Source organism: Megascapheus bottae, chromosome 33, assembly GCF_031878675.1.
Source record: "Megascapheus bottae isolate mThoBot1 chromosome 33, mThoBot2.hap1, whole genome shotgun sequence".
Lineage (NCBI taxonomy): Eukaryota > Metazoa > Chordata > Mammalia > Rodentia > Geomyidae > Megascapheus > Megascapheus bottae.
Genome location: NC_143541.1, coordinates 8,023,184 through 8,162,207, shown reverse-complemented (window position 1 = coordinate 8,162,207; position 139,024 = coordinate 8,023,184). Strand labels below are relative to the sequence as shown.

Sequence of the window (139,024 nt, the reverse complement as noted above, 5' to 3'; positions counted from 1 at the left end):
CAATCACCACGCACATGCCCGCAGGTGCTATGAATGCCTCTGAACCTAAGGTGGAGCTGTCCAGCCAGCACCTGCCGCTGGCCCGAGGCAGGGCCTTCCGGCTGTGTCAGGGGCCGAGGAGAAGCAAGTGCCGGAAGCTGGACTGCTGCCTGCTCTCGCTCAAGCAGTGTGAATCCTTGCAGGCCCCACACTGAATCTGGGCTGCACCCGGGGAAGAAGCCAGAGGCAGAGGCACTCTGCAGGGTGTGAGCACACTGCCTAGGTCGGAACCAGCACTGCCCTTGGCATCGCTCTGAGAAGGGAGGTATAAACCTCAGGCAGAGCATTCACCCTTTAGCCACACTCCCCTGCCCCGGTATCTCTTCTGGACCCCCTCTCCCTTTTCATCCTGGCCTGACCAACTAGGCTGGTTGTGTGTCCGCACACAGTAGGCCCAGTCTTCAGGGCAGTGAGAATGGTGTCTGCACACAGTAGGGCCAGTTTTCAGGGTGGTTTGCCTGGGAGCACCGTGTGTGGGGATGGTTGGGGAGAGAGGAGGTCAGGAAAAGTCCCCTTTGGTTTGAAGTGCTCTCCTTAGAGCCCTAGCCTAACAAGTTTAAGGACCTTGGCTGTAGTCAACGACGACGACAGCACACCACACACACACACACACACACACACACACACACACACACACACACACACACAAGTTTCTGCTGAACACATGGCTTTTATGTGATCATAACGTCAAAAAAAATTACAACCTTCCTAAGTTAACTGGAGACATACCATCAGTATAACTGCAAATAACCGCATAGGGGCCAAAGCAAATTTTTCCTTCCCGGTCTCTTGAATTTCCTAGAGCCATCTTCGTGTTTCTTTGTGCTTCACCACATCCTTCTCCAGAGCATCACCACACACGCCCGTCCATTCCTGTCTTTGTTCATATGCCAGTGTGTCTTGGGCCTCCTCCTGTGTCAAGATTCCTCACCCAGTTCCTCTAGAATGGCTTTGTGGCTCCCGTGCGTGGCTGGCTCTGATACTTCGCTGCCCCATCTGTGGATGTGAGGTTGTTCCCAAGTTCTGCTGGTGCAGTGATGCTGCAAAAGAGGCTCCAGAGATGGATTCAGCCAGGCCTGTCGCCTCTGGAACTCTGTGCCGCCGTTAGCTGTGGGGACACTGGCTCCACTCTGCCTCAGGGGCGTCCTGCTCCCGGGCCTCTCCCTGGCTCAGGATCTCTGGGGTTTTGCCGGGCGACCATGGAAGTCGGAATCTGAACGAAGGCCCATGCATGGAAGGCTTAGTCCCCAGCCGGTGGAGCCATCGGGAGACTGGGCCCAGTGGGAGGAAGGAAGGTCACTGGGGCGTGACCTTGAAGGGCTACAGCGGGGCCTCGGTCCCCTCTTTTTCTTTGTGCTGCTTAGTCATGAGGGGAGTCGCTTTGTCTTGCCGCCTGCACCTACCCTGAGGTGAGGCCTCCGGTGGAGGCCTCAGAGCAGAGGTTCTGCCGGGTGGTCCGCTGCCATCTGAAAGTTGTGAGTCCAAATACCCATTTCCATGGTAAGTAGCTTATCCGAGGTGTTTAATCTCAGTAACTGAGAGCTGAGTAAAGGGACTTCCTTCCCGGACAGACCGCCAGGCCGTCCTTGCCAGTACCTCCCCCCGCCCCCCACCTCCCCACCAGCCCCACTGGCTGGTCTGTGCTGTGCTGTGGACATGGGGGTTTTCAGCTCCAGAATGAAACGGAAGGTGTGCGTTAACTCACGGGAGCTCCCGTTCTGACCCAGGGAAACTGAGGCGGCATCTGTGGGTCACCTAGGAACCCGTGCTAGAAGGCCGCAGCTAGCGCTGGATTTGGCTTTGGTGCCCACCCCTCCCCCATGGGCCTTGGCCTGTCCTTCTGCCTAATCCCGTTTTCTGCCCAGTTGAGCAGTGAGAAGGCTTATTTCTCACCCATTTTAATGCAAAGGAGCTTGCCGGGCCTGGCTTGTTCTGAGGGTGGTGACAGTGGCCATGAATGGGGACCCCAGTAACGGGGACAAAAATGTGACAAGGCCCTTCATCATGGTATTGTGCGACAATCAGGACATTATAATCTGGTCCTGGAGCTCACTTTGGAAGGGGCGGGGGCCTGAGCTGCCCCAGCTACGGGCCTTGGCCTCACTGCTGACCCTATTGTGTGAGAGGCTCTGAGCCGAGCCGCTCCAGGGCTCCCCAGCTGCCTCTCCGCCCCTCATCTCCTGCCTTAGGCCTGCACGCCTGCCCTGGAGAGTCTGTGTCCTCCTTGGAGAGGGGCAGCCTCCCTGGGCCTGCACTGGCGGGGCCACAGGGGGTGAAAGTGGTAGAGTAGTGGGTGTGGCTGTGGCACTGCACATGCCCTCTCTCTTCCTGTTCTCCTGGCAGCCCCTGGAGACGTGGTTAAGGGCCCAGCCGTAGACCGGGACACTGTGCTGGAAGCTAAGGATGGAGGCACCCAAAGGCCGGCCAGCAGGGGTTGGGCCTGGGGGATGCACTGTGTGCCGGAGGCATGACATGGAGTCTAAATTCTACAGCTCCACCGGGATTACGACCCAGCCTGCCAGCTGCTGTCACTCCCCCCTGCAGTCTCCGTTAGCGCTGAGGGCGGCAGGGCTGGCAGCGCGCCTTGCCTGCCTTCTCCCTCTCGGCCCTTGCAGTCTCAGGAACCATGAAGGACAGAAACCCTTGCACCTTGCCTGAGCCACTTCCCTCCTGACTCCTGCTGGGCTCTGAGTGGGCCTGTGGGCCAGCCCCTCGGGAGCTGGGCCTGGACACCCTGCCGTCTCTGAGGCCCCGAGGTGCTCTGTCCCAGGCCACAGTGGGACAGCCTCCTCTCTCCAGGTCCCAGTGGGGTCCCGACGGCTTGTGGTGCTGTCGGGCAATAGGAACTAGAGCACAGGCAGTAGGGTGCAGGTGGGGAGGGCTGGCTGGACATCGCAGAGCCCAGGAGGGGGCCCCAAAGACTGCTTCCAAACTCATGGTGGAAACACAGGATCAGCAGCGAGGGGGCCGAGCCACGCCGACCTGGGAGGCATCGGCCGGAGGGCATCACGTCGGGGCGGCGGGCTCAGCGCTGACCAGGCCGGGGGATGAGGATGCAGCCAGGGTGCAGGCATGGCTGCTCCCTCCTTTGCACATCACCTTTGTGGCCCCATTGATCGTACGAGGCTCCTGTCCTCACGACCACAGGCTGGCCTGCGCTGCCAGCCCCCAGCTCCTTCCCATTTGTGACTGGACAGCTTCCAGGGCCGGAGCTGGGACAGGCAGTGAGAGACCACAGACTGAGTTATGGCGGCAGGAGAGGTGACCTCAGAAGTAGTGGGGGCTGGGCCACAGAGAACATGCCAGCCAGGCCTAGTGCAGCTGGGGTGTGATACACCTCCCCTCCTCTCTCCCCTGGCATCTCAGGCTGGCATGGCACTTCTGCCTTCCAAAATTGGAGACTGACCCAGAGGAGGAAAGGGGCTTGTGGAGAATCGAGAGATCTGTGAACTCTGGGTTTTGAGCCACTTTCCCTGGGGACCTGATCCATCAGCTCTTTCCCTCGGCAGCTTGAGCCAGGAGCCCTTCCTCTGCCTCTTGAGTGCCCCAGGCTTTTGCTGGAGGCTCTCTAGCCACCCCTCGCTCCCTGGGCTCAGATTGAGCTTGCCTGCGTTAGGAGGCTGACTTTAGGTTCCCTACCTTTATGCAGTGGGCAGACTTGGACTCAAGTGTCCTTAGTCAAGGTCTGCGCCTGGAGTGTGGTTGTGTGCCAGACAGCCTTTCCCTGGGTCTTGTCCCTGGGGGCTGGTGGAGAGGTGTTCACTGGGGCCAGCGGGTCGACAGAGGCTGCACTTGAGGTGGCCGCGAGGGGGACTGTTGGCAGGTCTCTCTGGGTGTCCTGCCTCAGCATCTAGAGGACAGAGCTCAGGGTCCGGCTCTGAAACAAGGAAGCAGGGCAGCAGGCAGCCCCCCGGGGTGGGGCAGACTGAGCAGTGAGGTGGCTGTGTGAACAGGGAGCTGTGGCAAGTGGAGGGGGACAGGCGGGGGGGCTGCGACCCCCTCGGTGGTAGTGGGGGCCTTCCTGCTCCCAGATCAGGCTCTGTCTGGGAACAATGTGCCCAAGATGCAGCAGGAACCACAGCCCCATGGTCCCTCGTTACCATGGCGACAGCAGGCCAGTATCCTAAGCAGCTCTAGGCTGCAGCTGGGTCTTCTCAAGCCCTCCAGACACCAGGCCTTCTCTTTACAACTGTGCTCGGCCCTCTCCCTCCTTACTTTGCTGGCTCTCCACTCCCTCACCCGGCACCGTGCATTCTTCCCTTTCTCCCCCTCCTCCCCCTCTTTCCCTCCTTCCCTCTCATTCTCACTTGCTTGGTTGTTGGCATGAGGAATTAAAAGGTGAGTGGTTTCCTCTCACCTTCTCCTGCACCTCATGACCACGCTTCTTTTTTTTTTTTCTTTTGCCAGTCCTGGGCTTGAGCTCAGGGCCTGAGCACTCTCCTTGGACTTTCTCAAGGCTAGAGCTCTACCACTTGAGCCTCAGCACCACTTCCGGCTTTTTTCTATGTATGTGGCACCAAGGAATCGAACCCGGGTCTTCATGCATGCTAGGCAAGCACTTTAACCACTAGGCCACACTCCCAGCCCATGACCACGCTTCTTGCTAATAACTTCCCTGGGCCTCAGTTTCCCTGGAGAACAGGAAGGGCATAAATCTGGGCAGGGCTACTAAAGGCAATAGGTCCACATTCCAGGCTCTTCCTGCTATTCTGCTGTGAGTTTCAGGGTGGCAAGGTCCCGTGGGGCCACAGCTTCCCTGCAGCTCTCCACATGGGCCTGGTCTTTAAGTGCTCAGGGTCTAAAGCCTCTGTGATGCAGGCACCGGGCCATAGGCGCCCCAGCGTGGAGATGCTGTCCACTTTGAATCATCTGCATGGCTCCAGCAAGCTTGCTCTGCTACACCCTGGGCAGGCAGGCTTCCCCCACTTCCATCCCTACCCTTCCCCACCCACTGCACAAGCCCCATGCCCCTTGTGGCCACGGCATGCGGGGCAGTGGAGCAGAGCTCCGTGCTCTGTCTGCCTCCATCGCCCTGTGCCCTCGGTTCCCCTGTCTGTCTGCAGTCAGCGCCTGTGGGAGGGGAGGCCTCTCCCATTGCTCTGCTCCCCTCTCCCCTCCCCTCCCCTCCCGTGGCTCTGGCTCTTGGACCTTGTCCTCTTTGGTCCAGGTAGTGCTGAACACTGGCTGTGGCTGTGTCCCCAATGCGTCCCTGGAGTTCACGCCGCTTCCAGTGGGCTCTTCACCTCGGATGGGCCCTCCATCCACTGTGTTAGTGGGTGCCTCGGTCCCCACTGCAATGGCCTGCACTGTCCTAGAAACTGGCAGGATTGACAGATGAGAGCTGGTGTCACCCCTGCTGTCCCCCACCTTCTTCCAGTCAGCTTCCATGTGGCACAGGCAGGCAGTCAGCTGCTGTGAACTCACCTGCCCCCTTCACCCCTTGCTACCACCCTGGGCCCTTAGACTTCCCAGCCTTTCACTCCCTGCAGCCTGCCACAGGCATGTCGGAGAACTCGGGCCCAGACTTCCCTCTACCAGCTTCTTGGAGCCGGCGTGTCCCCCCTCTCCCATCCAACCTGTAACTGGAGCTGCAGGCGGTGCAGCCGAGTCCCGGTGGCTTGATTGCACAGGTATCAGCTGACCGCCAGTGTCCCGTTTTCCTTCACACGAGGTGCAGCTAACAATGGCCGACAGTCCTCAGTGGGGCCCAGTCCCCAGGGAGAGGCCCCTGGCCTGCTATCGGCCACACAATCTCAGCCCTTAAAAGGCCTGCCCTCCCTGCTGACATATTGCACAAACGGAGCCTTCAGCTGCTGCCAGCGGCCGTCTGCCGCCCTGGGGGTGCAGACCGGAACCTGGGCCCCCGTGCCAGCCAGGCCCGCATGGCCCGCCCTTCCCGGCATGTGAACCTGCCTCTCAATACACCCGACTATTCTTTTCCCCCTCGTCCTGGGTTACACCCCGTGAAAACCCTTTGTTCCTTGGCCCTGGGTGAAACTGGGCTGCCCTGCTTCTGCCAGGGGAGCCATCTGCCTGTGGGCAGTCCCTCGGGCCTGGGGCCTCTCCCGATGGATTACCCTGTTCAGTCTCCTCCTCACCCCAAGATGCTGCAGTCCTTGGTTCTAGAACGTTCTCCTCACTGGCAAAAGGGAGTTGGATGCAGCCTTGGGGCCGCCCTACCGGACAAGCATGCAAGCACTGGTCCCTACCCGTGGCATGGTCTGGGGCTGGGGGTGCAGACCCCAGAGGTCTCCATGAGTGTCTTCGTGTAGAGTGGAGGAAGGGTGTCCACGAGGGTGGAGGAGAACCGGACAGGCCCCGTTTCATGCAAGAACCTGGGAGAGGACTCGATGCTAAGCCTTACCCCTCAAAGATGGCCTCCAAGAAACACTTGAGCGGTGAGAGGAAACCCACCCACGTGCCTAGAACTTCAAGTAGTTTTTGGCCTTGGGTAGAATTTCCTTCCTAACTGGATAACCTTGAACCACTGGCCCCGTTTCCCTCTCTACCTCGGGGCAGCTCATCTGAAAACAGGGGCAGTGGGCCAAGTAGAGTCCTAGCCTGAAAAACAGCAGAAACTGAGGATCCTAGAAACCTCATGGAGTTGTGCAGAGCCCCCAGAGAAATCATCCAGGTGGGATTTTCTGGACGCGCTCCCTGACAGCGGAGTTCCTGCCCCTGGAAGGTGGTGGACACCCGCGGACAGCACGGCCCCTAGAAGCGGACCAGGCAGGCTGCAGATCGCCCAGTTCCGCCCTGGATTTTAGCTTTCCTGTGAAGTTAGGGCGCTATGGGGATGACGTCAGGCGCCCTGCAGGGTGGCACAGAGATGAGGCGGTGAGCGTGGGGCCTTCCGCCGAGCAGGCCTTAGTGGTGTCCTACTCAGCGCTGTCCCCCTGATGGCCGGGCCTGCAGGCAGGAGAAGGGCGGGCTGGGAAGGCAGAGCCAGCGCCCTTCCGAGGAGCCCGTCTGGATGGAGTAAGGACTCAGAGCTCCCTTGGTCTGATGAGGGCTGGCCCTCTGCATCTCCACTCTCTCTGCCCCCGCTCTCCGTCAAGCTGTCCAAACACAGGTCGGGCGCCTGAGGACGGCTCTCCAGGATGGGCCCTGGGAAAGGTTGGCTGTCCACAGCGTGCGGCTGGAAGAGGCCGTCTTGTTTGCTTTCCTGCAGCCCAGGAGCTTCCTTCTCACTTGTGTTTGCTTTGCTTTCTAGCAGCTGCCCGCTGTGGAGGGTTGGCGGGATGGCGATCCTGGAGCCTCCGAGGCCTCTGGACATCAAGAAGTATCCTGGAACGGTGGTCTAGACCCAGACTCTGCCCTTGGACTCACTGCCACTGAAACCGGGCCTAAAGCTGGCCCGTACCCACTGCTCACAGCGTGCCAGGCCCACGGTCCATCATCCACACAGAGCAACAGCTTGAACATCTAACAGGCATTCGAGTCCATTATGCCATCCACGCTTGAAACCCAGGAAACTGAGGCACAGAGTTCAGTCAGCTGACTCAGCTCTCAAAATGAGCAAGGCTGGACTTGGTTCAAGGTAGGCTGGCTTGACGCCTCTTTCCTGGCAGCCTGCCTGGGGGGTCTCACCTAGGAGAGGCTTCAGATTCGAAATGGGAGCAATTCAAAGCAAAAGCACAGAATTCAGAACTTTGACTATTGAAATTCTTATCAGTATGACAGAATCTTGTAATAAAGCCACAGATTCTTCCATTCTTAATGTTACCACAGTTTTGGACAAAAGAGACCCCCCAGTGTACCACAGCCCTCCCCCCACCTTTTCTGGAGGCATCCCTCCTCCCCAGCAGCCAGTGTCAGCCCTCCTGCTTCCCAGCCTTGTTGTGCTTTGTCCTGGTCCCAGCTCACAGCCCCTCTTTCCCTTGCCCTGCTTCCTCCTCCTGCTCACCTGCAGACTTGCGTACTTTGCGCCCCCCCCCCCATTTTGCCCCTGTGCATTTCTTGTGTGGGGAGGAAGGGACGTCACCCATGCACTATCCAGATGACCTTTGACTCCTTCCTCTAGGATGGGGTTTCTGATGGCAGCTGTGGAGGAAACGCATGCAAGCCTTAGGCTTAGTGTCCTGAAGGTTTGCACAAAAATAAGGTCTGTCAGGAGGAAAGAGGGAAAGGTCGCTCAGAGCTCGGAGGAGGAGGACGTCCTCGGCGCTGTCCTGGGGCACTGAAGGTTCTCCGGGTCATTCTTGTAGATTGTCCATCTGTCCCCTGTCCTCTGCTCTTTGACATACTAGGCAGGCCAAGCGTTTGTGGAGGAGTCTTTAATCAGTCTTCAATCCAGTGTCACCGCTGGAAAGGCCACCACTGTCTGGCCCAGACACTCCTTCTGCGGTGTGACCATACGACACTGCTTGAGCAGAGATACGAGCATGGGGTCTTGGTGGTGATGGAGAAGTGGCCTCGTGCTGTATCCATGTCCACTTGTGCGTCCCGGGAAGGGCAGAGAGCTGCCTGCAGGGCAGTCCAGGCGTGGGGAAGCCTGGCATGGCAGACAGTAAGGGTCCTGCACAGGGCCACTCCCCATGGTTCCGCCATCAGACAGCCTCTGCCCAGCTCAGTTGGGATGAGCCCGTTTCTCCCCCCGCCACCCCTCTGGGGCAGAGCCGGTTTCTCCTCCATCCACCCCTCTGGGGCAGTCGTCTTGTGGAACCCCTACCTGCACACAGCCTCAGGGAGGGGAAGATGGTGAGGCCTGTGCAGAGCAGCTTGTGGAGAGGCGCAAACACAGATGCCCTTGGCCTGGCTTCCACTGCCAACATCTTTGTGACTTGATAGAGCAGCCGGGGGGGTGGGGGCTGTGCAAAGAAGCTCGGCAGAGTCTCACAGATCCCGGGAGGGAAAGTGTGGGGTCAACTCACAGGGTCACATCCAGGCGTTACACCATTTTCCAGAGATGTGGCATCGCTCAGCTTTCCCCAGCTACTCAACACAGGGTCCACCCAGGGGCCGCTGGAGAAGGGTCAGGAGGAGAGATGGGGCAGTGGGGTTGAGAGGGTAACAAGGTCCCCACATGGCCTGTCAGACTGTGACTGAATCTGTGTGTGTGTGTCTGTCTGTCTGTCTGCGCACATGCGCGCGTGCGTGTGTGTGTATGTGTGTGTGTGTATGTGTGTGTGTGTATGTGTGTGTGTGTGTATGTGTGTGTGTGTGTGTGTGTGTGTGTGTGAAATAGGGAGAGACAAGCAGCAGGTCCAACTCAGACAGGAGCCCAAGTGGCCTAAGCAAATGAGGAGGGATTTTGTCAGGGCAAGGTCAGCGTGTCCTGTCCTGTGGACCTGCCCTGGGTGGACGGCTGGAGGAGTCGGAGCGATACGGTTTTCCTGGGAAAGCGGTGGGAGGGAAGCTTGGCAGCGGCCTGGAAGGCCTGACGGGAGCCCAGACCCGGGGCTGGAGGAAGGCCTCTGCTGGGGCGCCTGGCTCTGGGTGAGGCGGGCAAGCCCTGCCTCCATCCCTGTCTCCCGTCCGGGGTGGTGCTGGCATCCTCCATCCTGAGTCCACCCCCAGCGCACACATGTGTGCACGCATGCGCGCACATGCCCGCCCATGTACATACGGACACATGTGCACTACACAGGAGCCCTGGAGCCTGCCGCTGCCAGGCGCCAGCGACGCTACACCAAGCGTGGAGGTGGTGCACTGGTTCTCCCGGAGCCCCTGGCTGGTTGTGAGGTGTCCCCCTGCAAGGGCCTGGTCTCACCTTAGCTGTCTTGGGGCCAGTGTCTTTGTGTGCATATGTGTGTGTGCGTGTGCACATGTGCGTGTGCACGTATGCGCATCATGGGAGATGCTTTCTCTGCCCTCTCAAGGACTAAGCAGGGAAAGGGGCAGCTGAGCTTTCTGTTGTCTCCAGCACATTCTTCTGGCACCAAGAGTGTTGCCATGGTGACCAGTGGCTGCCCTGTCAGTGGAGCAGATGAGTGTGTGACTATGTCAAGGGGCCTTGCTCTGTCTCTGCCCCCCAGTCAGCCCCTGAGCAGATCAGCAGCCCTCGGATCAGGCCTACCCCTGTCCCTCGGGTCCCCGTTAGAGCAGCTCTCATGAACTATGGGTAGCATGGAGTGGCCAAGACCCACACGGCAGGTGAGGCACTGAGCGTGAACTCTTGTCACTACCACTGTCCCCTTACCGCCTCTGTTTTAAACTAGCCACCCAAAAGCACAAAGCCAGAAAAAAGCAGACCTAGGTTTGAACTCGGGGCATTAGGTCCCAAGGTTCCGGGGTCATGGGCCCCAAGGGGCCTTTCCTTTGTGGACTGTCTGTAAGGGAGGGCATGGGAGGTGCTGTGGGGCCAAGAGGGGAAGCACGCTCTGCGGCGGGGTCCACACTGGTCACGCGGCCCAGCAGAGGAGCCGGGTGAGGCGGGAAAGCTGGCTCGACGTGAACACAGGACCAGCGGGACGGATGCAGACAGGCCGCCTGGTGCAGCTGGCAGGGTCAGCTGGCCCTGCTGATGCCTGAGATGGAGAGGGAGGCCAGGCTGCCTGGCTGCCCCAGGAAGCAGCAGTGGCCCCCACGCTGGCGGGATGGGGAGCCCGGCGGGCCCCTCTGTCCGCGGGCTCTTCTTGCCGTGAGACTGGGTAGGCCCTCCCTTGCCTTGCATCCGGGCTGCTGGCCTGTGCATGGCTGTGGCAGGCAAGATGGTGCCAGTTCTGACTCTGGGCCTCAAGCAATCTGGTGGCGTGGGCTCCCAAACTGGATTCTTTGGTCTCCAGGAGGAAACAGTTGGGCCAGCCTCCCGAGGAGACCTGTGGAAGCTAAGACCTCTGTCCTTGACCAGCCTGATAACAGATAGCCTGGGTCTGCCGAGGACATCGGCTCCTGCCTGGCCAAAGCTGTCCTGCGTGTGGGACAGCCTGGCACATAGTGGCTGTGCCTGGGGACTCGTGACTGGCAGCAGACAGTTCCAGCCTCATCATCACACTTGGGCCAACACCATCAAGCCGAGAGCTACCATTTCCCAGTGTGTCATTGAATTTGTTTTTGCCAGGTTAAGGACTTAAACTCGGGGTTTGATATTTGTTAGGCAGGCACTCTATCCCTTGAACCATGTCTCCAGCCCTTTTTGCTCTGGTTAATTTTGAGCTTGGGTCCTGCCTTTGCTCAACAGGCCTTGACTGTACGTGTTTATGCTTCTTCCCATGTCACTAAATCTGGTGTTGTGTCCCCTAGTGATGGGAGTACCCTGAAGGAAGCATCAGGAGGCCATGCCGTCACTGCGTAATGGACACAGAGTGTGAACACGATGGGCTCCACTAACACAGGGATACCCAGGCTCTTCCCTGAGGCTGGGACAAAGTGGGTCCCGGAGGCTTGGGCCACAGCTCAGACTCCTCTGTGGTGTGCGGGGGCCCCTTCTCCCCTCCTGATTCCCCACACCTGTCACCACGTCCCCACCCCTTCCTGTGTGCTCGCCCCAGATCCTTGAGCTAGGGATGTTCTCTCAAGTCCAGCGTGTGTGTGTGTGGGGGGGTTCTGTCCCTCTCCACCTCCGCCCCAGTGGGTGCACCGTGGTTCTGAAGGCCCCCCTCGGGAGGCTCAGATTCCGGGGTGCCTTCCTCTGGGGGTGTGCTGTGACCTGGCCTGAGCCCTGCCCCTCACACTGAGCTCAAGTGTGAGCTCCCATCCTCGTCAGGCTGCCCGCCAGCGACACCACGGCCACGCTCAGCCTGCTGTCGTGTGCTGCCTCGCCCCTGGAGGCTGCCCTTGGGTAACCGGATGCTCAGCCTTCCTGAAATGTGAGGTCTGGTGCTGGGAGCCGCAGCAGCGTGTCTGCCAGGCTCCTGTGAGGTCTCGCTCATTCTCAGCATCGCAAGAGAAAAGCCCCACAGCCCACACGGCAGCAGGGGCCCCATGGACCCACTCACCGGAGTCCTGCCACTGCGGCCCTGGCTCTGGGCTTTCCACCTCCGAAGGCCTGGACTGACGACCGTTTGACTCTGCTGCCTTAACTTTTGGAATTTTAATGTCAATGATGTTGCAATACTACTTTAGGAATAAAACAAAGGGGAGAAGGAATAGCTTTGCTCACAATAGAGCCAAATATTTATTACCATAAAGGTTAGTAACAACAACAATAAGCATTCATCCATCGTTTTGCAACTGAGGGGGCCACGCAGTCATTCCTGGGAGAATCTTCACAATGGCCCAAGAAGTAGTGCCAGTGTTCTAGGTTCACAGATAGAGAAACTGAGGCTCCAGGCACATCTGAGCCGGTATCGGGCAGGGCTGGGACCCGGCTGGCGGCCAGCCTGGCCGTTCCCACATCGGCAGCCACCCTCACGCCAGGCCCTTTCTTCACCTGGACAGTGGGGGAGGTGGCACGAGTGGCTTTCCTGAGGTCACCTTCACGTGACTCATTTACACCGGACCTCCCTCCCCCATGCCCGGTGCCAGTGAGGCTAGGCACAGGGGAACTGCAGGCTGGGAAAGCCACCCACCTACCCACCCACCCCTCCATCCTCCCTCCCAAGTCCACTCATCCAGACAACCAAGTGAAGGAAAAAGTAAAACTCTATCCAAGGGCAAAGGCTGACCAGCCCTCCAGCCATGTTTATTTTCCATTCTGTGACCCAGGCCCAGGGCCGAAGCCAGCCAGTGGAGTGCCGAGAGCTCCCAGCTCCCAGCTCCCAGCTGCGGGCTGCAGTCTCTGAGGTCACTGAGTTGGACCGGCAGGGGCAGAGCTCGGTGATGCCAGCTCCTCCGGGGTCCACACAATCACAAAAGCGCCTCGTATCACTGCATGCACACACACCCCAGAGAGGTGCCGGGGGCCAGCAGATGCTCGGGTCACAGCTGCGGGTACGTGGCCCGGGTTCCTGGAGATACACACACAGAGTGCTCTGGGATGTGACAAGGCACAGTGCATGTGAAAAGGCAGAAGGATCCACACAGGAACAGCCACAGTCCCCGGAGGAGAGAGTCCGGCTGACAGCCGGGGTATAGCTAAGGTCCGCAGAGAAGACACGCCCACCCCTCTCCTAGGCCTGTGTGTCCCGGGAACAGGCTACCAGCAGGTCCCTGGAGCCTGGCTGCACATGTCCTTTCCTCCTACCTGCTTCTCTGCCACTGGTCTGGGGCATGTACCTTGCCTCCTGGGACAGGCAGAGCCCATCTACAGAGGCCCTGGTGTCCTGAGCTGGCCTCTGCCTCGTGATGGCAGCCACACCCCTGTGACAGCCCCACAAAGCAGAGGACACTAGCCCCACCTCCGTGGTGGCTCCAACACCTGAGCTTACCAGAGACACTGGGCCCTGATTTCCTCCAGTGCTGTGGAGGACGCTCTGGCCCAGGCACCCATCCGAGGATGACTTTGGCCTCCTTGGCAAACAGAACTCCAGGACCCAGCTGTACAACTGGTCTTGCCCACACGTCCCCCTTCTCCCCGCCCTCCTCCCCGGCCCCAGAGTGGGCATCAGCATTCAGCACAGGCTGTGGACAGCACAGGAGACTCCATATAAATAAAATAGTCATAGAAAAATAGTCTCTTACAAAATACTCTCTTATCCAGAGGCTCACTTTCCAGAAGAGGGAAACTGCTGTGATTCTGTATTCTTATTCCTCTCTCCCTCTCTCCCCTTCTTCCTCCTCTAATGGTGAAGCTTGAACTAAGAGGACAAAAGAATTGGAAATGCATTCTGAGTAAAAATGTCTCCAAATCTGGACTGGCTTAAACTTCTGGATAAGTAGCAGCAAACAGCAAAAAATATAAAACGTGTGTATTATATATGTATATATATATATATATTGCTCTTTATACTTAAACATCTAGGACTGTAAGGAGGAACCATAAAATGAGCTAGTCAAATTCTCTGGGTGAGAATAACTGTACAGGTCTACTTGGCCCTCAGTCTTGGGGACAAAACCATCCTGCCAGGAAAGCAGTGGTCCACGTGGGTTGCAGAAAATGGATCCTGACGAGGCGGGAGAATTTTTTTTTAATTAAATAAATTAATATTATTTCTTATCAGAATAAACTGTTAAATATTGCTATGGAGAGGCCCGAGGGTGAGCGCTCGCCCACGGAGGGAGCGAGGCGGTGTCTGGGAGAGCCGGGAGAGGGTGAGGGATTCCCGCGGCCGGCCGCAGGGAGCCTCTGCGTCCTGGCAGGGAGGACACGCTCAGTGCTTCCGCAGGCCCCTGTGCGCAGGGCGGCGGGTGGGCGGCCGCCGCGGGGAGCCCGTCAGGTCCCCCCCGAGTCCAGCTCCTGGCGGGCTCACTTGCAGGTGTACATCTCAGTACGCTCACTGCACGTGTTGCACTTGACGTAGCAGCACCAGTGGAACTTGCAGTTGCACTGCCACACGCGGGCGTACTGGTGGGTGTTGTAGCCCCGGCCGCAGCACATGAGGTCGCAGCCACTGGCCTGGGGCGCCGTCTTGTTGCAGGCGCGGCCCTGGGTGCCCACGCTGCCCGTGGCTGGATCCTCCTCACAGTAATTGGGCGACTTCTCGATGTACACCAGGTCCGTGTCCATGGGCTTGCGGTAGGACAGGGGCTTCTTGATCTTGAGGAAGGCGGGCCGCTTGTTGCGGCTGGCGCGCACGGGCTCCACGTGCACCGCCTCGTTGTACTTGTCCTTGAGCACGTAGCCCAGCTCCCGGAACTGCGGCAGCGTGGTCCAGCACGTCTTGGTGGTACAGGAGCCGGACACGCCGTGGCACTTGCACTCCAGCTTCATGTTCTCCTCCAGGATCTGTGGGGCGGTCGGGGAGAGCGTACAGCGTCACTGAGGACCAGGCCAGCCGCAGCCCTCCCCCCACTCCTCCCCGGCCAGGCCCTGCGTGCCCTGCTCGCCCCTCGGCCCCCGTGGGGCCTAGTTCAGTGCCAAGTTCAGCCCAGGCCAGAGCACAGACCGGTTCTCTCCAGCCTGCACAGCTCGCACACCAACGGTGGACCCATACTTTGGGTTCTCGCCTTCAAAGGCAGGGTTCCAGGTCTTCTCGACGACACGAGGGTCCAATCACCGGCGGAGCTGAGCCCCGACCCGCCCGCCCGCGCGAACTGCAGCAAGGCCAGCGTGGCCACCCACTGCCCTGGCTCCCGCACCGCCCAGCACTGCTGGGCTATGCACATGCAAGTGTCAGAGACGTGATCTTCAATGTCTCCCAAAGACGGAGGGACGCACCCAGGACTCAGTCGCGTGCCTCTGAGGGCCACACTGCACCCGCACAGGAAACAGAGTCCAGGGTGTGCCCAGCAGCCTCACGCTGTTCACAGCCCCCCAGTGACTGCCAGAGGCCACAGCCCACCACAGCCCACCTCAGAAACACAGGGAGAGAAGGTAAAAAACCATCTGCAGGATGGGTTCCTCTGAACCCAGAGCCCGGGCAAGGAGCCTGGGTGGAGGAAGACAGTGATGATGTGTTGAGGACCGGGAGGGACTCTTACCGTTTATAGAAAGTACAAGTATAATTGTCAGTCAACGCTCAGTAAGGAAAGTCACTCAGCATCCTTAGTCAACAAGGAAATGAAAATCCCGCTTCTCTCTAGCACAGCCATCATCTCAAATGGATGGTGGGGAGACGGGGCGGGGGGCAGGGGACAGGGGACAGAGGTTAGAGCCCTCGATGGGGGACGGCTGGGACCACACATTCTCCTAGATGTATGCTAGGGTGTGAGGAGGGAGGGTTCTAAACGTGCTCACCAGTACCTTAAATGGCTGTGCTGCATGACTGTTCCTGCTGCAGTGGTCCCTGGACAACGGGCCTGGAGCCAGAGGCTGGGCTCCGGATCCCAGGTGTGACGCCAGCCCTACCCCATGCCGTACCCCTTCACGCTGCTCTCCCTCCTCCGCTGTGGCCACAGAAGATCGAGGCATTGAATGGGCCTCTAGTCAGGTGAAACCAGAGCCTCGGGGGCTGCAGTATGTGTCCATGGAGTGGGTATCACCACAGCTGGCCTGCCCTGGGCTGCTGAGGGTTAGAGAAGTGGCAGCAAGTGCACGACATGGCTGCGCTCCTCCCCTCCCCTCGCCTACCCCCTCCAGGCCAGACACTTTGGGGTCAGGCAGTCTGAGGCTGAGAATTCCCTGGGGTGGCCCAACCCTGGGCACCTTCCTAGAGCCTGGCATGCAGCAGGTGTTCAGGAAGTGTCCTGGGGTGCTTCTCCAGGCCCTCTGCAACCATCTTGCACTCCGGTAAAGAGCAGCTACAGCCTGCCCTCCCCCATTCTCTAGCCCCACCTCCACACACACACACACACACACACACACACACACACACACACACACACACACACACATACACGCTGACAGGAGGGGCCAGTTCTAGCCTCCGCAGGCTAGCTGACCCCCTGGCTTTGGCCAGTGGAAGGGCTCATGGGAGACAAATGGACAGGAAGAAAGTTCCGTGTCACTGCCCTTATCGCTCCCTGCCAGGCTCCATGGGGTGGCCATAGGAGGCTGTGTCCTCTGTCAGAGGCCCCAGTCAGGACCTCCTTTCTGTACATCCCAGCATCTTGGCTCCCACCCTTTACTGCTGGCGCACTCACCGGGTTCTGTTAATGCTGTCCTGTTAGACGGCAAACTTCAACGACAGATGAGAGTTCACCCACCTAAGTGCCCACTTCAGAATCTTCACATGTAACCCTAGACCTGTGCCACCGTCAGCACCAGCTAAACTCTCAACATTCTCATCACCCCCCAAAGAAACTCCCTGCCCACTGCAACCATTCCCCAGCCCCCTCTGCCAGGCCTGCACAACCACTGACTCGAGTCTGCGCCTTGGCCTGTTCTGGACACTCGGGGACAGTCATGGTACAAGAGGTGGCCGTGTGTATCCGGCTCCTGCACTCAGCCTAGTTTTGAAGTCATCCTTACTGTAGTACATGCCACCACTGCCTTCCCTGCCGTGGCTGACCTCGGGCCCTGCACTCGTTCCAGGCATTAAGTGTGTTTTTTAAAGCTCTCATCTATTCCCAATCAGAACTTGCTCAATCTGGCATAGCCGTGGGCATTCTCTTGGTGCCTCCACATGGCGGAGCACAGCCTGTGCCAGGCCTCTGAGCCCAGGTTTCCCAGGCCTCTGTCCTTACCTGGGAGGCCAGTCTTCAGCCCCACTCACAGCGTCCCAGGGACACCACAGTTCTATTGGCGGTGTAACACTGGTGCTGTGGTAGAGCCAATCTCACAGAGGCAGCCCCGAAGCTGGGGAAGGCTAACACGTGCACAAGCCCACAAGGAGACGGTTCTGTCTGTGACAGCAAGATGGCGGTCCACCACCCGGCCTGCCCTGTAACCGTGGAGGTGAACAAGGCAACTGTGCACTCAGCGGAGGCCCAGTCTGCACGGCGCATTGTGACGAGAACAAAGCAAGGCTGGGAAAGCACCTGGTGCCCCTTGCGTGTGGGAAAGGAAAGACGCACTTGAGTGCTTCTGGAAGAACAGAATCTTAGCAGGATCGAACCTAAGAAGAAGGCGGGAGTGGAGTGGCTGTCCAGGGAGGCACCAGGCGCCGGGTATGGGTGGATGGACAGAGCCCTACTTTTCTGGTGAATGGGGAGGCTGGGCGCCGAGACGGGGATTGCCCACGGCCCAGCCAAGGAGAGGCACGTGTCTGGGTGGCCCTGTGTGTGGCCTCCAGTCATCCTGAGTGCCTACGAGGACCACGCAAGTGGTCTTCACAGAATGCAGCCGGTCCCCAGCTAAGCCGTGCTCAGTTCAGACAGGACGGATGAATACCCACGAGTTTCCATGTGGAATGTAGATGGCAGCTGGGCGCTGGGGTCTCACACCTGTAATCCTAGCTACTCAGGAGTCTGATTAGAGGTGGAATCTTGTGGATTTTTCTTCCTGGGCTGGTTTTGAACCCCAGTCCTTCAGCTGTCAATTAGCAGAATGCCAGACTAGAGGCCAGGCTCGAGTTGTAAAGCACCAGCTATAGGCAAAAAAAAAAAAAAAAGTCAAGCAACAGACTTTGAGATCAGGGCCCAGGACCTACACCAATAAATAAATAAATAAGTGACTGGAAGATGAAAAATGCAGAAGCACAAGATAGGAGAGACTTAAGAAAACTTCGGATGGCCTATTGGCTAAAGAGCTCGTGCACATTGAGGGTGACGCTTTCCTTGAGGTTCCTAGAACTAGGGTATGGCCTGGCACACGGGTAGAAATGGCTGCTGGGTTCACTGGCTCACACCTAGAATCCAAGTGCTTGGGAGAGTGAAGCAAGACTGTGAATTCAAGGCCAGCCCAGCTGCGTATGAAGTTTCAGGTCAGCCTGGACAGCAGTGGGAGACCCTGTCTCCAAAAACAGACACAGCATGTCTGGAGGGGACTGGAGAGGCCCAGCCTAGAGACGGACTCCGGGATTCTTGATCGGTGTTCCACGGCTCTGCCGGCCGGTCTTGGCAGAGGGACCCTGAGAAGATCGGGGTCCAGGGAGGCAGAGCCCTGCTCAGAGAGAGGCCAGGGCTGGGCGCCTGGGTCCAGGGGTGGGGCTGCAGCCCGGAGCTTTCCACACCTGTCTGGAGCAACAGGAAGGACTTTCCGCACTGCTGGAGGGAGAGACATCCATCTCCTCCGACAGGCCCCCGTGAAGGGCCGACAATGCCCCGATGTGCCCGGAACCCAGAACTACACAGGGTGAGGCTCTCAGGCTTGAGAGGGGGTGGGGAAAACTTGGCTCCAGAAAATTCCTTGATTCATCATGCCAAATAGATGGTATCAAAATTGGCCTCCTGGGCTCACCGAGCTCCAGCGGTAGGAAGACCCAGGGTGAACTTCCTGGAGAAGGGACGGGTCTCGAGGGAGGGCTGGTCCTACCAGGCCCACAGGACACTACGGGAAGAGTGTCTGTTACCTGGGCAAAGCACCCAGAAAGGCACTTCAGTTGAAGAACCAGGTGGGCATGGTTCATGCCCACAGTCCTACCTCAAGCGGCAGAAATGGGGAGCAGTGCAGGTTAGAAAAAAGTTGTGAACCCCCCGATCCTGCCCAATACAAGTTTCAGTGTAGTGCAGACACCTGTCCTGGCCACTCTTCCCCTGCCCTCCTCTCCCTGCTCCCTGCTTCTCCCTCTCCATCATAAGCCAAGCGCAGTGCACACCATGGAGCTGGGCTCCTCTGGGAAACTCGGATGGAACTGGGAAGGTGGTACTTTTTCTGGTACTTTTTCTAGTGACATTTTTTTTGCCAGTCCTGGGCTGGAGCTCAGGGTCTGAGCACTGTCCTTGGACTTTCAAGGCTAGAGCTCTACCACTGGAGCCTCAGCACCACTTTTGGCTTTTTTTTCTATGTATGTGGTACCGAGGAATTGAACCCGGGTCTTCGTGCATGCTAGGCAAACACTCTACCACGAGGCCAAACTCCCGCCCCTCTGGTGACATTCTTTGGGTCATACTGGATGCACAGACTCAGGTGGTGCAGGCAAGGCTGCATTCCGCAGAGAGCATGTGCAGGGCAGAGGCCGGCCGACACACCCCGTCCCCCTGCGGCTCCGCTGTGAACCCACCTCTGTCCAGCTCTGGGTCCAGCAAGGCCCGTACCTCACCGACCTCCCCTTCCACAGACAGGTCTTTATAGAGGCCCGCTTGCCAGTGTCCCCCCGCTGTGCATGCACACGCATGCACAATCCCCTGTGCAAGAGGCCACACCTTCTCTCCTCCCCACCATTCACAGAACACAGCCTCACACGAGCACACGCTGCCCCAGTCACGCGTGTCAGCGAGCCCTCACCCCTCTCTGTGTCCTCTCACCTGTCCAGCCCCGGGCAGGGCCTCAGGGTACCTGGAATGGTGGATGCAGCCTCAGGATCTGGGTGTGGAGGTGCCTCGAGTCATGGCAGCTCTGTCTGTCTCTCAGCACTGCCCAGATCCTGTCCCCGGCACAGACAAAGGTCCCAATGGCCACCATCAGGTGACCTCACCTGTGGCTGTGCCTCCCGGGGCGGGGGCCTCCCGGGGCGGGGACCGTCTCCTCATCCACTTGTTCACGGCTCCCCTCCACATCGCCTGCATGCTAATCCAACGCCTTCCCTGAGCCAGGCTGGGGGCAAGAAGAGCCTCTGGCCCTGGAGTGGGAAGGGACCCCAGGTGGCCAGCTGTCCACATGGGTGTGACACTAACATCTCCATCCATGGAGGCTGTGAAGGAAGGCGGCTTCCGGTCCACAGCCTGCTGGCGTGGTGTGAGCAGAAAGGGGGTTCAAACAGATGGGGGGCCGGTTGGGGACAGCGGCTGTGGCTGTGCTCTGCAGCCCTTCCCACTGCACGCAGGGGCTCGTGGCAGTCACCTGCCAGACGTCCAGAACTAGGGAGCATGGCTGGGGAGGGCTAGCTTTGGGTTTATGACGCCGGGGATGGGTCCATGGAGTCCTCGCGTTGCTGTCTGCATCGTCCTTCAGTTGTCCCTTGTGTCCTGTTCACTGCTGGTTCCAGCGGATCCCTTGCCTTTCCTTCTGGGCCCCAGGTGTGCCCAGGTTCGGCCTTGCCCCTGCTGTCACTCTGCCCAGCACACTTTTCCTCTTCCTTGTTTCTTTGCAGCCTCCATTCAGAACGAGTGACTCCCCTACCTTGCTTTGCATTTCTCCCCCAAACAGGATCTGATGTAGGGAACGGGTGCCTTCCAGGGGACCACAAGAGGCCAACGGGCAGAGAATCTGTCTCCGCGGTGACCCTCATAGCTGGGACAGCGGCAGGGACATGGGGCTCAGCAAGTACTTGCCAAATGACGGACCAACCAGCAGCAGTAACCAAGGGCCCCAGCTGACCGCAGGTATGAGGGACGTGAGCCGACGATGGGGACGAGAAGAGGAACAACCGGACAGCAGGGATGGGGCGCAGACCTAGCACGGGTGGAGGCGGGGCACAGGAAGGGGCTCACGAGCTAGGCAGGCTGAGTCCTCACTCTAGACAGTGAGTCTCTATCAGGTGGCACTGGAGACCCTGCCTTGCGTGACCACCCCGAGGATGGACCTGACAGCTCAACAGATACCAGATGACCTAAGTCAGGCAGAGCCATACAGAAACCAGGGCGCAGCCGTCTTTCCGCAGGCGGCCCTTGGGCTCACTCCACAGTGCTCTGCCAGCTGCCCAAGACCACATTACCCACTGACCTGCAAGGGCTGCAGAGTCCAGAGCCCCCGGGCACGGCCTGGCATCCCGCAGAGCCACAGGGACAGGGCGAGGAGGACGGCACGGTGAACAGACGCCTCAGCCCACGGACAGCGCACGTCTGCACCCGTCCTGTCACGTGTGGCTCCAGCAGCCGAGTCACGGCTGTCCCCCGGGGTGGGTGAGTTATGGAAGTTGTTGGACAAAACGGAGCCCTGGCGGTCCCTGCAGGCGTCTCTTCAGGACGGGAGTGGGAGCCCCTGCCTGGCACCCAGCCTCATCACGTGAAGGAGGAAGCCACTGATGCCACAACCTGGCCGTGGGGTCCCCAGAGCCACACACACTGTCAGCCCAAGAGGAGCAGGGCCTCCTACAGCTTCTTAATGCCGGGAGATGATCTCGAACCACCGAGAGACAGTTAACTGTTCCAAACAAGACAAAACACCCCCCCCCCAGCAGGGCCGCCCCACCCCACGCTGCTTTTTCTTGCTCTCTCTGAGGACGTGCCAACAGCATTCAGTGGTGCTAAATACAGAAATGGTGAGCAAGTAAATCAGCAGAGGCGCCACCCGCTGCCCTGGCCCGTTTCACGGTTGAGCTGCAAACCATTGAGCGCTGGGAGCGGTCACTAAAATGCTGACCACGGGCAGCCCTCCAGGGGTGCAGAGAGGGGCCAGGCTGGGAGTGAGTGCAGGCCAGGGCCTCCCTCACTTCTGTGCCTGGGGGCTCTTGAGTTTGCCAAACCCCTCTGACTCAAGCGGGTTCCCCCGAGTCTCACTTGCTCCTCGCGTTACCTTCTCAGAGAGGCCGGTCACCCTGCCCTCTCACCCTGCTTTGGTTCTTTATCATCGCCTCTATTACTCCCCAACAAGAGATTCTCTTTACATTTGATTGTTTGTTGTCAGACTTAGCCCAGAACGTCAGTTCCATAAAAGCCAGTGGCATGTCTAATCCCAGAGCCTGAAACCGTACCGGCCACATAAATAGCTGCTTAATAAATATTTGTTGAACGAATGAATGCATGGATTTCCAACCCTTTCTTTCAGCTGGTCTGGTGATCACCCTGGGAAGGTGTCCAGCTTTCCAGCCATGAGCTCAGCTTTTTACCCATTCATTCAGTCAACTGCCCTTCCAAAGAGCTAGCCGTCCATCCATCCAAACATCCACTCAGCCATCTGTTAATATTCACCCATTGATCCGGCCGTACTTCCAGACACTTCCTCCCAGGAACCTCAAATACCTGTGTCCATCCACCCATCCGCCATCCACTCAGCCATCCACCTACCCACTTATCCTCTCACCCATCCCACTACAGATACTAGTCCCCAAAGGGAGAGCTCCTTTTCTGGGGTTCCCTCCAACCAGGGCCAGTCCATGCTGCCATGTCCACATATATTAGCCCACTCTATACCCTCTGTGATCACACACCAGCCCCTCAAGACCCTGACTTATTTACCTCTGATTTCCAGAGCTAGCATGGTCGTAGGTGGCAGTGAAGCTTTGCTGAGGGAGTGTTTGATTCCCTTTGCTTGTTTAGCACCTCCCGCTGGGTCATAAGCCTCCCCATGGCACACAAGTTTTCTGTTGCTTCTCTACGATCTTTTCCTAGTACCAAGAAAAGACTGCGTCCATGTTCAATGGAAGAGCATGTGAGGGAATGTGGGAGAGGACAGCGCAGTGAGGCTGCAGAGCAGAGGCAGCCAGGCCCGGTCTCCGTCCTGACTCTGTTTATTAGTTGTGAGAGGCTGGGTAATCCCGTCCCCACCTTGACATCATCTGTGAAAGTAAGCAGGTAACAGTGCTCACATCTCCAGGTTCTTCTGAGGAGTTGGTGAATTCATGTAGATGCCGTACTTAGGGCTAGGAATGTGGCTCAGTTGGGTAAGATTGCTCACCGAGCACGCATGAAGTCCTGGGTTCAATTCCTTATTACCACACACACGGGAAAGGCTGGAAGTGACACTGTGGCTCCAGAGGTACAGCGCTAGCCTTGAGCAAAAGAAGTTCAGGGACAGAGGGCCGGGAGTTTGGCCTAGTGGTTAAAGTGCTTGCCTAGCATGCATGAAGGCCCAGGTTCAATTCCTCGGTACCCCACATACATAGAAAAAAGCTGGAAGTGGTGCTGAGGCTCAAGTGGTACAGCTCTAGCCTTGAGAAAGTCCAAGGACAGTGCTCAGGCCCTGAGCTCAAGCCCAGGACTGGCAAAAAAAAAAAGGAGAAGGAGAAGGAGGAGGAGGAGGAAGAGGAGACATCTGGGAGGAGCTGCTGCAGGGGCGGGGCTGTGAGGAGGAGGGACCACTTTGAAGGTGGGGGGCACTGGCAGCCTCTCCCCAGCTCCCCGCAGCATGCCAAGCGGCCAGGACGAAAGAAACAATGGAGTTGCAGAGCTTCACTGCGTAGGGATGGAATGAGGAGGTAGAGGCTAACACATGATTGGCTTTCAGGTTACTATGGTGACGATGCTGGCAATACTGCATTTGCAGTAGCAGCTTGGCTTTCCCGGCATGCTGCCCGAGTTTCTGCCAAAGCACTCGGTGGGCGCCATGTCATTGAACCTGTACAAAGGCCCTGACGAGTACCTCCTCAGTGCCTCTTTCTCAGGAAGGAAACTGAGGCTCAGCGAGGGGTGACTGCCCAAGGTCACCAGCAAACAAGTGGTGAGGTCAGGGATGGCATTCCACCCCAGCGCAGAACAAAGGGCGAAGGCGGGAGTGGGGCGTGGTGGGAGCAGGGTGTCCTGAGCCCTGGTCACCGCCTTGCGCCTGCCTGCCCACCCCGAGGGCGCTGGCTTGGCCAGGAAAGCGTGTTCTCCAGGGCTTCACACGTGGAGTGGTTAGGTTCAGGGTTTTAAGACGCTGCCAGCCCTGGTGTGCAGCAGAGGTTGTCTAGACCTGGGCCCCGGCAGGTAGAGGCTGAGTGGCTGGCAGGGAAGGCCTGCTGCCTTCGGAACTGCTCAGTCCCCAGGCCTCGTTTCCCCTGGCAGTCAGAGAAGAGCGGTGGCCCTTCCCCCGACAGCCGTGAGCAAGGGCCCAGAGAAGGGGACAAGCACGTGGCCTGAGTGTCCTGGGCAAGGGCACAGGGTGACACCGGATGAATAGTTGAAAACTGACCAGGACCTGCTTCAGAACTCAGCCTCCCGCCCTGCAGCCTGGCTGGCCTCAGATGCCATCTGGACTGTGTGGTGGCATTGTGACCCCTGGAAGGTGTAGATACCCCGTGGGGAGCTGGGGACTCCGCTGGGACACAGGCCTGTGGGCTGCTTCTCAAGGGCATACTTAGGGCACAGGTGAAGAAGCACTGTGCCTGGCAAGGAGCCCTGGTAGGGACATAATCCAGGCCCACGTGAGTCCGGGAGTACGAAAGGGATGCTCGTCCCGCCAAACTCCCTGGCCGCTCTCCCCTGCCCGCTGGAGGCCCACCTTTCCCCTGCCCTGCAGCCCCCCACACACCAGGACCCCCTCCTGTCCCCTAACCCAGCAGATTTGGTAACTCTGGGAGCTCCTGGCCGCTCCTGAGGACAAAGGAGGCCATTGTGCCTGCTGGATGCCTCGCGCTCGTTCTCACTTTCTCACTGCGCTGTAGCAGCCCTCAGCCTCACCTCACCGCTCCCTTGCTGGGGTCAGTCTTGGAGTCCCCAGGCCTGGGACAGCGCCACTCTGGGAATTCCTTCTAGGAGAAACCAGATGGCCAATCCTGGAAGCCCCCGGGCTGGCTGGAGGCCGGGGGAGGGGGGTGGCTGGGCTGCCCCCCTGCTGAGCCTGCCCAGGTCCCGTCATGATACTGTCAGAACTGCCGTGGGCATCCCCCAGCCAGCAGCGTGTTGGGAACCACTGACCACACACGTCCACCCAGCACTGCAAACAACCAAGGAGCCAAACTTGCATCTTCTTTGTTTGCAACTCATTTGCATTTGAATAACTGCAACGGCGCATCTGTAAGGACTGGAAGCTCATGCACGCAGTCCTCACGGCATCTAGGCAGTGACGGGGCCTTGTCTCACCGGTGGACAAACGTGAGCACAGGTAGCAGTGTGCACAGGGACACAGGAAAGGGCTAATGCGCCCCACACTTCCACCTCTGCCTGCAGCCCTTGGCGGCTGTCTTGAGACACTGGCTTTGGGTTGGTGTTGTCCTCATGAATGCCAGGCTGCAGGCTCTGCAGACAGTGCCACCAAACGAAGGAAGATCCTGAGGGGGCTGAGGCTGTGGCACCCTGAGCCTGCCCTTGTCTGGCACAACCCAGAGCCAGGCCGGAGTTAGCCAAGGTCTCTGTGCCAGTCTGGGGAGTGCTGGGCAGACACACTGGTAGCTCATGCCCCCTTGGCTGCTGGGGCGGGTAGAGCTCCCCACCCAACAGCCACATTGTCCTCTCCAAGACAGGAGAGTGCTGGCCCGTCACAGGGCCTCATGGCCTCTGTGGTGGACCACAACCCCAGAATCTCCAAAGAATGGGGGTTTTCAGAGAGCCTCCTCTCTCGGATGCCCAAATCAGAGGGCCTCATTTCCCGTCTTTCCCTCAGCATTCCCTTCCTGAGCCCGGGCCTGCTGCTTCACCTGCTCCCTAGGTGTCTGGGACTGGACCACACTGGCCGTTCCCAGACTTGTCCACTTCCTGGCTCAGCTGCCCGGCCTGGGGACAGAGACTTGGGCTGGCTGAGCTACTGCTGTGTGTGTGTTGCATATGTTTGGTTTTAAGATGGGGTTCACGACGTAGCCTCCAACTCTGAACCCTCCCAGAGGCCTCCAGCTGCTGAGGTTGTGGGTATGTTACCACACCAGAAACTTAACCGTGCACTGAAACTTTTAGGAAGTCTGCAGGATCTAGGCTGAGTGAAGAGGTCTTAGAACCAAAAGCACCGAGTTTGGGCCCCCCTGGGACACTGTGCAACTCCTTCCGAAAGGCAGGGGGGGAGGGGGGGAGGGAGGGGAAGGAGGGGAGGGAGGGGAGGAGATCCACAAGGAGAAATTCAGAACATTAGACTTTATCACAGCTGAAAACTTCTACTATCAAGTAAAAGCCAGGCTACAGACTGGTGAACAGCCTAGCTTAGGAATACGTAAGAAAATGTCCAGAGGGGACAGTGCCGGCATAGACAGGGTAACTGAGAAGCGGGCAAACCATGAGCAGACCCCAGGGGCGTGGGGGGAGCAAGCACGCAGAAACACGTGCAAACACGCAGAAGAGGTCGACGTCACTCGCCGTGGGCCACGGGAGACCCATACCCACCAGATCGCAAAGAAAAAGGGCCAGCGGGGAATGCGGGGTTCTGGGGTAGGGGATGGGACCCCGGGCGTGCCGGCTGTTACTCTGGAGAATCCGGGCAAAGGGCCTTTCCCTGTTAGAAATGCATGAGCGCCGGCAGTATCTCAGCATCAACTAGTCTAGATAATCAAGCAGTAACTGTTCAGCATAACCACAGTTCATACAGTACGAATGATGTATCTCAAACTGAAATTCCGCGGGAATCCTGCGTTAGGCAAGCGACACTGAAAGGCAGGCCCTTGGCATCCCTTCACTCATTCACTCAGCGCTGTTGGAGACGTGGGATGCAGCTGTGGACAGGGCCGCCGCTGGCCCGGTGGCGATGACCTCGGAGTGGGAGGGGACAGCAGGACCTCCCAGGAAAGGTGCCGGCTGTGGACCCGAGGGACCGGTCCCCAGGCAGGAACAAGCCTGACTGGTTGGGGCTGGCAAGCAGGGACAGCTGGAGATAAGGCTGGTGCCATTGTCCTATGAACTTCATGCCCTCCTTACCCACCCAGAGGAAGGGGGCCAGAGGGAGGCCTCGTGGTGGGAGAAAATGGGTCCCAGAAAACCATGGTTTGCCCAAAGCCTGCTTGGCTCAGGCCCTCCATGTCCTGGCTGCCGGCCTGTCTGGAGATGAGAATCCACCTCTGCCCAGATGTGGAGGGCAGGGCGGCTGCGTCCCAGCCTGGCCTGGCACGGGGCCAGGCCAGATCTGCACAAGGCTCCCCTCTGCACAGAGGAGGCTGTCGGAGCTGGGTCCCGGCTCAGCAGACCCCCGCAGCTGGGCTGGGAGTGGAAACCTGGCTCCCAGCAGCGCCTGGGCCCGATGGGCAAGGCAGGAAGGGACAAGACTGGCGGCCCTCTAGGAGTGAGGGGCCGGGCAGGACGGGGCGGTGACTGCTCAGGTGGAATTCCACCCTCCTGAGCTCACCTGGCTCAGCGCGGGCGCATTCCACAGGGGCCAGCCCGTCTCGGCAGGGCCCCATCCCCAGGCAAGGCTGCTGCCGCCCCTCCCTCAGCCCTCCCCAGCCCCCTGCTCCACCAGGCTCAGCCTCTCGTGGAGGTGCTGGCCCCAGGGGGAAGGGGTTCGTGAGCCAGGAGCGAGGAACGGGGAGTGGGGTTGAAACGGCTCGTGTGGACCGATGGAAACAGTGAAACGTGTTGGTTAAGGGACAGCAGACGGCGTGGGGCTGGTTGGGAAGCATGAGGCACATGGATGGAAGGGTCACAATGAAACAACCAATACATGCGCATTTAGGAAGTGCGGCCTGGCGTCTCTCCACCCGAGACTGCACAGCCCGCGATCTGGCTCTCTCTCTTACCTCCTGCTGGTTCTGCCATTCCCGTGGGCTCTGGCCACTTTGTCCCCTTCCTGCAGCTACACAGAGGCTGAGCTCTGGCTGCTGGTGGCTCCCAGAAAGCTGCCCCAGCCTGGAGCTCTCTGCGGTTCACAAGGACCCGGTGCCAACAGCTCAGCCCCCAGCCGTGCTCCCCTCCCACTGCCCACAGAAAGGGTTCAAAGCCTCAAAGACCCTGCCACCCCGGGATGTCAACACAACACTTCTGACTCCTCTCCCTCTCAACCAGCCCCCCGGAGGCCCAACGACAGTGACGGGGAAATGCGAGCTCAAGCCCCGCTGCTGCCTTGAAGCATCACCGCCTAAGTGCCACAGAGGCCGAGAAGGGGCCGCCCACCCCGGGCGGTGGTGCCCGGCCTTCCCGCCCACCGAGACCTGGCTGGCACCAGGGCTGGAGATCCCTGGCTGACTCTGCCAGTGGGTGGTGGTCCTGGGTTGTGGTCAGCTGGGAGCCCCCCCCAGCTGCAGAAGGGGCCGCGCACCCCCCGATCCCCACCCCCGTTTCTCTCGCACCAGCTGTGGACCAGCCCCAGAGCCGTGGTCAGGTTGAGTCTTGTCTCCTCGCAGCAGAAGTGAGGCTGCAAGCCATAAACACCATGTGATCCTTTCCACTGCAGCCAGGAGCTGCGACGGGCCCCAGCACAGGTCCCCCCAGCCCCCAGCCCCCAGCCCAGCACACAGACCTCACAAGAGCCTGCTGTGGAAGGGCCCTGTGGAAGGGTCAGCTGACAGATGGGGAAACTGAGGTCCCAAGAGGTGGTAGACCCACAGCTACTAGCGGCTGACTGGGCTCCAACCCAAGCAATCCCCGTCTCGCCCTGGGAGCCGGGTAGCAGGGAGGGAGGTGAGGCCTTGGGGCCGGGAGACCACTTCCTGTTGTGCTTCTCTCCCTTGGGCCTGAGGATGCGTGGGTGCCTTCTCTGGGCCTCCATGTCTACAAATAGGACAGGCTGGTGTTGCTCCAGCCTTTTCCTGGGGTCCCCAGCTCCCCCAGGCCAGGAAGGCGCACGGTCCCTGGCTGAGCTGCTTGTCCAGGACAGCGTCACGGCCCCGGAGCAGAGCGGGCTGGGCAGTATGGGGGCGCCTGGGCTGGCCCCAGCCATGCACCCCACGCAGCTCCTCCATCCCCACCCAGTGTCTCCATGACCTCCCTTCTTAATTTAATTTTAGTGTAAATGGGACACACAGGGTTGTTTCTGTGACATCTGCCGCTTCCACGTTCCAGACCACCAGTGGTTCCACCCTCTCCACACACGGACGCCGGGGTGTGAGTCTCCCCTATACACACCTATCCGTGCCACGGACGCCGGGGTGTGAGTCTCCCCTATACACACCTATCCGTGCCACAAATGCCGGGGTGTGAGTCTCCCCTATACACACCTATCCGTGCCACGGACGCCGGGGTGTGAGTCTCCCCTATACACACCTATCCGTGTCACACATGCCGGGGTGTGAGTCTCCCCTATACACACCTATCCGTGCCACAGACGCCGGGGTGTGAGTCTCCCCTATACACACCTATCCGTGTCACAAATGCCGGGTGTGAGTCTCCCCTATACATACCTATCCGTGCCACGGACGCCGGGGTGTGAGTCTCCCCTATACACACCTATCCGTGTCACAAATGCCGAGGTGTGAGTCTCCCCTATACACACCTATCCGTGCCACAGACGCCGGGGTGTGAGTCTCCCCTATACACACCTATCCGTGTCACAAATGCCAGGTGTGAGTCTCCCCTATACATACCTATCCGTGCCACGGACGCCGGGGTGTGAGTCTCACCTATACACATCTATCCGTGCCACAAATGCCAGGGTGTGAGTCTCCCCTATACACACCTATCCGTGTCACACATGCCGGGGTGTGAGTCTCCCCTATACACACCTATCCGTGCCACACATGCCGGGGTGTGAGTCTCCCCTATACACACCTATCCGTGCCACAGACGCCGGGGTGTGAGTCTCCCCTATACACACCTATCCGTGCCACACATGCCGGGGTGTGAGTCTCCCCTATACACACCTATCCATGCCACACATGCCGGGGTGTGAGTCTCCCCTATACACACCTATCCATGCCACACATGCCGGGGTGTGAGTCTCCCCTATACACACCTATCCGTGCCACAAATGCCAGGGTGTGAGTCTCCCCTATACACACCTATCCGTGCCACAGATGCCGGGGTGTGAGTCTCCCCTATACACACCTATCCGTGCCACAGATGCCGGGGTGTGAGTCTCCCCTATACACACCTATCCGTGCCACAGATGCCGGGGTGTGAGTCTCCCCTATACACACCTATCCGTGTCACACATGCCGGGGTGTGAGTCTCCCCTATACACACCTATCCATGCCACACATGCCGGGGTGTGAGTCTCCCCTATACACACCTATCCGTGCCACAAATGCCAGGGTGTGAGTCTCCCCTATACACACCTATCCGTGCCACACATGCCGGGGTGTGAGTCTCCCCTATACACACCTATCCGTGCCACAGACGCCGGGGTGTGAGTCTCCCCTATACACACCTATCCGTGTCACACATGCCGGGGTGTGAGTCTCCCCTATACACACCTATCCGTGCCACACATGCCGGGGTGTGAGTCTCCCCTATACACACCTATCCGTGCCACAGACGCCGGGGTGTGAGTCTCCCCTATACACACCTATCCGTGTCACACATGCCGGGGTGTGAGTCTCCCCTATACACACCTATCCGTGTCACACATGCCGGGGTGTGAGTCTCCCCTATACACACCTATCCGTGCCACACATGCCGGGGTGTGAGTCTCCCCTATACACACCTATCCGTGCCACAAATGCCAGGGTGTGAGTCTCCCCTATACACACCTATCCGTGCCACAGATGCCGGGGTGTGAGTCTCCCCTATACACACCTATCCGTGTCACACATGCCGGGGTGTGAGTCTCCCCTATACACACCTATCCGTGCCACACATGCCGGGGTGTGAGTCTCCCCTATACACACCTATCCGTGCCACAGACGCCGGGGTGTGAGTCTCCCCTATACATACCTATCCGTGTCACACATGCCGGGGTGTGAGTCTCCCCTATACACACCTATCCGTGCCACACATGCCGGGGTGTGAGTCTCCCCTATACACACCTATCCGTGCCACACATGCCGGGGTGTGAGTCTCCCCTATACACACCTATCCGTGTCACACATGCCGGGGTGTGAGTCTCCCCTATACACACCTATCCGTGCCACACATGCCGGGGTGTGAGTCTCCCCTATACATACCTATCCGTGCCACAGACGCCGGGGTGTGAGTCTCCCCTATACACACCTATCCGTGTCACACATGCCGGGGTGTGAGTCTCCCCTATACACACCTATCCGTGTCACACATGCCGGGGTGTGAGTCTCCCCTATACACACCTATCCGTGCCACGGACGCCGGGGTGTGAGTCTCCCCTATACACACCTATCCGTGCCACGGACGCCGGGGTGTGAGTCTCCACTATACACACCTATCCGTGCCACGGACGCCGGGGTGTGAGTCTTCCCTATACACACCTATCCGTGTCACAAATGCCGAGGTGTGAGTCTCCCCTATACACACCTATCCGTGTCACAAATGCCGAGGTGTGAGTCTCCCCTATACACACCTATCCGTGCCACAAATGCCGGGGTGTGAGTCTCCACTATACACACCTATCTGTGCCACAGACGCCGGGGTGTGAGTCTCCCCTATACACACCTATCCGTGCCACAGACGCTGGGGTGTGAGTCTCCCCTATACACACCTATCCGTGCCACGGACGCCGGGGTGTGAGTCTCCCCTATACACACCGATCAGTGCCAGGACTCCAGGGAACGAGTCCTCTCTCCACACACACCTGTCTGTGCCCAGGGGAGGCCAGGACGATGTGGCGACCCCAAGTATTCCACTCTCCCCTGCTTCCAGGCACAGCGTATCTTTGGGGCCCTCTGATTTTTGGGGGGACAGTAGTAGGGTATGAACCAGGGCTCACACACTCTCCCACCCGAGCCATGCTCCAGCCCTTTCTGCTCCTTTCTTTCCCCCTCTGGGCACAGAACCCAGCCTATCTGAAGAGACAGGGACGAGGGGACAGTCACCTCAGCTGCTGGAGCTCCAGGCGGGGGCTGAGGTGACCAGGACAGGTAAACAGCCTGGTGGTGGGGCCCACAGCGCCAGGTCTGGGGCTGAGCCCCCAGGGGCTTCTCCCCATCCTGCTGAGCCACCGCCTGTCGGTTTTCCTGGGGATTTGGTGATTCAGCCTCAGCTGCCACACACCCATCCTGGGCCGCCACCCCACGGCGCTGGGCGGCCCTCCCGCGCTCCCGGCTGCCTACCTTGCGGCCCGCCTCGTTGTTGTGCAGGTTCATGAGCGTGCGGGCGTTCTGCTTGATCTCCCGGGCGTCCACGAAGACCTTGGCGAAGCCGATGCCGTAGCGGATGTCGGCCGAGCAGCCGCCCCACTTCCAGCCCTCGTCCCGGTGGTACTGGCCTTGCTTCTCCTTGTCGCAGCCGCAGTCGCTCAGGTTGCCCTGGGTGCAGGCGGCTGTGATGGCGTGCGCCACGCCCGCCGCGATGATGGCGTAGGTGAAGGCGGCCTCCCGGCTACCTGAGGGCAGAGAGAGCTTTGTAGAGCCCGCCGTGGAGGCCGTCGTCCTGGGGCAGCGCGCCCAGCTTAGGGGCTCCGTATCATGAGCCGGAAGACGAGGCCAGCACTCACGTCTAACTGCCCAGGAGACCCCACTCGGGTGGTGGTGGTGCCTGGGTCCCACTGTGCCCACATCCAGCCCATCTCTGCCTCTGGAGGGCAGGGACAAAGGTTAGGGGAGCTCCTAGCCCTTGTCCACCACTGCCCTCCTGGCCACACGTGCAGGGCTCCTGGCATCCCAAAGCCCCGTCTCTGGAGCCTGCAGTGTGCAGCAGTGCCCACCCGCTCGGTCATTCTGGCCAGAGCCTGCCTGGGCCCCGGGCCTCGGTCTCCTGGGCAGTAAATGGGCACATGGATAATATCACCTCACAGCCTGTGCTGTGGCTCACTGAACCTGCCGGAAAAATAGCTCCTATTCCTGTGGCACTGCGGTTAGTGTTTGTGTCCCCCACTAGATGTGACCAGCTGTGGTGGCCCGGGAGGCTCGTGAGCCACAGAGGGAATCCTGGGCAGGTACACATGGTTTCAAGAGCCACCATGTCTCCATCCGTTCAAAGGACTGCACCCCTCCCCAGAGGAGGCCTTGCCCGGGTTCACACACCAGGGCCTGGGTCAGTCTCCTGTCCTCCAGAGCCCAGGTCAGGCGTGGAAAACGCCACAGTGCCTGTGCTAACCCACAGAAGCTGCCCAGAGGGGCTAGGAGGGCGTCTGAGATGGTAAGCTCGCAGCTAACGCAAGTCCAGAGTCTTGGGAGTCCGCCTCCACCCCTCCCTGGGCTCCAGCTCAAGCCCAGCTCCACAGGTCCTATTTCCCTGGCATTACAAACATACAGGGGGCATTTGCAACCAGGCCCCTGCACAGAGACCAGGGACCCGGGCGTCCCACACTGCCTGAGCCGCTGGTCAAGTCGTGAAGCCCAACAGCACTTTTCTTAGGTGAGACTAGGAATGCTGTACAAGACCTAGCCATGCTCGGCTGGGCTCCGGGGATGGGGGCCGGGGAGCGGTGTAGAAGCCACAGGGCCTCCCTTCCTGGCACTGCATCCAAAGCCCACTGGACGGGGACTCCTCTGCCCAAGGCCAGGACTCATCAGAAGCCTCGAACTTCTGTCAAGAGGTAGCTGGCACGTGTCAGTTAGAAGCACTTACATAAGGCAGCGCACCAAGCTGGGTACAGGGTGTAAGGGTGGACTCGGAACCTTAAGACTGCACTGGCGGGATGAGCAGTCCCACTGAACATCTACCTGCAAACCCTTCACACGGCCCAGACAGGGAGAGGAGCAGAGGCTCAGGGGGGTGAATTAACTCCCAGGAAGAGCGAGGATGCAAACTTGGGGTCACAGATGCTGACCTCGCTCACCGCTGGGGCTCCATACCTTTCCCCTCTGCCAGCCCCTTCCCAGTACCACTTGAGGGCTGTCGGCCTCCACATGAGAAGCACATGCTCGGAGGAGCACGCAGGCCCAGGGAGCTGTGCGCTGACCCCGGGCCTGCCTTCCTACAGCCCTGACGGGGGACAGGGCCTCTGAGGGCTCAGAGGCCAGCCTTGTCCCCTGCCCACCTCTCCCAGCTCTTTCACGGGGCTGGCTGTACCCCCAGGGCTCAGAACCAAGCCCTCCCCATCCCAGAGCACAAGGAGAACCCCACCAAACCCTTCCCTCCCTCACCTACACCCCCCCTTGAGCCCAGCCACTCCTGGCAGTCCTCCCCAAGGTCACCAGGACCTCAGGAGACTGGCATGGGGCATCCAGGTTCCAGCCCGCCAGCCTCCCACAGCTCTGAGTGAGGAGGCAGGGCCCAGGCTGAGCTGCTCTGCCCTGGTATGATGGAGCTTGGCTGTCCTCCACCCTGCTCAGTCTGCCTGACTGGCAGCTTGTGGGCCGTAGCCTTTCCCTTGCAAGCCAGGAGGGCACAGCCAAGTTGCCCCATCCTTGGAAGGGGTGGCCAAGGAGGACGGGCACGGCAGGGACAGAGGAAACGCTGTCCCCACCGCCCGAAAGATTCCATGCACCGCCGGCCCAACGGTGGTGGGCAGGGAGTATTATCTGGGGGTGTATTGACGGTATCTCACTGGAAAGCACGACGCACGTTGTATTTTTTTTCTCTTTTGCTATTTAAAGCCAACTGGTCAGAGAATGAGCAATCTGCTGTGATACAAGCTGAAGATATGGTGATTTGGAAAACAGATGGAAAACGGCTGCCCTTGCCAGCCTTGAGCCAGAGCAGCGCTGACCTCAGGGCTCAAAGTGGGGCAGGCCTGGTCCCTCCTCTGCTTGTGTTGAGCTCCCCTGGCACCTCTGAGCCAGCCACGGGAGGTGGGTGGTTTCTGTGAGGGCTCGGGCTGACTGCGGGAAGCAGGGTGTGAACTAAGGGTGTGTGTGGATCTAGCTGTGTACCACAGGAGAGCTGGAGAGGCAGCCGGGAACAAAAGGCTCATCTCAAAGAATAGTGTCAGGAGAGCTAAAATCCAGGATGAACTGAGGCTGGCAAAAAAAATGCGAACGAGACAAAAAGCCCTTTGTTGGCTGCTTTCTAAGCGAGAATGGGGGAAAGAATGGGGCTTTTGCCTGGGCAAGATGGCGCATTGTGAAGAAAAGGCAGAGGGAGAGCGGGGCACTCCACCCCTCACTCTGTCTCCCTCTTCAAGCCCGTGGCTCCCAGCGCCCCTCGTTCACCTGACAGCCTGCAACGGGAAAGGAGGGGACAGTGTTGGGACTTCCTTAAAGTGAGTCTAAAGCCAAGGCCAGGTCCAGCCTCCGGTAGAGGAGGGGAGCGAGGTAAGGACGCAGATGCAACAGAGGCCAAACAAGCATCAGAGTTTCCCGGCTGGTGGACCCAGGAGGGTGGACTCCAGGGACTGAACTCGAGGCCATTTGTGCCCATCCTGGAAAAATTCCAGCTGGAATACCTAATGGGGCCATGAGAGTGTGGAAAAGATCACGAGCCGGGAAATCACTATTTCTTTATCCAGGATAATGGTGGAGACACAGAAAATTTCTATGCGTGCAAAGAACGCGACGGTCACCCCACATCCTGTCTCTGCTCCGAGCCAGTCCCTTAGATAGCTCCGTCCCCAGCGGAGCCATCCAGATGTGGTGTGCAGAACCTGCCATGGCCCGGCCCCACCTCTTCCTGCAGCCTCTCGGTTCTCTCTGCCCAACGCCCTGATGTCCCCCAAAGCCCAACCACTGGCCCAGAGGCTCCTGTCCTGCCAGGGACAGTCACACCGCCAAGCCCGCCCTGTCCCCCGGCCTTCCTCTCCTGGGCTCTGCTCCAGCCTCTGTTTCAGGGGACCCCTGCAGACAGCTCTGTGCCACCGCACACCAGGCCAGCACATCTCCACATGTCAGCCCTGACCTCTCCCCCCCCCCCCGCCTATGCCAGGCAGAGCACGTGGCACACCGCGTGTTGTTCCAGCATTTGCCCTGCAGATTCCCTCAGGGACAGGAAGAACAGAGAGGTGTGGACGGTATCCGCAGTATTTTGCATTCACCCAGGAACCAAAAAGTAAAATCTCATGGACTTACACGTGGGTCTTTGCTTTTACCCTGCATGCGGGGTGCAGGGCTGTGCATACTTCCTTGAGCGATGTCTTGCATGGAATGAAAAACTGGGTTTCGGAGTTTTGTGGACAATTGCAGACCGTAGCAAGGGCAATGCTAAGATAGAATTCACCATTCCTGTCAAAATCAGAGGCCAGAATGGGTCCCTGCTGTGCCCTTGGGGGAGTGTGTGGAGTTGAGGGTGCGTGGACAGACTGTGGTTCGAGGGCCCCGTTCTGGGCAGTGCGGCTGGGGCGGGGTGCTGCGGCACGCACAGCTCCACGGCAAGCTAAGCTGTGGAGACGGGAAGAGTCCGGCACAGGACACCACTCAGGCTGTTTCTTGCCTTAGGACTCTGCAGTGCCTCTAACTAATACACTTTGGGCACTGTGACACTGCCAGAGCCAGCTTCCCCCAGTCACCTCCAGGGAAGCCCCACTTCTTTCCCCTGGGGACCCGCCAGTGGGCAGGACAGGGATGAGACGAAAGTCACACAGCAAGCAGCAGGGGGTGGAGAGAGGGAGAAGGCTGACTCAAATGGACCCAAATGCAAACGTGAAGGACAATTGCTCAGTCTTGTATTGGGTCGGAAAACTGGACCCTTCCTGTGGGACTCAGCGTGGAAAGGACCCTGCCTAGGTCACACTGTGAGTAGCCAGTGTGCCAGGCCCTCAGGTAAACAGAGATGTTTCCAAGCGTTGAGTGTGGGAAAGGCCTGCTTCCTAGGAGGGGTGCTCCAGAGGAGAACCCCGCATAAAGCCAGGGTGCAGGCAGCAGGCTGCCCCTCTGGAGGTGAGTAGAGTCAGAGGTCTGGGCCAGCGTCCTGGTCACTGCTGCCCCCACAGGGCCACAGCAACCACGGTGCCCTGACCAAGCCCCAGCTCCCCACAGAGCTTCTTTCTTCCCGGAGAGACGGCCACGATCCTTAAACCCAACTGACTCACAGAGCTCTTCCGGGCACGCTCGGGCACTCTGCGACAAGCCTCGGAGTCCTTCTTCCCCACCACCCACGAGACAGGCCCACCTCGCCACACCATCAGGTCTGCCGCCAGTGGGGAAGGAGACAGGAAGTGTGGAGAAACACGGGCTGCCCACCCCGTGGCACACGTTACCCCACACACGCCAGGGTGGGCAAGTCCCAGGGCGGCCAGGGGGCACAACCGGAAGACAGAGAGGGAGAGATGGGAAGCCCACATCAAATGAAGGGACATGGGCGCCCTGGAAGGCGGGGAGAGCATGGGCCGGGGACCAGAGGCAAAGCTTCCCTGGGAGTCTGGGCAGGGGTCTCAAAGGGACAGAGGCGGGGCTGTCTGTGGAGTGGACATGGACGAAGGGGCCACGCAGGGAAAGGTCCTTGTGCAAGGCTGCAGCCCCTCAGGGTGAACCCAACGTGGCCTGAGCCCCCCTGCTCTGCACACGGCCCCGCACAGCGCCGGCTCCCCACACTCACGCCCGCAGCCAGAAGGGAACGGGGCAAAACCGAACAGGAAGCCTGAGAGGGTAAACAGGGGCGCAGCTCCGGCCTCCTCCCTTCTCCAGGCCGCAGTGGGCCCAGGCGTTTCCCTGCCTGCCAGGCCCGAGGGCGGCAGGTCTGAGCATTCCGTGCTGGGAACAACACTGGCAAAACCAAAATGAAAGGATTAAAAACAAAGATGAAGCCTACTTCGGGGAGATGGAGCCTTCTGACAAACGTACGTGAAGGGACGGCGTGTGGCCCCGAGACCCCATTCTGTCCCCCGAGGACCCCTGCTCCCCTCCCCTGGGTGTCTTCCCACGTGGACAGTGTCCACGGAGCAGCAAATCCGTTTCCAGCCTTGAGACATAGCTCAAGGGCAGTCACCGTGGTCCAGCCACCTCTCCATCGCAGGGTCCCACCTCAGAGCGCCAAGACCCCCCCTCCACAACACCCCCTGTCCAGGCCATGGTGTTCTCTGGCCACTTGTCAGGATGGGCTGAGCTGTGGCCTTCACCAAACCTGCACGCTGAAGCTCTAACCCTTGCACACAGGATGGAGAAGGTCTTAACCAGGTCACCCTAATCCCAGGTGACCAGTGTCTTTAAAAAGAGGACACGCCAAGGGGACACAAACAAATGAAAGAGTACTGAAGCTGGAGCCCCACAAACCCACACAAGGCCTCAGGGGGAGCAACCCCAGCGGGGCCTGGGGGTCAGCCTGGGGCAGCGTGAGGAGGGTCAGGGCTCCGTGGTCAGTGTGGGAAGGAGCTGGATTGGAAGTGAACCCAAGGACCAACCTGCAGGGGCTTGGGAGAAGCCAAAGCTTCTCCTACAGGACTGGAGCCTGGACGGGGTGTGTGGCAGCTGCAGGGGTGGCAGGGGTGGCCAGCCGCTCCCCAAGTGGCCCTGGAACTCCAAGCAGTGCCGCCTGTGGCCCAGCCTCTGGGAAAGCCAGCGGCATGCGTGGGGATCTGTAAATCCCTTCTCTTCCAGAGGTGGTGGTGTCCACCATGGAGGGGGTGGAGGCAGGGCGGGGGCACCCTGGTTCCTCAGATCTCTGAAAGAAACCGAGGACCTCAGGACAGAAGGCGGGGTGGGCCCCTGTTGGGGTAGAGGGGGTAGGGGTGGGAACTTTCTGGTCCCAGCTCTGGACACCCTAAGGTAGGGCTAGCCCACCCCACATCTACTCCCCCATCCTCCTACCCCTTGATACCCAGCCAGTCTCATGGCAGCTCTAAAGAAAGGACTGAATTTTCTAGCTTCCTCTCAAGCCAGGTGTGGCCATGTGACTAAGGTCTGGCCAATGGGCTGTGAGCAGGGGTGGAGGCGGGGCCACCCTCACCCTATAATGGAGAGGAGTGAGGTGAGGGGGAGGGGAAACTACAGATTTGGGTACAGAAAGGCCTGGTAACTTGGAGGCCTTGCTGGCCTCTGGGGCCAGCCTCCCTCCCTCCTGGCAGGCCCCTTCTGAAGGAGACCTCTGCTGCTGCTTCTCCCCAAGCCACCGTCCCCTCTTGCCTGAAACGCCCAATCCCACCCCAGGTCCTACCTTGACCCCAGGGAAGATTATTCTCTTCCTAGTACCCAGGGCACCACTGCCAAACCTGACCTCTCTGCAGCCCTCCCTGGTATGAAGGGAAAGCCAAGCCTCACAAGTTTCACCAGGCCAATGTGAGGCTTCCTGAGCTCTCCTGTCCTCCCCGCAGAGGCCAGCTGGATGGGCTCCACTAAGCTCCTCAGGCCTCCCAGACAACCCCACCCCAGAGCCCCTGCCCCTGCCTCCCTCTGCCTGGCACACTCCTCCTAGGACATGGGGGTTGTGTGAGGCTCCCAGCACAAACCCAGGCCCATCCGATCACACGCACACCCCCCAGGGCAGTACTCAGTGTTAGGTGAAAGCACAAATTAATTGATGAACAAGTGAATTCAGTGTCCACCTCTTCACGGGTCTTTCAGAATCCCTATTAGGTATCTCATATGGTTCACGCATTCCATGTCCTCCAAGACTCAGCCTTGGTAGATGGTTCCACCTCTTAGCTCTGGCTCCTGCTCCCTCCCGGATACTCACCCATTGTATCTCACAGGCCTTCTGGGCCTCCTCTTTTGACTAGAATCCCTCTCTGCCTCTGCCTGTCCCTACCTGCTGGCCCACCTTGGGGCCCAGACCCCTGTTCCTCCCTGGAAGATGGCGTGCCACCCCTCTGTCCTGGCCCCATGCTCGCGCCTGCCACAGCCCCACGGGCACGCTCGCAGAGTGGCATGGGCTGGCCCTGCCTGTTCTGAGATGAACCCTCTCCCGACCAAATGCTGTCACTCTTCCTTTGTTGTTTTAGTTTTGGGTGGCAGTATGGGCCTCGAACTCAGACCCTTGTGCTTCTGTTTTGCTTTCTTACATCCGGGTGCGCCACACCTTCCAACTGGAAACAAAGTCTCACAGACTGTTCTGTCCAGCCTGACTTTGAAATTGGATCCTCCTGGATAGCCAGGTATTCTAGGTGTGAGATACTGGTACCCAGCTCTGCCACTCACTTTCATTTTTTCCAGTCCTGGAGCTTGAGCACTGACCTTGTGCTTTCTCAAGACTGGCACTCTACCACATGAGCCACAGCACCACTTCCGACTTTTCAGTGTATGTGGTACTGAGGAATCGAACCCGGGTCCTTATACATGCTAGACAAGCACTCGACCACTAGGCCAAACTGCCAGTCCCTCTGCCACTCACTTCGGCTGACTTTGGGCCCCTTGTGAATTTCCTTATCCGTAACACTTCACAGCATAGAAAGACACTGGTTTTAAAGTCATGCCAGAGTGCCAGGGGGTCCCAGGCATGGAAGTTGGAGCAGGACAGGGCAGACAGGTGACAAAAAGGGGCTCCCCAGGCTGGAGGCCTCCATGGAGGCGGCTGCACCCCACCCTCTGCCGAGCTGGGCCAGGCCCTGCTCCCGCTGGCTTCCACCTGGAAAGTGAGGCCAGGAAAGGGAGTGGTCATCTCACACAGGCCAGGGACAGGCTGGGCAGGGAAAGAGGATGGCTGCCCACCTCACCCTGTGCAGGGGCCGGGGCTGCAAGAACACAGAGGACCTGCGCTGTCCTTCCTGGGACCCCCCCCTCGACGAGTCCCAGGCTGGCTGGGACTGAACTGAAACCACCCAGCATGCTGTGGATGGAACAAGGGGCCCTCCAGTGTGGGAGCCAGGGGGGACCTGAGTGTGGAGAGGAGCCATGCACGCCCTAAACCCGGTGTTGGGCCCACCATGTCAGGCGATCAAAGGGCACCATAGGGATCGCAGGAGCAAGGGGTGGGGGGGTGGGGTCCCAGCTCCAGCCCATTACAGTCACGTGACATATGCTAGGTGATCAGAATAGCTGCCAATTTACTTCAAGAGAAGCAGGCTCTGTAGTTTTGGTGGAAGAGCCCATCTTTAGTGGGAAGCATCCATGGGACCTCAGCCTTGAGCCTCATGGCCATGGCTGCTGGTTCACAGCTAGCTTGGCCCATCCACCGTCCAGGTGGCCTGCGGGATCCCGGGGCAGGGCGGCTGGCACGGGCAGGCGAGGGGTCCCCGAGGGTCCCCGACCCTGCTCGGATGGTCGGGCACATACCCACTTTGAGCTCCTTCCCGAAGACGGTGCGTTCGCCCAGCGCCGAGCAGTTCCAGCGACCATTGCGGAACTGAAACTGACACTCGTCCAGGCCCATTTGGGAGCCTTCTCCGATGACGATGATGGCGTCCGGCCGGCTCTGGCAGATCGCCCGCTGTCTGGGCGCGAGGCCGGGGATCTTGTTACAGATGATGCTTGCGCCCAGCGCCACCACCGAGGAGAAGCCACTGCAGGGGGACACGAGACGGGGGGTTGAGACCCGCAGGGAAGCCCGGGTGGCAGGTGCTGGAGCTGGCAGAAGCTCAGCCCGTCCGCGGACCCCGGCCCGGAGGAGGCTGCGCGCGGGACGGAGCCGCAGCAGCCTCGCGGCGTGCAGAGGCGAGGATGCCCTCCTCCTCTGCGCGCGCCCGAGGGCGGCCGTGGACGGCGTCCCGGGTCACTCCGGGGACCGAGGGCACCGGGCGAGCGCAGGGGTCTCCGGCCGCCCCGCGCCCGCGGAGGGGCGCTCCGGTCGGTCGGGGCGGCTGGTTCCTCCCGGCCGTCTCCCGTCCTCGCCCCTCGCCGGCGTCTCTACCCCATTTTTAATCGGGAAGGAGATGGAGCCGCCGCTTCCTGGATGCGGAGGCGGCGGCGCTCAGCCGAGCCGATCCGCGCCGGGAAGAGCCAGGCCCACCCGGACCCGCGAATCGATAGCACTTAGGGCGCCTCGCTCCGCCCCGCCGCCGCGGCCGGGCCCCGCGCCCGCCGCCCGTCCACCTGCGGCCGCGGCCGGCGGGGCGGCGGGGGCGCCGGGCGCAGGCAGGGGCGGCGCACAAAGGATCCGCGCGGCCCGCGCCGCCCTCCCGCCGCGCCCTCCCCGCGGCCGGGGCCCGGCGCACGCTCGCCCCGGCGCCCGGACCCCTCGAGGCTCCCGCGCCCCCTCCCGCGTACACGGGGCGGCCGGCGGCGAAGGCGCTGCGCGAGCCGCACCCGAGCCACCTGCTTCCACGCGCGGCCCGGCCGGGCTCCCGGGGCCCGGGGCCAGGCGGGAGGGCGCCCCGGCCGCGCCCGCCCGCGCCCCTCGCCGCCGCCCCCCGCCGTCCCCGGCCCTCCCGTCCTGGTGCCCCAGGGTCCGGGGGGTCCCTAGGAGCCGGGCGGTGCCAGGCTCTCACCGGGCTGCCCGGCCCCGGCGCCTCCGTCCTGGGCTTCCCGGAGACCCCGGCGGCCCTGGGTGGCCGGTGCCCCTCGCGCGCTCCGCGCCCCCGGCACGCTCGGGGCGGAGGAGCGGGCGGCGAGCGGGCGGCACGCCTCCGTCCGTCCGGCCGGGCGGGCGCGGGGGGCGCGGGGCGGCAGGGCGCGGGGGGCGCGGGGCGGCGGCCCTTACCCGATGCGGAGGTAGACCATGCCCAAGCCGAGGAAGAGGTGGCCCAGGCAGCGCCGCGCCTTCCGGGACATGGTCCCCGCCGCTCGCCGCGGGGAGCGCGGGCCGGGCTGCGCTGGTCCCGCGGGCCGCACCGGCGGGGCGATCCGCATAGCCCGCCGGGGGCGCGGCCGCGGCGTCCCGGGTCCGCCGTGCGCGGTCCTCGCCGGGCGCCCGTGCCTCGCCGGGAGCGCGGGAGCCGCGGGGCGCGGAGCGGCGCGGGCGACGACGGCTGCGCGCGAGCGGCCGCCGCGAGTGTTCGAGGCGCGGGGACTGAGGGCGCCGCCGCCCCTCCCCGCCCCGAGCTCCCCGCCCCTCCCCGCCCGCCTCCCCGAGCGCCGCCCCGCGCCCAGCGCCTGCGGGACGCGGGCCTCGGGCCCCAGGCGCGCTCCCGCCCGCCCCGGGGCGCGGGCCGGGGAGGGGCGACGCCCGCCGCCCCCACCTGTCGCCGACCCGCGGGCCGCGGCGAGCAGGTGCGGCGGCCGCGGGCTCGATGGAGAGGGGCGGGCGCGCCGGGGAGAAGGGCGCCGGGCCCCTCCTGCCGAGAGCCCGCGCGGGCGGCGGCACGGACCGCGGGCGTCGGGACCGGGCCGGAGCACCGGCCGGCGGCCGCGCACGGAGCCGTCCGGGCGGGCCGGGTGCGGGCGGGGACTCGGCGCGCTCGGGCGGCCCCTGGCGGGCGCGGCGGGCGGCGCACCCCGGCCCCGCCACGGACGGGACGAGCGGAGCGGCCCCGGGGCTCGGACGCCCCGTGGAGCGCACCGAGCCCGGGCGCGGCGACCGCGGCCGGCCGGCCCAGGGTTCCGCCGAAGGAGCCGGGGTTCGGGAGGCGAGGGCGGCTTCCCCACGCCCCGGCCGGGCCCCGCGGAGCCGGGTCGGAGGCGACGGGTCCCCCGGCCCGGCCGCCGCCTCCTCTCCTCCGCGGCCCCATCCAACTCTCCCGGCAGCGGGCGTCGGGGCCGGGCGGGGCTCGCGGATCCCGGGCCCGCGCCCGTGGCGATGCCCGGACCCCGGGGGTGGCCGCGCGTCCGCGGACGGGCGTTCCCGGGGCGGGCGCTAGGCCTTGGCTCCCGCGTTGTCCCCGCGGAGCCTCCGGGGAGCGAACAGCAGCCGGGGTCTCCAGGGTCTCCCCACGCACCCCGCGTCCGCGGCGGGCGCCCCCTGCCTACCCCGGCACCGCCGCCCTCGGCCCTGCGCCCTGCGCCCCGGCCCTGCGCCCTGCGCCCTGCGCCCTGGTGGGGCCTCCTGGGCCCATCCCCGCCCCCCTGGGTGCTCCCCGCGCTCGTCCTCCTCCGCCTCCCTGCTGCTCTTCCAGCGCCTCGGGGACCTTCCCGGCGTCGCCGTCGGGCGTCCCCCGAGGGCGCCGCGGAGTCCTCGGGTCCGGAGCTCTGGCTCCTGCGCCTCGCCGTGTGTCTCGGTGCCCGCCGGCGCCCAGGGCCCTCACCAGAGTGCCAGCAGGGGCGACACAGCCGGGCGGAGCTGGAATCGGGTCTGGGAGGGTCCGCGGGACTGGCGGGGGCCGGAGGGCCAGGCTCCAGCCGCGCCGTGCGTCCCGGTGTCTCCCCAGGCACAGCCGAGGCCGGGGCGCAGAGCCGGCCCTCTGTGGCTGAGCCCTGCTTCAGCTCAGAACCCGGGTCAGCTGTGTCCCGGCTGAGTCTGCCTCTTCCCACAATGGTTGCCAGGACCCCCGGGCTTCCAGAAAGGCGCACGCAAGGTCCCGAGAGTGGAGCTCTAGACCGGGGTCGTCGGGTTCTGTGGGAGGCTCTCGGAGGCCATCGTTTTAACCCAATCACCACCCTGCTTGTGACTCTGGCTCCAGCGTCCAGGCCAGGACGGCCACGAGGGGGAGGTGGACCCCACTTTCATGCTCCGGAGCTCTCAGGGGAAAGCGGGGCTGGCAGCACTCTGTACCTGGAGAGAGGGTTGGGCATCTGGGGGAAGAGCTGACCCATCTGCATGGTGGCTCTCGGGCTGGCTGGCATCAGGAGCCTCCCCGGAGATGGTGTCCCACCCAGGTGAGGAGCAGGCCACCTGAGGAGACCTGCCTTTCTAGTGTGTGCCAGGCCCAGGGGCTACCATGGTGCCCGGAGGCTGCTCCCCTGAGGGCTGGGGCAGCGGTGGCCGCCCTGCGGGCAGATCTTGAGATTGCCCTGGAATCTTGGTGGGCACTCTACCCCCTCCGTCCTCCACACCCCCTTCAGAAAGGACCAGCACCCCATCCAGAACCGAGTGTCAGCTCCTGGGTGGATCTGTCCTAGGTAGTGGACCTTGTGCCCTCTGTGAGCCTCCTGTGTGCCCATCAGCAGGGGTATCCCTGCCTGCTACGGCAGCAGCCCCTCTCCACACCCCTATGGGTGCCCTGTGCCCCTGTGAGGGCCGGGTTGCCAGGTCACACTGAGGTCTGGGGCCTCCGCAGAGCACGAGGGCGTGTTTATGTTCCTGACCCCGCTGGGCTGGTCACCCCGGGGGGGGGGGGGGGTGCTTATCACAGTTCCACCCCAGGCCTTCCTCAGGACAATCCCGGCCCCTGTGAGTCATCTTGTGGGCTGTGCCCTTCCGCTCAGGCCTGGAATACCTCCCTCCCTCATCATTCCTGGGCCAGGCCTAGGATGCCCGGGGACCCTGGCTGATGACGCATCTTGGGCCTGGCATACGGACAGGGCTCAGGAAACTGCAGTTGACAGTACTGGGAAGCACGGTGGCTTCCAGCTCCACAGGGCCCACCACCCTGTGCCAGCAGTGGACTGCCTTCCCCTCCCCTGGCCGGCGTGGCCTGGGTTTCAACCACTTCTCCTTGCCTCCTGTCCCTCCTGCACACACACGTCCCCTGGATCTTTCCACGAGGTTGACCCCCGAACCCTGACTTCATGGCTTTTCTCCTGGTAGAGAGGCGATAACACACCGCCCTGGGGGACAACGGACGGGGGGGTCACCCTGGCCTTTGGTGCCTTCAAACATGGAGCTTTGAGGACTTGACGCCATGCAAGCACGCTGGTGTCTGCGCCCCACCACCAGCCAACCAAACAAGATGCCCAGGTCTTACTCGAGCCTTCAGGGACAGTGTGGGCCACAGCCTCTAGTGCAGAGTGGGTTGTGGCCAGAGCTCTGGAGTAGATCTTCTGAGGAGCCTTGGAGCAATTTCAGCCTCTCAGTGCCTCGGTTTACTCCTCTGTAACATAGACACGACGGCGTTTACTTTCCAGGGCTTCTGCGGGCATTAGATGAGGTGGTGCACAGTCAGTGCTCCCCACACCACCAGGGCAGACAAGCCTCTGTGGCACCCGGGAACACAGAGGGCCCTGTGCCCAAGCCAGGGCGGGCACGTCAAAAAACTACCTACCGATGAGTAGCTGTTGTCATGGTTATAGACGGACGGGGTGAGGAAATATCAGTTCCTACGAAGACAGTGTTTCTCTCCCTGATGGGAAGCTGTATGTCCCAGCATCCTTTGCAGGCAGAAGGGGCCAGGTCAGCTTCCTCAGTGAGAAATGGGAAGGCCCCTGGGCTTGGGCAGCTTGGTTCCCTCCTCCCTCCTGTCCCTAGTCTTCACAGCTGACTGGCAAAGAGTGGCAGAGTGGAGACAGGAGAGTGCGGGGCTGCTTTGGTTGAGCCCAGATCGGCACTCATGCCTGAGCCTGGCCTGTGCCCTGCTGCCCGCTGCCCGCTCTGCAGGGAGGGGTCACGTGCAGAGGCCAGGGTGTCCTAAAGGTGGGGTCAGGCGGGAGATCCTGCACTATGTGCTGCCAATGCAGTGTCCCTGTTGGGAACCGTGAAGCCGCCCAGCCCAGAACTCCAGGACTGGTTTCTGGACTGCCCACGTTAACACTCACCTGTGGCTTTCTGTACTGGGCAGTATACTGGGCACACAGATGGGGCAAGTCCACCAGGACCTGCCCTGTGAGCCACTAGACAGGCCCTGGCCCAGGCAGGCAGTGGGCAGAGGCCAGGGCAAGGAAACCTGGCCCTCCATGTCCCCACCCAAGCTGGGTAATGCTCCCTCCTCTTCGCCAGGTCAGATCTCCTTAAGGCAAGAGGCGGAGTGCAGCCAGGGTTTGTTTTCAAGGAGTCCCAAGCCAGCAGGGGCTAAGCCCATGGCGTGTCGCTCCCACAGCGGTGTCAGTGTGTGAAAGGGGACCTGCTGGCTGCCACTCACAGGGGGCGTGGCGGGCCCCATCCGGCTCAGCGGTGGTCCCTGGCAGTGAAATCTGATCGCAGGTGACTCAGCTTCCCTCCTGAGGACTGTCACCATAGAGGGATGTGCCCAGCGTGGCCTGTGAGAGGACTGCCCGGGAGGCCAGGGGCACTCGGGTGGGAAGCCCCCTCACGCACTTCCTGGGGTGCTGGCCCTCAGCCCAGCCAGCTCTGGGCGGTGTAGTGTCACAGCTGAGGATCCTCCTGGAACTTGCCTCTGTGGCATCTTTGTTACCAGAACTTCTGTGCTAATTAGAATACTGAAGACAGGGTTTGTGAGGAAAGGAAATCAAGAGTTTATGAATTTGAACCCATCACCAGTAGGTGATGGCCGGTGCAGGTGGACAACCTGTAATCCTAGCCGCGTGCAGGCCGTGTGCAGACCCCGTGGAGGCCGCGGTCTGGAGGGAGGCTCAGTGTGACAGCTCTCAACAGAATGGGGTTGTGGATGAGTTACGAGTCTGTTCCTCCTCCTCCAGCGGCTGCAAATTCTCACTTTGAAAATATTTTATTAACACTGATTTTTACATCATATTTCAAATGTCAAGTTTAACAAGCAAGTTGAATATCATATTATTATTATTATTATTTTGTGAGTCATGGGGCTTGAACTCTGGGCCTGCGCTGTCCTTAAGCTCTTCAGCTCAAGGCTACCACCCTACCCTTGAGCCAAGCCCCACTTCCTATTTTCTAGAGGTTAATTGGAGATAAGAGTCTCAGGTCCTTTTGTGCCTGGGCTGGCTTTGAACTTTGATTCTCAGCCTCCTGAGCAGTTAGGATTACAGGTGTGAGCCACTGCGCCCGGCTAAATATCTTTTTTTTATTAAAGAATTTATTAACATTGATTTTTTACATGGTATTTCACATGTCTTGTTTAGCAAACAAGTATTCAAGAAGGGCATCTGTATAAACAAATCATTGGCACATAGAATTTAGAACAATTAAAATTAAGCTGAGGGTTTGTATGTTATGGATACATATTAATACATGTGATAAAGCAGTATGTCTATAGAATATATAGCTCCTCAGAGATTTTTATGTCTACGTAGTTATGTTTATCACATAACAGGCATCACTGTTGCACTGTTTGGCTCTAATATCCACATATTAAGGATACTATGCATAAATATCTTATTTTTAAAAATTGTCTTTTTTTCCCTTGTCTTTTGATTGTCTCTTTTTTTCTTCCCTCCCTCCCTCTCTTGACATCACAGCCTTGGGCTGTTGCTTGGCTATTTCATTTACAACTAGAAACTCTACCACTTAAACCATGCCTCCAGTTCTCATTCACTCCATTGTTTCTTTAAATAAATCCTAAAATGATACTGAAGCATCACGTGTGACTTTACTGTGTGATAGAATGTAAGCAATATTTCCTGAATTGCTCCTTTGAAATATTGAGTAACATATAATACTCTTATCCACAACACCATCTCTGAAAATATTTTATTTACTTTTGTCATTTAAAAGCATGTTACAGGTACATGGCTTTCATGGTATTAGTTGATATTATGGGTGGAATCTTTTCCATAGCTGGTTTACTTGGTATATTTGGAGTTTTGAGCTCACATACAAAAGGATGGATTCCTCTTCTTTCTTTGAAAACAAAACTGAAAATAAGATTCAGACCTCTCAAGGCCAGGAGTTTGGCCTAGTGGTAGAGTGCTTGCCTAGCATGCACAAAGACCCGGGTTCGATTCATCGGTAGCACCTACATAGAAAAAAAGCCAGAAGTGGTACTGAGGCACAAGTGATAAAGCTCTAGCCTTGAGAAAACCCAAGGACAGTGCTCAAGCGCTGACAAAAAAAAAAAAAAAAGTAAAGATTCAGACCTCTCGCAATCATCTCCAAATCCTCGGGACAAAGTCGTTATCAGTGTTTTAAACCACTGAGCAGTGTCATTTTGGCACTCCTGGAATCTCATCACTGCTGTTTTCAGTGTCAGAGAGACTGTCTCCGCAGCTGGCTCAAGGCGATGGAAGATATTCTTCTTATGACCAAGTTCACACGGCATACACATGTGCTTCTGGGCCATTTTGAGGGTACAGCTGGGTGTCATTGCACATCTTCAGTGTCAGGCAGGCATGAGCAGGCCCACAGGGTCCCACACAGCGATTCCTCACCCTGCCTTGACCATCTAGAATTCCTGATTCTGCTTTTGGCTACTCCTTTGGAGGAGAAGCTTCAGATGCTGCTTGCTCCTCTGTGATTGACTTCTGCCCTTAGCTCAGTAACTTCTACTGGGTTGTACCACCTTCCAGGATGCTTCCCATTTCTAAGATGGGATAATCTTCCACGGTAAGGAGAAATTACATTTTGTCTATGTTTTTATGATTCCTGACACTGGATTATTTCCATCTTTGACTATTGTTAATCATTTTGTTAACAGCAGTATTGTACACATGACCATTTGAGTGCTGTGTGCATTTCTTTTTGGCATCTGTCATAATTTATATCCTGGGTCTTGTCATAATGTATGATATCTAATGTTGGTACAACTAGTTTGACTAAAGAGAGATGACTGAAAATGTAATTATTCAAAAGTGCCCTAAGCTACCACATATTAAGAGTAGTACAGCTCTAGCTGGGCGTGGTGGTCACATCTGTCATCCTAGCTACTCAGGAGGCTGAGATCTGAGGAGCAAGGTTCAAAGCCAGGCCTGGGCACAAAAGGACCTGAGACTGGTATCTCTAATTAACCTCTAGAAAATGGGAAATGGGGCTTGGCTCAAAGGTAGGGTGGTAGCCTTGAGTTGAAGAGCTCAGGGACAGCGCCCAGGCCAAGCTCCATGACCCACAAAATAAATAAATGAATGAATGAATGAATGAATGAATGAGTAGTACAGCCCAACCCAAGCCATGACAGGTAGAGTCCAGCCCACAGGTCTTCCTTCCCTGAGGACCCGTGGAGACTCAGAAATCCCCTGTAATAGCTCAGTGAGGCGTGTGATTTAACCTTTTATTTTGCGTATTTTCCATACATGTACTATCTCTTTCCACTTGTAGCAAGTTAAACAAGCTGCACAGAAAAGGCATAGCTCTATATTTTCACGCCATCCTTGCTCGTTCTGACGCGATTACATTGTTCATCCTAAGAAAACTTGCTTATCCCCGAAGAATCAACTACTTACTGTCTTCCTAGCACAGGGCTCTCAAGACGTTAATTATTCGCTTCTCAATACTGATAAACACCAGGGGGCTGATGGTCGCATAGCTGTGAGCCACAAGAAGCTGGACGCAATAAAATATGGGTTGATCATTTAACCTGATTCTTGAGTAGGAGATCATGCTATCCGAAATGGACATGATCATAAAGAAACTTAGGAGAACCAGAATGGTCAAGGTGGCTCTTTGTTCCGGGGATGCCTTTGAAGAAAGGCTGCTTCTGTGAAGATGCTGGGACTGCCTCTTGTGCCGGAGTAAGAAAATCACCATGTATCCACTTGCAAGAGCCATGAGCCCCATACACAAGACTTCCCTGAAGGTCAACAGTTTGGAAAATATGTGCTGGGAGAGGTAATTCATGGGTAAGAGAGAGCAAGACTCGGAGACATACATAAGATTTTCTATGGTCAAATTGGGGGTCGCCGTAATATAGACTAAGAGGTGACTGCTAACCGACACATAGAAGACCCACAGCAGCAGAAGAAAACAGAGGCTGAAGCGTGGGGATTTGTGCTTGAACTTTGCCAAACAGGAGCCTCTGGGACTGAGGGTGATGGCCTGGAGGACACTCAGCAAGCAGGTGACACAGACAGACAGGCCCCTGACCAACCTGTATATGTAGATAAGAAATTTACACATCATGTCATCCCAGTCCTTCTTATACACGAAAATGTCCACAGCTACACACCCTGAGGTTATCAGCATCGCGAGATGTATTAGGGCCATGAGAACAACAGGCAGGTCCGTGGGTTTGGGTTTGTGTCCGAGAGCAAATATGATGAAATGGAAGAGGAGGAGGGTGACATTGGCTGAAATCCCAATGCCAACTTCAAAGTAAAAGATGTTTCTTACGTTGACTTCACGGTACACTCTGCTGTTTTTACTCATCTTTATGGGAAAAAGAAGCATATGGTAAATGTCTGAGGAAAGAAGCAATAACGACAAGGAAAATGTAATCAGCTTGGTGAATCTCTGCCAGCAGAATTTCCCTCATTAAAATATAGTGACTCCTTTCAGTATATCCTTATTCCACGTGAGAGCCCACTGCTTCCCCAGCCCTAGCGTGTATCTGACCGAATTAGGTCTTCCACTGTGAGGCGCCATAATCAGAGACAGAGTGGGAAAGAACAGAGAATCATACAACAACAATGACCCAATTACTTAATGCCTACAAGAAGCACATCTCACAAAGACAAACAGAGGCTCAGGGTGAAAGGCTAAAAAAAAAAAAATCTTCTAAGTAAATGGACCTAAGAAGCAGGCAGGAGTAGCCATAGTTACATCTGGTGAAAAACAGATTTCAAACAAAAATTAGATAAAACAAAGACGTCGAAATCATACTCAAAAAGAGAGTAACAGGAGGGAATAATGAGTGTTAACATAGATGCACACTCAGAGTTCATGAAACAGACACTTTTGAACTTACAAGCTCTAGTAAACCACAGCACAATAGGTGTGTACTTCAATATTCTGTTGTCACCAGTGAAGAGGTCATCCAAGCACACACACACACACACACACACACACACACACACACACACACACACACACACGAACCATCAGAACTAAATGACAGCATAGATCATATGGACTTGACAGACATCTTTAGAAGGCTTTTCATTCACTGTAACAATTATAGAAAATACATTCTGCTCACCTGCCTACAGAACTTTCTCCAAAATAGGTCCTAATTTAGAACATAATGAAAGTCTTAAAAAAGCACAAATAATTGAAATAACGACTTGTGTTCTATCAGGTTTGATTCCATAATCAACAGCAAAGGAAACTACAGAAAATATTTGAACGCATCAGGATTGGAGAATACATTGTTAAATGACCCGTGGTCTTTAAAGAAATGAGGAGAAACAACAAAAAAAAAATCAACCAAATTAAAGCACAACCCCACTGGAACCATTGGGATATGCAAAAGCAGTAAAAAAAAAAAAAGGAAAGTTTATAAAGTTTAATCAAATTAGAGATTAAACAAAAAGTTATCACAATAAATACCAATAAAATCCAAAAGATAAGAAGGTGGCTCTTTAAAAATCTATATTCAAGCAAAAATATATCTAGAATAAAAATAAATTAATTAAAACATAAAATTTCAATTCATTTGATGTGCAAAAATTGGACCATGAAGATATAAACTAATTTGATCTATAACAAACAAAGAAAATGAAAGCATACATTTTTACAAGTCTCCTAACAAAGAAAAGGCCAGGACCTAATAGATTCACTATCAAAGTCTATCAGACCTTCAAAGAAAAACCTTTAAAGAAAATATTCTTCTGTTGGGTACAGTGGCTCATTCCTATAATCCTAGATACTCAGGAGGCTGAGATCTGAGGCTCAAGGTTCAAAGCCAGCCCAGGCAAAAAAGGACCTGAAGCTCTTAACTCAAATTAACCTCCAGAAAACAGGAAGTGGGGCTTAGCTCAAGAGTAGGGCAGCCCTGGGAGTTTGGCCTAGTGGTTGAGTGCTTGCCTAGCATGCACGAAGACCCAGGTTTGATTCCTAGTACCACATACATAGAAAAAAGCCAGAAATAGTGCTGAGGCTCAAGTGGTAGAGCGCTAGCCTTGAGAAAGTCCAAGGACAGTGCTCAGGCCCTGAATTCAAGGCCAGGACTGGCAAAAAAAAAAAAAAAGAGTAGGGTGGTAGCCTTACCTGAAGAGTTCAGGGACAACACCCAGGCCCAGGGATAGGGCAGTAGCCTTGAGGTGAAGAGCTCAGGGACAGTGCCCAGGCTGAGTTCAAGCCCTATGACCCACAAAAAAAATATTCTTCAAACTTTTTCATGGTAGAAAAAGGACACTTAACAACTCATTGCTTGGATCCAGTATTACACTCATTGAAAAACCAAACAAGAACATGACCAAAAAAAGAGAGATTCACAAGCCAATCACTTTTATGAATATAGACACTAACTTTCTCAATAAAATTGTTGCAAACTCAGTGCAGCAACACATTAAAAAGATCATGCACAATGATCAAGTAGATCTCATTCCAGGAATGCAAGGATGGTTCAACCTAAATCAATCAATATATGTAAGACTACACAGGCTCAAAGACAAAAATCATATTGCTGGGCACTGGTGGCTCACACTTGTAATCCTACCTACTCAGGAGGCAGAGATCTGAAAACTGCCTTTCAAAGCCAGCTCAGGCAGGAAAGTCCATGAGACTCTTATCTTCAATTAGCCACCAAAAGGCTGGGAGTGGAGGTGTGGCTCAAGTGGTAGAGGGCTAGTCGTGAGAAAAAAAAAAAAAGATAAGGGACGGTGCTCAAGCCTTGAGTTCAACTCTCAGTACCAGCACCAAAAGAAAAAAAAATCACTGGTCATCTCGATGCAGAAAAAAAAAAGCCTTTGGCAAAATTCGATATCATCATTATAAGCTCGGAAGACACTAGCAATAGATGGGATATACCTTAGCACAATGAAGCCTGCATATGATCAATCTAGAGCCATTATTGTACTAAAACTGAGCTCATTTCTTCTGAAGTGAAGAATACGACAAGTACACCCACTCTCCCACTATTATCCAATATTGCACTGGAATTCTTAGGCAGAACAAAAACGTAGGGAGAAACAACACGATGGATTCAAATAGGGAAAGAACAAGTCAAAACTATCCCTACCTGCAGATGGCATGACCATATAGTAAAGGGCTCCCTCAAATGTCCAGAGCTGGAAAACACCTTCAGCGACATAGCACAGTGTGAAGTCAAAGCAAAAATGAGTAGCTTCTCTACACACCAGTAATGGACACAGTGAGAAAGAAACCAGGAAAGCGAGCCCATTCACAATAACCACAAAAAAATAAATACCTAAAGATGCGAAAGACATGTACAATGGAAACAATAAAACCTTAAAGAAAAGCAATCAAGGAAGACATCAGAGAGTGGAAAAACCGCCCATGTTCATGGACTGGCAGAATCAATCTCGCCCACCGGCCATACTACCAAACACAATGTACAGATTTGGTCCCAAGTCACTTTTCTCGTTCACAGAAATAGAAAAATCGATCCAAAAGTGAGTAAGAGCGCATAAAAGACCCCGAATAGCAAAAGCAATCTTGAGCAAAAAATAAATAAACAAACACAGAAAAACAAAACAAACAAGAAAAACCAATGCCAGAGGTTTCATGATAACTCCTGGTTATACTGTAGCAGTCCAGTAACAGCAGCATTGTACAGCACGGACATGAAGACCAGTGAAACAGAACAGACCTGTAACTAAAACCACCCAGCTCCAGTCATCTAGTGTTTGACAGAGGAGCCAAAAAAAAACCCCAAAACAAAAACTCTGGAGAAAATAAGACAGCCCCTCAATAAAGGCTGCTAGGAAACAGGTCATCTACATGCAGGAAGACTGAGGCTAGCCGCCACCCCCACAACCAGACTCACATGCTGGGCAGAGATCCACTGCAAATGGATTCACAACCAGAATGTAGGCTCTGAAACTGAAACTATTACAGGAAAACCCAAGGGGGACCCTAGAAGACACAGGCTCAAGGAAATATTGTCTTTTGAATAGAATTCCACTTGGCTCAATAAAGTTGAACAAGTTGACAAGTGGGACAGCATCAAATTAAAAAGTTTCTCCACATCAAAGGAAACAATTGCTAGAATTAAGAAACAGGATGGAGGGCTGGGAGTTTGGCCTAGTGGTTAAAGTGCTTGACTAGCATGCACAAAGACCCAGGTTCAATTCCTTGGTACCACATATATAGAAAAAGCTGGAAGTGGTGCTGAGGCTCAAGTGGTAGAGCTCTAGCCTTGAGGAAGTCCAAGGACAGTGCTCAAGCCCTGAACTCAAGCCCAGGACTGGCAAAAAAAAAAGAAACAGGATGGTAGAAAGAGCTTTGCCAACTATTCATTCGATAAAGAATTAGTATCCAGAATATATAAAGAACTCAAGACGGAAATAGGAAAAGAACAAATAGCACAACCAATAAATGTTATAGTGAATTGAGTAGATAATCCACAGAAAAGACATACAAGTAGATATATTTTTAAAATGTTCAACATTCTGAGCCGTATAAGAAAAGCAAATCAAAATTACACTGAAATTCCACCACATCCCAGCAGAATAGTGAAATAACCAGTGCAGAGAAGGGCGCGGGGCCATCACAACACTGCCCCCTGTCGGTGGAAAGCGAACTAGCGTCCACTCTGGAGGTTAGCACACAGGCTCCCGAAAACACCAAAGAAACCACGGCAGACCCTTCCACACCACCATTCGGCATGTAGGCAGAGAAGTGGGAATCCGTGTACACGGGAGGCATCTGCATACCCTGGTTTGCAGTGAGTGTCTTTGTCCACAAGAGCCACGCACCAAATCATTGATGAATGGATAACGAGAACGTGGAACATTACAAAACTGCAAAACATGGATGAAAATGGAGATTATCAGGAGTGGGATAAGGCCCAAAGGTCAAATAGCAGATGGTTTCATTCATTCATTCTAGACCTACCTACAAGTCTTACTACACACACACACACACACACACACACACACACACGCGCATCTGTATCGCAGTGCATGGCGTCTGTGCATGCTGTCCTAGGAAGTCTCACTGGAAGCTGTGGAGCCACAGCTGTGCTGTATGCCTATGGCAGTGTCACAACTAAACCCCCTGTACAACTAATACGTGCCAACGGAAAGCCTAGAGAAGACTTACACACGAGTTTGCATGGGGCAGGCGCAGGCTTATTTGTGTTTTGTCAGGGCCATCTTGATCTTTGGGGTACATAGTACCTCCACAGATTTTTGGTGAATTGTAATGAGAAATGCATAACGCAGCCAAGTATTCTCAAAGACGTGAATGGGGCTTGGCCTGCACCAGGTAACTCTCCTCCAGTGCTCCCTGTATGCTGTTGGCTGCTTGTCAGGCCACTGTCGTCATAAGGATACTCTAGGGAGGCACCCACTGCCGAGTGTAAACTCTGAAGTAAGGCTGCCCACAACTAAGCTCTGCCTCTGCGAGGCTCTCCAAGGTCTGGACAGCACCTCTGGAGACGTTGTGCATGACAGAAGATGAAGTGGAGATGTTTCGGGCCCGAGATGGTCCCTATAAACATGTCACCAGGCACGGGAGGATGAATGCAGTTATTTTCCAGATTCATCCAATTAATCTGTCTCTTCCTAAAATGGAGAAGACAAACATTTCAAAGGCAGGAGAAGAGCTGAGCGGTCCCTGTTGAGAAGCTCAGACGGGACTTCCAGTCTCTCCTTTGAGTCTCGTGGTGTGATGGGGTGTGTCGTGTGACACTTTGCTGCGGGCCAGGATGACTGGCCGCTGTGGAAAAAGGCCAGTCACCAAGCCCACGCGGGGACAGATTACCATTTTTACTCCGTCAGGCATGTGAAATCGAATGGGAAGTAGACATACAATCAAATAGACAGGGCCATTCCACCTTGAGGTTCTAGTTAAAGGAAAGGCAGGCAGCGAAGGCGTGAACGCTGGGCGGCCTCACACAAGTGTAAGGTTTCATTTCTCTTTCAAATGTGCCCTGTTTCTCCAGACTTACGAGGACAGTCGTCAAAATTACGTGAGGCAATTTGGTGAACGACCTACTGGTAGAATATTTCTTATAGCATACATGCATTTACTCAAGGCATATCACCATGCAGGTAAGGTCGGAAACAGTTACACTATTTTGTAAAGTCACACATCTGTGAAGGTCACAGATGTAAGATATGACTATTTTAGGGCTGCTTGGACTGTGTGTGGCTTTGATAAATAAGATGTGAAAGGTAGCAAAAAATGTGAAGCATTCACAAATGTGGGGGACCACTCAGAGATCCAGAGCGGAGGGGGTGGTTGTAAAAGCATGTAAGAAGGTGAGTTTTCCAAATGCAGCAGTGGTACTCACCATACACTACGTAGAAAATGAATTATACAACTTGTGGGTGGGGACAGGAGGGAAAAATGGAGAGACGAGGAGAGGGGTGACATTATCAAAAAAAAAAAAACGTACACTTCACGTGATTAATGTAACTATAATCCCTCTGTATATCCCCTTTGTAATAACTATAGAAATATTTACAAAATAGCTAAATAAAAAGGTTTTAAAGGGGGACTGGGAATGAGGCTTAGTGGTAGAGTGCTTGCCTAGCATGCATGAAGCCCTGGGTTCAATTCCATAGTACCACATACACAGAAAAAACCAGAAGTGGTGCTACGGCTCAAGTGGTAGAGGGCCAGCCAGCCTTGAGTGAAAGAGCCAAGCAAGAGTACAAGCGGTGAGTTCAAGCTCCCATATCTCCCGTATTCTGTTTGTCACTACACAGCGGAATGCTACCATCTTCGTTCTCGTGAATGTAAAAGTGGGCGGCGTGGCCTTGGGGAACGGGGCCAAGTTCACGTCAGCCCAAGCTCCCCAGACAGCTCAGTTCCCACTGGACACCAGGGGGACGAGAGACGCCTGCGCCCAGGAAAGAGGAAAGCCTTGCCACCCATGCCAGCGCACCACGAGGACTGGAATGAGCAGGCTGGAGGGCATTGGCAAGTGAGTGCAGCTGACTCTGGAAAGTAGGGTGATCGTGATAAATCGCATTGTTTTCACGTTGAAAAGATTGTAGGTGCCACTTAAGACTTACAATTGGAGCTAGATTATTAATCCGTTTCTTTTTTGTGCCAGTCCTGAGGCTTGAACTCAAGGTCTGGGCACCGACCGTAAGCTTTTGTGCTCAAGGCTAACATCATACTACTTGAGCCACAGCTCCAGTATTCTGATGGTTAATTGGACATAAGCGTCTCTCAGACTTTCCTGCCTGAGCTGGCTTTGAACCACCATCCTCAGATCTCAGCCTCTTGAATAGCTAAGATTACAAGCCTGAGCCACTGGTGCCCAGATCTTTACCAGCATTTAAAAGTTCATATCCTGAAACAACAGGAAGAGAAAAAAAAAGTCCTTTACAGTAGACACAGAAAACCCCAGAGGAGCTTCCTGTCAAAACCATGCCATGGTTACTGGGGAAACCAGAGCGGCAGGACAATCCACCAGGGACAGACAGGTCTAGTCTTTCTCCTCGGATTCTTTGTACATAAGAAAAGGAGGGTGGCCTAGTGGTGAAGAGCTTGCCTAGCATGTACACAGCCCTGGGTTTGATTCCTCGGTACCACATACATAGAAAAAGCCCAAAGTTGTGCTGTGGCTCAAGCGGTAGAACGCTAGCCTTGAGAAAGTCCAAGGACAGTGCTCAGGCTCTGAGCTCAAGCCTAGGACTGGCACAAAAGAAGGAAAATGAGGCAGCCATCCCACCCCTGGGTATCCACCAGGGCGTCACAAGTCAGGACACCGCACGGACACTTGCCCATCCATACTCACTGCGGACACTTGCACATCCATACTCACTGCGGACACTTGCACATCCATACTCACTGCGGACACTTGCACATCCATACTCACTGCGGACACTTGCACATCCATACTCACTGCGGACACTTGCACATCCATACTCACTGAGGCTTCACTCGCAATAGCCACGCCAAGTCAGGAAACTGCACAGGTGGATGGAGAATATACACAATAGAATTTTACTCTTCCACTAGAAAGAATAATATTAGGTCATTTGCAGGAAAATGGATGGACCTAGAGCAGATCACAGTGGACGAAGTAAGCCATGCTCAGAGGGCCAAAATGCCACGCTTTCTCTCGTACATGGAGGCTAGCTCTAAACTACAGCCACACACGAAGACTTAGGCAGGGCTCAGTGCATCTGCACACTAACAAACTGACCGAGGGAGGGGTCTGGACCCCCGACTCCTCTCAACAACTGAAGCACGATTAATCGAAACCAATTCCACGAGGTGGAAGCGTGCTTTGGGGAGTGAGCGAAGGGTGGGGTACGGGAATGGGGGAGTGGAAGGGTGAACAAATGCAGTTGTACATTATGTAGAAGATGAACTATATAAGTAGAAGGTAAGGATGAGAGGTGGAAAGTGGGGAGAACAAAGAAAGGGGTGCCACGGACCAGAGGCATTGCATTCATAACCTGACTGTGGACTGGTCACCCCATTAATAAGAAGGAAAAAAAAAAGAAAAGGAGGCAAAGTCATGTTTTATCTATTTAAAAATATACTTGGGGATAATCTGAAAGCTAAGGACAGAGACTGACGTTTCAAATGCCCCCAAATTTCCACCAAACACCTAACAGAGAAATTAAAATGGTTAGTTTTGATTGGTTAATAACTTATGGAGAAAAATTCAATGCACACAAATATTGCTTCTCTTAGAGCCCTGTAAATTGCATTTTGGGGTCCTTTGAGCCAGGAATATGCCCTCACATTTATTCACTTGTTTATTTCAACTTTAATGAACTTGTAACCTCATCAGAACATCCTCTTCTTTCTAAGCTCCCGGTGCTAAGGGCCACCATTCATTTTTAATTAATGGAACAAGATTAGGGCAAGACATGCTCGTGACACTGTGAGGTTGCCCTCTAAGGAGGTTTTGAAGAAAGTTTTCATTTCTAAGAATTCAGTCACTTCACATTACTCAAATCATAGGACTCTCTTCTACTAGTCATAGTTCTACGTGACTTGTAAAAGTGACAGGTAAGGGTGAGGGCAGTCAATTAAAATGTGAAAATGGCACATGTTGAGGAATAAGTATCTTAAACAACTAAACATGGACGGTACGGAACTTGGGTGCGACTGTAGCTAGTCAGGGAAGTTAAAAGGGGGCAGGAAGGATTCTCTGAGCATACCCCAACCCCAGCAGATAAGTACAGCAAGGTGGGCTCACCCTCCTGAGGCAAGGTAGCGAGCATGACCCTCACTTCCTTCCAAACATGAAAAAGCTATAAAGTCCTTCAGGTCAATAACAGTTCTGAGTCAGCATGACGACAGAAGGAAAGCTAAGTGCGTTTAATAAAAACGTACAATTAAAACATGACTTTCGAACCATCAGAACACAGACGAGGCATCATCTCTGAACAATATACGGTGTGCAACTTGAGTGCCGACAGAGGTAATCAGTAGAGGGCACTTAATTCAGGGAAGTAAATGCAAGCCTAAAATTAATTGGTACTTCCTACGAAAAACAGAAGAATTTTAGAAGGCTCCAAACGAGGGAAATAAAATCCTCAGTGTGCCTGCCCTGAACAGAATCCAGTGCTCCAGCCTGATGCTCTTAGAGCCATGTGGCCCTTCTGTGGCTGTGGGAACGTGGCTGGCCACCCCAGGCTTCCCCTTGTCCCAGTCTGCCCAGGCCCCACCAACCCGCTAATTCTGCCTCTGTGGGCCCAGAGCACTTACCCAGGCAGACGTGAACCGGAGGACTCCCTGCACGGGAGAGAAACCTCACAGGGCTGGGTACAGAGTGTCTTTAATTCAACTCTCCACAGGCCATAACGTCAGTGCCTGTAGGAAGGTGACAGGCCCCGCTGGGGAGCGCAGGCCTGTGGCAGGCCCAGTGGGCCTTTCACCTGCATGGTGACTTCATTTTACTGATAATAGCCATCTGGGAGATCTGGGCTGAAAACTTTTCCAGGTTCCCTTGCTGGATCTGGGTGAGGAATCAGAAGAGTGCCAGTGATGGAGGCAGCAACTCATTTCAGTATCTCCGTGACCTGGAAAGCAGGTCCTCCATGTGTGAATGTGTAGGGGGACTCTCAGAGCCAGTGGCCCTCTCGTGACAAGCACAGGTAATGTCACCCCTCAGAGCACAGGCAGCACAAAGTATGAAATAGATTTGAACTCGTTCACCTGAGGGTCAGATTCAAGGGATGGCATAACTACACTTCTGTTTAGTTCATCAACATCCCCAATTCTTTCTGAACTACATCTCATCCATTGTATCTGACACATCATCCTCCACTGTGTACATTTACCAGATTTCTGTATTCATTCATTAGTTATTTGGTTCCCGGCTGAATTTATGTCACTGACATTACATCCCAGTGCACTTTCTGTTGTCTGTGATCTCGATACTCGGAATCAAACGAGTTCTCAGCCTTCCCCTCCGCTGGTGAGGAGAACTGCTCTGAGTCTGCAGGCGTGGGGAGGAGCGGGGAAGTGCCAGGTGGCCCACTTACTCGGGTAGTGCAGAACTCACCGCTGTGCCTGCTATTCCACTCTGAATTTGGGGTCTCCCCCATGCTTAAAGACTTCCTGCCCTGAGACACAAAGTAGGGACTTGTGGATTAGGAGGAAATCGGCTTGATGAGAAGAGTAGAAAGCTCCCTGATAGTAGCTGGAGCCTCAAGTATACCAGAAGGAAAGTTTCTAGAGGGATGGCACTATACAGTGATTAACACTGCTTTGGAGACCCCACTGGCCCTCGGATGGAGTAGACCTGGGGATCAGGGCTAGTGCCCCGAGCAAGCGAGAGAATGCCTGGCTACCGACATCAGTCTAACGGTAAGAGAGGGCATCTCAACTCAGCAAGTCTGGTTAAAACTTCTGACCAATGACTGGACTTCTTCAAATTCCAGTGCACCGAGTGAAACTCTAGATAACGCTATTTCCAGACTCAACAACGCCACAGCAATAGACTAATAGCAAAGAGGGTGAAATCTCAAAAGAATGAATATAAGAATGATTTAAGGAATTAAAGAGAAAACCTGAATTCCAAGGAAACCCTAAGAACACAATGAAATAAAGAAAAAAAAATCTGTGGGACGTTAAAAACAGTTCAACAAAGGTACAGCAATTCTCAAGATATAAATAAGTGAAATGTAAAAACTGAGCTGAAAGCCTGATCAATAGACTAGATCGAACTGAAGGCAGATTATCCGAGTGTGAAAAAAGAGTAGTTAGGGTAATTGGAATATGCGGAGGAAGATAAAGAAAAAAAATCTGCTGGGATCGGTGGCTCGTGCCTGAAATCCTAGCTACTCAGGAGGCTGAGATCTGAGAATCCAGTCTAGGCACAGAAGGACCTGAGATTCTTATCTCCAAATAAACTCTAGAAAATAGGAAGTGGGGTGTCGCTCAAGGGTAGGGTGGTAGCCTTGAGCTGAAAAGCTCAGGGATAGGACCCAAGCCCAGAGTTCAAGCCCCATGAACTCACAACAACAAAAAATCTAAAGAAGTAAGACCATAACCCTCAGCTTAATTGTAATTGTATTCTAAAACCTAAGTGCCAGTGACTGTATATAGAGATTCCCTTCTTGAACACTTGTTTGTTAAACATGACCTTGGAAATATGATGTAAAAATCAATGTTAATAAAATCTTTAATTAACAAAAACGAAGACCAAACCTTGTGAATCATGGCATATTAGGAGAAGAGGTTCAAGGAGAAGATAAAGAAAACCTATTCAATAAAACTCAAATCTTCAAAAAGAAATGGTAATCCAGGTACAAAAGTTTTTAGGACCCCAAACAAACAAGCTCAGAACCTGCCACAGTGTGTGTTCTGTCAGTCATGAGGTTGAATGCTGGACTGGGCGCTGTCTCTGAGCTCTTTCACGCAAGGCTGGCACTCCACCACACTGAGCCCCATCTCCATTTCTGGTTTTCTGTGGTTAAAATGGAGATGAGTCTCATGGACTTTCTTGAATGGGTTGGCTTCCAACCTTAGATCTCAGCCTCCTGAGCAGTTCACAGTGTATTATTATTGAAACAATAGTTACAACAGAGAAAGAATATTGAAAACTACAAGAAAGAAGTAAGTCACATAGGAAGCCAAACCATCAGTATAACAGAAAATGTCAAATCAAAGACAGCACTAAGTGATGTATTACAAAACTTCAAATAAAATAACTGCCAAACTAGATTACCAGCACTTTATCAGTGTGATTATTAAGGATGACCTTATAAAGATTAAGACACAGTATATTTGTGGACCTAAGTTTTCAGTTAAATTGAGTAAAATCTAGATGTATGGCTGCTGCATCATAAAATAATCTGGTCAAGGATGAGAAGCTGGATAGTGTATCATGAAAGATGGTATCTTTTGGTGTCCCCCACTACAATCAGCTGGAATCCCTGTAAACTCACTAGCATTATTTTGTGTGGGTTTTGTGGGGCAGGGCATTTACTTCTCACTGCAATTTTAATTTCAGTCTTCCCTAAAAATCTTTTCCTGTGTCTGTCATCAGTGTGTATTATTTTGTGAAGACTCTATTCAGTGTTTTCTATTCAGTAATCAAATGAATTGTTTGCTCCTCTCACTGCAACCGCTTGGCATTCTAATGGCTGCAGGCACTCTATTTATGGGACCCAGTCAGTGGTATTCTACTTAACTCAGGTGCTATTACTGTGCTTTGATTACTTGAAAATGTAAAGAATATGATTAATATATTCTCCCCATTGTTTCCCCTGAAGAAAGTAGAAAGAATGGTACTAGTAAGTGAATGAACATAGGTATTTGGTTTTGCAACATTTGCCCAAGATTTTTTAATACTTACATATAATATTAACACTTAGGTAAAAACACAACCTGATATTATTTATATAATTATATTTTTTAATAATTAAAAAGAAACATTGGCCTCGTGGTAAGGGTGCTTGCCTAGCATGCATGAAGACCTGGGTTTGATTCCTCGGTACCACATACATAGAAAAAAACTGGAAATGATGCTGAGGCTCAAGTGTTAAGAGTTCTAGCCTCAAGAAAGCCCAAGGACAGTGCTCAGGCCTTGAGTTCAGTCCCCACGACTGGCAAAGAAAAAAAGAAAAGAAAAGAAAGAAAGAAACATATGGGTCCATGACTTTCATGTCTTAAACAGATATCAAGGTTAAGTAATTTCTGTGCACTACGTTATTGTTTAGGTTTAGGGATTTATAATAATAGTATAAACACATTATCTAGAGAGAGATTAGAGCTACCTAAGAAAAGTTTCCATGTGCCTTTTGTTGTTGCTGTGGTTGCTTTGCTTTTTGTTCGGGTCAGTCGTGGGGTTTGAACTCGACCTGTCCCTGAGCTGTCCCTGAGCACTTCAACTCAAAGCCAGCACTTGACCACTTGAAGTCACAGCACCACTTCTGGTTTTCTCGTGGTTATTGGAAACAAGAGTCTCACTGACTTTTGTGGGGGGGCTGGCTTTGAACACTGATCCTCAGAATTCAGCCTCCTGTGTAGCTAGGATCACAGACGTGCAGCACCAGCGACAGGCTCCATTCGTTTTCAACACCAGCATCCACAGGGTGCAAGACTCCTCATTCTCATCCCCCAGCCATTCTATTTTCTGTTTCATGCACCTGACTGCTCTAAGCTCTGTCTTCCATAAGCAATTTAACAAAGTGACAAATGTCAGTATTATATCTGGAATCTATGTCCATGCTGAATGGGCCATACTGTTTTACCATATACCCCAGACCAATTTGTTCATGTTATTGGATGGTTTCCCCATCAGAGAGTCGGATTATGATAAATCAACTACTAATGAGCAATGATGCAGAGCTAATTTACATCCCTGCTCGAAGCTCTATGGCTTCCTCTGCTGGATTTAATGGTAATGATTCTGTTCCTCTACCTGGTAAGGTAAAATAAAGAACACAAAGACTACTGACTCACCAGCCACCATAAACGCTCACACATCTGCAAATACTGAGAGGTGGCTACTCAGCTTCCTGTTGCTGTAATTAAAAGCCTGAGACCAAGGACTCAAGAACTCTTGACCTTGATGCTTTGAGCCTGTGGCAGCACAGTAACCAAAGCAAAGAGTGGTAGAGCAAAATTTCTCCCTTACATATGAGAAACAAAAAGAGGGAGGCAGCTATGATCCCATAAAAAGCATATGCCCCGTGAGCTAGCTTCCTCTCCCCAGGACTCACCCCTCCAAATGGTGCCTCGTGCTAGAGAAAACTAAAACATGGCGTGGGGCAATAGTTCATATGTAAACTACAACAGTGGGCTAACCCTAGGTTAGATCAGTGAGATCCACAGCATAGATTTCCTTCGAGCACGTGGTGCATTTCTTTCTTAGTGACGGTACGGCCAGTTCATTCCACTATTTTGAATAAAGATCTGAATAAAGATTTCCTGTCCTTCCACACATGGTTCTCACAAAGATCATTCCAGGTTTATCAGTAGTGATGAACACCACTGGACTGAGCGCAGCATAGCTATGGGCCACGACAATCAGGACAAAATACAGATGGGGGTCATTGTTCCATATGATTCTTGAGAGAGAGACACTATAGTCTAAAGTGGACATCACCATGAGGAAACCCAAGAGCCCCAGAATGGTCCGGGTGGCCTGTTGTTCTGGAGATGCTTTCCGAGAAACACCGGTGCTGTGAAGATGCTGGGATTGTCTCCTGTGTCTAAGCAAGAGAATGATCATGTATCCACCAGAGAAGAACGTGAGGCTCATGAGGACGACTTCCCGAAAGGTCAGGAGTGTGGAAAATACCTGCCTGAGAGCGTAAGAAATGGGCAACACAGAGCAGGATTCTGTGGCATAGATAAGATGGTCCGAGGTCAGATTGGGGGTGGTGATGACGGACTCACTGACATGTAGAGGGCCCACAGCCCAAGAAGGGAACACAGGTAGTGACGGGAGGACCTTCGCTTGAACTTTGCCAAACAGGAGCCTCTGGGGCCGAGGGTGATGGCCTGGAGGACACTGAGCAGGCAGGTGACACAGACAGACAGGCCCCTGACCAACCTGTGCATGCAGAGCAGTGATTTACACGTGAAGGTACCCCAGGAGTCTTCCCAAGGCCTGAACGGGTCTGTAGCCATGAACCCCACGATTATCAGCATGGCGAGGAGGGTGAGGGCCAAGAGCCCGATGGGCAGGTCGGTGGGTTTGGGCCTGTGCTCAAGAACAAAGGTGAGGATGTGAAAGATTAGGAGAATGGCATTAGCCAAAATTCCAATGGCAACTTCAGAGAAAAGGGTTCTTCTTATGCCAGCGTTGTGGTATAGCTTGTTTTTAATCATACGATAAAGAAACATATATTGGATGTCTGTGGGGAACAAGACAAGCGAAGGAAGAGGAGGAAGCAGAATGAAGAAAGGAGAAAGAAGAGGGGCGTTGTGCACTATGGAACTGATTTCCTTTCACTGTGTCATCTGTGCGTTTTTTTCTCGATTGAGCGAAATGCTTTATTTGGGGTTCATCTGCAGCATCGTTTATTTTTCTCTCTGTGCTGTGCATGCATACCAGGCAATAACTGTGTCGCTAGTCAGATCCCTGCAGCAGATATGCATCCTCGGGGGTGCACATGTACAGTAAGTGCTCCGAAAATGTTGGTGACTATGAATGAAGATGGCACCGATGTGGCTGGGAGACCTCTGCGGCAAAAGGCTTCAGTGGGTTAGAAACACACAGAGTTCTTCAATACCCCCTCCATCCTGGTGCCTTTAGCATCAGACTCAATGTCCTTCCTGTATGGACAGAGTGAAGATTGATATAGGTGGGTGGGAAAGCTAGGTGGCTTGAAGTTCCACCTAACACCTGCCATTGCTACGAGCAGGAACTTGAGTAGATCTACAACAGGGAGCTTCAAGTCCTCTCTCTGAACACTTCAACCCAGCTATACACTGCCATGATTGTGCCAGCTACTTACACCAACATCTTTTATATAAGGCAGATGGAGTCGGGGTGGTGTGTGGAACCACAAGTAAAATAGATTCAGGCCATTCCACTTCCAGGGGGGAGTAAAGACAAGTATCCAACCAGCCCTGTCCTTCTCCACACGAATCAGCTTCCATCTCCCCTTCAGGGAGGCCCATGGATAAATTTCATGATGAGGATGGACTCAGGGTTCAAGTGAAAAATGTGAATTTTCTAAAAAGAAAATTTTTAGAGTAGCATTAGAAAATGTTAACATTTTCCAAAAATAGTAGTCAAGATGCTTCATTCACACATTCAGCATACGAGGGTCAGTCCCATGAAACCAGAGGAAATGGCACGGAAGGATGGCTAACCGATCTGCACGTGGGGTGATATGTGACCACTGACATACAGCTCTAAAGGTGACTGTGAGAAGGCTGGGAGCTTGCAATGGCGTGAACCTACTCTGGACATTAATTCCATGCCAGGTAAAATATACACTGATGTTTTTAAAAGAAAACAGATATACAGAAGGATTTAACAAATGGAATTCTAAAGACGGTTCTAAAATTAAACACTAGAGCCTTACAAAGACAAGCGGGGCGCCGGTGGCTCACGCCTGCAATCCTAGCTGCTCAGAAGCTGAGATCTGAGGATCAAGATTCAAAGCCAGCCTGGGCAGGAAAGTCCCAATTAACCCCTCAAAAGCTGGATGTAGTGCTGTAGGGCTAAAGTGGTAGAGTGCTAGCCTTGAGCACAAAGAGGCTCAGTGACAGTGCGCGGGCCCTGAGTTCAAGTGCACAACCGACAAAAAAAAAGACAACTCTTCATAAAACTCTTGCAAGCTGAGAACTGGGGCTGCTGGACTCTTAACCAAATGCTTTGGGGTAGAGTGCCTGGGTCAGTGCTCTGAGTGTCAGGAGACAGGAAGAAGGAATGCCCAGCACAGACTGGGGAGGTCAGTGAGCGACAGATTTCGGTGTGGAGAGGGAGGAAAACACATCTGTTTTTCTTATTTACAATATGAACATAATTATGCTTGGTCGCTGGATAAATTCACTACCAGAGCTCAGCTTCACCACTGACAACACTACCGGTAACTTCTAAACTGAGGTGACACTGCCAGCCCCACACAGGTGACCCGTGCTCTACCTGCAGCTCAATTCTAGCTGAAAACTAGAAGAGCAGCTGGGAAACAGCCCCAACCCCTTGGAAGTAAAAACCATCCTGCCAGATGTCAGCCCTGTGTCCAGAGGGGCCACAAGGGAAGCCCAGCTGGGTCCTGAGCAATAACCAGAGAAATATTCCAGAAAATGAACAGCAACGGGTTCTGAAAAACAGGTCAAGAATGTGCACTGACTTTGTAAGCTGACAGAATGGTAAAGAATAACTCAAGGCTCACACTTACATAGTATAATACTTACAATATTGTCTGTTGCATTAAATGTGAAACTGCTCATGCAGGAGTCCACTGAAGAGTTCCTGAGAGGCAAGACAGGAAGCTCGGAGGTGCGCCACCTCTGACATGAGACGTCAACCTGGGGAACCCAGACAGAGCGGCAGACAATCTGCTTTCTTGCTAAACAGCTATGACTTTCCCTTCTAATCAAACTCAGCCTCCTATTCCCAGGAAATTGGTTCCTATTGACCTGTGTATACAAGATATGTTCATGAAAACATAGTTCGGGAAAAAGAAAACCTCAGCGTAGAGAAAAGGGCAGGGCAGGGCGCTCTTGTCCCCCTTCTCCTTCAAGTACAGTGACTGAAGGCGTGTGCGTTATTGGAGATGAGGGAAGAGGTATTTCTAAATGAATGTGGGAAACACTGTAGGGCACACGTGCTCCTTCTCCACAGCTCACAGGAAACGTACGTCTAGGTCCACAGCAGTCAGAAGAGCCTACCACCGCTCCCCTTGGCATGTGCAGAACATGGTGTCCTGGCTGCATGCATCACTCTGCTCTCACTACATTGCCTACGGGGTCAAGCACATACTAAAGGCCAACTCCACTGATCTGGAACTTGTGAAAGTAAACCTGGGACAAGAAAGATTGCCTAAGAGCTGGTACTGCTCGGTCAGTCCTGTAATCCTAGCAACTCACGAGACTGAGACCTGCAAGATCACGAGTTGAAACCAGATTGGGCCGGAAAGTACAAGAGACTCCATCTTCAATTAACCAACCAAAACTGGGCCAGAGGCATGGCTTAAGACAGAGCACTAGTCATTAGCAAGCAAGCCAAATAGGAGTGTAAGACTTTGAGTTGAAACCCCAGCACCAGAGCCACACCCACAAGATTGCATGAGGTCGGGCACTGGTAGCTCACACCTGTAATCAACTCAGGACACTGAGATTTGAGAATCGTGGTTCAAAGCCTGCCTGCAAAGGAAAGTCCATGAGATTCTTATCTCCAATGAATCACAGGCAAAGCCAGAAGCAGAACTGTGGTAGAATGCTAGCCCCGAGCAAAAAGTTGCTCAAGGACAGCACCAAAGCCCAGAGTTCAAGCCACAGGACTAGCAAAAAACAAAACAAAAAAAATAGCTTGCATTTGCAGCAGTATGGGGCTTGAACAAAGGCCCTCACTTTTCTTTATCTTTCTTTCTTTTAACTTTTTTGGTGGGGCTTGAACTCTGGACCTCGGTACTGTCCTTGAGCTCTTAGCTCAAGGCTGGCACTCTACCCCTTGAGCCACAGCACCACTTCTGGTTTTCTGGTGATTATTTGGAGATCAGAGTCTCCAGGACTTTTGTGCCCAGGCCGGCTTTGAACTGTGATCCTCAGGTGTCCGCCTCCTGAGTAGCTAGGATTAAAGGCGTGAGCCACCACACCGGGCATAACCTTACTTTTCTAAATAATCTAAAATTACTTTTAAAAAAACTATAGGATACACACAACATCATTAACTGTTCTGATTTGTGAAAAGGAGGCAACCTGAGGATATTTAGTAATAATACTATTTAGACTAACATGGCTCCCCAGGTTATATGTCTATGGGTAGTGTTTATTCATTTACAACTCCTATATAACAGACAAAGAAATTGAGCATTTGAGAGTGACTCAATTAAAGTCATGCAAGTCAGAAAAATAAACAGGAATTGCTTCTTCTCTGGGGAGAAAAGTCTACTAGTTCTATGAGTTACCAGATTAGAGGACGGAATGCACTAAACAAGAGCTTCAACTGCGTTCTGGAGGAAACATCCCCCGAGCCACGCGGACGCTCGGACACCCAGGCTGAAGCTGAGGTCCCCGCACCCACCCCGCACACACTCTGCCCCTTCCCGTCCCCGCACAGGAAGCCACCTGCCCGCTCATCCCCTGCCAGACACACAGAGAGGCCCCCACCTGATGCTCTGAGGAAGTTGTGCACCCGAGAGCAGCCACGCAGCTTTAAGAAGCGACATTATAGGCTCCCCAACCCGTCAGTGGAGTTCTCACCGGGGAGCACAGGCCCTTGGCGTCCCCAGCGGGAATGCTACAGCTGTCTCAGAATCTCACTTCCCTCCCTCCTGGATAGTGGCAATCCTAGGAGATCTGTGCTCAGAACTTTTTTCTAACTTCCCTGCCACATCTGGGTGAGGAGCGGAAGAGTCCCACCATGTTAAACCCAAACCCCCAATGGTCTTGTGGATCACAAGTGAAATTAGTCTGAAGTTGTTTCTTGCTCTGATTTCTCCCTCTGGGGTGAATGACTCCGGCACCTCAAGTGGATTCCCAGGGCTTTGGGTGTTTTCTCCCTGCCATCTACCATGGGTGCTCTCCTCTTAGGCTCATCTGGTTTGAGTAGCCCTGCTCGGTGTCTTAAGATTTCCAAGTTCAGCATTAGGCTTACAGCTCTGTCACAGGTTAAATGAGACACTAAAATACCTTGTGTGGCAGATTGCCAGGAATTCCTAGAGTGTCCCTAAGCCCTGCACACTCAGAACCCCAGACTTACACTTCTGTGAAGAGCTGGCTCCCTGTGGTTGTATCAGCTCACACCCCCACCAACAGTGCGGTAGGGTTCTTCCCCCCCCCCCATCCACATCAGCATTTGCTGTTATTCAAATTCACAGCGTTGGCTAATACATCTGGGATGAGATAGAATCTCAGAGTTTTGATGTACATTTCCTTTCTAGCCAGGAATGAAGAGTATTTCCTCATGTGCTCATTCTTTCTTCTTCTGAGACGTCTCTTCATCCTTTTGCCCATTTATTGATTGGTCATTGGCTGGGAGGGGTTCGTTTTTCATCTCCTTGTATATGTTGGATATTAGGACTTTGTCAAATGCATTGCAGCGAAAAATCTTCTCCTAGTCTGTCTAGTTTAGTCGTAACTATTCTCTCTGCTGTGCAGAAACTTTTTAGCTTGATGTAATCTCATTTGTCAAGTCTGTCTCCTATCTGCTGTGCCTCTGGGACTCTTTTAAAAAAAGTTTCTGCCTACCCTTCTTGAATACTTGTTAAACATGACATATGAAATAGAATGTAAAAATCCGTGTTAATAAAATCTTGCAAAAAAAGCAACAAAAAAAGTTTCTGCCTACGTCTATAAGTTCTAGTGTTTCTCCTGCTCCCTCTTGCAGTCATTTCAAAGATTCAGGTCTGACATTGAGGTGTTTGATCCCTTTTGAGTTGATGTTGGTACATGGTGACACCCAGGGATCCACTTTTAGTTCTCTGCATATGGTTCTCTCCAGTTTTCCCTACACCAATAGCTGGAGACCATCTCTGGCTCCCTTATCAAAGATCAGATAACTCTGTAAGTACACGGTTTTATTTCTGTAACATTGATGTTTGGGTCTATTTTTGTGCCAATACCAAGCTATTTTTGTTATTATAGTTCTGCAGTCTAGCTTGAGGCCTACGATTGTGATATCACCTGCATTGCTTTTTCTTGCCTAGAATTTCTTTGGCTATTTGAGGTCTTTTGTTCCATATGAACTTTTGGATTGTTTTCTCTATCTTGGAGGAGAACTTCGCTGGGATTTTGATAGGGCTTGAATTACGTTTGCAGATCATTTTGGGCAATATGGCCATTTTCACAATATGAATTCTACTTATCTATGAACATGGAAGGTATCTTCATTTCTTGGTGTTGTCTTTGATTTTTTTCTTCAAATTTTTATAGTTTTCACTATAAAGATGTTCTGTTTCCATGGTTAGTTTTATTGAAAGATACTTTTTTTTGAGGCTATTAGAAATAGAGTTGTTTTCCTGACTTCCCTCTCTGTTTGTACATTGTTGATATATAGAAAGGCTACTGGTTTTTTTGTGTGTGGGGGGGTTAATTTTGTAAAAGTTATCCTCAGTTCTACGAGCTTGGGGGTGGAATCGTTTGGATGATTTAGATAAAAGATTGTGTCATATGCAAATAGGGGTAGTTTAATTTCTTTCCTTATTGGAATCCCTTTTATGTCTAGTTCTCACCTTTTTGCTCTGGCTAGAAATTCTAGAACTATATTGAAGAGGAATGGAGAGAGTAGAGAGCCTCGCGCCTTGAGAAACAGATACTTTATAAACTGGAGAAGTTCTAGAATAATTCAAACAAGTAACAAGAAAAAAAAATGAAGCAAACAAAAAGATGTTAAAAACAAACAGCCTATGGAGGGGTTGTGGAGAAAAAGGAACCCTACTACACTGCTGGTGGGATCGTAGACTAGTTCAGCCACTCTGGAAAGCAGTGTGGAGGTTTCTTAAAGAACTGAAAATAGACCTTCCCTACAATCCCGCCATACTACTTCTGGGCATCTATCCTGAACACCATAACCCAAGATATGATAAGGACACCTGCTCAGCTATGTTCATCTCTGCACTATTCACAATAGCTAGGCGATGGAAACAATCCAGATGCCCTATACAGATGGATGGATACAGAAAATGTGGCATATATACGATGCAATTCTACATAGCCAACAGACAAGATAAAATAATGGCATTTGCAGGGAAGTGGATGAATCTAGAATGAATCATGTTGAGTGAGACAAGTCAAGACCAAAGGAACAAAAGGCGCATGGTATCCTTAATATATGGCTACTAGATCCAAATAGTGCAAGAGCAAGGACCCAATGATATGGACATGGTACGAGAAATAGGACTGTACCGCAGCATTGAGAAATATAAAGGAAAGGAGGGTCAAAAGGGGTGAGGGTGAAGATGAGGTGGTGACAGAGCAAGATGCATTGTATACTTAAACAGCTTTGTTAAATGGCAAAAACTTCAATACATAACCTAAAATTAAGATAGATAAGAGCAGGGGTAGGCGAGAAGTTGAAATGAGAGGCATTAAGCAAGATGCACTGTTTCATCAACTACTTTGGTGAATGGCAATTCCTTTGTACAACTAATTAAAGATAATTTAAAAAAAAAAAACCCTCTTGTGACAGAATTAGAAACTGTTACTCCACAGAAAAGATGTTAGTGTAATCACAATATATTTCCTTGATGCATTTTCCACTGGTCTTCTTTTGAGTCACTAGCTTACCCAAATACAGAGCAGTCACTATAGATCCACTGCACAACGAAAAAGCAATACCTCTATACCCTTTATAGTTTGTATCACAAGAGACCAATGTAATTTTTTTGGAGGGGTCATGGGGCTTGAACTCGGCCTGGGCACTGTTCCTGAGCTCTTCAGCTCAAGGCTACTACTCTACCCTTGAGCCAAGCCTCACTTCCTATTTTCTAGAGGTTCATTGGAGATAAGAGTCGCAGGTCCTTTTGTGCCAGGGCTGGCTTTCAAAACTGACCCTTAGATCTCAGCCTCCTGAGTAGCGAGGATTACACGCGTGAGCCACCGTGCCCCACCATTGTAATATTTTACTAAATTTAGTTTTTTGTTTGTTTGTGTTTGCAGGTCCTGGGGAATGAACTCAGGGCCTGAGCACTATCCTTGGGTTTTCTTCAAGGCTAGTGTTCTATCACTTGAGCCACAGCACCTGCGTTGAGTTCAAGCCCTAGGACTGCTAGCGTGTGCACACACACACACACGCACGCACGCACACACGGAAACATGAAAGACAAAAAGAACAATGCTGTAGGTGAGATAGACACCTATCTTTAAGTTCTATACAGTTGTAAGGAACACAGCAGGGTATGGACACATCAGACACTTAGACCAACAGAAAAGACCCAGAGAAAACCCACGAGGATGGCCTCCTGATTTTCAGCAAAGGTGCCAAAAATGCACTGGAGAAGACACTTCTTAGTAACCAGTGCCTTCGCCTTCCCAGGGTGGTGTTTCCAGGGGGCATAACCATGCCCATGTTTGTTTCCTACTTAGTTAGAAGGATCATTCACCACTCGAAGACTGTGGTACTGTGATGTATGTAGGAAGTACATGCTCCGTTCTTATCTCCTCGACCCCTGGGAACCTTCAAGTATTTTTTGGTGGGGCTCCTGGACAGCCTGGGGACGTTTGGGGAACCAGCCATGGTTCCATAATGAAGCATCTATGAAATCAGGGCAGGGCAGTGTCAAGAGCTTCCAGGCTGCTCAACACGTGGAGATGCAGGGTGGGGCCACACTCCTACCATGACAGCATGGCATACCAGGAGGTAGCGCTCGAGGACAGGCCTTCCAGTCCAGTCGGTGTGGGGTACGTGCTTGAACACAGGGACTTCTCCAGTGCACTAGTACTTGTACCGTCCCATGCAGGCTGTGGACCACATTGACACGGGAATATGGCTGTGACACAAGGAGATCCTCATTGGCCAGGATGTGGCATGGTGGTTTTTCTCTTTTGGGCTATTCCTGGGCCTTGAACTCAGGGCCTGAGCACTAACTATCCTTGGGCTTTCTCAAGGCTACAGCTCTAGCACTTGAGCCACAGCACCAGTTTCAGCTTTTTCTATGTATGGGGTACCAGGGAATTGAATACGGGTCTTTGTGCACGCTAGGCAAGCACTCTACCACTAGACCAAACTCCTGGCTCCTCAAAATAAAATTTTAACAAGATAGGATGACAGCATGTGGCTCCACGGTAAAGCTCTTGCCTAGCATTTACAAGGCTCTAGGTTTGATCCTCAGTACCTCAAAATTAAGTTCTACGCAGTGAGGGGAGAAAAAAAGACTTATCAAAACCAGTTAGAAATCACATTTGCTTTTAATTAAGTATTTCATTCACACTGCTTCCTCTTTGGCTGCTGTTCTGGCCACAATTAGGTCCCCATTCTCAGGAAGATGCCTCTGACAAGACTGCGAGCTGCGTGAACACACAAACCAGGGCTCTCAGAACAGGTAAACAAGGTAGAGCAAACCACCTTTCCTCTACTTAAGAGATTGGGAATCAAAAAACCTGGAGCCTGGAGCTTAGGGCAAACAAGGAGAGTAATGTTCCAGGAATGAAGTTACCTCTCCCACACTCCAGAGCAAAACAGATCTTGAGAAATGCACTGACCACTGGTCTCCTCCAACAGGAATGGCACTGTTTAAGGAAACTTTCGAGGTATAAAATCTACAACAAGAGATATATTCAGCATAAACAGGTTCACTCAACAGCAACGCTCCTCTAATGACTTCTGGTTGCTAAGGTATTCAGCACAGGATTCCTCGCTGGAAATGTGAGGGTCATCTGAGAGCTCGGGCAGCCACACTCACCAACAGGTTTATGCAGGGTACACAGACAAACCACCCTCCTTTTTTCAGTGTACACGGCAAGGAGCCAAGACTCCATCATCAAGACAAATTATCTTGAACATTACAGTGCATAGAACAAGAGGGAAAGACACCTTCTGGAAAGGCCTTATGCAAAGGTCGTGTCCTGTGAAGCGGAGGGTGGCGCTCAGTACCCGTGGCCTCCATTAGCTTGACCCCTGCTCTTGGGCAGCAGCGGCCTCAGTGGGGCCCGTTTCCTGAGCCCGTTCTGCTGGCTTCTCCTCCCCTTCCTCCTCCTCCTCCTCCTCGTCTTGGGGGTAGAGGTCGGGGTATTTCTGCATGCATTCCTGCATGGCCCGGAACTGGTTTACACAGTCTGACCCCTTGATATCCTCCGTGCTGTAGTGGAAGCAGGAGAAGGCGGATTTGAACTGCTCCCCACAGGGGCCGCTGGCCATTCCTCCAAGGCACGGGCAGTTCCAGTTAATGTCTCCGTTTGGCAGTATCAGTCCTGGAACAGGAAGATGGGCGAGAAGGTGAGATGTTCTCTCTGGTTCCAAATAAGCACAGCCAGTCCTGTCCTCACAGTGCCTGCTGGCACTCCCTTAGGGACAGGTTTAGACACCTAGAACAAGCCCAGCACTCCTCGGTCTGGCAGAGTGGCGGGTACCCTTCCCACACGCGCACTGATCTGTACTCTGCACCACCTCCCAGTGCTATGGGCTCGGCTACAGAATTCCATGCGGGGAGCCATTTACTTCAAAGAAAAAGCAGGGCCTCAGGTGGAGCCAACAGTACTGAGCTTCCGGCCCCACTCTGCTCCCTCTACACAGATGCTGGGGACCAGACGCCCCAGACCCTGCCCTTCCTTCACTACCTCTTGCTTTGCAGTCTGGGGAAAGGGAGATGATCCTTATGGTATACAAAGAAGAACCAGTATAGGAACGTGGCAGTGTTGAAATTCTGGGAAGAGGGGACTGAGAGAAAGGTGAGCAACAAAGGGGTGAGCTGGAATACACTGTGAAAATATGCAGCAAGTGAAATGTCCCTCTCTACAACTACGCTGGCAAAAAAGAGATAAAATAAAAATACCACGCTGGGTGCCAGTGGCTCATGCCTATAATTCTAGCTACTCAGGAGGCTACTCAGGGTCTGAGGATCAGGGTTCAAAGCCAGCGCAGCCAAGAAAGTTCATGAGACTCTTACCTCCAATTAACTACCAGAAAACTGAAAGTGGTGGGTGCTGTGGCTCAAAATGGTAAAGCACTGAACAAGAAGAGCTCAGGGACAGTGACCAAGCGCCGAGTTTAAGCCCCATGACAAACAACAAAAATCTCTATCAGGGCTGGTACACAGCTCAGTGGTGGAGCACTGCCTGGCATGCATGAGGCACTGGGCTCATCCCTAGCCTAGAACAGCCAAGCAACTTGTCAAACACGTTGGAAGGGAGTGAGGTTATGGAAGACCTTGCTGTTTGTGTTACGTAGGGCTCTGTCCTACCTACTCTGAAGTCTGTGCACATCCAAACAGTATTTCTTGGCTTTTCTAATGTCATACAGACATTCCTCACATACGCTGCCAGAAGATGCTCTTTAAGAAAGTACATTACCCTTCTGCAGGGACAGCTCAGCACAGCACTCTGAGCCAGTGTTCCAGTCCAAGGGGGAGCCTTGCCTCCTAATCCCAGCTTGGGAATCTTGACTGACCAACAGCAGCCATTACTGCCAAAGCCCTATTGCTTTGAGGTGCTCTCAACTGAGAAGCAGAGGGCTCTGGGACATCTCCAGAACTTCCGTTCCTTCTAGGCTTTGTGCAAGGATTCCTTTCAGTGAGGCGTGCATGTGTAATATATTATTATTTTAGTGAACATGCTTAATTAATTTGGAAATAAAGGTGAGCAATTTACAAGGGACTTAACAACTTCCTACCCAGCAGGCACAAAGCCTGAATTCAAATGACGGCATCACTCCTACGGCAATCATTCCAGAACTCCCCGGGCAGAATCAGTGCACTCCGCTGCTTTCCACAGGGTTCCAGCTATTGTTCTTGGTTTTGCTCTACCCCCAGGTGTCCTATCCCAGAGCCCATAGCCCACGGGCAGCTGCTTCAAGCGTCTACCCGGTTCTCAGCACTGGGTTCTGGAAGCAGAGTTATCGCCATGGGTCTCACGTGTGCTTTGGGTGGGTAAACCAAGTATAGGTTTATTTGTTGTTATTTTTTGTCATTTTAGTTGTGGGGCTTGAACTCAGGGCCTGGGTGCTCACTGGCACCCAAGGTTGGTGTTCTACCAGTTTGAGCCACTGCACCACTTCTAGCTTTCTGGTGGTTAACTCGAGATAAGAGTCTCTCTGCCTTTTTTACCCAGGCTGGCTTTGAACCATGATCCTCAGATATCAGCCTAAGTACCAAGGATTTATAGGCGTGAGCCACTGGTGAGGATGTGTGGACATCTGTGAACACTGCGCATGCACTATCACTCTCCACAGTCGGGCAGTAGCTGGGAGTCTAGCAGGTGACACCCTAAGCCCATGTAGCCACCCCTGTTTTTAGCTGCCAAAGAACACACAGCAGCTCTGAATCACTTGGCTAAGGCCTGCAGCTATGTGGAGCGATTCACACGCACTGGCTCTCGACACAGGAAAATGCGGAGCTCTGTACCTCATTTGCATGTCAAGGTCCCTTGACCAGGCAGACATGGATCTCTGTCCCCATAAACTACCTGTAACCAATCCTTCCAAACTTAATCATCATGAAGCACACAACCTGCAAACCCTCTGGAGAGAAAAGGCACAAGCTGTCTAAGTATGGAGAGACGTTGCCGGATCACAGACTGGGAGGGAGGCCTGCTGTGCCTACGGGGCTGGAGCTGGCCAGGGCTCAGATCGTGTCCTGGTTCCCCGGGAGGCCCGGGTCACTCACCGTGCTCCTCATATGGGTCGCTGGGGTCATCAGCCACCAGCTCTGCACTGCTAGGTGCTTCGTGGTCTTCTTTGGTCACAAATATGATTCGGTCTTTACCTGGTTTTGGACAACAGAAGAAGAAACAATTCACGTGAAAGCAGGAAGCTCACTTAAGTCTAGACTGCCCCACACGGAGCCCCAGGAGGGGCCTGACTCAGCCACTCCCGAAGGAGCCTGAAATCAAATGCCACCAGTCATGGGCAAGGAGGAAGGCAGCAGATTTGACCCCTGAAACTTGTCACCAGCTCTCTAGTGTGACAACTTTTTTTCTCTTCCACCAAGAAAATAGTGCTTCCCTCTCCCCCAAAAAAAGAACCATGGAAAACGCCCAAGGCCATATAGCTGTCCTCCCTACCATGTGACACTTCTTCCTTGCTCTGCCTCTTCCCTGGATGCTGCCAGCAGGCAACCCTTCCAGTCTTGGAAGATGGAGGGACAGGGATGTTCAGAGGGCCTGTATGCAAGCACCCCAACTGGCAGTGCTATGCGAGTTGCTCCCCAGGTTGGAGAGAAAGGCTGGAGGTGTGGCTCAGGTGGTAGAGTGCCAGCCACTGAATGAAAGAATCACATACCTAGTCCAAGCCTCGTCTCAAAAAAGAAAGAAATAGAGAAAGAAAATTATGGCTTTAGTTTGTGACATTTCTTGACTTCAAAGTTCTTTCATTAGATGCACATTAAAAGGTATTCACTGCTTTAGCATTTTAAGCAGATACAACCCAACAAGCTGTACTAATTTTCTTGCTCTTCAGCTCAAGGCTACCACCCTACCACCCTATCCCTGGGCCTGGACGTTGTCCCTGAGCTCTTCAGCTCAAGGCTACCACCCTACCACTTAAGCCACAGCCCCACTTCCCATTTTTCTTTTTTGTCAGTCCTGGGCTTGAGCTCAGGGCCTGAGCACTGTCCTTGGACTTTCTCAAGACTAGAACTCTACCACTTGAGCCTCAGTACCACTTTTTTCTATGTATGTGGTACTGAAGAATCCAACTCGGGTCTTTGTGCATGCTAGACAAGTACTCTACCACTAGGCTAAACTCCTGGCCCCCTCCCCTCCCACTTTCCATTTTCTAGAGGTTAACTGGAGATAAGAGTCTCACGTTCTTTAGTGCCCAGGCTGGCTTTGAACCACAATCCTCAGATCTCAGCCTCCTGAGTAGCTGGGATTACAGGCGTGAGCCACAGCACCCAGCTAACAAGCTCTACTATGACACTACGAAAGTGTTTAACTCTTAGGATATAAAAGAAGCATGGACAGTTTTGCTGAATACACACCCTCAGTACTTTCACATGAAGATGACAGAGAAAACGGTACCCTCGGTACCCTTGGAGTTTGCCTGAAGATGCCGAGAGCCTGGATGAGCTCGGTGTATGGCCATGAGGGCCAGGTTGCCGCCCTTGTGGTCCACCCAGCACTGAGCCCTTGGGGGAGCTGGCCTATGGGAAATGCCCCAGGACGCATCTTAGGAAGGACACAGGCCCCGGGCAACCCAGGGTCAAAGTGCTCTGCGATCAGACTCTAGCCATGGCCGGAGAAAGGAAGGAGGAGGACACAGCAGCGGGCGCCGCAGCCGCACCCCCAGCCCTGGGGCAGCCCCTATGGAATCAATTCCTCCCTGGCTAGCCCTCAGCTTGACAGGAGGGGCAGGGGGTGTGGAGACAGGTCACAGTGGCGTCTCCCTGCCTCCGGTAACTAATGAAACCTAATTTTTAGGAGCGTGGCCGCTCCGAGCGCGCAGGCTCCGCCGGCCGGCGGCGTCCCGGGCGGTTACGGAGCCCCCCGCGCCCGCGCGGGAACACGTGGGCCGGCGGAGACCCGCGCTTCCGGTCCCCCCCCCGCGCTTCCGGCCGGCCGGGCCCCCCGCGCTTCCGGTCCCCCCCGCGCTTCCGGCCGGCCGGGCCCCCCGCGCTTCCGGGCCCCCCCGCGCTTCCGGCCGGCCGGGCCCCCAGCGCTTCCGGGCCCCCCCGCGCTTCCGGCCGGCCGGGCCCCCCGCGCGCCGCCCCCCGGCGAGGGCCGCGGTCGAGGGCCGCCGTGACCTTGGACGGCCCGGTGCCGGCCGGGACGCCGGGCTTCTCGCCCGTCAAGCGCACAGGCGGCCCCGCCGCCCGGCCCGGGGTCTCGCGGGTCCCCACGAGGCCGCTCGCCCGAGCCGGCGGTGTGTGTGTGTGTGTGTGTGTGTAGGGGGGGGGGCGGGCGGGTGGAACGGACCGCGGGTCTCCATGGCAGCCGCCCTTCCTACCTTCCTGCCGGCAGTAAGCCATGGCTGCGCCCGGCGCTGGGACCTCGCAGGGGAAGAGTCTGTGGCGGCGGGCGCGGACACGCTCGGGCGCCGTGACCTCGCTCTCTCCTCGGGCACCGGCTCGGAAGCCCGCGCGCCTCCGCCCCCTCCAGGTCTGCCCTACCGCGCGCCTGCCGCCGCGCCTCCGCAGCCCTAGCCCGGATCCTCAGCCGGGAACTACGCTTCCCAACAGGCCGCGCGCCCCCTGGGCAGCTCTCCAGGCCGCAGAACTACATTTCCCAGAAATCTTCGGGGGCGCAGGCGCACCAGTGAGTCGCAAGTTTATGTCGAAAGCACTAGACACTACAGGTTCCAGCAGGCCTGGCGGCGCGCGTGCGCAGTCGAGCTGCGGCCCCACGGGGCGGTGGCCTTTAGCGGGTCTGCCCGGCCCTGGCTTCCACGAGGACTTGGGCAGCGCCGAGGCAGGCGGGCAGTCGTCGGTCTCCGCGCTCCGGCCCTCGCTCCATCGCTTAGCGGATCCGTGCGGGCAGCGGCGAGCGGATGTCCACCATGGCCGCCAATGTAAGTGTCCCCGGGTCCCTGGGCCCCGCCCATCGCCCCGTCGCCGGGGCCCCGTGGGTGCGGCCGGGCCTCGACCTCCCTTCCCACGCCAGCGTCTGCGCTGCCCGCGGCCCGGCGGCCGGCTGGTGGTCCGGGCCGGCCCCTCCTCCGCCGGCGGCCGGGGTTCTGACACTCGGGGACTCCGTGGGTCGGGAGGTCGCAGCTGTCCGGCCGCGGGGCCCCTCCGCGGGCGTGCGCACCGGGGCCGCGGGGGGCGGAGCAGGGGGGGGCTCTGCAGGCGGCATTTCCCCGCGCCCGTGGTTTCCTCGGGGCCGCCGGCCTGTCTTCTCGAGCACCGCGCCCCGCGCACCGGCGTGGGGTGTGGGAGCAGCCGGTGACTCACCCCGCCCGGACCCAGGAGCCCTGCCAGCCCCAGACACGCGCTCCCGGGCTGGGTGCTGTGGCCTTGCCACGCTCCAGGGCCCCCCTCCGCCCTGGCCGGCTCCACCTGGCAGGCTGGCATGCCTTGGGAGGGTCTGGCGGCTGCACCTAAGCAAGGCCTCAGAGGGGGCCCGAGAGACCGGGCTCTGCCAGGGCAGAGCTCCCCCAGCTCTGTGGCCTCTCTGTGTTTGTTCTTTCCTGGGATCAGTCACTGTGAAGTGGGAGGAAGGATTCTGAGGCTGAGCATGGCGGGCACTGTATGCCTAAGTCATCTTCACGGGGTAACCCCCGTGGTCCCAGCAGCAGACCCCGTCTTAGATGTGTTGGGACATGGCACCTCACCACCGCCCATGAACAGTTGCTAAGTGTCTGCCAGTTTATCCAGTAGCTGGGTACACATCTGTGGGAAGATCTGAAGACAGAGGGTGGAGCAGAGGCACTGAATCAATTTAGCATGACAATTATACCTTCCAGAGTCCCTTGTCTTGATGTTGGCTAAGGAGGGAGAATAGGATACCTTCTGCAACTGGCACCCAAAGTGCCACTGTCTTTACAGCCCAAGAGATGAGGCAGTCTAGATAAGGGGGTAGGCGAGGGGCTCACATCTGCCCAGATTTGTACCGCTTGTCCTCCTTGGGGACCCTGTCACCTGGGCTCTTCACCACAGAGTCTCAATGATCTCATCTGGGATATGAGGTTATAGTCACGCCCACCTCCTTGGGCTTGCAGGGGACTGGGTGGTCAGTTACCTGCTGGGCAGTGATTTACCCCACTGGTGCTGGGGGGGCCGTGGATGCCTGCTCCCTGGCAGGCCTAGCCAGTGGCCGTCAGGAGAACATGGCATCCACTTTGCTCACAGACTGACTCAAGTCTTTGCTCTTGACTGCTCGACCTGGTGCCATGATTGCTGGCTTACCTGGGAAACTCTTTGCATCGTAACGATTTTTGTCAGCACAGCCCAGTCTGGCTACCAGCCTCAGCCCTGGTTTTGAAGAATCTGATCACATTCCTGCTAGCCACCTCTTGCCACAGGACTTAGCAGGGCTTGGGCTGAGAGCACTCAAGTTCGTTGTAGAGAGGTGTGCACAAGCCCAGGCCTTTGCCCTTTGTGATGACCCCATGATGGGCAGCAGACAGAACTCCAGTCCCGCCTCTGATATGGTCTGGGCAGAGCCTGAGGACCTGACCTGCAGTCTGAGGCCTACCAGGAGCTGCCCAGGCCGCCAGGCCACCCCATCCCCCTACCCGCCCTCTGCAACCAGCCGGAGCAGGTAGGCTGCTGCTCCCCAGGCCAGTCCCTGCTCCCACACTTCCCTGCCAGGGTACCCACCCCCAGGTGTGCCTCGGCATCCCACTCAATGCCCCCTCCTCCAGGGAGCCTGCCTGCCATCCCAGCCAGCACGGGCCGCCTCCCTCAGCGTGGCCTCCTGGTTGGTTGTAGCTTGTCACCTGATTGTCTGCCAATACCTGTCCAGTTTAATTCAGAGCACATTTCCAGCCATCTCTTTGTGAAATAGCTTGGCAACTTCTGAAATTAGCACATCCTCTCTGCGCGACCCGGCGTGTCTCAGCAAGTCCGCTGCCAGGGAGAATTATCGCTTGGTGTCGGGATGGCACTTATTTCAAACCCCTGCCAATACCTTAATTCCTTATCAAAATCCATCGGCTGTACACCACCTGTGTGCTCTTTTACAGTGTGTAATTAGAACTTAATTTTAAAAAAACTTAATTTTAAAAAAGCACACACACACGTACACACACACACACACACACACACACGTACACACACACACAGAGCTTGCTGGGCTGGCGGTTGGGGTTCTGCTTCTTGAGCCGTATTCCCACCCAGGCTTTTCTGGTTAAATGCATGAGCTACCAGCATCCCTTAACATTCTTTTTTTTTTTTTTCACCAGTCCTGGGGCCTGAACTCAGGGACTGGGCACTGTCCTTCAGCTTTCTCAAGGCTAGTGCTCTATCACTTGAGCCGCAGCATGACTTCTGGCTTTATGCATGGTAGGCAGGCACTCCACCACTAGGCCATGCTCCTAGCCCTCGATCTATTTTTTATTTATTTATTTTTTGCCAGTCCTGGGCTTGAGCTCAGGGCCTGAGCACTGTCCTTGGACTTTCTCAAGGCTAGAGCTCTACCACTTGAGCCTCAGCACCACTTCCGGCTTTTTTGTACGTATGTGGTACCGAGGAATCGAACCCGGGTCTTCATGCATGCTAGGCAAGCACTTTAACCACTAGGCCAAACTCCCGGCCCCATCAATCTATTTTTTAAAGTACCATTGTGATTATGTTGTTGTTGTTGTTGACTCTGGGGATGTAACCTAGGTCCTTGCAATGCTAGGTGAGCACAAACCAGGCCTACAATCTCTTTTTCTTTCTTTCTAGTGTGTGTGTGTGTGTGTGTGTGTGTGACTTCTTAACACGCTCATTTTCCTTAGTATTCCAGTACTGGTCCCAGGAGAGAACACATCAAGACCACATCCGACCCCCAGCCAGGCTTCCTGGAGCGGCTGAGCGAGACCTCTGGTGGCATGTTAGTGGGGCTCGTGACCTTCCTGCTCTCTTTCTACTTAATTTTCACTAATGAGGTAACGTATCTGGGGTCCTCACAGTCTCAGGAAGCAAAGGCTTTGAATTCAAAGGCGGGATCTACTAATAACAGGCCTGGATTTTCCAGACAATTGATCTTGATTCTTCCACAACTAATGTCAGCCAGGACGGGGTTAATGGCTCCCACACCTGAAAACCCTGCTTCCCACTAGAATGGATCAAGTTGTTCTTGCCTGGTCACCAGGCATCTCCACAGCTTTACCTCTTGCCCTTCTCTTAGTGGTGAAGGCGGCTCATATCCAGGTTGCGTGGAGGTGCTGGAAAAAGAAGCACCGTCACCTCTAAGTCAGTTTAGCAGAAGTTGTCTTGAGCGCCTGGTGGCCCTGTCTGGGTCTGGTCCTGTGAACCAATGCCATGGCCAGGGGCCGCGTGTTCTGATGGATGGAGCCTGGGTCGTGTGATCCAGAGGGTGGTTCAGGATGGCTGGTGGCTGGGGTAAGCCACGTGGACTGCGGGTAGAGGGCAGAGGAAGGGTGATGGTGAGCACAGAGCAGCCTAGCACCCAACCTGAGTGCTGTGCAAGCACAGAGAGCAGGAGCAGAGGGCACTGGGGTGGTGAGGAAGGGTCTCCAGGAATCCTGGCTTTTGGTGTTAACTCTGCGCTTGGTGGGCCTGAGTCCTCCAGTGGCCGACTGGGGAGCTGGGCCTGTGCTCCCCGGGTGGCGGCAGTGGCAGTGGCAGCTGTGTCTGCTCCACTCCACCCGCAGGGCCGCGCGCTGAAGACAGCCACGTCGCTGGCGGAGGGGCTGTCACTCGTGGTGTCTCCTGACAGCATCCACGTCGTGGCTCCGGAGAACGAGGGCCGCCTGGTGCACATCATCGGGGCTCTGAGAACGTCCAAGGTAGGCACGGCCCTGGCTGCCGTCTCCGTGGCTCACCCGTCAGAGGGGGCCGTAGCGGGATGGCGCCAGCGTCCGGCATGGCACCACCTGCATGGGGGGCAGAGGGGGCCTGCTCTGGCTCTCGCAGCCCAGCGCTTGCTCCAGTGTCTGGGTGCTGGGCAGCAGCTCCCCTGAGCCCCGCTGCGCATTCGTGGTCCTGTGTCTGGCTTCCTACGAGCCAGGGATGCTGACTGCTAGGAGTCTTAGCTTCTTTTCCTGGTTTGATTCCTTCTGAAGCTCTTGTCTGACCCCAACTACGGGGTCCATCTTCCCGCCGTGAAGCTGCGCCGGCACGTGGAGATGTACCAGTGGGTGGAGTCGGAAGAGTCCAGGTGAGGGCGGGAAGTGCCGAATCCGTTGGGTAGAGGAGTTGCAGGCATTGGATAAAATGAGACGGCTTTCATTCTGACCCCTTCAAATGTACTATGAGGGAAAAAAAAGTAAACTATCCTAAATTTGTTATTTTTCGAAGATAGCAAAAAACAGCCACCCCAACCCTCCAATGCAGAGTGGCAGAGTGACAAATGCACACCACCGGAGGCACGCCTGAAGCCAGGCCTGGCGCGAGGAGGCTGCCCTCCCGTGCCCACTGCCCTCTTGGACTCCAGATCTACTGGAAGTCTTGGGCTCTCAGGACCTAGAGAGGGGTCTGGCCCCTCCTGGACCACATGGTCTGTGCGGGGGGAGGAGGGGGCTGGAGGCTGGGCGAGGGTCCTCCGCCGGGCTGCCAGGAGCTGAGGGTGTGGCCGGATCCCAGCTGGTGGGGGCAGATGCCAGTGCGGGCACAGGAGCCCTTGTCTCCAGTCTGGCCTGTGACAGGAGGAGGGCACCTATGCTGGGCCACTGCAGGAAGGGTTCTCTCTGGGGAGTTGGGCATCTGGTGATGCCTGGCTGACTCGTGGTGCCTGTGCTCTCTCTGCAGGGAGTACACAGAGGACGGGCAGGTGAAGAAGGAGACCAAGTACTCCTACAGTGAGTACTGGGCCCCACCGACGCCTGCGGCCTGTGCCCCCCTGCATGCGGTCTCTGCCCACCCATGAAACAGTGGGCAGGACAGTGGGGCTGGGAGCACAGCCCCTCCAGGTATCCCACCAGCTGGTCCCTGGCCCCCCGTGCCAGAGATCCGGTCACGAGGACCTGGGCCCGTGGGCAGCAGCCCTGTGGCAGCTCCTACCTGTTTCTGAGTTGTTCCTCCCCCAAGCAGACACGGAATGGAGGTCAGAAATCGTCAACAGCAAAAACTTCGACCGAGAGATTGGCCACAAAAACCCCAGGTAAGGGGCCGGGAGTTTGGCCTAGTGGTAGAGTGCTCTCCTTGGATGCACGAAGACCTGGGTTGGATTCCTCGGTACCACATACGTAGAAAAAAGCCGGAAGTGGTGCTGAGGCTCAAGTGGTAGAGCTCTAGCCTTGAGAAAGTCCAAGGACAGTGCTCAGGCCCTGAGCTCAAGCCCAGCACTGGCAAAAAAACCAAACAGGTAAACACTGGGCCCCAAGCCCAGCCTTTCCACGACTGGCAAGCGTCAGTTTCTTCATCCCAGTCATGATGGGTCAGTCCTGCCTCGCGAGTGGTAAAGGTGTGGGACATGGTTTTCAGGACAAGCTCTGAGCCGACGGAGACCTGACCTTGACTGACTCTCAGCAAGAGTCAGCAGAGCTGGAGTGTAGTCCATACAGCTTTTGGTTCTGGGTCACCCACGGGTGTGGCGGTCGTGCGAGGGCTCGCAGGCGCCTTGAGGAGGCGGCGGGCTGGGGAATGGCCGGATGTGCTACGTGCACGGTGGCCAGTGCTCCTGAGAAGGCGGTGGTGTGGAGCGGGAGGGAGCCGCCGGGCGGGGAGGTCATCTCGTGGCTCCTGGGGCTGGCAAGGCTGACTCGGGCTCTAGGGACAGGGATGGAGTGAGGGTACTCAGCCAGGGGGAACGGGAGCCCTGAGGTGCTGTGGAGGTGCAGCCCCCGGCCCAGGCCACAGGGGCCTGGCAGCTCCCACAGTGCCTAGCACGGCGCCCCTCCCCACAGCGCCATGGCAGTGGAGTCCTTCACGGCAACAGCCCCCTTCGTCCAGATCGGCAGGTTTTTCCTCTCAGCGGGTAAGTCTGTGCTGTGGCGCAGGGCAGCCCCGAGGCCCTGTGGCAGTTGGCCTGGGAGGGAAAGGGCTGGTGGGTGAGACGGGCTGCCGTGGGCGCCGGGAAGCTCCAGCCGGCGGGCGGTGCACCTCCGCAATCCCAGTTCTGGGGGGGCCAAGGCGGGGAGATTGGGAATTCCGAGCCAGCGTGGCACATGATCAGACCCTGTCTCAAAACCACCTAAAACCATAACAGCGGCAAGGTGAGAGCGGCGCGCTAGTAAAGGGCGGCGGTGGAGGTGGCCCAGCCAGGCCCCGATGGGCGGGCTGAGGAAGGGAGAGGCTGCAGCGCCTATGGATTGGGGTTTTGGGCGGACCCCGTGGCTTCTCCCCACCCTTCTCTCAGGCCTCGTTGACAAGATCGACAACTTCAAGCCGCTGAGCCTGGCCAGGCTGGAGGACCCCCACGTGGACATCCTCCGCCGGGGAGACTACTTCTACCACAGCGAAAATCCCAAGTACCCGGAGGTGCCACGGGCCGGGGCTGCCCACCGGGTGCAGGCGCCCCACGTGGGCGGGGCGGGCGGCACTGGAGGTGGCAGGACAGCGGGGAGAAGGTGGCTGCCCCCCAAGCCCCTCGCTTTCTTCCCCCAGGTTGGCGACCTGCGCGTCTACTTCTCCTACGCGGGGCTGAGCAGCGATGACCCGGACCTGGGCCCCGCCCACGTGGTAACCTGGCTTTCTGGGGCGCCCTGCGCGCTGTGGCCTCCCCGGGGAATGCACACAGGCGGGCTTCCTTGTCCTCATCCTGCCCACCACCACCGCTGGCCCCGGAGCTGAGCACAGCAATTCATCTGTGACTCCTCCCCCCAGCCCAATTGTCACCTGTCAACACTTGGTCCCCAACCACGAGAGTGTAGTCAGGAAGTCCACCCCAGATCTGACCCAGCAAACAGCAGAGGACTCTTGGGGCCCTGATAGGCAAGGTGAGGGAGGAGAGGCGGTGACGTGGGGCTCAGCCAGGCTGCCCTCCCCCTGGGAAGACGGCCCCCCACTGCCTTCCCGGGCTGTGGTGCTGCCCTGTGCCCCACTTCCTTCGCTCCTCCCCGCGTCTCGTCACCCTGACTTCTCTGCCCAGGTCACCGTGATCGCCCGGCAGCGCGGAGACCAGCTGGTCCCGTACTCCACCAAGTCTGGGGAGTCCTTGCTGCTCCTGCACCATGGCGACTTCTCGGCAGAGGTGGGTGGCTGCCGCCTCGACTGCGCGATGGAGGGACAGGCATGGCGGCCTCTCTGGGCGCTGACTGTGCTATGGCAGAAGATGAGGAGGTGGAGTGCCCGTGCTCTGGGCAGGAAGGACGGTGCTGGCTCCCGGTAAACCTGGGGCAAGCGTCGGGTTCGCTGACGTTCCTGCTCCTGTTACTGGGCCCTCGGCCGCCGTCGGTCCATCTCATTAGCCTCCCTCCTACACCTGGCCAGGACAGGGTGTGGTCAGGCTGTCGCACAGGACGGGGTGGGCTGCCACCTGCCAGTCTGGTGGGCCATGCGTCACCTAGGGCTGTTGTAAAATTGAGCTCCTGTCTCTCCAGGGGCTTTGACAGCCTCAGTGTCAGCTGCCCTCCGGGTGGGCGTGGGGCTAGCTGTGTGACTCCCAGAGGGACAGTTCTGCCACTGCAGGGGGCACTGGATGAAAACCCCTGCCAGGTCAAGAGGCCAGGACTCCAGTGGCCATGCTGGAGTCCTCTCTGCACACTCTCCAAAGACCTGCGCCCCACCTCTTGCCCTGTCCAAACTGTTTCCTCATCTGTAAACCAGGCTTGCCACAGCGGCAGCGCCACCAGCCTTGGCTTATTTGGTGGCTTTCCACTCACTCAGCTTGTATTGAACACTAGGGGTGGCCGGCCCTGTCCGTCCCCACTGCCAGGAACACTGGCCTGTTGCTTATCCTCTCCAGGCCTCACCTTCTCGTGTGAAGTGAGCTGAGGACGTAGCGCCAAGCATGGAGGTGTTCTGAGGAGTTAGTGACAGTGTTTGCTAAATAAGTGGCTGGGAGTGTGACCTCGTGGTAGAGTGCTTGCTTAGCCTGCGTGGAGCCCTGGGTTCAATTCCTCACTACCACAGACACAGCAAAAGTGCTCAAGGACAGTGCCCAGGCCCTGGCTTCAAGCCCCAGCACTAGAAAAAAAAAAAACAAAAACAAGTGAGACTCGGTCACTGTTTTATTGCTGGCGTAGAGGATTGGACGGGAAGCTTGCTTCCAGATTTAGATGAGGCAAGGCTCTGGGAAACCCATTTGAGCTGAGCTGGGAGCGTGTGCACAGCGGCTGGGCGTGGAAAAGCACTTGACCTGTGCAGAGGCCACTGGGCCCAGGCAGCCAGGAGGCTTGGCAGGGGCAGAGTGTGGGGAGGTTGCTGGATGGGGAGTGTGACAGGCAGGGCAGGCAGGAGGCCGTGAGGGGCCCTGCTGCAGCATGGGGGAGGAGGCTGGGTGGAGAGGCTCATGGAACATGGATGCAGACAGCTAACAGGACTCGGTAACACCCGCTGCATGTGTGGGGAGAAGCAGGCCACGCGCGGTTCACGGGCTTCAGTTTGTGCAGGTGTGTGGCTGATGGCGTGGAGAGAAGTGGGCTAGGGTGGAGGCCCCAGCTTTGCATGGGGCAGCCCAGGGCCACATGTCCCCTATGTCACTGGCTCCGGGAAGGTGGGTGGTGGCTCCTAGGAGGTGGCAGAGGGCGGCACTCATCCCCAGGGAGTCCAGGTGAGCTCTGCTGGGGAGGCGATGCCTCTACAAAGGCCTCTTGTGCCACGTTCTGTGTAGTGCCACGTCCTCTGCCGTGCCACGTGGGTAGCACTCAGAAGCAGGTGGGAGGTTTTCCCCTCCCTGTGGTCTCTTCACCAATGGCCCCCTGCAGCCCTGACAGCCGCCCCCCTTGTCCTGCAGGAGGTGTTTCGTAGAGAGCAGAAGAGCAACTCCATGAAGACGTGGGGCGTGCGGGCGGCAGGCTGGACGGCCATGTTCGTAGGCCTCAACCTCATGACGCGGATCCTCTACACCCTGGGTGGGTTCGGGGGGGTGAAGGCCTGGAGCCCCCATCCTGCAGGCGTTGCACGTGCCGCACTCATCTGCGGGCCTTTCTGCCTGATGCTTAGGGACTGAGCTTACGGCCCCTCTCTGTCCCCACCCTAGCTTTGGGGTGACAGCAGAGAAGGCAGGGAGAAGGGTCAGGCGGGGATCCTGTGATCGGAGGGTCTGGCCCAGCCTGTCCACCTCCTTCCTCTGCTCCACCGTGACCACGCTGTTCCCAGCCCGAGCTTCTCTTCCTCACATCTACCTTGGGGGACTGGGACATGCTTGGCAAAAAGGAAACGCTTAAACTGCTGTGCCCCTCCTGCCCCCCGCAGCAAAGCCAGGACCAGGTCTGGGTAGCCAGCGAGGGTGGGTGTGGAGGAAGTGTGTGGCCTGCTCTGTGGCCTGCTCTGTGGGCTGAGGCTGGCACGCGTGAGCCTCCAGAGTCCAAGGGACCCAGCCTTGTTTGGTACCCAGTGCTCGGGCTTTGAAGTGTGTTCTGAGTCAAGATGGTTGGTACAGGAGAAAGGGGACCCAGGGGACTTTCCCTCTGTCCTAGTGTGTCCCCACCCAGTCATCTAAGGGCCAGCACAGGCCACTCCCCTGTAGGGGCCAGGAAGCAAGGCCCTCGCCACCCTCCCTCCCTCAGGCTTCACCAGGACAGCTGCCTTGTGCTCAAGCCCAGCCACTCTGGGGCCCCTGAGGGAGAAATCAGAATTTAATCCTGTCTTGGCCGTGTGACTGGGGACAGGCCCTGGACCTTAGTAAGCAGCATAGACAAGGCCCTGCCCTCCACAGGTCCTGGCCTGCGACCCCACTGGAGGCCATGTGGCTAGTCAGACAGGCCTAACACTGATGGCAAGAGGAACTTTCCTGGGACTGGGCCAAGCAGGTGGCAGGAGGGCCACATGGCCCCTGCCTCCCTCCCCACACAGGGCGGTGAGGGCCTGTTGTCCAGAGATGGGAGGCGTGGCCGAGGTCTCTGGGCCTCACAGCCTTCTTTCCTCCACAGTGGACTGGTTTCCCGTCTTCCGAGATCTGGTCAACATTGGCCTGAAGGCCTTTGCGTTCTGCATGGCCACCTCGCTGACCTTGCTGACGGTGGCTGCTGGCTGGCTCTTCTACCGGCCCCTGTGGGCCCTCCTGTTCGGTGGCCTAGCCCTGGTGCCTATCATCATTGCCCGGACCCGGGTGCCAGCCAAAAAGCTGGAGTGAAGGAAGCCTGGCACCCACCAACGCCTGCGTGAGCCCTGGGCCCTGGTCTTCCTCCACCTCTGCCAGCCCGCTCTCCACAGGGCCACGCTGGCAGCGTGCACGTTGGGTTTGGTGTTTGCCAGCTTGTCCACTCCTCTTCTTGATAGTACACAGGGCTGGGGGCAGGTCCACTCCAGAAGCGTGGCCTAGCCCCCTGTCCAGAGTGGGTGTGGCAGGTCTCCTTTTCATTTCACCTGGCTGTCAGCACAGACCTGCTGATGAAGGGCTCTGCCTTATCACTTTCCCTTTCTCACCCCCCCAAAGCAAATGCCATGGCTGCCACACCAGTGGTCACCTCATGACCCATTGTTAAGCTGCACTGGACCGCCAAGACAAAGGTAATGCACCCAAAACCAAGTTTGCTGGTAGAACTTGATTTGATACCAAAAAAACAAACAAAAACCCACCAGGGGAGATAAAAATGGAAGACTGATTTCTAAATGACCAGCAAAAAGCCCGGAGTGGTAGGGTACCAGCTTCAAGCAAAAAACTCCAAGTGGGAGCTCAAGGCTGGAAGTTCAAGTCCCTGCACTGATACAGAAAAAAATATACTCAAGATATCATGATAAAACCATTCGTTGGACTTCACCCCAGTTTGACAAAATCATCATGAAGCCTCCAGCAGCCTTGGTTCTGCTATTTGGCTTCTTCTGTGTTTTCCTACCCCACAAAGGAGTTAAGATTTGAAAAAAAAAAATCAAAACAATTCCTCCTTTGAACAATTTGAAAACGCCCTTCGGTTGCGCTAACTGGGAAAGGTGTTCGGCTGGTTCGACTACATGGACTTTCAAAAGTGACCTCAGATCGCTGGCACGCTTTACTCTGCTTCAGAAACCGATGGTTCTCCAGGTGTGGGCGAGGTGAAGGAAGGCTCTATTATCCCCGGTGTCAGAAAGTACCCATTCACTTGAAGATGGCTCCGGCCACGTAAGGCCAAGGCTGGAGGGCTCAAGTGGAGGGCTTAGCGGTGACCCTGGCTCTGGTGGCAGCTTCTGAGTCATTAAGAATGCCTGTCCCTCTGTCCTCTCCAAGTTCACACACTTAAATCGCGTAGTTTCCGGGTTTCCCCATTGCTCTCCCTCCCTCTGAAAGCATGCTGTCACCCTAGCGTGCTTGTGGCATGGGGCAGCCTTCGCATTTCTGTTTGCACACTGTTTTGCCCTTCGCTGGGAGCGGTTGCTTTGGCAACAAAATATTTGGTAGCTGAACAGGATGAACTTGTGGAGCCTAGGCCTTCCACAGGCCTCCTGCAGACGCTGTGCACCAGGGCTCTTGCTGAAGACACAGCTCCAGAGATGCAATGACCCGGTCTGAGACTGAAGCAGTGTTCACTTCCACCATGCCCAGCAATGCACTCTTTAAGCTCTAAAGGATGTTCTTGAAAAATCAAGCACAGCATTAACTCCATGCCCGCGAAGACAAAACCCTTGGGATTCTGATTGTGTTTGTATTTTCCTTATGTGGCTCTTACCTGCCAATTTCAAGTGTCCTTAAAAAGAAAAATGTTAGGTATGAGCCAAAGACTTTGGAAAACCACAACAAAATTTGTATTACATATTTGTCCTAAAACCTTGAAATAAATGTCTGTATATCTTTTGGCATAGGAGATTCTTATGTATTCAGACATCAAACCTCTTAGGAAATGAATTTAGCTCAGTTCTAGGTTGTTTTTAGTACTTAAAATAGATTTCCCTCTTTTTTTTTTTTTAAAGGCAATTCCATATTCTTAGCACTAAATAAAGCCTACTTTGTGTTGGCTGTATTTAAAATAATGACTCAAGCTCCGAGCCTTGGGAATGTGCTGGGAGAGGCGGAAGTAGACTTGGTGTGAAGGGCCCGGGCGAGTACACACAGACAGGCTGCACTGACGTGAGCCCGGCTTCACGAGGGACGCGGCAGTGCCTGCCTTTCTGTCACAAGGGTTGCTGCAGGACCTGGGTCAGCCCGTGAGGTGCTGGCACACACAGCTCTGTGGTCCCCTGCTGGGGAGCAGTGGACTCTGCTAATTAAAGCTCTCAGCCTTGTTACAAGCAGGTGAGTATTTTCCCAAACCTATTCTTCGATTTCTCAAAACCTACTGTTCCATTTCCGTAACATTTCCTAGTAGCTGCCATGTGCCTGAGTGGATTCCCCTTCTGTAAACTGGTAGTGCTCTGCCCTCAAACCCCACAACAGTCCCTTGCCTAACTCTGGGTAGGAACTGTGTGAATGCAGTTTCCATAGCAACCTGTCTGTTGGTCACACCCCAAACATTTTGTTTCCCTTGGGTAAGAATGACTCAACATTTTCAGTGGCTGCTTTCAAGATGAAGTAATATCTCCTAGACAAAAAAAAAAAAAATTCTTCCTAGCTTGGAATGTTTCCAGCTTCCATCTAAATTTTCAACTTAGATTTTGATACCTGCAGTGTTGGCATAACTATAAATCACTATTCTGCCGCCATACTGGGTGAGGCTTGAAATCAGAGTCTCTTGCTCGTCCTTTGCTTTTTTGCTCCAGAGTGGTAGCTTAACTGGAGATGAAAGTCTCAGACTTTCTCACCTGGCATAGCTTTTAACAGCTCCTCAAATCTCAGCCTCCTGAGTAGCTAGGATTGTAAGATGACAACCACCACCTGGCTTTATCAGGGTATTCTTAGCTTACGTGAAACCTAAAAGGAAATGCAAAGTCAAGTCTTGGTAGAAAAATGCTTTATTTTCCCAAAATGCTATAAATTGTTTTCTCCCGATTATGTGCAATTCGTGATTCAGAACTTTGTAAGTTTATCCAGTCATGATAAAATCTAGGCTAGCGCGGATCCACTTTTACTTCTGCTTCATTTCCTCACAACTTATTTTCTCGGTTCCTAAGGTTAGCTCTTTGTTCTAGTCTTCAGCTGCCACAAAATGTGACTGAAAATCAGATCCCCTGCTGGGAGCTGAGCGGCCACCAGCCAGGAGGAGGCAGTGCTGGACTGCAGTTCAGAGCCAAGGTGGAGGACCAGGGCACTCCCACAAGCAGCTCTGTCCACAGTTCCCAGTGACTGTCGTTCTGACAAAGGAAAAAAACAAAAAAGCCCACATTTCGAAGGCCAAGAGCCCGGGGGCAGGCTCTCCCATGGCTGTATTCTGTAGCTCAGTTTGGGCTTGGGTAGAAACTCTGGAAAGCTCCCTGTGAGGAGGGACTGGAGAGGGCTGCGGCCGGCCGGCCTGCAGGGGGCGCTCGCTCCCCACGGTCCCTGGGCTGCTGGGGGACACTGCGCTCAGTGGAGATGGAGCCTGGCAGGGCATCCACAGTTGGGGCTCGGGTCACAGCTTCTCGAAGGGGAACAGGTGGGCAGCAGCTGCTTTCCTCCCCTTCCTGGTTGTCTTGGGGCACTTGGGCGTTTGCTCCTCTTTCACTTCTCGGTTCTGAGGCCAGGAGGCCGCCAGGATTCTGGCTGTTTTTGCCTGTGAGCTGGTCCCCTCCTCTTCATCAGAAGACAGCCCACCTTCCCGGTCAGCACAGGGAGCTATGACCTCACTCTGGAGGGGTGGACAGAGAGGACATGGACTCAGTGATTGGCTATGGAGATCCTGCCCGGGGACAGGTCTGGCCGGATGCACCCGAGACCTGCTGGGAAGTGGAGGCCCTGGCTGTGCCCGTCCACGACCTCACTTCTGACAACGTGCACTATCTCAAGTGCCCAGGCGCACACAGGATCTGAGGCAGGGCGCCCCGGGGGGGATGGGGGTCTAGATGAAGAGTCTGGAACATGCGGAGGCCCCACACAGACCTTGTCTCCATATCGACGTTTCAGCCTCTCTCGGATGAGCAATCCTCTCACCAGCAGCCTCCAGTTCCCCAGAGCTCGCTTTTCTCTCTTCTGCAGACAGAAACGGGACAAGAAATGCCACACACTGATATTCTCGGGAAGAACATGGAGATGAACGCGGAATGTGCATACTTCTCTGTGCAGCTCTAAGCTAAAGGAGAACCTGTCCACCATACCAAGTCTCATCTCCAAAACACGACTCTGATTTACAGACTGACATAGGTGAAATCCACCAAACGAGTCCTCTGCTGCCTGGCTGCACTTTCCAGGGGACGAGGTACCAGAACCAGGCTTGGGGCAATTCTTCTCAAGGCAGGGCAGGTTGAAGAGTGAAGGGAAAGGGTGGCGGGTGGAGCCTGTTCTGCACGGCTCCGTCCCTACAGAACCTTCCGTGGAGTGAAGGGGTGGGGTACAAGACACGGACTCCCCATCCTCCCACCTGCTTGGGGGCAAAAGGAGCCCGGCATTGCCTTTGTCCCTCCCCCTCACCTCCTTCTCCTTCTTCTCCAGGAGCGCCTGCTCGTTCTCCCAGGCGGCCAGGAGCACGTCTTTGAACTCCTCACAGACAATGTAGCCGTCCGTTCTGTGGGGACAGCACTGGTGACCTCCCTGAGCCCGCCTGCCCCGCCCCTCCACCTCCTCTCTGCAGAGGGCAGAGCCCCACCTGAGCACTTGGGGCCCTAGGGGCCGCTCAAGGCCAGGCAGTGCCAACAGCATCCGTGCAGAAGGCAGGCTGAGAGACGGTGAGAGGCTTCCGGGTGTGCACGCGCGCACGCGCACGCGCACACACACACACACACACACACACACACACACACACACACACACACACACACACACACACACACACACACACACACACACGGAGCTTAGGCACCAGGACGGCTGCTGACCCCACTCTGGTCTCCAGCCTGTGGCTCCCCTAGGGCAGTGTCTTAGCCCAATATTACAAGGACACTGACTCTGCTGGATTTACTGCCTCTGCACAGAAGCCACCACCACTGGTGAGGTGCCAAGGTTGGCTTTCCACCCATTGGGCTTTCCGCCCCTGCCCTCCCCAGAAGGCCTGCACACATGGGGTGGGAGTAGCCTCCATGGAAGTCGAAGCCGGTGATGGCCTGGACGCAGTCGATGTCCAGCTTGCGGGCCACGCGGTGCAGGTTGGGCAGGTTCAGCTGCACACAGCCGATGGGCATCATGCAGGGCAGGAAGAGGTACACGTTCCCAAACTCGTTCCGAGGCACCTGCGGGAGGGAGGCGTGGAGCACGTCGCCAGCGGCCAGCCGGGCGGTCCCTGGCTGCGCTCCCTTACCTTCCCATCCACGGCCACGGGGGGCTGGTACTCCTCAGTCTGCCAGCGGCCAAACAGACCCAGGTCATTGTAGTCCTGCAGGTGGGGCTCGGCGAGCCGGGCCTTCCGCGCCCGGTTGGAATAGCCTTTCACCATCTGCCCAGAGGAAACAGCAGTTACCACAGAGGCCTCTGGCTCCGAGCGCTCAGTGCCACGCCCCACCCCTGCGGATGGGCGGGTTTCCACGCATTTCCACAGCACGCTGTGCTCAAGGCTGAAAGTCTAGTCTTTTCAGTAAAGCAGAGAGGCGGGGCTCTTGCTCTGTCCATTTTTCAGATGAGTGGCCGAGGGACAAGCGGTCCACCTGCAGGCACAGCTCGTGAAGGCCCAGGCACGTGCTGCGTTCTCTCCTCCCACTACTAGGACTCAGTGGCCTTGGAGACGAAGGCACATGCCCACCCAGATCACTATGCCACCCCTCCAGAGCCACCGGTGGGAAGCACTGAGTGCTTCAGACCCCAGGACCCAACATGTCCAGAGGCTAAGACCAAGATTCTCCTTGGGGGCCGGGAGTGTGGCCTAGTGGTACAGTGCTTGCCTAGCATGCAGGAAGCCCTGGGTTCAACTCCTTGGCACCACATACACAGAAAAAACCAAAAGTGGTGCAGTGGCTCAAGTAGTAGAGCTCTAGCCTCCAGAAAGCTCAAGGACAGTGCCCAGGCCCGGAGGTCAAACCCCAGGGTGGGTAAAAAAATTTTTTTCTGTGTGGAGCTTAAGGGTGAAAAGATGGAGGACTAGAAACCTACCTCCCTCCTACAAGCAAGGGGTGGGGGCCAGACCCAGGGGGCAGCTGGAACCCAGGCCTGGGCCATGCAAGCATCCCCTTGAGCAGGGGCTGGAGCTTTCTTGGGCCATATGTGTTTTCTGTCATATGATTTATTCTTTACCACCCTTTAATATCATAAAGCCTGTTGTGAGATCAAGAGTCCTACCACAAGGGAATGGTGGACGATACCAGGATCTGGGTTCGCCCACTGCCCAGGGAGAGACTGTCAAAGCCAGTCGTATCTGAGTTGACGCTTAAAGGGATCAGAGAGAGTCCGGCCAGGAGAAATGGCTGGGAAGAAGAATGTGCAGGACCCAGCGGGGACAGGAGTGTGGGAATGCCCACATGGTGCCAGAGCATCCCCTGCGCCTCTAGCGATGACAGCTGGGCTGGGGAGAGGGCCAGCTGTGGGGGGGGGCTCAGCAAGACCTACACAGCAGACACCCAGGACAGGGACCTAACTGAGGGGACGGTTCTAGAACTGTGCTAAGACAACAGCAGCAGCAGCAGCAGCAGTCGCGTGTGTCATCTGTGATACTTTGTAGGATTAGGTCACGAAGACTTCAGAACAAAATGTAATCTCGTGAACATTTTCAAATATTTACAACACGTTCAGATGATAATGGTAAAATGCTAAGCTGCATGCGCTGTTAGGACCAGACAGTGGTGGCCTAAAGAGACTGTCTACGCGCTAAGGAGCACTGGGGAAAGGGGGGGAGAACAAACTGCAGCAGCTCTGCAGGCCCAACAGGCAGCTCCGCACGCAAGCAGCGGGGCTGAGCGCTGCCTCTCCCACTAAGCTTCTACCAGGCAGTGGCAGGGCCCCAGGACTCCTGTCGGGATTGGAGAAGGAAGTGCAGCTCAGCGACCAGCCCCAGTACCTGAGGTTAGTGAGCCAGATTCTGAGAAGTCTATGGGAGGCTGTTTCTCACAGGCCATGGGCCTGACACGCCACGCACATGAGAGAGCAGCCCAGGGTTCCTACTGAGCTTGAATTTATCTGCCTACGTGCAAAATGGTGCGCTGCCAACCCGAGAGTGGTGTCCCTGTGTGTGTGGATGGAGCAGGGCTTGGACCTCTGAGAACAACTCGAGCATCCACGCAGCTGGCCACGTTCCGGGTGACACCCCACATGTTTTGGAAGACCCGTGTCGTGTACACTTCTTACTAGTGAACAGTTTACATGCCTGCCTGCTCAAAGCCCGCTCTCCACCCAGGGAGACAAAGCCCCCGGGCCAGCCGGTGCTCCCCACGCCACCCCGCCCTGGCTACCTTGTAGGGCACTTCTCCGAGCCGCACCACCCTTGCTTGTTTCAGCCACGTGTCCTTGGAGTGTAGAGTATGCACACAATCCCTATGGGAGCAACGTGAAACGAAGGTCACAGTCGTCACAGCTGCCTGTGGGGACCCGGCAGCGGCCGGCCAGTCCCCTCTGCGGCTTTCCTCACCCCAGGCTCAGGCTCCATCCTAACTGACCCAGGCGGTGTCAGACAACAGGTCCACTCACAAGCCCTACGAAGAGTGGCTCCTGCCACGGTGAGGGCACCCTCTACACAGTATGCACACCGAGGAGTGCCTGCCGAGACCCATCTGCTGGCAACGCCATGGGGAGATGAGTGTCCAGAAAAGGGGACACTGACACAAAAAGAAGACCCCATGGAGACGGGCTCCAGTGAGCTAAGAAGCCATCACAGAATCTCAGCACTGCACACGCTGCAGTGACATGGAGCTTGGCAGCCTGTGACGGGGCCTGGGTCATTTCCCTGTTCATTTATTCGCGTCCTACTTTTCTTTTACCTACAGAATAAGCCATAGCAAACCACATTTCACCCGTTTTCAAGCGTAAAGAGTGGCATCAGGGAGACTCACACTTACGTAACCGCAACTTATAGGATCTACACCCACTTCAAACACTGACTCTTTTTAGTTTTTGTAACTAAATCACTTGTTCTGCATGTTTTGGAGTTATATAGTTGAAGGTTTTTATGGTCACATCTTAAATTTTACTTGTCTTAATTTGTCCTGTTCTAAACCTTGAACTCAGTGCACTGCGCTCTTGCACGGCTTATTTCCTCTCAGCAGGTGCTCTATCTCTTGCGTCACACCTCCAGCCCAGGTTTATGAAAGAGTCTCGAGGACTTTCTGCCCAGGCTAGCTTTAAAATGCCATCTTTCAACCTCGGCCCCCTCAACAGCTCTCCCTCGACTTTACGCTTAATTGGCAGGCTTCCTCTTCGTAACAGATTCACGTGTGTGCATACGCATGCGTGTGTGTGTCCACGTGCACACACTCTAGATGGTGCTAACAAGATGAATCTACACCAGCAGCCCCCTGCCCAAAAAGGCCACTAATCCCAGACAACAATAGCAAGCACCCTGCGGAGGCCACTAACACACACCTAGAGTAGACAGCTTCTCCACGACAATACCCCAGGACAGCGGCCGTCTCTGGATAGATGGCCTCGTATTTCAGCAGGTGTCGCTTCAGGGCGTAGAGAGGATGGTTCTTATATGTGCCAATAGCAGTGGGCAAAGGCTGGTCCAGGTGCTTGGCCTGAAACTGCAGGGTCAGACAGACAACGCTGAGCATGATGCTGGGGGAAGCTCGCGGGGACTAACTGCTGTGACACTTGAGGACAGAGCCTAGCTTCACAGACATGGTGACTTTGTAACCCAGCGTCCATACCTCTCGCCATGAAGCAGACTGTAGATTAATCGAAAGCTAGGAAGAGCCCCGTGCCAGTGGCTCACACCTATAGTCCAGGAAAGTCTGTGAGACTCTTACCTCCAATTAACCTCCAGAAAACCAGAGATGGTGCCGTGGCTCAAAAATGGTAGACCACGAGCCTTGAGCAAAAAAGCTCAGAGGCACCACTCAGGCCCTGAGCTCAATCTCTCGAATGAGACGATGAAGAATGAAGTAATTCTGCCATGTGAGTGACTTCAGAAAGTTAGCTAGCCTCGTTGCAATCCCCACATGCCCTGGTAGACTGGTGCCCGCTCTACTGAGCCTCCGTGGTCAAAAGGCACACAATCGACTTCACTGTCCTGCAACGCGGCCTGCGCTGCACACGCAGGCAGCTTACACGCATTTCCCCAGGCCTCAAGAGGGACCAGCAGGAAATCCTACCACTACCACTCCAATTCTGGGCACCACACTCTCTCCAGCTCTCCAGGGCTGTATGCACGGAGCGGTGTGTGGCGCGGTGGAGGGGAGGAGAGGCCTGGAGGCGCGGGGCCCACTGGAGGTGGGCTAGGTTACAATACCACCTCCTCGCTCGCCACTTAACCTGCCAGGACTAAGTAAAACAAACCAATGATGCTTACAGGGACGTCAGCCTCGCTGGAAGCTCCATGTCCCCAGGTCCCTGTGCAGACACGCAGAGCCCAGCCATCACTGCGGCAGCAGCTGCTTCCTGGTGGCCCTTCCTGACAGACTGCACATGGGTCACTTCACACCCCTCCCTTCCCAGGAGATATCTTTTTGGGTTTTTTTGCCAGTCCTGGGCTTGAGCTCAGGGCCTGAGCACTGTCCTTGGACTTTCTCAAGGCTAGAGCTCTACCACTTGAGCCCCAGCACCACTTCCGGCTTTTTTCTATGTATGTGGTACCAAGGAATTGAACCCAGGTCTTCGTGCATGCTAGGCAAGCACTTTAACCACTAGGCCACACTCCCGGCCCTCCCAGGAGACATCTTGAAGATGCTGTATGTAAAGTGTGTAAACTGTTTCAGGCATGTCGTGAGAGAGCGGGCCCACGCACACACAGGTTTGGGACACGAATCCGTTTCTCACATGAGTTATATGACTTGTATGCATTGAAAGCTCTAAATTTGTAATGCAAACTAAAACCAGGTTTTAAAACCTCACAGACCTGGGTTCAAATACCTAGTCAGTTCTCTATCCAACAATAACAACTCTTACCGGTAAAATTAAAGTAATGGTAACCGCTTGACAGTACTGTGGTGATAAGCTATGCCACAGTAAACGTGTCAATGTGAGTTCTGGGCACAGAAGGCGCTCAGGATGGAAACCACCCAGGCCTATGAAATCACGCGGGTCCCACGAGCCTCACCTCTAGGTCTTCTTTCTTTTCCCTTTCCGCAAACGGGCTCCGGTAGGGTCTCAAGGTCTCGGCCCACCACTGGGCATCCACGCGGCATCTGCGGGTTGCTGTCATCCAGGCCGGGTCATATCGCTGTGTGACGTCACGGGCACAGCCATCACTGTCGAAGCCCACGACATAGGTCATAGGTTTGGTGGCATATCTGTAACAGGCCAGAGGCTGGCCCACAACCCCATGCACGCAGTCCACACACACCCATTTTCCTTCCTGCTCACAGAACACCTCCAGCCACTGGTCTACGCCGGCGCCTCTTCCCGCTTCCGCCTCCTGTCCATCGTTGGACGCTCTCTTGCCTCTCTTACTGCACGAAGAACTGGAAGATGCTGCAGAAAAGCCTGGACGCTTATGGTGGCTGCTATGCGGGGTCTTGGAGTCACTCTTGGATGCCGCCTTTGTCCTCCGAGGTACTGGGGCCTTCCTCTGCCTTATAAAGTCAGGCTCAGAATCCTCACTGGAGGACGAGTGGACTTCCCCGCTGGAAAGTTCAAAGTCAGAGCCACTGCCAGCCTCGTCACTCGCACTCTCCTCTTTATAGGAGATCCTGGAGCGCACCCGCCGCCCGCGGCCTTGTGGACGCCTCCTGGTCTGGCACTGCTCCCCTGGGCCGCCCTGCTCCTCCTCACTGGAGGACTTTCTCCGTTCCCTGCTGTCTGCAGCGGCCTTGCTTCTCTTCCCTTTCACAGCTGGCTTGCCAGTCCCCTTGCGTTTGGCTCTTCTGCTGGTCTCTGCCTCAGTATGACTCTCTGGAATATGGCTGGAAGGGTCCGAGGTACCTCCAGAACCTTTCGTGGATCTCTCCTTACAGGGGTTCTTTGCCTGAAACAGGAAGACATTTTGCTTTTCATTACATTTTGCTTATGATATAATAGAAGTCCTATAATTTAAGAAAATCAGTTTACAAATATATCCTGGGCTCAGACTTCACTGGCCACCCCACAGGCTTCTGTGTAAATAGCAGCCAAAAGCTGCAGCCCCTCCGATGGGCTGCCCTAACTAGAGAGCAGAGAAAACAGCAAGGGATTTACAACATAAACCTGGATTTGGACTCCATTTCTATCTCACCGTGAGTCTCTGCTTCTTCAGAAATAAGAATCCTGATTTTGCACATGTACTTTGCAAACACACACTCAAGGCAGGAATCCAGCTGTGGTTTTAGAATAGAGGTTTTACCTGCGTCTCTCTAGACCACTGACTTCAGAAATGCTCGCACTTCAAAGAGAATGCGGAGCATCTCAAGACTCAGAGCACCACACACCCTGACGAGGATGGGCCACTCTACCAAGCTGGCACGACGGAAGCCCACACCTGTTGGCCACCTGCAAATCAAGCTCAGATCAGGGTGCCAGACTCGAGCCCTTCATGTATCCAACCTCTCCTAAGAGATGTGTGAGCAGCCTCACGAGAACCCAGGCTCTTAAAACCACAGTAATGACCAATCTTGTTTTAGAGATGGTTTTACTTTACTCTTTTTAACTCCTGTCTCCTCTCTTTGAAGTCGCTGTGTACCTCACCTTTGCCATCGACAGCCTGAGAGGAACTGGCTGCAGAGATACCACCAGTCGAGTGAGCAGCTGCAGAGCCCGAAGAATCAGTAGAAACATCTATGCCAAAAAGAGAGACTAGTCATCCTAAGAAAACTTACCACTGTGTGTTATTTACGAAAGAAAAAAGGTGGAAATAACCAAACTACCTGATGAGACACTGCAGCTCTCAACACTTAAAAATGAGAACTGGCTGGGCGTGGTGGCTCACGCCTGCAATCCTAGCTACTCAGGAGGCTGAGATCTGAGGATTGAGGTTCAAAGCCAGCCCAGGCACAAAAGGACCTGAGACTCTTATTTCCAATTAACCTCTAGAAAATGGGAAGTGGGGCTTGGCTCCAGGGTAGGGTGGTAGCCTTGAGCTGAATTGCTCAGGGACAGCGCCCAGGCTGAGTTTAAGCCCTGTAACCCACAAAAAGAAAGAGGCGGGGGGACTGTTCTCTATATGTTTTAAAAAAAAAAAAGAAGTATCATTTTTAAAGATACTTGAAAGATATGTAGCCAGGCACTGGTGGCTCATGCCTATAATCCTAGCTACTCTGGTGGATGAGATCTGAGGATCACAGTTCAAAGCAAGCCCGTGTAGGAAAGCTTGTGAGATTCTTTTCTCTAATTAATCACAAAAAAAGCCAGAAGTGGTGCTGTGGTAGAAGGTAAGCCTGGAGCATAAAGGAGCTCAGGGATAGTGCCCAGTTCCAGAAATCAAGCCCAGGACCCCCCCCAAAAATACAAAATAAAAAAGTTAAATACAAAGCCAGGTGCTGGTGGCTCATAGCTTCTAGCCATGCTACTCAGGAAGTAGAGATCTGAGAATCACATTTGAAGCCAGCCACAATGAGACTATTATCTCCACTTCACCTGCAAAAAGTTGGAGCTATAGGTACAACTCAAGTGGTAGAGTGCCAGCTGTGAGTGACAAAGAGAAGAGGACTGAGATAGAGACCTGAAGCTTAAGCCTCAGAATTAGCATTAAAAAAAAAGAAAAGAAAGAAAAATGGGAGTTGGAGACATGGTTCAGTTGGTAGAGCACTAGTCAATGAGCTTCGAAAGTGTCAGGTACCAAGTTCAACTAACAGTTTCATACTTAAAGAGGAAAGAAAAATACAGGGAAGATGAACCTGGGAAAACATTATGCAAAGTGGAAGACATACAAAAGATGACTGGCTGTATGGCTTCCCACAGACGGTAAACCCAGACAGAGGGAAGCAGACCGCTGCTTCACTGGAGGTAGGATGGGGGAGTGGGCAAGACAGGCTTGTCACAGCTTATGCCCCGAGGATTTCTCTCCAGCATGACTATTTCGTGGCACAGAAGCAAACGGAGGTAAGCGTGAGCTTTCCCATCGTGCTCACTCCGTCGCTCCTCTGAGAAGCAGTCAGCTCATGATGTTTACCAGAGCACTCTGAGGAACTGAATTAGACTGGCATGTTGGCACACACTCCCCCGGTTCCTGTCGTCAGGGCACACAGCACTGAGGGGGATGATGAGGCCCTCACACAGCTTTCCTGTCCCAGCACTGCCTTGACTATCTTCCTCATGTTCAGTCTTTGACCATCTGACATTATCTCCAGCTTCCTGGTGTCCTGCAAATCGCTCCTGAGCTCTATGCAGTGATGTGGAGGCAGCACCCTAAGTGGAAACCAAACATGACCAAACTGAACCATGATGCTCCAGTCAAACACGAAGAGGAGTGAAGCTGTCTCTGTAGGCACGCAGAGTCTGGGCCCTTCTCCAATCCTCCTGGAATCTAAGTGTATGAATTAACAACAGTCTTCCAGGGAGAAAGCCTATTTTTACCATGAAGCAGTGCCATCAGAGGAGCCACTTACATGAACCAACTCCTCCTCATCACGAGCAGAGTAGACTGCAAATCGCCTCTCCAGTGTCGTCTGCAGGCTTTCTCCCTCACTGACTGACAGGTCTGCATTCACCGTAAACGTTCCAATGAACCTACAAGGCACCCCCACGCCGAGGGGGGAAGAAGGAATTCCCGCTCCCTCAGTCAAGAACATCAAAAGCAGGAGGGAGGCCTGAGACGCGCCGCCTCTGTTCCACTCCTTCCATCCTAGCTGGCTAGCTCGACCCCCACTGTGGCTGGAGAGCCTGCTCGGGTGACACCTCCCTGGTGTCACCTTCCTTCCAAGACTGCCCACCTCAGAAAAACACCCTGCCATGTGGCACTCCACTGCCAGCACACTCCTCACGCTACCCTAAAGGACCTGCTGTGTGCCCGTCTCTCCATCAGCCTGGGAGCCCTTCCAGAGCCAGTGCCAGGCCCTGGCCCTCATGTGTACTTAGCACCTTGGAGGCCTGCAGACCTGACCTGAACCCAGAACCAAAGAAACCTAGTTCTCCGCATGAGCTGTGCGGGCGGCGGCAGCTTACCATTTCACGAGGTTTGAGAGGTAGCTCAGGTCCACGGCTTCCGGAGGGACGCGGGTGAAGCGGACTGGGGTGATGGAGAGCCCAATAGCCAGCAGATCCGCCTGCCGGCAGATGCCATTCCGATAGAACCCATTCGCCAGCAGGCACAGCAGGTGAACCTGCACGGAGAAAGAAGTCGGGAAGGCGGAAAGTACCAGGGACCTAGCTGATGAGTGTGGACATTTTGTAAACAAAAAACATGCTGTCATTTCTATAAACCAGGAAGTAAAGTATCTGCAGTAGACACTGCCCAGCCCTGCCGCTCCCTGGCCTCTCCTTGTCTCCAAGAAATCATCCAGCTCACCATGCACTTGTTTTTTTTTAAAGATATGTACAGCAGGAATGTAGAGAAATGTGCCAACTTCTGGAGTTCAACATGGCCAGGACAGTGAGTAGGAGACAGCAGGAGTCAGCTGGTGGGGGGTGGACTTGCTGGCTGCTCTCTCTGTCACCCCATGCACACCTGAACCCACTCTCTGCGGCTGTACCCACACCTCTTCCCTCCTCTGACCTAGCCCCATCCTTCACTAACCTACTGGAATAATTCTGCGACCGTGTCTCCTTCCCCTGTCCCATACAAAGCTTCGCATCATTTTCTACCACAACTAGCCTTCCTTTTCAGTCACTAATAGCCTCCCATTTTAACTAGGACATTCTTTTCTCCCTCATTTGTGCCTCAAACCCTCTATTCAGCTTGATTTCCCTTTTATTTCTAGTATCCCGCTACGCCCAGTCTCCCACAATGCTCCTACAGGAAGACCCACCAGCACGCCTGCCACTCAGCAGAGACGGCCTGAACTTGTTTGAAGTTCCTCTTGCTCCGTGTGAAACCAGAAACTCCTTGATACTTAAACAAGTTGAGTGGCCCCTAGCTAAGTGTTTTGGATTTGGGATTTTGTTTGAAGATCTGCATAGGCCTTACCAGGTAGCATTTCAGTTTCCCAAAGCCTGAAATCTGAAATGCTCCCAACCTCAAGCTTTGTGGGTGTTGCTGAAACGCTCATGCAGAACGCGCCCCGTTTGCGAGTATTTTAGATTTTGGATTCTTGGATCAGGGGTGCTCAGGCTACATAAGCCTGACCATGGTGGCCTTGCTGGTTCTGTATCCACGTCCAGTATGGTGGCTACTGCCAAAAGTCACTGCGAGTTTGGCTATGATTAGAACTAAGGTTATTAAATTATTGAAAGAAGAGACAGAAAGTGAGTTCCAGTTACTGCAGTAGAATATTCCAGGAGGCCCTGCCACATACCAGGCATGGCACTACAAGTCACTCCACTTACAATACTGCCCAATTCTCCTAACTACCCTACTGTTACCTTACTAGGCAATAATACTTAGTTTTTCTTACTCTCTCTGGGTCTCTGAGTAAACTTGCCAAAGTCACTATTGAGTAGCAGGGCCCACGCAGGGCCTCAGCCCGCCGGGAACCCCGTGTTTTTTCCTTCTGCGTCCTCACCTTGTGCATATTCTCGTGGACTTCTTTGTTGAAACGTTTCATCATCCTCCGGAGGTAGGTCTCAAACTCCATTTTTATCTTCTCACTGCAACGCAAGCGAAGTGGGGAAAAAAACGGAACACTTCGGTGCCCTAGTCAATTTCTCCAGCTCATTGCAGCATGAATGAGGGCACAAAGCCAAGCTACTCAAGCAAATGCACAGGCTGGCTATTTCCTCAGCATTCCTCTGCTCCTCCTCACAGACAAGCCTGCCCTCAGGGGAGGAGAGGGAAGCACTGGCCCAGCAAGCCCAGCCCCTCCACCCAGCCTCCAGGCGGCTCTGGAGTAGTGCTACCTCCTCAAGGTCTTGCTGGAATAAACCCCAGAGGCTACAGCCTCTCACTGAAAGCATGCCAACACCAAATCCTGCCTTACAATCAGGACTTAGAAGCATAAGTTTCCTGTCTGGCCTCCCAACTCCCTCCCTAGCAGCCACTACATTGACACTAAATCAACGGAGTTACTTAGATGGCACTCTTCTAGTGAAAAATCTCCTAGAATGTTCAAGCAAAGTCTGCTGCTTCTTGAGTCACACATGATCTTCCCTTCCACTGATGTGCCCAGCCTGCAAGGGAACTCATCATCACCCCTTCAAACAGGTCTAGGCTCCATTATGCAAGGCCATCAGAGGCTGCAGGATTCTGTGGATGCTGGCAGGAGGGGAGGCTCCGTCCCACAATGGACAGTCTCTGGCTTCTAGTGGAACGTCGGGGAAAGCATGAGTACTGAGTCACATGACCACGACTTAGGCCTTAGCTCCTCTGCTTAACAGCAGGGTGAGTTCTAGAATGTTACTTGAGCACACTGAGCCGCTGACTTCTCATTTCTAATACCAGTCTAAGGAACAAGTGAGAGGGGTGATCTACTAGCTCAGTTCCCGCTCTGCTTCCACCCCCTGCCAGGATACAGAGGCTTTCCATTCCAGTCCTGCTGGCAAACCCAGGGCTTTCTCCCCTGAAGTTCCTGGCTGCTGTGATGCTCAGCCTGGCTCACCTAAGTATACTTAAATATACCTATCATTACGGAGAGTAGGAGCCTAAAATCAAAGGGCTTAATCTTACCTTTTTTCTCTTGTTTTCATTTGCTCTGGTGTTTCGATTTCTATCTCCACTGGCTTCGCAGGCAGAACAGATTGACAGAAGGCTGAATTCTCTCCCATGTCCCCTAGCACAGGCTCACCAAGTTCTAGCAACAATCATTTTTTAAAAAAATTAGTAATAATGCCACACACTGGCGGCTCATGCCTGTAATCTTAGCTACTGAGGCAGCTGAGATCTGATCATCATGATTCAAAGCCAACCTAGGCCAAAAAAAGTTCCTGTGAGACTCATTTCCAATTAACCACTAAAACACACACACACACACACACACACACACACACACACACACACACACACACACACACACACACACACACACACCCAGGGATGTCTGAGTGTGTTCAAAAGAAAAACAGCAAAGCAACAACCAGAAGAACTTCCACCTGCTACAAAGCTAACACACTGAGCAGTGGCTTTGTAGAGTTGTAACATAGTTTTCTGCCTTCCCCAGGGAGATCTGCATACAACAGGAACTCCCTGCATCACCCTAGCTGTGAACACTACCTGAAATGAACGGAATTTACTCAACTGGACCTCACCATGAACTTCATTAGCAAAAGCACCTGTAAGACATTTACAGCCTAGAAGCCATGACACCCACTGGCAATGAATACACCTAATGACAAGACCTTTGATTCTTAATGCCAGTCTTTCATAAAATAAACCAGAGCTTCTTGGAGCTTCACCAAGCCTGGCTAAGTGCCGGTGGCTCACAGCTGTAATGCTAACATCTTGGGAGGCTGAGATCAGGAGACAACTGCAATTGGAGCCAGCCTGGGCTGAAAAGTTCACTTGTGAACAATACCTGGGCATCAGGGCATGGGACTGTCATCCTCGCTGTGTGGGAGACCCAGATAGGGAGGAATGCAGTTCAAGGGTGCCTGAATACGAAGACCCCAAGACTCCATCTCAACCAAGGAGGCTAGGCATTGTGGTGTGAACCTACCATCCAATCCAAACAAGCACCCAGACAGGAAACCAGAGCCTACCTCAAAAATAACCATCATTAAGGGGCTGGCAGTGTGGCCTGGTGGAAGAGTGCTTGCCTAGCATGCAGGAAGCCCTGGGTTCGATTCCTCAGTACCATATACTTAGAAAAAGCTGGAAGTGGTGCTGTGGTTCAAGAGGTAGAGCGCTAGACTTGAGAAAGCTCAAGGACAGTATCCAGGCCCTGAGCTCAAGTTCCAGGACTAATGTAGCTGTAATCCCAGCTACATATAAATACAATTCGGGCTGGCCTGGACAAAAGAAAAATTTTTCAATAGACACTATCTCAACATAGGTAAGGTAAAAAGGGTTAGAGTTGTCACTCAAGTAGCAGAGTCCCTACCTAGTGAGACTGAGGAAATTGAGTACAACCCTCCCACCGCCCCCCCAAAAAAAAAGCCATGTCAAAAGAACACAGGGGCCAGGAGTTTGGCCTAGTGATTAAAGTGCTTGCCTAGCATGCACGAAGACCTGGGTTCGATTCCTTGGTACCACATACATAGAAAAAAAAAAAAAAAGCCGGAAGTGGTGCTGAGGCTCAAGTGGTAGAGCTCTAGCCTTGAGAAAGTCCAAGGACAGTGCTCAGGCCCTGAGCTCAAGCCCAGGACTGGGGGGAAAAAAAAAAAAAAAAAAAAGAACACAGGGATGTGGTTGATGTGGTTGGCGTCAACTCAGTACACTGGTGGAGCAAGAACATGACCTAAGACCCGCCAATGATGCAGAAGCAGGCTCACAGCACTGTCTTAGGCCTTACCCTAGAGTGTGTAAATAACACTGAAGATATTACCCAAATTTTAAGCAATACCATGAGATGCCTTATTGTCTATCTGCAAAACCAAAACAGAAGACAGATTTCTTTTTTTAAAGAAACAGAACCTTTCAAAACATACAGTGCTCTCAAACAAAAACAAAACTGTTGCATGGTACAGGTGCCAGTGCACACTGTTAACCCTAACACCTGGAGGATTAGGAGGCAGAGCAGGGTGCTGGGCCAGCATGGGCTGCAGAAGACCTTATCTGGAAAGTAGCTGCAGGAGAAGCTGAAGCTTAGTAGTAGAATGCATGCCTAGTATAGGCAATGACCTGGGCTCAACCTTCAGCAACACACATACACACACGCGCACTAATCAGGCTTACACCTACTCACTAGACACCCAAGTTGGACTATAAAGATACTTTTATAACAACTGCTTATTTTTCATTAGTAGGTATGCTAATGCCAGGTAAAATATTTGCAAAAGTCAGAAATTGCAACTTATTTCCAAACAGTTGTACCATGAATACTTCCAAGGAGAAGAAAGATACATTCAGTGGGGCTACAAATTCAAGTTCATGAACCCATGTGAGGAATACACACACAACTTTAATACACTATCTGGCATTTTTTTTTGTAGGTTTGAGCATTTTCACAACACAGTGCCAGGGAAACCATGATCTTACAGGACTCGGAGGGTCTGATGCCCCAGGCCTCCATATAGACACAGTTCTGCTCCCTAGCAGTCCAGAGCCTTGGCTCACTGCTCAGCTGGTTTCAGTGTTTAGGGTCACCAGTGCAAAGCTCACTGGAGAGAAGGAAGCACTTGTTCTCACAGCTAAGCAAGTGGCAGAGCTGAGCTGTAAATCCAGGAGCAGTGGCCCTGGCTTCTGCCCTTTCTATCTGACCTGCTGCCTTTTACTACAGCTCTTCCATCCACGGATACTAGACAATGTCCAGCCTTTTTGGTAACCTGGGCATAGGATTCTGCCTTTTCTTTCTTTGCCAATCCTGGGCTTGAGCTCAGGGTCTGAGCACGGTCCTTGGTTTTTCTCAAGGCTAGAGTTCTACCACTTGAGCCTCAGCACCATTTCTGGTCTTTTTTCTATGTATGTGGTACCAAGGAGTCAAACCCAGGTCTTCATGCACGCTAGGCAAGCACTCTACCACTAGGCTAAACTCCAGCCTGATTCTGCTTTTTTTTGAGACAGAGTCTCTTAGAGATGAAGCCAGACCTGGGCCTCTTATGACTCTGCCATAAACAGTACCAGAGAGAAAAATGGGACGAGCACAAGGGAAGAAGGGACACTGTCCAAAAAGAAATTTACTCATTCCCTGATTTATGTACCTGTAATTCCTCTGTACATTACCTTTCTAATAATAATTTTAGGGCCAGGAGCATGACCTAGTGGTAGAGTGCTTGCCTAGCATGCATCAAGCCCTAGATTCCTCAGTACCATATACACAGAAAAAGCCAGAAGTGGTGCTGTGGCTCAAGTGGGAGAGTGCTAGCCTCGAGCAAGCCAAGGACAATACCCCCAAGTCCTGAGTTCAAGCCCCAGCACTGGCTAATAATAATAATAACAATAAATAATTTAAAAAGGCATTATCAACTGCAACTTTATCTTTAGTCTCCGTTTCAAGGGAAACAAGAAAACTGCAGAAAGCAATATGGGTCAAAAGCTGTAGAACAAGGCAGATGTTTCACCTTCAACCTCCTCCCAGTCCTCTTCGCTTTCCTCCTCATCTTCTTCCTCACTACCTGTATTCACCGGCGACTCCCTCTTAGGCTGCTTCATCTTGTTCATCTCACTGGGAGAGTCACTGTATTAGGATTACAGAGAAGAAGATGCTGTCAAAGCAGAAAGAAGCCAGGCATTCCCGTAAGCCCGGTGAGTTTGCGGCAACCCTGGGCTATGCAGTGAGACCCTGTCTCAAACAACCATCCAGCCAGGAATGAACTTAATAATCTGCAAAGTGTGCAGTGTTTGCTCACTAGGCAGGGGCTCTACCACCTGATACGTTTGTGAATAACCCTGGAGAGGGAAGTCAGGAAGTGAGGGAGTAACTGGGGAGCGGCGAGCTCAGTCTCAGATCCATCTGCATAGTCTAAGGCCTTCCCTCCCCTTCTGCACTGCTGCCCTCTGCTGGGCTACTTGCTCATGTCAGGATTTCAGATTCATCCTGTCCATCCTCTCTTCAGAAAATCAGCTGGTTTATAGTCGGCTACAAATTCACATGAATGTCTGTTATAAAAATACAAGCACCCACCAAACAAAAGGCTAAGCTCTAGCTGCCTTAGGGCATCCAGGGCGCTGTCACAGGGTTACCCAGGAGTAAAGGGTCAAGAATCGAAAAGTGAAGCGGATGGCTACAGATCTGTGGAAGAAAGCACAGCCAGTGGAAGGGAAGGAAAAAACATGAGCAAAACTGGGTGGGGGTGGGGTGGGGCAAGAATGATGCTGAGAAGTCCAGCTAGCTGGCAGGGGGTGGGTAGAGGGTTCTTGAGGAGAGTAGTACAAAACAATGCATAGCACACGTACTTATGTACGCCAGATACTTCCTGTCTAATATCTTTGTGAATGTGAAAGTACACTGGAGTACAAGTCAGAAGACTTGGGGTTTCCTGCCAGATCTGCCAGAACTTAGTGTGTAACAAGAACAGATAACTGCAGGCTGCTCATCTGAAAACCCTGACAAGTCCCCAGCTCTCTCTAAACTTTCACTCTCCCCCAATCCCAGTGACAGGAGAAACGGCTGGAACCACTCAACACTGGGTCTGAAGCTTTCGGCCCTCTTACCTGCAGCCTTCTCCACCACAGAAGGCTTCGCCCTTCACGGCCTCGAGGTCTTCAGCTTTAACAGCTGCCTTGGCCTCTTTCTTTTTTGCTGGACCCCCTGTATTACTGGCGCGTCGCTTTCTCTTCACTTGCTTCCTCTTCACTTTTGAGAGACAGCTCCTCTTTGGGGGTTTTGATTTCTCAACCTCAAAGACATCTAAGTAACCACATAGGATAAAGGGTGAGAAATGACAGGAAAGGTGGGTGTGGGGTGGCTACAGGCCAGGTCATGGAAAGGCTCTGTAACCTCTCTGAAAACCCCATCTCCATCCCATGCCTGGGCAGCAGCCTCAGTTTCCCTCTACTACAGCCTAGCCCATGTTCGCAGAGCTGAGAATCAAATCTGAGACCTCATGCTGGGCAAGTGGTCGACTAGAGATACCCACAGCCCCAAACCACCATCGCCTACCAGCATTTTATTCTACATACCCAAGACTACAGAAAATACCACGCGACTCAAAACCAAATTCCAAACCTTAGCCTTCGGCCTATTTCCTGCCCGGAAGTACGTGAATCCACTCATTAACATTTTGTTTACTGGCTATCTGCCCAGGTTAATGATTTGACGGCCACCCCTCTGCTCCTAAGGAAATTGTTTTCAGTTTGTCCACCCATCCTATTTCTCCTGATTCCTACTCCTGCCATGTAGCCAGACCGAACACTGCTCAAAGAACAACTACAGTGCCCAATCTTGAAAGCACTACCACCCCAGCCACCTCAGCAAGGCTGGAAGACAGGGAATGTTTGGGGGCTACCAGGATTGAGATACCAACAAGTCTTTCTGATTTGGGGGCATTTTTACTGGCTGAGCATCTCTTAAGTCTAAAAGCCCCAAATCTAAAGCTTTCTGCAATGTTTCAGATTCTGAAACATTCCCCAAAATTCAGATTCACTGTTCAACCTGTAGTAAATTAAAAAAAAAAACACCTTTAATTTCCTTAAAAACACATTTCCATCCAAGGGCAAATTTAACCAGCTTATGAACTTGGCTAATTCTAAGCTTTTGGCTCATCAACTAGTTAAAGCAGGGCCACTAAACCTACAGCCCATTTTACTTCTCTGTATTGTAACAAGTTGTCTTAATTACTAACTCGGTGGCCAGGAGGGGTACTTCCCTGGTCTGCAAATGTATTCACACTAAACGCCCCTTTGCTTTCCCATCGGTCTGCTTCCATTTTGGAGCAGACATGGTAACTCTTTATGAAGCCCCTTGCTGGGGCTCCGCGGACGGCTGGCAGCGCGGCACCGAGGGGGCTCTGCGCGGTCGTCCAGGAAACACCACTCAGAGGTCTCCGGTTCCACGGGGGTCTCCGCACGTCCGCACCCCGGGATCCTCGGGCCCGGGGCCCCGGGCGGCCGAGGGTCCGGGGCGGCCCGGGGGAGGCGCGCGCGCGGGGCCCGCGGTCGCCACCTCCGAGCTCCCCGGCCCCGGTGACCCCGGCCACGAGGCTGGACGTGGTCCTCGGGGCGGCGAGGGCCAGGAGCCCGCAGTGGGCCGGGCCCGGCCGGCCGCTCGGGGTGGAAGGGGCCTCGGTGGGGCCGGGGCCGCCGCCAGCGCCGGGAGCCCCCGAGCGGGACGCGGACGCCAGACCCCGCCCCGCGCCTCCCCGCAGCCCGCAGCGCGCGCTCACCCGCCTCCTCCGGCTCTGGCCGGGCTGCGCCCTCGCCCTGGGCCTTCTGGTGCCGCAGCTGGCATCCCTGAGAGCCCCGGGCTGCGCGTCGCTTCCGAGCCATGGCTGCCCGGGCAAGACTCCGCGCGCGAGGGAGCGGCCGGGCGCGGGGAGGGCGGGGCGCGGCCCGGAGGCCCCGCCCACCCCACCCAGGCCCCGCCCACCACCACCACCACCCCCGGAGGGCCCGAACGTGCCTGCTACGGGAAGCGAGGCGGGACACACCGCACCGCTACTTCCGGCGCGCTCGCCCGCTGGCGTTAGGAAACCGGAACTGTCCTCCAGTTCTCGCGAGAAGCGAGAAAAAAAAAAAAAAAAAAAAAAGGAGCGCAGGGTTTGAAACATGGCGGACGACGTGGACCAGGTGAGTGAATTCCCGGACGCTCGCGGCCCCGAGCGGCTCCTCCGGCCCGGGTCGTTCTCCATGGACCGAGGTGCCTGGCCGCGCGTGCCCGCCGCGCCCGGGGCCGGCGTCCCGCGGGAGGGCCGGTCAAGGCGGAGCCCCGGCCACCGCGCGTCGTCCCCGGGGAGGATCGCCCGCCGCCGCTCCGCCCCGCGCGTCCCCGACGACAGCGTGGATGGGGAGAGGGAGCCGGTGAGCCCGGCGCCCGCGGCCGGTGGTGCCCCCGGGCTCCTCGGTGCGCTCCGGCGGTGGTCCCGAAGAGGGAGGCCCCCTTGAAGCTCCTCCACGGGCTCGGGTGTTGAGTGGAGAGGCTGCTCCTCCCCCTCCTCCCCCTCATCCTCCCCCCCATCCTGCCCCTCCTCAAGTCCACTAATGGAAACACACGGCTTCCTCACTTACAGAGGACAATCCTCCAGTGGTTAAGTGACACTTGAGATGAAGCTCAGGTCCCTGCAGCTGACATGGGACCTTACGGCTTGGATTTGAAGGAAAGAAGTCAAGTCATGGTTACTGCGCTGTGCAACTCCTCCCTACACATGTTGCACGGCGGTTACTGTAGAAGATGTTCATTTAAGCCTCACGATAAGCGAGCAGGCAAACACTCATCTCCTCTTTTCACAAACAAGAAAACTAAGAATACTGCACAACAGAATGGCACTTGTCCTTTAGAAGGAATGACATTACACCATGTGCAAAGAAATGAAAAGACCTGGAAAAAATTACGTTGAGTAAGGCACGCCTAAGACAAAGGATGCGTGGTTTTTGTCTTGTAAGTGGAAGCCAGGTTTAGCTTACAAATGTATAAGTAAACACATCGGGTGGTATGCAAGTGTATACAGACCTATTAACTGACGTGTGGTAGATTCAAGGGAGATCTCAAACAGTGCAACCCTTAAAAGGAAACACTAGAGTTCAACAAAACAAACACCAGGAGATGGGTACTTGGAAGGGGTGAGGCGGGGTCGGGGGACTGGAGTAGACAAATGAAGAGAGGAAGATACAGTGGAAAACTCAGTGTATATTCTACGAAGTGAAAGAGTGAGGGAAGGGAGGATGGGATGGGTTAAGAATATTGGAAGGGGTGTCATCGATCAAGATAAATCATATTCATAAACTGCTTACAACTTTGTACAACCACTTAAAGATCTTTTTTAAAGACCAAAAAAAAAAAAAATAAACTCTAAGCATAGAGAGATTGGGTCACTTGTCCATGTGACATCATAAACCATAACTCGAACATTTCACTTTTTGTCAGCAACAAACGACCAATACTGTAGAGGAGCCCCTAGATCTCATCAGGCTCAGCCTGGATGAACGTATTTATGTGAAGATGAGAAATGACCGAGAGCTTCGAGGCAGGTTACACGTAAGTAAATACAGCAGATTACCTTGAAATCAACTTTGTCCCTTTCTACCCTTGCTAATAACCCTAATCTGCACTCTAAACCTCATGTTCCTCAGCCTCTCGAGTGCTGGAATTATAGACATACCCTACTTTCTTGGGCCAGTCCTTGCGCTTGAACTCAGGGCCTTGGTGCTGTCCCTAAGATTCTTTTGCTCAAGGCTGGCACTCTGCCACTTGAGTCACAGTGCCACTTCTGGCTTTTTGGTGGTTAATTGGAGATGAGATTCTCATGGACTTTTCCTACCTCATCTGGCTTTGAACTACAATTCAGATCTCAGCTTCCTGAGTAGCTGGGATTACAGGTTTGAGCCACCAGCACCCAGCTGTGATGTGTTATTTTTATTCTTATCAGTCTACCCTGTGCTGATTAACTATCATTCATTGGGCATTGATGTCAGGTTCTATTGCTCTAGGGTTTTGAATGGTCTCTAACCTGTGTTGTAGTTGAGGAAGCTCAGGCTCAGAGTTTCAAAGTTGCTTGCTCAGGGTGACATCCCAGTCATTAAAGGGAGAGCCAGAATGTGAACCCAGGAGGTCTCACCACAGCCCCAGTCTAAAGCTTTAAGTATTGTGGTTACATCTTTCATGACACCTGAAGTGAAGCACCAGTGAGTTGGGAAGGAAACAGAGAACAAGGTAGATAGTACTCTTAATAGAAACAGAGCTGAGCTTAATTAATTACATGGATGGGTGGCAGATGCAGAGACCCCAGGACTTTGACATTTACCAACTCTTGGAGGGCCTCAGTTACCCTGTGCAGACTCGACCCCAACTTCCTGTGTTTTCTGCCCATCAACCTCACACTCGTGCTCTGCGTAGTACCCCTTGCCTGCAGTGCCCCCTGTGTGCTGCTTCTGTCCTTTTTTGCCAGTGGGTACACCATGCTACACTGTTAGAGCTAAAATGTAAGTGGGTTTGGAACAAAGCCCCAGAAAGTTCACTTTTTAGGAAAATTTATTTGGAGGTTGCATCCTATATCTTGGTTTGCAACATTTATTAAGCTGCAAGTTCTGTACCTGGTATTGCTCTGCCTACTTTACCTTTGCACCAGTGGTGCCTGAAGACAGTGTCCTGTGCCCGTCGTCTGAGCAGTGAGACAGCATTCGCTCCATTTCTGGTTTCTCTGTTGCTCTGTTTCAGTGTCACTGAGACTGGTCAGTTCTCACAGAACTGTAACGGATATGACTGCTGTGAATAGCAAATAGGATGAATACTTTAACTCCATTATTTTGAGCACATCATTCTAGGACATTAAACAGTATTACTTTTTTATTGGATTAATATAGTCATTAGAAATGATTTGTGAAAAAATGGAATTTGAAGTTTGTGGTATGTGCATTAAAAGCATAACTTGTAATTGAGACATTTGTGTTGCGTGTCCCATTCGTGGTTTCTCAGATCTTTTGATTCCTTACACTTCAGGCTTATGACCAACATTTAAATATGATACTGGGAGATGTGGAAGAAACCGTGACCACCATAGAAATTGATGAGGAGACGTATGAAGAGATATACAAAGTAAGTCAGGAATTCCCTTGTTTCCTACCCACATGTACCAGTTTTACATATAGTTATGGGAAGCCTGTCAGTATTTTCTTTGTTTTTGTTGTTGTTCTCTGCTGGTGCTAGAGCTTGACCTCAAAGCCTGGGTGCTGTCCTTGAGCTTTTTCACTCAAGGTCAGCACTCTACCCATTGAACCACTGGGATAAATAACAGATTCATGGACCACAACCTAACTTTCTGAAACAAAATATTTAGTGAAAAGTGTTTGCTTTATACATTTGCGGATCTCTGATGCCTAGCTTGATGATACCTAGATTCACAACCATGATTTATTAGAGTTGAGAAAAGCTTGATCACAGAGATAGGTAGTGTTTTGTGGATACTTGCTTTTGACTTTATACCTAGGCTTGACAATAGTTTCTTAAAGATTAGTGGTACCAGGGCATTAGAAATAATGTCCGTGAACATGTTCTGCTTTGCAACAGTAACGGCAAGCCCTTATCATTTGGCAAGTATTCATTCATGAGTTTCCACTGTCTTCCAAATTATGATAATTTCATGAGTCAACATTTTTATATATAATCACTAGTGGTCTCATCCGAAAGCCTTTTAAATAATACAAGGCCAGTCTGACTCTGCTAGACCATAGTGATTAACATGTGGATTCTTGGACCCATAACTGGACCAAGTTACCTGACCTGTCTGTCAAACCGCTAATAAGATAATGGAGCCCACCTCTTGTGGCCATGGCGGGTTCCCGGAGGTGTTACAGGGGAGGCCTTCGGGTTTGCCACAGCACCTTGTCATCGTTTGCCTCCCTCCCCCTTCTCCCCTCCTGAATGTGGCCCCTTGGCCGTCAGTCACAAGTGTCACCTTGTTTTCATCTCAGAGGCTTTTAACATGGCCACAGTTATGATATTCCAACTCTAAAAGGAACTTCCCTTTTTAGCATCTCTGGGTCTGGCTATTTCTTGTCACTCCGATAAGAGTGACACTGTCGGTTAAACTGACAGCATTTTTCCCTTTTTAGTTCAAACAGTTTTCAAAAATGTGCTGAAAAGTGGAGTGTGCGGTTGTGTGCTGTGCTTTCTAGGTAACTGTGGATCTAAGCACTTCATAAATATATCTAATACTGTTTAAATGCTGCCTGCTGTGTAGAGAGAGGGAGGGGATGCCGCCGCTCCTTTGGGGCTCGTCCCAGAACTGGAGGTGTTGTGTCTGTGCACATCACTCTGGGGGGACGCTGGTCACGTGTCGCTAGCATTGACCTCCATGCAGATGACCTGCTCTGCCTTCCTGCTGCCTCCCTTGCTCGGGAGTCACTACAGTGTGCAGGCAAGCAGAGCTCGTTTGCTTCGTGAGACATCTTCTGCATTGCCATGACTTGCTGGGTACAAAGTGTTGGAAATGAACTCCCTGGATGATTGAAAATGCTTTTCTTATTGTCTAACCAAACGGTGTTTTCTGGAAAGTGTGGTGCGTGCATGCTGCTTTGTGCTGCAGGCCCGTCTGCTTGCCCATCGCGTAGGTTTTTACGTGCATGCAGCGGTTTCTCACTGTGATGTCAGGGTGTAGAGCAGAAAGGATGGTGTCTGGGAGTGTCTACCGGCAGTGTCACTCAGCACCGTGGACAGCTACTGCCTTCCAGCTCCTGCACACTCCTCATTTCTTACAAGGCAGGAAGCAGACTCAGTGGTTTCTCTCCCTTTCCTCTGTTGAAATACTAATGAACCCCAGCATTTCCTCCACAGACTGTAGGTGTTCTGCGTGCCGTTTTCCCATAACTTACATAGACTTGGCTCATGGAAAGGCAAAAGACAGGAGCCCTCACTCCTCCGCAGTAGAATGGCCGCTTTGTGGACTGCTGAAAGGCGGCTGTGTTTTTTGGCCCTGTCAGCATCCTGTTTACTGCCTTTCTTCATCCAACACCTCATGGTTTGGCTTAGCACCCTGTCTTTCGCAGGTATCAGGCTCTTTCTAGCTGCGCCATGTGCTGCCTGCTTCCTGGGCTCTCCCTCCCTCATGGAGCTCTGCCTGCGGTGTCTCTTGCCCTCCCTCAAATCCACACACACGGAAAGTTTGCAGAGAAATCTGATCTTTCCTTAGGGAGTTTCTTCAACCTAAATGTTTTATCCGTCCTTGTTCATCACAGCTTTTAGAAGCCCTAGTGTAAGCTGGGTTCTAAAGGTAAATGGTGTTTCTAGCCCTGAGAACACTGTATTTTATCTCTGCTTGACAGCCAGTGTCATTTCTTGTATTTCCATGTGACCACCGTTAACCATCGGTGTCTACTAACATGTGCCTTTTCCAGCATCTTCTTCCAAGCCTTTTTGGGAGGTCTCTGGGCTACTTTCCAAGTTTTACCTAACATTCTGCCAAGGCATGCGAGGATTTCTAGCATGTCATGATTTCCTGACTGCCCAAGGCCTGGCCACTAACCTAAAGCTGCAAGGTATGATTGTGTATTTGCGCCTACATGTGCAGACACAGACATTCTGGCTGAGCACAGGGGAAGCTGGTGGTCTGCCCAGGTCAAGTCCTCAGTAGGGATGTGGCTCTGCCCGGAGCTCGTCCCCGCTTTCATGGCCCCAGCTTCTGGTGGCTGTCCTGCTGCTAGCTCTCAGTAGTTGTCCCTTCAACAGGAGCAGTGCAGGCAGCCACTCATGGGAAGTTCTTAGGGCAGTCTGGATAAGCACTTTGCCATACTCCAGTGTTAAATCTGCTGGCTAGATCTGGTCTCCAGAGAGCATTCGAGAAGTACCTCACTGCTGCCCAGGAAGAGTAGAGAGGGTTTGGTGGCTAGTATCAGTCTCTGCCAGGAGCAGGAGGGCGAGTAGGTGGATTTTTTGTGCTGCAGAGGAAATGACCTGTTTTCAGTTCAGTTGTTGACACCAGTCATCCTTCAATTTTCTTCTCAAAAAACAAAACCAAAAAGAAAATGTATTTGTACAAATGCATTTCCTTTCTCTTCCAGTCAACAAAACGGAATATTCCCATGCTCTTTGTCCGGGGAGATGGTGTGGTGCTCGTTGCTCCTCCTCTGAGAGTTGGCTGACACGAAGAATTCATCCCGTGTAGAAAGTAGGAGAGTGTACAGCGGCCTCTTCAAATGTACGAGACATTCAGAGAGAAGTCTGCATACTTTTTTATATTAAGACATGATCAAGGATTCTTCCTCTCTAAGATGAGTTGATTTGCAGGTGACTTACAATTACTTCAGCTAAATGGCATTCTTAGTTTTCTTCATTTGTTCTAATAAATGTGATCCCAAGCTGCTGGGCTCAGGAGTGACTGGCTGTACAGTTCCTGCAGACAACTTCTGTCTTCAAATTAAATTGGATGTTGATTTTTTTTTAACTGTCGTCTCCTGTCCTGTGACTTTTCAGCACCTGTCTGGCATTCACAGGGCCCATGTTCAGGGGGGCGCCAAGAGAATAATCAGGGTCCAGAGCTGTTGGTATGCGCCTGCTCTCATCCGAGGGCAGTTGCTCATAGCAAGGACCGAGAGGCCTGGGTGGTGTCAGCATTACCATTCAACAGAACGCAGTACACCATCCCCGCTGTCAGTGCGACACTTACTTTGTGACTCTAAAGAAACCTTTTGCCACGCTTGAATCACAGACCATCAATGGCAGGGATTAAGTAGGAAATGGCTAAAAGTGAAGCTGCTTTGATTTCTAGTTTCAGCGAGCCATGTTCAAAAGGGGAAAGGATATACCTGCTGCAGTTCCAAAACTTTATCAAGATAGGGCCTTCCGGGCACCGGTGGCTCACGCCTGAAATCCTAGCTACTCAGGAGGCTGAGATTTGATGAGCATGGCTCACAGCCAACCCAGGCAGAGAAGTCCTTGAGACATTTTTTTTCGTTCTGGGCACTTTCCTTGGACTTTCTCAAGGCTAGCACCTTACCATTGATGCCACAGCACCACTTCCAGCTTTTTATTCTGTATATATGGTACCAAGGAATTGTACGCGAGGCTTTGTGCATGCTAGGCAAGTACTCTACCCCTAGACCACACTCCCGGCCCTCCTTGAGACTTTTATCTCCAATTATTCACCAAAAAGCTGGAGGTGGAACTGTGGCTCACATGGTTGAGTATAAAAACTCAGGGACAGGGTCCAGGCCTTGAACTTGAGCTACAGGACTGGCACAAAAGGAAAAAAAATAGAGCCTAGACCCTGATGCCCTCCAGTCTGAAATGTAGAGACCTGTTCTGTGGCAGACGAGTGTGAAAGTGCTGAGTGTTTACTAATGCGGCATCAGGGTCATTGGCATGCTCATATAGCATGACATTTCATCACCTACAAGACGCCTCGGTAGTTACCATGGCTTGCTTTCATTGGACCTGTCCCTACAAGTTCGCCGAGGAATCACCCAGTGTGAGCGTGTATCTCCAGTGAGGAGGTCGAGACCCCCTCCGGTCACTGGCCAGCTCCACACTGTCCTTAAGCTTCAGTGGCCTGCAAGGTAACCTCCTTGCTATAGTCTTCACTGGGTGGTTGTGGCCATTCTTTGGGCTCACGCTTGTCCGTGGGGTGCTTGCCCAAATGCTAACGGTGAGGATGTGCTGTACATGCCAGCTTCCTGAGCATCTGTCTCAGGCACACTTGAGGTAGCAGCATGACGGCCCCCTACCAGCGGGCGTGTGCCGCAAGCCCTGCAGACACCACAGCTCCAGGTAGTGAGTCCCAGGCTGTACCACGGCCAGGCAGGCGAGCCAAGGGCCCTCGCTTCACCCCACACTGCAGTTCTCAGCACTGCACGTGTCCTTGGTGGTTTGTGACATGCACGCTTAATTCCTGGACACTACACTACTTCATGCTCGTCTCTCTCCTTTTTCTCCCGCAGCCAAGAGCACACTAGAGCTTTGGGATCTGACACACTGAGCTTCACACATGAAACTCAGCTGCCACAAACGAGCACTCACCTAGCTGCCAAGATACAGGATGAGGGACCGAAGGCTAACTGCAGAGCAGTTTGGTCTGCAAAGAATTGTCCAGAGGGAAAGGAGGCAGTGTGAGTTTGGGAACCCTGATGGAGCAGGGGCGCTAGCACTGTGGGGACAGCCCAAGCAGGGCCCTACCTCTAAATCTAGGGGTGCCATCCATGGCTGGGCTCTCACCCCAGCCACCTGCTGGTGATTCTTGGTCCTGCAACGCTTTCTCAGGGTCCTGGAGGTGTGGCCAGGGGTGGGACACCTGTGTAGCATGCACAGGCCTCTGAGTCCAGGCCCCAAGACCACTTTGTGGCAGCACTGGTGGGGCCTACATTTTCTGATTTCATGTCAAGCACCGCTTGCTGCTGCCTTGGCAGCGCCAGACCTTTCCCACCTATACAAGTCTGGACACAGGGACCTCCGCGCATCCTTTGCTCACACTCCTCTCAGCTGCCATGACAGGAATATTCCATTGTGGGAGCCGCTGCCAGCTGTGAGTAATGCTCACCTGGGCCAAGAATGGAAAATAACTGAGTTCTAAGCGCCATCCTGGCTAAATGGAGAAGCACAGTGGAGATGGTGTCACTCGGGCCAGCTCTCCCTTATGGCAGCCCCACCTGCCTGCCAGCCAGCTGCAGTGGTCTTGCTCTTGATTGGCCCATTCTGGCCCACGAGGATAGAGAGCTCTGCCTGGCCAGGCCTGGGTCGCATGCCCGCCCATGCAGCCAGGCAGGACTCACGGCGACACCTCTGATTTAGTCCTTGGCTGCAGTGACCGAGTTCTGGAAGCACGCCTTGTTGGAAAGTGATTTTAAGTGACTCTTGTGGACCCTCATAGAATCTAGAATGCTCTAAAGGGTGATGTGGTGGGGAGGGCTCAGGTTTGCTCAATGACTTGGGAGCTCAAGTCTGGGGCCTGCAACACAAGGGGGTGTGCTAGACTAGGGGTATACGTTGGGGGGGGGTCTAAAGAACTTGTGAAGTAATGCCCACCACAGGCATGGCGCCTGGCCCATCAGCTCTGAGTATGGATTTACCAGCAAGACCAAGGCCACAGACCTCTGGTGACTACTGGGCAGAAGGAGGTGGACTGTGGCCCAGTGTTTGCCTGGCACTGCGTTCCTCCCACAGCTGGCAGGGCTTCCTGTCATCCAGGTGCCTGGGAATGTCCGTGGACTCCAGCGCTGCTACCTAACAAGGCATCCGTCACAGGGTGACAGAGCCAAGTGTTTTCTACTGCCAGATTCATAGACCAGCGCGTGTAGCCTCTTAGTGTCTGGGCTTCTACAAGTCCCCGGGCAAGGAGATGACATGCCCCCTGCAGCTGATCATACTGAAGACCCCAGCCCCTGTGTTGCCCTGAGCAGGAGGAGAGAGGGGCTAGAGGTTGGTGCGGTGGGATCGGGCCATGGGGACTGAGGGGCCCAGGGCCCAGTCGCTCATGCTGGTCCCGGGTACGTGCTGGCTTCTTCCATCTGTCCCCCCTCTTCTCCCGGGCGAGTCTTCAGGAGAAGAATTCGATCTGTGCAGTGAGAAGTAACAGTCAGATGTGACACAAGTAAGGAACAGTAGAGGGCTGCTGGAGAGCGCTGAAGCCGGGGCCGGGCTGGGGCTGTCAGGTGGTCTCAGGAGGAAACATCTGCCATAACCATGTTTCCCCCGTCAAAGGTCAGCAAGGGTGGCGTGGGCCAGGAAGGACTCGGGGTGAGGTGAGGGAGGGTGGGGATGCAGAGCCCAGCCAGCGCGATCTGCCCGAGGCACCGCCAACAGCCGGCGGCAGAGCATGTCCTGAAACAGACCTGGCTCCTCCCAGTGCAGCTGTCACACCACCACAACGGGAGCATGCCCCCTCCCTCCTCCCTCTCCCACACACACCCATACAGAGGTCTTGTTCTTGCTAGGAAGGCACTTCCACTTGAGCCATGGCCCACCCACGTTTGTATTTATGCCCAGGCCTGCCTAGACTGGAATCCTGTTTATTCGTCCCATGTAGCTGGGTTCACAGACATGTGCTACCACACCCTGGCCTATTGGTTAAGATGAGAGCTCATGAACTTTTAGCCCACATTGGCATCAAACTTCATCCTCCTCATCTCCATCTCCCAAATAGCGGGGATTAAAGAAGTGACCACCATACTGGGCACAGTGCCTTTTTTCTCTTTGAAGAAGGGGTCTTCCTTATGAAACTACAGAAGCTACCAGAACAAATAGGAAATACATGTCCATGCTCAAAGTGAGGTGAACGGCTACTTTCCTCCACGCCAGGGCCTGGTGGGACAGCAGAGTTAGGAGTCAAACCTGTAGACCCTGCTCTGTCACCTGCATGCATTGTAATCTTGTCAAGCCTTTAACATCCTCCAGGTCTACCGGGTCACATGGGGGGAGATGAAGCAGGGTCGGTTCAGCTTGTGTTAGAGCTCTTGAGACAGCTCACCTAAACTTACATGCTTTATTTTGTCTTTCAGTTGAATGTGTTTTAACTGGTACATAAGAACATAACCATGGGAGCCAGAAGTGGGGTGCATACCTGTCCACATAGGGGGCTGAAGCAGGAGGACTGTGAGTTTTCAGCTACTTGGGCTACATAGCAAGACCCTGTCTCAACACAAAAGCAGGGCCAGGCATGGTGGCACACACATGTCTATGACCGCTACTCCACAAGCAGAGGTAGGAGAGTCGGGTCAGAGGCCATCCAGGGCAAAAGTTAGCACAAGACCCTGTCTGGAAAGTAAGCTAAAGTAAAATGGGCCAGGGTGTGGCTCAAGTGGGAGAGAAACTCAGAAAACGCAAGTGCCATTAAAAAACAAAAGTACCTGCCCTTGAGTGCTGATGTTTCAACACGTAAATGATTTTTGTAAGGTTTAAATATCTCCTCAAACATATATCTCCTTGAACTTCACTTGTGACCAAAAAAATAACCCTTTCAACCCTTCCCAGATTTTTAAGTGCACATTATTGAACAAATGTGTAGCACTACTTAGAATCACCTTACGTGTGAAACATCCCAAACTTACACACTCCCACTGCCACCGCCAGGGGGCGCTGCGCTCCTTGCTTCTCCACTTCTATTCCGTTTGGTTTGCAGTCAATGCATGTGAATATTGCACCATTCTGTGTCTTCTAGTTCCTTAAAGCCAGACAGCTTGTGGAACTCCAACCCTATACTATCTACTGGTGTCAGGAACAAAGAAAGAAAGCGTACATAACATGCATTGTAGGCGCCAGGAGGAACCTAACCGTAGCCGACATTGTTGTAAGATGACAGGTTGTCAGTAAGAGCAAATTCTGGGTGGCATGCTGTCACCATGCTGGGCCCATGCCAAACAATGGATGAACAGAGCTGGTGTCAGGGTTTAGGAACAGATTCTGCCACTTCAACCAGTTTTAGCGTCCTCGTCTATGCAGTGTCCATGCACTTTGAACAACGTGTGTCTTGGAGAAAAGCCAGCATGCTTCTGTGACCGGTTAAGAGTTTAGCGTGCTTATAAAACTCTTGGTCAAAGTATCTGTAGCCTGCATTTACATGTTACTGGGTGGGAACACAAATTTGGCAGTGAAGAAGCCTCATATACAAAATCCAGCCCCATTCGTGACCAGCTGAGTACCAGAGTTAGCCCCTGAGCCTCAGTTTCCTCCAGCAAAGGGAAAAGCACCCACCACTGAGAGAAGGGCTCTGGCATGAAGTCCTTCATGAAGCCAGCAGCTCCTGCCTCCTCCAGCCTGCCTGCCAGGCCTTGCAGGGCCCACTCATAAGTACTGGCCTCCTTACAGTGCATGTGAAGCTGACCTCTGTAAGTTCAGAGCCAGGCTTGCTGGTCTACTGTAGCCAGGTGGCTAAGTTCTTGTCACAGTCTTTTAAAATTCCCTTTCTCCTCTGTGACTTCGCCAGGCTGAACCCGGCTGGAAACGAAGCTGGTGGCGGGCAGGGAGGGCAGGTGGGCTTCTTCCCTCTACACACAGAGTCCTCCGCCTCGCCACCTCCTGGGTCCTCAGCCAGCATTTTTCTTGGTTCTGCTTTAGGGCACAGAGAAATGAATGAAGCAAGGTCACCAACATCACAAGACGATGACATCACTGTCAGCCACAGCCCAGGAGAAACCCAGGCGGGGTCGTCCACACAGCAGGCACCGGGCCTGGGAGTGCGGCTGAAAGCTGCCCAGAGCCAGCCCTGCCCCTGCCCTGCTCTCACCAGGCCACACTCTTGGAATGGCGAATATTGGTCATGCGTTTTATTCCCCCTTTCCTGGAAGAAAGCTTGGCGAGTGCCAGAATCAAAATAGAATGTGAATTATGTCACAGGACCCCTGTCCAGTCCAAGCACAGCCCAAGGCCCTCTGGGGGAACAGGAGATATACAAAACCTTTGCTAGAACTGACGTCGAGGCCCCGAGCCAGTGGGCCCCCACTCCTCAGTCTCTGGGATGGATGTGCCTCTTGTGCCTCTTGTGATCCAACTTCGAGGCGGAGCAGGCCCAAAGCTGCAGAGGGAAGTGGAGGTTGTCCCAACTGCACCCTTTCCCACTGGGCGGTTTCGTTCGGTAATGTCTGCTTACCTCCTGCCCAGCTTACGGCGTTCTGCACGGGCAGCTCCCCGCAGGCTAACCTCCCAGAGCACGTGATGGTGCACAAATGGAGGAATGAGTGCCTGGCAGGCCTGCCCGTCACAGTTACGTCCTGTAATTACGTCTTGGGTAGGAGCTCATCTCAAGGCTCGTCTCTACCCTTCCACATCCCGTGCTTGACGGGGTAACTTCAACCTAGATTTGACCACTAGTATTTATTAGCAGCATCTTTTTACCCTACTTAGAGCAGGCATTTGACAAATATTTCTGAATGGGTTCGTTCCTTTTTTTGGCCATCCTAGGATTTGAACCCAGGGACTGGGCACTGTCCTTGAACACTTTTGCTCAAGGCTAGCACTCTGCCACTTGAGCCATAGTGCCACTTCCAGCTTTGTGGTACTGAGGAATTGAACCCAGGGTTTCGTGCATGCCAGGCATTTTAAATCACAATTTGGCATAAAATGAACCATTCTCCCCCCATGTAAGGGCACGGCTCAGAAGAATTAAATTTCTTCACACTGGGGGGCTCCCGCCCACAGAGGCCTCAAACACTCTTCAGGTACTCCCCAGCTTTGAGGAGTTGCTGTGAACCAGAGCCACGCACAGTACTTCAGATAGGAGAGCCAAGTCTGCTAGGAAAAGTGTTCTGACACCCAGCCTGCCACGCCCGCCCCACAGGCTTCAGACCTCAGTGAGAGCCGTCCACAGCTCCCACCTTGCCTGCTTCCTTCAGCACACTAGCCTCCAGGTAAGTCCTCACAACTGTCTAGCCCTTTTCCTCCTAAAGCCCTGCCCGGCTTGCCAACTCCTGGAGCACTCTCCTTACGCTGGGTTGAACAAGAGAAACACCGAGGGCTTGTAAAAGGCTGCAGGGCCAGGAAGTCCTCTACCAATGAAACCATTATCTTGAAGGCCTGTCAGATCCTCATTATAAGACCAAATCATTTAACTCCCCTAGAGTTCCCACCTTAGCTGGGATGCTCGGTGGGCCTGGACCTCCCCTGGCAGCCACAGCGCAGGGGGGTGGGGGGTTAGAAGTGCAGACTCCTGGCTCTGGCCGCAGAGTGCTCTCCCAGCATACACAAGCCCGGAGCTCTATCTCCAGCATTTCAAAAAGCAACAAGAACACACACAGATCTTATCACTCATCCCAAAGTTACCAAATCAGGCTTTGGGAATCAGACCCAACAACTGTGCGTGCATGCGTGCATGCGTGCGTGCGTGTGTGCATGCACGTGTGTGTGTGTGTGTGTGTGTGTGTACTGGTCCTGGGGCTCAGACTCAGGGTCTGGGTGCTGTCCCTTAGTTTTTCACTCAGGGCTAGCACTTTACCACCTCTTGTGCTAGAGCTCCACTCCCAGCTTTCTGGTGGTCGGTGGCAGATCAGCGTTCTGGATTTCCCTGCCCAGCCTGACTTCCGCTGTGATACTCAGCTTCTGGAGTAGCCACCGGCTTCCGGCGAACCGTGAGAGCGTCTTCTTGGTGCAGGAGGATCTCCGCCTCCACCCTCGGTGCAGGAGCTGGGCCTCACACGCCGGCAGCACCACCCAGCCTCGGAGCAGGCACTGGGAGCCCATGGACACACGGAATCTCAGGACCCAGCCAGTGGGCACATCCATCTGCATCTCAGCCTACCGCCCTGTCCTCGGGGACTCGCCAACATTCCCCAGCCACTCGTTTCCTGGCTCTGTCACTTGGGAAGGCCTGCAGACAGTAACACACTGGGCAGAACTGAACCTGTACCAGATTAAATCCTAGATATCTTCTATGGCCAAAAAAACTAGGTTCATTCCTAGTTGCAGGCATATGGTGACATCTGCCTGCCATTTCAGCTATATGGATGGCTGGGATCAAGGAAATCGTGGTTCTAGGCCAGCAATGGAAAAATGCTCATGGTCTGTTATCTCTGTAGAAGCAGCTAGGTTTAGTGGTGCGCGCCTGTTGGTCCAGCTGTGGTGGGAAATGCAGGTCCAGTTGGCTCCCCACATAGAAGCCTGTCTCAAAATAACCAGTGCAAGAAAAAATAAGAAAGTGTAGCTACATGGCTCAGTGGTAGAGTGGTTGCCTATCAAGCCCAAGGCCCTGAGTTTGAGCCCAAGTACGGAGAAAAAGAAAAAAAAACTTCAAGGTCAAGAAAGACCAAGAATGTTATGGAACTGTTCCAGACTAAAACAGACCAGAGACAGGAGGAATAAATGCACATGTGATCCTGGACCCGGGACAATGCGCATAACTGCGAAAGGTTCTTGTTGGAGCAATTGACCAAGCTTAAATATAGACCGTAGATTGGAGAATGTTCTTGTAGAGTCGGGGTGGAAGGGGAGTGTGTGCATACTGCATCTTTCCAAAGGGCTCTGAAACAAGTGTGTGTGCGTGTGTGTGTGCATGTGTGTGTGTGTGTGTGTGTGTGTGTGTGTGTGTGTGTGTGTGTGTGATATTCGGTATATTTACACACAGAGAGCAAAAACACAATCAGTGGATGTAGGAGGTGAGATTCCCATCTCCCATCTCCTGGAACTTTTTTTTAGATATATTTGAAATGACATCAAAATATATTTCACTTGTCTTACAAAGCAAGATCAAAAAGCCCCCAAGAGCTCGGTGCCCTCAGCCACTCCGCCTCAGCTCCTCTCACCTCCTCAGACAGGTGGCTGTGAACAGGCTCCATGCCGGGGCCTGACTCTTAGCACACGGCCCGTGGAGGACTCCTCTCCTATATAGCTCGCCATTGCGTCCCGCCAGAGGAAAACTGCATACACGCACGAGGCGTTTTCCTCATAGTCTTTTATTCCTCGGTGGCCTCTGGTCCTACTTACAGATCAGGCAAAGGCTGTTCTGTCTCACAGGGCAAAGGTCAAGTTCACATGGACTTACAAAGTCATCTAAACTACAGATGTGATCGAGTAACCTGGAGAAAAAACTGACAAGGCAGAAAATGAAGTCACACAATAAAAACCAATCCCTTCAACAATGTCTCAGGGAGAGACTGAGCATGAAGAATTAAAACAATGTGAGGGAGCAGGACATTTCTCAAAAACGGTTTTGTTTGTCCTGGGATCAACAGGCTTTTTCCTCCCTGGAAGTTCTCTCTGCCAGCCCTTCACCGTTCCCTCACCTTCCCTGCCCTGCCACAGCCTGACCCTGGTCCCTTTCCCCTGGCCAGCCCTGGTCCTGGTTCACAGCCTGCAGCCTCCAGGCCCTCCCCAGCCCCCCACAAACATTTGTAAGACAAATGTTTGTCTTGGAAATCCGGTGTCACCCTGGGAGGCCTTGAATTCCTGGTGTTTCATGCAGGCCAAGCGGTGGACTTGCTGGGGGACCTTCCTTTCCCTTCTCCAGACCCGGGGCCTGAGCTACAGGAGGAAAGCCGTGGCCCTTTTCCTCCACCCCATCCCCGAGGTCTCACCAGGTTCCTGGTGGAAGGCTCAGGTTGAGAGCTGGCGGCGTGGTCTTGTTCCACGGGTGTGAGCTGACCACACATTCTCCGAGGACACTGACGTGGGAGGCTTACCGGAACCGCTGCAGGTGATGAATAAGAGACACATTAACGAAGTTTTGTTATTCTAGAGGAAAGCAATGTCACGCTCCATGCTTCCAGGACAAGACGGTCAGCGAGGAGGGTGGATGACACTGTTCCCTGAAGCAATCATTCCCAGCGAGCGGCCTTTCTGTCCTTGGCTGTCACTCGTTTTTTTTCATGTGACCGAGGCAGCTGACTGACAGCACCTGGCTGGCGAGCCTGCACTTCTGGCTGCAGGTGAGGGAGAGGGCGGCGTGAGCCGAAGCGGGGGCTGGCCGTAGCAGAGGGCTCGGGCAGCCCCGGGACCTCTTCGCTCTTGCTGGAATAGCATGGGAGGGGGCTCTGAGGGGTCTCATGAGACGCCCAACTTTGTGATTCAAATCCCACCGAGCAGAGTGAGTGGCCTTCTGTCTGCTACAACACGCCAGGCAGAGAGAAGGTTGCAGGAGAAGAGCGAGGAAAGCACGGTTCAGGGCCAGCAGCCACGCACCTTACCAGAGGCAGGTGTGAGCTGGTGGAGAGCCAGGCCAGGGGAGACAGAGTCCTTGCAGTCACTGCCATGAGAACTACGGAACGGGCTTCGCTCCTGTTCACAGCAGCGAGGAATCTCAGCAGGCACCGTGGAGGACCCGACCCAGAGAGCAGCTGGGCGCTCCGTACTGGGGACACACAGCACTGCACATAAGGAGGAAATGTCTTTCAACAGGAGAGCTTGCAGGCACCACCGAGTGCAGAGGGAAAGGGTTCTGTGTGCCTCTGCTTTCAGTTTTCAACCATAAAAGCCCCATTAAGGGCCAGGAGTTTGGCCTCATGATAGAGGGCTTGGCTAGCATACACGAAGGCCCGGGTTCAACTCCTCGGTACCGCATACATAGAAAAAAGCCAGAAGTGGTGCTGAGGCTCAAGTGGTAGAGCTCTAGCCTTGAGAAAGTCCAAGGACAGTGCTCAGGCCCTGAGCCCAAACAAAGGATCACAGTTACACATGCTCTCTTCCGTGTGCTCACCTGTGAGCACGCGTCACGTCTGACACACGTGCCCTCCTCTGTGTTCACATGAGTACATGTTCCATCTAATACCCACCTGTGGGAGGGAATTATGTGGCCTTCAGCACGTGAGCCCTGCTTACTTATTGGCATGGCTAGTTTCCATCTCCCTGAAAATGGCATGACTCACTTTTTGCAGATTGAGATTCTGTGTATTTTTCATGAACATGCGTTAGTCATATGGGGGAGGATTTTACTGTGACCTTTCCACACAGTTACCGTGGATTCCAAACAACTCTCCCCCATCACTCTCCCTTCCCTCCTTTCCATCCCCGTCCCCGGCCTGGCCCGTGGACCGGTGGCCTGCAGAGCCTCTCTTCTCTTGCTCCCGTCCTCCTCCGTGGGTACGGTGCTCCGTGCTGTTTCCACGTGTTCGTTCTTTGTGATCAATACTCCATTGTGTGTGTCCACTACGTTTTTCCCCATTGACTCTAGGGTGCGGGCTGGTTCCATCGCTCGGCTGTAGTGAGTGGCACTACGGGGCCTCCAGGACGTCCTGCTGGCACTCCTTCGGCAGGATCCCAGGGAAGGTCCACGTTCCGTTTACTGGGGTCTCCCCGACTAGTTCACATTCCCACCAACGGTGTGTTATGGTTCCTTCTGCCCCACAACCTCACCCGCATTTACTATTGTTTGTGTTCTTGAGGACTCGTAATCTGACTTGGCTGAGAAGGAATCTCGACGACATTTTCATTTGAATTCCCTTTATCACCAGGGATGCTGAGATTGCTTCATGTATAATTGCTTTTTAAAAACCAGTTTATGAATTCCTTCTCCCTGAGTCCTTATTATTCTCACCAAATGAGACGATGAAGCAGCCTCCCAGAGCGGGTGTCAATGGTACTGGAGGCATTTTGGGGATTGGTAACAAAGGTAGCTATGGAATGAATTTCTTCCGAGGACGGGGGCCTCCGGGAGAAGTTCACTAGTTCACTTCGCTAACCGGCAGGCATGTGTTTTTCTGGGTCTGGTTCTCTACCAAAGTTTAAAGCCTTTTTGATTTTGCAACACACACTCTTCCTGCACTTTCCTCGGGCTGAGAGCTGGCCACTTTACCCAGACATGGCTGGCCTGGCATGCACCCTCAACTCTTCAGAGAGGAAAAGAGCCAGGTCAACTCAGAGCAGCCCGTGCTACCCCGCTGGCCCTCGCGATGGGACTGGCACAAGAGGATCTCACTTGAGCCAGCAGGACCTCATAAGTGACAACTATCCCTCACCTAAACCATGGGACCCGAACCCATCCTGCCACCTGGGGCTCAGATGTGCTTGGTGTAAACCTAGGTAGTCAGGAGACTGAGATGTGAGGCCCGTAGTTCAAAGGCAGCCTGGCAAGAAAGTCTGTGAGACCACCAAAGAGCTGGAAGTGGAGCTGTGGATACAGTGGTACAGTGATAATTGTCCGCAGAAAAAAAAAATCTCAAGGGACAGCGCCCAAGCCCTGAGTTCAAGCCCCAGTACCAAGGGAAAATAAAACAAAAAACAAAAATTAAAAAAAAATGTAGTTTAGTACCTTTTGAATGAAAACATCTAGCTGAAAGGATCTCACAAACCCTCCAATCTAACTTCCCCTGTATCCAGGATGGATTTGTAGTGTCACACATGCATGTGCAGGATGTTTAATTTGTAAATTCATTATTAACAACAATAACCAATAATAAGACGACTGTGATAATGTCCTGCAATAACAGATAAATGGATGCACTCTCAGAAAATTGTATTTACTGTAGATTTAGCCATCTCTCAGAATATAATTTTTTCCTTCCTTATTAAAACCAACTTAAAATGTTTCCTCTTGCAGGACGTGCCCAGCTGTAGGACAGCACTAAAGTCCACCTGTGTAGAAACCCTGGGCAGAGCAGAGATGCAGGGTGCACTCGTCCCTCAGGACAGCGTGTGCTTAAACCTAACCATTAGATAGGAATTGCTTCTTTCTGGGATTTTTTTTTTCCATTTAATATCTCACACCGCAGCAATGGCACCTCCAACAAGAGGGGTCTCCTGTGGCCGCCTGGGGGCTGCCTTGCAGGACTCGAAGAGAAAAGAAGCCTTGATAGATCTGTGATGTGTGCCAGGAGTACTGGACAAGGCAATGGTGGCAGACATGGCAGGTATTTGCCAGTTTTCAGTAAGGGAAGATGGTGGAATTCAACAGCCTGGTTCCGACCTGCAAAGGCAGGTGCTCTGTACTAATTCAAAAATAAAGAAACTAATAAAAAGAGATAGATGCTCACACTATTTCTCCCCAGGGCTAGCATTAGACCGCACTCTTCCAATCTCTGCTTCCTAAGTAGCTGTTACCACACACGTGCACTACAACTCCTGGCTTGTTAGTGGAAATGAGGTCTTGGTAGCTTTTTGTTTTTTTAAACCTCTGGTGGATTCTAACTATGATTCTCTTACCTCCTCCTCCAGAGGAGCTGGTATTACAGGCATGTCACCTGAACTGACACTTAGCATATCTTCCAGGTTTATATACATGGAAGAATCAGGACTTCATTGTACTGCTTTAGTCTGAACACCAGTCTTCAGTGTTTTTGAGTATGTACCAAGGGCTGGAGCTTCTGGGGCATACAGAAGTTCCAGGTTCATCCTTGCAAGGAATGGCCAAGTGCTTTTTTTCCAGCAGCTGAGTGCCCATCTCAGCCTCCAGAGTAGCTAGGACTACAGACGTGCCCCACCAAGTCCAACTGCTGGGAAGCTGACCATGTAAGTTTGCTTTTTTACTGTCACGGGAGACAAGAATCCAGTTCCAGTCTTGTTCCATGGCCGTTAGTTGAAAAGATAATTCTTGTCATCTTGAAGTGGCCCCGACAGCCTGTTGAAAGTCACTCAGCCACAAATGGACATACAGATTTGGTTCTGGACTCCCACTTCTTTCCCTTCTGCCGAAGCATGCGAGTTTGGTTACTATAATACCGTGGTAAGTTCTGAATTGGAGCAGGTAAGTATTTCTTTCTCAGTAGAACAAATGCTTTGGATATTTAGGATCCCCTGTCATTCCGTGTGAATTCGAGGACTGGCCCTCTGTTTCTGTGCGGCAGAAAGTTGGAATTTGGGCAGAGATGACCCCGAGTCTGTTGATTTACCAGGGGAGGGTGGCTGTCTTCGGGTTCTTTTTCTTGACTGTCCCAGGAAGAATTTTCAGTACAATGGTGACTAGCAGTGTTCACTGCAAACCCCGAGAGCCACGGGGTCTGAGACGTGTCCTGCTGAGGACACACGGGGTGTGGGACGTGTCCTGCAGAGGATGACACACGGTCAGGACACCCTCTGGCAATTAGCATTAAGAACTGGGATTTCAAGGAAGCAGCTCACTGTCCTCTCCTTGCTGCCTTAAGTACGCCTTCGGAGACCCGTCTCTTCCTTCGCAAGGTCGGTGCCAGTCGGGGATGGGCACAAGGGCCCTTCTGCCGGGAGAACTGAGCCTCTGCCACAGTCTCCCCAGGTGACCCCGTGTGACCTCTTTTCTGCATCTGCGAGGCCTCCAGGGTCTTGGGCCCTGGCATGCTGTGGCATTCCACCCGGGGTGGCTGTGGCCCTCATGTCTGACCTCACTGGGAGAAGCATGACAGATAAGTGGGCCCTGCGCTGCCAGGGCCTTCATTGACACCTCGGCTCCTTCACTGGCAGGCAGCACCGCCCTTTCCATTGATGGGGTGTCTGTCCCGAGGCTCCTCAGGGAGCCGGCCCACTGTAACTGCCACGATAACGGGCTAGATCTGGCCAGCCCGGAATCCTGCCCGCGTTCCAGACACTGCCACGGCTGTCGCTGCTCTGCTGAGCGTGAATACCCGGAGGCAGGACAAGCACAGGGAGCCATGCTGTTGAAAAGTGGAGAGATGAATTTATGTCGCAGGCGTGCCCCAGCCAGGGGCTCGGCAAGTGCGAGGCAGAATGCGTGGTGACAGCTGCCCGGGGGTGCACGCCACAGGAAACAGATTCCTCCAGGCCTCTCAGGCTTGTCGACAGCTGTGCTCCTGATAAGGCTGCTGGAAAACCAACAGGACAGTCCCAGGAAGTCACATTTCCTGTCCTTGGAGGGCCTTGAGAGGGGCGAGGGAGGAGGGGAAGCCATGTGAGCCCCCTTCTCTCCAGGGAGGTGCTGGGTAGCACAGTGCTCAGCTTCCTGCTGGACAGCCAAGGGGCGGGTGGTGGTGTGAGAGAGCTGGGAGGAGAAGCCAGGCCCCGGGTGTCTCCCAGTCAAATCCAGAGTCACCAGGAAGAGGCAGGGACTGCAAGAGCTCACAGGAAGCAAGCAAGATGAGACAAAGTAAAGGCCAGCTAGGGCCGGGGACAGAGCTGGGGTTCATGTGGGGCTCATGGCCTGTTCTGCCTGGCACAGTGGGGTGCACACTGCATCTTGCTGCGATGTGCTTGCCTTCATTTACATGAAAGCCAAGGGGGGAAACTCTCTCCCCATACTGTACAGCTACGGGAGACCCCGAGGTCTGCCCACGGCACCTCAGCTCCACTGCAGAATTCACAAATGACTCCATAATTAGAGAAAGCAACACGGCCGTGGGGCTGCCGAGGTGCTCGGTGTTCTCTCCCTGCCTCTCTGAGGGTGGCCGCGAGGGCTCTGCGCACTGTGTGTGCTGTCCTGGAGCTGGAGCCCTGGGGAGGGGGGGTTGGCATCCATCACCCTTCCCTTTACCCGAGGGGGTCACGGGAGAGAGCGTGACGTGGGTGGGGTGAGGCGAGGAGCTGGGCCCCTGCCCAGCTGCTGGTGAGTCAGGTGTTTGTGGCCTCATTCCTTTGTTCAGAAAGAATTCCTGGAACACCACTCGATGTGTTCTCTCTTAATACCAAAACCGCTCTGGGGCTGCCTGTGTGGGGTGGAGGGTGGTGGGCCAGCGGCAGGACCCAGGGCACAGTCACCGCCTGCATTTTCTTATGTTATTGGAGAGCTTAGGGCAGGACAGACCTGACATTCATTTTTTTTTTTTGCCCGTCCTGGGCTTGAACTCAGGGCCTGAGCACTGTCCTTGGACTTTCTCAAGGCTAGAGCTCTACCACTTGAGCCTCAGCACCATTTCGGGCATTTTTTTCTATGTATGTGGTACCGAGGAATCGAACCCGGGTCTTCATGCACGCTAGGCGAGCACTTTAACCACTAGGCCAAACTCCCGGCCTCCACATTCGCTTTTAAATGGGATCAATGCCAGCCACGTGGCTGACGGCACGTAGGACCCGGGCAGCTGAGGAAGTCTCTGGGCAGCGGCCACCACCGTCTGTGCTCTCCTCTGGCTCTGTGTGCAGCAGGCACTGGACACAAGGCCCCCACTGCCCAGAGTTCATGGAGGAGGAAGCCGGGACCACGGCATGCAAGGCGGCGGTGGAGTCTGGTGTCCAACTGTGACACGCGATGCAGAGAGCGAGAACATGGGGTTGTGGTGGTCACTTGGCTGCAGGGGGAGAGGCTATGGTCAGTGCCCAGATGGCTTGGACGGCCCTTCTGAGGAAATGACACTGGTGCGAAGACCCAGACAGAGGGAAGGTGCCAGTCCTGTGAAAAAGTGGAGAGTTGCATTGCAGATAAAGGACACAGCATGTGCAAAGGGCATGGACAAGCTTGCCCTGTGCCTGAGAGGTAGGAGTGACACATGGAGTCCAAAGCAGGGGGACAGGTCCAGCTGCTCCTGGATGCCGCATCCAGGAGTCCAGCTCCATGTTAAAAGGAGGAGAAGCCCGAATGGTGTTTGTTGTTCTTGCTCTGGTATCAGGGCTTGGACTCAGGCTCTGGGCACCGTTCCTTCATTTTTGCTCAACCCTAACATTCTATAACCCAAGCCACAGCTCCACGCCTTCCTTTTTCTTTCTGATTAAATAGAGAACAGAATCTCACTGACTTTCCTGCCCAGGCTGGATCCACACTTCGACCCTCACCTCTCAATCTCCCGAGTAGCCACCCATGTCCAGCTCTCACAGGGCTCTGAGCTGAGGCTGACAGCCTAGCACTAGGGCCATAGTAGCTGGCCTACCACCAGCTTCTGCAGCTAGTTTCACTGGGACCTGCTAGGGCATTCCTTTACAGGTGGAACAAAACCCACCTGCCCAGGAGGCCTGAACCACTCTGTCTGGCCCCTTACCCGTGCATTGGCTGAGTCCTGACCTGAATGATACTCTCGGCGGCTGAGTCCAGCAGGTAGAAGTACCCAGCCCACGATGGCCCCCTGGGCGGGCTCTGCTTCACCTGGTGAGCCTGGCAAGGGGAGCTGATTGCTGCTTGTGGAGCCCCCGCCCACATCCAAACTGCCTGTCCTTTGTCTGTGGCACCTCGTTACCCTTCTGGGGCTGGCCAAGCAGCTGTTTCCCATTACCTGCTTGTCCCATCTCGGCAGCCCACAGAGACTGCCAAGTCTGCCCACACCACACCCAGCAGGGAGCGAGAGGCGCTGTGAGAACCAGAGCTCATTTCCAAAGTGCAGGCCAGATCAGTTTTGTTTAGTTTCTTAAGAAAAACAAGTGAACTAGCTGAACACTGCGTTAGGAAAGTAACCCCGACCGTCTGGGGACGTGCTGCTATGGGAGCTTATTTTCATTCCTTTGCTTCTAACTGACAAATATTCACAGAATAATCGAGTTAGTCTGTTTTCTTGGAGGAGGAGAACCATCCGTATTATATAAAAGCAATGGTGAGGATGAGGTCAGGGAGGCAAAGATTTGAGGTGAGCAAGTAGTTCACTGTAGCTGGGAGGTCAGGAGAAACCTCACATGTTTCTTTCAACAAGTGTCCACCACGGCTGAGCAGTGGGGTATCTGAGCAACCACAGCTGAGTGGTAGAATATGGGAAGCCTTGATGCCTGGGGCCCATGGGTTTTTACAACAGATCATGGGGTTGTGACAAGAAAACCAAAGCAAGCACTGTGTACCTCCAGGAGCAGGCATTATTATTCTGATTTCAGCCAGAGGCTCTTCAGGGCCTCTGCTGCTCCCTGATGGCAGAAGAGGACTGGTTAGTGCCGGGCCAGGCAGGTGGGATTTCACACACCAACAGGAGGGGATGGTGGGTGAGCTCTAGATCCTACAGAGGCATGGTGCTGTCCGAAGTCTTCACGTCGTCCGTCCACGCTCTGCTTTGCCCTCAGGATCGGGCAGGCTATTCCCCACGGATGGAGGAGAGTAAACAGGGCAATGTTGGGTCTACTTCATAGTCTCAACAGAACGAGGATACCTTTTCCCACTGGTTTCTGCTCAAGTCCTGTCAGCTCTGGCTTGTCTTGTTCCTCATGCCCCTCTCTAAATCCCTGCAGCCATGGAAATGTGGGCTTTCTCACCAAGAAACTCACCAAACCACACGGGCCAACATCAGTCCCCATCTCTTAGGACCTGGCCCCAGCACAGTGGTGTGAGCAGTGGTGGAGCTGGCAGCAGGTGTCTGGGTCACTGCCCGCAGTGGCTGCATTCATCCTCGCGTCAAGGTTGCCATGAAAGAGCAAGCGTGGCCGAGCCCTGCTCTCTGGCTTCTATTCTCTCTCACCAGCGCTCCTGTCAAAATGCCACCACCAAGACGTGATAGACAAAAGGCCCCGTGAGAGGCCAAACAGATGGAGCTGCTAGGTTTTGGACTTCTTTCCTCCAGAGCTGAAATAGACCTCTTTCCTTTCTGAAGTACCCAACCTCAGCAATGAGGAAGAGACCGTTCATCCTCGTACCTTCTGAATCCTCCCATGGGACTCTTCTCAAAAGCAAAGGCACTGGGCTGGGAGCTTGGTGGAGTGCTTGCCTAGCATGCACAAAGACCCAGGTTTGATTCCTCGGTATCACGTACATAGAAAAAAGCTGGAAGTGGTGCTGTGGTTCCAGTGGTAGAGCTCCAGCCATGAGAAAAAGTCCAAGCTATTCAGGAGGCTGAGATCTGAGGATTATGGTTTGAAGCCAGCATAGGCAGAAAAGTTGATGAGAGTTTTATTTCCAATTAACTAGCCAAAAAAAAAAAGCCAAAAGTGGATGTGTGGCTTACGTGGTGGAGTTCCAGCTAAGA

The 139,024-nt window shown here is 54.1% G+C and overlaps 6 protein-coding genes and 1 long non-coding RNA gene across 8 annotated transcripts; 2 read left to right on the top strand and 5 right to left on the bottom strand.

The window, feature by feature from the left end:
• Positions 1-14,266: 14,266 nt before the first annotated feature.
• On the bottom strand, positions 14,267-42,392 carry Wnt7a (Wnt family member 7A). The gene is made up of 4 exons (XM_090323775.1): positions 42,322-42,392; positions 40,959-41,185; positions 32,049-32,320; positions 14,267-14,746 (listed from the first exon to the last, which is right to left on the bottom strand). Exons 1-4 carry the CDS (start codon positions 42,390-42,392, stop codon positions 14,267-14,269), a joined length of 1,050 nt encoding a protein of 349 aa, XP_090179901.1.
• Positions 42,393-49,686: 7,294 nt separating this feature from the next.
• LOC150042914 (vomeronasal type-1 receptor 48-like) lies at positions 49,687-50,601 on the bottom strand. Its single transcript, XM_090323908.1, has one exon. It carries the CDS (start codon positions 50,599-50,601, stop codon positions 49,687-49,689), a length of 915 nt encoding a protein of 304 aa, XP_090180034.1.
• A 23,636-nt stretch (positions 50,602-74,237) lies between these two features.
• On the bottom strand, positions 74,238-80,174 carry Chchd4 (coiled-coil-helix-coiled-coil-helix domain containing 4). 2 transcript variants are annotated; one of them, XM_090323966.1, is made up of 3 exons: positions 79,946-80,174; positions 77,667-77,765; positions 74,238-75,258 (listed from the first exon to the last, which is right to left on the bottom strand). In XM_090323966.1, exons 1-3 carry the CDS (start codon positions 79,965-79,967, stop codon positions 74,954-74,956), a joined length of 426 nt encoding a protein of 141 aa, XP_090180092.1. In that variant the 5' UTR covers positions 79,968-80,174; the 3' UTR covers positions 74,238-74,953. The 2 variants fall into 2 exon arrangements, with proteins under 2 accessions (XP_090180092.1, XP_090180091.1); XM_090323965.1 differs by lacking the exon at positions 79,946-80,174 and adding an exon at positions 78,981-79,304.
• A 3-nt stretch (positions 80,175-80,177) lies between these two features.
• Positions 80,178-92,420, top strand: Tmem43 (transmembrane protein 43). Its single transcript, XM_090323964.1, has 12 exons — positions 80,178-80,506; positions 83,378-83,527; positions 84,257-84,391; positions 84,668-84,762; positions 85,353-85,402; positions 85,635-85,704; positions 86,450-86,520; positions 86,902-87,023; positions 87,150-87,224; positions 87,634-87,735; positions 89,440-89,557; positions 90,578-92,420. Exons 1-12 carry the CDS (start codon positions 80,486-80,488, stop codon positions 90,778-90,780), a joined length of 1,212 nt encoding a protein of 403 aa, XP_090180090.1. The 5' UTR covers positions 80,178-80,485; the 3' UTR covers positions 90,781-92,420.
• A 1,073-nt stretch (positions 92,421-93,493) lies between these two features.
• Positions 93,494-113,753, bottom strand: Xpc (XPC complex subunit, DNA damage recognition and repair factor). The gene is made up of 16 exons (XM_090323977.1): positions 113,626-113,753; positions 111,956-112,151; positions 110,863-110,978; positions 107,375-107,498; positions 106,275-106,359; positions 104,779-104,936; positions 104,223-104,343; positions 102,364-102,453; positions 100,802-101,668; positions 99,127-99,287; positions 98,001-98,082; positions 95,924-96,058; positions 95,686-95,855; positions 95,101-95,194; positions 94,573-94,662; positions 93,494-94,321 (listed from the first exon to the last, which is right to left on the bottom strand). Exons 1-16 carry the CDS (start codon positions 113,726-113,728, stop codon positions 94,106-94,108), a joined length of 2,808 nt encoding a protein of 935 aa, XP_090180103.1. The 5' UTR covers positions 113,729-113,753; the 3' UTR covers positions 93,494-94,105.
• A 217-nt stretch (positions 113,754-113,970) lies between these two features.
• Lsm3 (LSM3 homolog, U6 small nuclear RNA and mRNA degradation associated) lies at positions 113,971-120,331 on the top strand. The gene is made up of 4 exons (XM_090324022.1): positions 113,971-114,028; positions 115,323-115,433; positions 116,895-116,990; positions 119,951-120,331. The coding sequence occupies exons 1-4, from the start codon at positions 114,008-114,010 to the stop codon at positions 120,029-120,031; spliced, it is 309 nt and encodes a 102-aa protein (XP_090180148.1). The 5' UTR covers positions 113,971-114,007; the 3' UTR covers positions 120,032-120,331.
• A 4,947-nt stretch (positions 120,332-125,278) lies between these two features.
• On the bottom strand, positions 125,279-130,152 carry LOC150042909 (uncharacterized). Its single transcript, XR_016533526.1, has 3 exons — positions 129,881-130,152; positions 129,110-129,394; positions 125,279-125,924 (listed from the first exon to the last, which is right to left on the bottom strand). It is a non-coding gene; the product is annotated as an uncharacterized LOC150042909 (long non-coding RNA).
• Between the last annotated feature and the right edge of the window lie 8,872 nt (positions 130,153-139,024).

Bases quoted from the DNA above. Each gene is read 5' to 3' on its own strand.
- Wnt7a (XM_090323775.1), bottom strand. From the start codon at position 42,392: ATGTCCCGGAAGGCGCGGCGCTGCCTGGGCCACCTCTTCCTCGGCTTG. The intron at 41,186-42,321 runs GTAAGGGCCGCC...GTCCCCCTGCAG, and splicing joins ATGGTCTACCTCCGCATCGG to TGGCTTCTCCTCGGTGGTGG. The intron at 14,747-32,048 runs GTAGGCAGCCGG...ACCGCCCCACAG, and splicing joins ACAACGAGGCGGGCCGCAAG to ATCCTGGAGGAGAACATGAA.
- LOC150042914 (XM_090323908.1), bottom strand. From the start codon at position 50,601: ATGAGTAAAAACAGCAGAGTGTACCGTGAAGTCAACGTAAGAAACATC.
- Chchd4 (XM_090323965.1), bottom strand. From the start codon at position 79,167: ATGCGTCCTGGGGCATTTCCCATAGGCCAGCTCCCCCAAGGGCTCAGT. The intron at 77,766-78,980 runs GTGTGTATTCAG...GTCCAAAACCAG, and splicing joins TTCATGTGAAAGTACTGAGG to GTAAAGACCGAATCATATTT. The intron at 75,259-77,666 runs GTGAGTGACCCG...TTCCTGTTCCAG, and splicing joins CGACCCATATGAGGAGCACG to GACTGATACTGCCAAACGGA.
- Tmem43 (XM_090323964.1), top strand. From the start codon at position 80,486: ATGTCCACCATGGCCGCCAAT. The intron at 85,705-86,449 runs GTAAGGGGCCGG...CCCTCCCCACAG, and splicing joins ATTGGCCACAAAAACCCCAG to CGCCATGGCAGTGGAGTCCT. The intron at 87,024-87,149 runs GTGCCACGGGCC...TTCTTCCCCCAG, and splicing joins AAAATCCCAAGTACCCGGAG to GTTGGCGACCTGCGCGTCTA.
- Xpc (XM_090323977.1), bottom strand. From the start codon at position 113,728: ATGGCTCGGAAGCGACGCGCAGCCCGGGGCTCTCAGGGATGCCAGCTG. The intron at 101,669-102,363 runs GTGAGGTACACA...TTCCTGTTTCAG, and splicing joins TCAGGCTGTCGATGGCAAAG to GCAAAGAACCCCTGTAAGGA. The intron at 94,322-94,572 runs GTCTGTGTGGGG...CCACCCCTCCAG, and splicing joins AACGTCGATATGGAGACAAG to AGTGAGGTCATAGCTCCCTG.
- Lsm3 (XM_090324022.1), top strand. From the start codon at position 114,008: ATGGCGGACGACGTGGACCAG. The intron at 114,029-115,322 runs GTGAGTGAATTC...ACTTTTTGTCAG, and splicing joins TGGCGGACGACGTGGACCAG to CAACAAACGACCAATACTGT. The intron at 115,434-116,894 runs GTAAGTAAATAC...CTTACACTTCAG, and splicing joins AGCTTCGAGGCAGGTTACAC to GCTTATGACCAACATTTAAA.